Here is a 144,179-nt window from a genome sequence, read left to right as displayed (position 1 = left end):
TTATCTTTTCCTCGTCCTCCACAAAAGAGTGCAAATTGCACCCTGAGGTGGCAATTAGAGATATGAACTTGTGTGCAAAACTGAGAATTAGGACTGGAATGCAAATCTAAGTCTGTTTATTTTTTTTTCTTTATAAGGAAGTATAAGAAAGAAATTTATGAGAGAAAACTGAAAGATCAAATTATGTTGCTTGGCATTTCTCCTTTGTCTGAAGACAACACAAACCTCCAAGTTTTGTTCAGTTCTGAATCCACAGTATTAACAAAACAGGTGTTGAAGAACATTTGTAATCGGACCGATGTTCTATGTGCAGTTTCTGTAAAAGAGTGCAAAACACCTGCCTTTCCCTCATGATGTCAACAATACCCTATGGGCCGTGAGCTGAAATACATATGTCAACCTGCACCTCTGTAATTGTGACATAAGATACCCAGCCACTTGAAATATAAGAAAAATATCTGCATTTCTGAATGTAAAGGTTAAAAGGTCTGCATCTAGGAACAAAGTCCTGGGATATTTTATCTATTATGCGGAAGCATGATGGAAAATCTTAAAGTTACCACAAGAAACTCTTGTTAAAAAATTATTTTTTAGAAAAAGCTCTTACATGTTTTCTTTATTGTGCCAAGCCTAATGCTGCAATTATTGGCTTGCTCTGTTAGGGTGGAAATTCTGCTACTTTTAGCTAGTTGCATACAGTAAAGTATTCCTATATATAGCTCTTACACAATTCTACAAGTATGAGGAGAAAATAAGCTGATCCAATCTAATACAATATTGTGATGCATGTTTCTAGAAACCTGATGAAGAAACTTGGCCAAAGGACTGCATCATCATGTTAATTAATGGACATAAAAATGGGTATTTTAGTTAAATAATTACTTAGAAGGTAATTTTTCTTGAATGTTATGTCTTGGAAAAGCAAATATGCATCATAAAAAACAGATGTATGTCTCTGACAGACAACAATCAGAAGTGACTGTTGAATATTTGTCTATTGAGTTCTAAGTCTGCTTGTACTGTTTGTTATACTGAAGTATACTAACCAGGTCTACACTAGGTATTTCCACTCCTTAGTTTAAACGTTTATGAAGCATCTCTTTCTCTCCCTTTTTCTAATCTGTCTGGCTAAAATTATGTTAACCATTGAGCAAAGTGATTCCAAGGTGATTCCTGACAGGATTGATCATTTTATTTAGAGCACTCATTCTGAGATCAGGGGCAATGCGTACAACTTACTGGGGACTTCGGGAAGGCTGCAGCTGTGGGCAGCTGCAGTGTTTGTGGTCATGGAGGGAGGCACACAGGCTGTGGAAAGATTGCCAAAATGGACCTGCAGCTGGAACTGCTTCACAGATCTATGGAACTCAGGGCAGTCAGAGACCGGCACCAGCAAGACAAATGCACAGGGAGAATGCCTGGGGCTGGTCCATTTCCAGCTCACTCCTGTCTGCCCAGAAAAAAAGGCTGGGTTTGGATGAGGACAGTTCATTCATGTCAGGGTTTTGTAATGTTCTGAGTGCAAGTGATTAGTGGTGTTCTTAATTAAGACTAAAGTAAATTAAAGTAATTAAATTAAGCAGTGAAAACCATTAAATATCAGACAAGTCTTACTGATCTTGTGTTGGTGCATTAAATTGAGCAGGATGCAGACTCATTTGGGAAGAGACCTCTTCCAAGGGCAGGCAATGGCTCAACATTAATTCAATTCTGAACTGTCTAGCATTCCCAGCTCATCAAGAACCTACTCCAGCTGTTCAGGACCTCCAAGTTTAAGCCACCCAGAATGCAAACCTGTGTCTATGCAGGTAACTGGACACAAATTACATAAATAGTTAATTAGGATGTTGGAAGGAAGAAAGGCATTACTATCCCATCACAACATGGTGGAAAAAATGGCTTATGGTGGAAGAGTAAAGTATACAGCATTACCAAGAACAAGTCAACTCAGGTACAGACAATACAGTACAAAGTTTAACTCAAATTAGTAGTAAATTGCTCTGTTATTGACTAATGAAGAGACAAAGTCAGGAGTGCTCAGAACTAAAGGGAACACTGACGGACAAATTTAAAAGGTCAAAATTTATTTAAGGAGACCCATGGCATAATTAGAACTCTAAGGGATAGAAAACACAATAATGTCATTCATTCTGATCTTTCTGTTCTTCAGAGTGGGCCATTTTGAAAGCAAAATTTTCCTATAATTTTGTGGAAAAAAATCAAATGTTAGCAAATTGTGAGGGCCACCAGTCTTTGCTTGGATGTCAACGGAGTGATTTACAGTATTTTAGATAGTGCTTAAGAGTATCGGAGAGGAAAACGTATGGATGCATTTTACTTTTTCAAATAACATAATTCTTAGCTTACTTCTAATGTTTCAAAGATACTTGAACTAAAGTTCAGCATCTGCTTTGATGTATGTGGCCTCCCACACTATTTCTTTGGATGCATTGTGTTGCCCAATGTTTGCATCAATAACATCTTTCCAATTTGTCTTGGCAAACACTACCTTATTTATTACTGTTAAGAAGAGTAACTTTATTCTTTTTTAGGTCAGGTCCTCATGACTTTCTATCTTAAATACACCACCAGATTCCATCTTTATCATGTTTCTAAAGCACCTGGCATTGGATCTAGTCCAGTGCTTCACTGAAATAATATAATGGTTTCTACAGACTTCAGCAAAATATTGATTGTACCTAAAGGATGCAACAAATGATGATCTTTCTTCCACAGCATACGGAAAATTAAAGCAACATTTTTTTCAGCTGGTGTATCCATATTCTCTTAATATTCTGAGGGAAGACCAAATCTATCAGATGTAGTGTGATGCACAATTTGCAGATGATATTTAAGGATTTTCACCTTCTATAAATATAACCATAACATAGTGATTTATCTTGTCACTTCATAATTATTATTCACTTGGTTTCATGTCTCACACAAAATTCCCTTGAGGAAAACCACTTTGATGTTGTGGTTTTTTTTTTGTTTGTTTACAAGTAGTAGGAATGAAGGGACAGATTATTGGTAAAATAAAAATAACATTGCATTATTTTTGTTCAGAAAATTTCTTTTAGACAAAAGTTTTTACATCTGGATGGCAGCGTGCATTGCTCCTCTCTTGTGGGGTTGTAGCAAAAATTGAGAAGTCCCAGGAAAACTTGGTTATAAAAGGCTGTATGCATTCATGCAGGAGATTAGGATTGTCCACATCCTGCCTGAATATGGACAAAATTTGTTGTAGGGCTGTTGTCCTCCATTTGAACAGATACTCCAAAAAAGCTTGTATCTGGGCTTCTTTCTCCTAATTGCTATGGACTCAGATCTTAAATCCTTCTTTTCTTCCTTTAAAATGTAATTTGATATAGTGAAAATAACCTCAGAAGTAGTATGCAACATACATGCTGGAGAAAGGAAAGAGAGGAAAAAAGCTATTAAATGGACAACTTTGGCCAAAAAAACAGATGTGGCATCAAATAATTTTCAATAAACTACAGAAGAAAGTTAAAAAAATTTGTAATTCCTGTAATTTCTGTGTGCAAGTATAGTACTCCTCTCTAGCCTGTATTTAAAGTCTGTTCATCCTAACCTGAGATAGATTTTTTTCCTTGCCTGACCCTAGTAAAAAAGGTTATTTATGATTGAAACACAAAATAACTGTGCAGCATTTGGGATACATACTTTATAGTGGTTCTTACAGACCAAATTCAATGCTAATGAGATCAAGTGCAACTCATTTCAAACAGTTGTGTCTCCTTGGTTGCAATGAAAGCTTTTAAAAAATTACTTTCTCTTGCATAATTTTCATTCCATGTCTGAAATGAAATAGCAGAATACTTATTTTAACTCTTCTAAGGACATTAAGAGTGTATAAAGTTATATCAGAAGTTGCATGGACTTCATATAATGAATTCTGTTGCAGCTCTTGCCTTTAAATGTGAATAGGATATTATTTATTGTAGGTAGATCCAGCAGCATAATTGTATTTGTTGGGCTTGTTGTTTACTGAATAGAGCATTTCAATGTTTTTAAAGCATTTATATAGTCAATATGATTTTTCTGGTTGTCATATGTTTAAATAATTTTGTTTCCTTTATAATCACAAATACTGGAAATTGTCTTTTCCTTGGCTCAACATGCTGATAGTGCAGTAATGGATCTATTGTGAAGTTCTAACATCCCTATTTTTTTTCTAAGTTGTTTTGCCTGAAACAAACAAATTCTAAAGAAAAAACCCCATCCAAGTAAGATAACATATAACTTTATTTAAATTATTCAAAATAATTCTTTGGAAAGCTTCACCCCAGACATTCTTCATTTAAGCAGACAACTAGGAGAAAAAGGAAAAGAAAAAAAAAAAAAAAAGAGAAGGTTCTACATAAGGCTCTCCTGTTCTTAATTTTGGTTGAAACCATGCATACCCCTTTGAAGTATTGGCTGTAGTAATACACACCTTATTCCTCTCTGTGCCAGCCATATGAACCTATTTACATTGTAAGATTCAGCCAGAGGCCAGGAAAGAGATATGTACAGTAATTCCAAACACAGTCTATAAGGAAGTGCCTCAAAGATTTTCATAAAAGTCAGTGACACCTATCAAATGGCATTAAAAACATGTAAGCAGGCATGGCCATGATTACCTCAAACTGACATGATAGTACCTGTCTCAAAGAAATTGCACTTTATTGAATTGTCTTTAAACATTTATATAAAGTAACAAAGCCAGCAAAGTAGTTTAAACTTCCACCAAAACAGATGTCTAAGAGTGACTGTGCTTTGAAATATAAATGAAGTCAAGGGTCTTCTGTTGCTTTTGAGTAAGACAAGCTGACTGAAAAGCAAAACAATTTAAATGAAAAACATTGTTTTTCTGTTGTGGTAGTTTTAGCCATAACTATCTGTCTGTCTGTCTGTCTGTCTGCCTATGTAATAAAAGTAATCTGTGCTCTTAAAGGTAAAGAAACAAGATTGAAAATGCACTCCAAAGACAGCCTTTAGTAGTTTGGAATTACAGGAGTGATTATTTTCCATCTCTGGGTCCCTCTGCAGTACCAGGAACCACATACCCTTATAAGGAATTACATAAATTTCATCAAAACTCTCTGAGTACCATCAACACACATTCCAGGTATGATGCTAAATATTTTGGAGATTACTTCAGCTGCCTACCTAGGAAGAATGACAGTCTGGTGTATGTCATGAATCTAGAGTAAATCATAAATCTGACACCAATGATCATAGTAGAAGGGGAACAGAGATAAAGCCATATACTTTCAGTGGTAACAGCTTTGGATCACCACAGAACATATGTGTATGCTTGACTTTAAGTACTGAAACCATCTACATTCTACAAGGGAAATATGTGCTTGAGGGACTTTTTGCTTATATCATCAAACCTTTGGAAGATCTGTGTTTTTCAGAATTTTCCAGGACAGAATTTTCCGGGACAGAATTTTCTGAGACTGAATTTTCTGGTAGGATTTTTTTTTCACATTATACAATATTGACAGCATTTGTCACTGTCATTGTCAACAATGGATTGGGCATAGATCCCTGGATACTCACTCTGCAGCACTTTTCTATCGTGATCCCAGTCTGTGTACAAGCATGTGTTGAACACATTAAAATGAATCATCAAAAGACACCAGGTGCATGGAGTGAACAGAGACATATAAAAAAGCAAGAAAGACATAAGTAAGTGCTATCATGCCTTGTTTTCCATGAAACAAACAAGGGAATGCTGCACCATTCCATATTTATTATGGTTAAGGGTTTATTTAGCTCCCATAGTAATCCAGACCATACATAGGCCAAAGAGTTTCATGTACTTAGGTGGGGGAGATGATGGAATTGACTTCAAAAGTGCTAAATATCTGTCAAATAGTTTTGCTGTGGGCTATGTCCTCATGCACTTTGTAACACTTTTCCAAATGCCAGAATTATTTAATTGTGTTGCTGCTTTCACTATAATGCCTCAAATTGAGATGACAATTTTTGCTCTGAAGCTTGATCTCTGGTGTTTTGTGATAACTAGTTTTTCCAAGGTTGATGCCACTACACAAATTCTGGCACTCATGAACATTTATATGGAAATAAATTTGCTAGACTTCAAATTCCAACCAGGGCATAGCTTGCTTTTTCTCTGTGTACATTGCTGTATTACAGAGGGGTACACAGGGCTCTTGGGTCCTTCTCTGGGTCTCCATCCTTGTCCGTTCAGCTTCACCTTTGAACTTAATCTGGGAAGTGATTGTGGTGAGAGGATGCTTTGTGGATTCTCTACAGTCCTGGCCAAACCTCTCTCCTTTCACAGAGGGAGATGACTTCCCTCTGGTACCTCACCTTGTCTAATGCTGGTGTCCCACGTAGAAGTCAAAAAAATTTAGCAGCTATGATCATGGGAAAAAGCTGTTACACCACACTCTCTGCTAACTTTGTGCCAGGTGACTGGGACATAAATTCCACTCGTTATGCCAGAAGCTCTGGAACTGGTTTTCAAGTGGTTTCTTAATAATTTTCCTGTTTACTACTTCCAGCATTACTAAGAGGTCTCAAATGTCTAATCAAAGTAAAAATTAGAAGTGCAAGGTTAGTTGCTTTCTGAACTTGTGTGTAAACAGAAAAGCATCTGGGAGTGAACAAAATTGACCTTTCATTTGCAGTATGTTGATATGTAAATCTGTTAAAAGCAACCAAAGAAAGTGTTCTAGCATTACTGCTGGAAGATTAGGTCATATCCTATTCACTTTGTTGAAGCCGTAGTGAAATTCTCCTTATCTTCACATTGAGCAGTGGTTCTGAGAATTCTGCTGGAAGAAATACTGTTCCTTAGTATATTACCATAAATTATTCCTGTTGCCATCATTACTGTTCATGCAGGATGTTATCATTGATAGCTGAGAGCATGGGCCTACCATCCAAGCTCAGAGTATCAATTCCAGAATACAGAAGTGGCCAATACACTTCTGGAAATTCCCTCAAAGTGTCCCCTTTTCACATACACACCACAGAGGAACTGTATTGGTGGTCTCCAGCCCAAAGTGAGCTGGTTGATGTGTCACCCTTGCTGGAGAGATGGGCGGCAAATACCAGATGGAAAATTCACGTCAGCCACTTCTAGCAAGAGCTTTTCTGGAGAGTCTTGTCTACATCATTCCTTCCTTTCTTTCCAGCTTTATGCTGCCAGGTTATGCTGTTACTGAAATGTTGTCAGTGTGGTGGATTTGCTGGGGAATGCTTTAAAAAAGTTAACCAAGTCATGCTCTCATAAAGTGGTACCTGAAATCCCAGAAGTTAGAAGTCTTGCCTTTCTGCTGACAGGCAAACGAAGATCCCAGCCCTGGGGCAGGAAGGGCAGCAACCATCATCCTAGTGTTGTGGTAGCACAGCCAGCTTCTTGCCAAGCTCCTTGCCAGCCTGTCAGCTTTGTGTGCTTCATGCAATGGAGGGATTTGGCAGTCCTGTCTCATCTATTCCCTCCTCCAGTGCCACATTGAGAGGATAACAAATAGCCTTGGGAATGAGGCGCTAGCTGAAAATACAAGGTTTCAGTTTACCACTGCAAAGGGCTGACAACAATCCTGTGTGCATCACTAACCATATTTTTGACACTTCAATTTTTTATGTCCCTGCTGGCAGAAATCTATTGTTCTGACCCTTCTCCTTTGCTATGGATTGCACAAGACCATCCCACCCACTGTGGGGAGCAGGTCCCAAGTGTGACATATCTAGCCCTTGGTCCCACTGCTTCTCATAAGGAATCAGCCAAATTCAGAGCTCTGCTCACTCCATGCACATTAACAGGGTCCAAATGGAAACATCCGGATAGAGATGTGACTGTGTCACAAACAGCACTACAAACTAGCACTATATTCTGGGTCCAAGACCTGAAAGTGGGAGGATGCCAAGGGAAAAAGCCTTCTTTTGCTGTCCACTGTAGGGCTTATTGTATTCTGTGTGATGCATCTTCATATCTGGGATTTGAGGGGACAACATTTGTAATCTGATGAAAGAATAATAATAATAGACTGCAATTGTAAAGGACCACTGTTGCACAGCACTCGTTCCCTAGATCTGAAACAATTTTCTTAAAGCTTAAGCAAGTGACCAATCATAAAAATTAGCTCATTAAAAATGGCTTCAAAATCAGACAGGGAACTGCACAAATCTGTGACCACTAGACACTATCTCTGCATGATCCCATCAGTTGGCAGGCAAGGCTGAAGCAAGATTGCTACAGCCCAATATTGAACAAAAAAAGAATCAGTCTTGTTGCTCTGGGGTGCACTTTGGAAAGAGAGAATGTGAAAAAGGAGTATTATTTGACATATTTCATTTAAACAGGCTTCAGTGGAAATTTAAAGAATTCCTTGCATGTCGGTGGCAGAAATATATGAGTGGTGTATTCAGTCATATACCTCTCATTACGTTCTATTTCTATTTCTATTCCTATCACTTCATTGTTTCTCAGACAAAGCATTAGCATTTCTTTCATTTGTGTAATAGGAAAATATGATATTTATTATTAAGAGGTAGAGACTAGAGACAGAAGGTGGGGAGCTTTCATCCAGGGAGACAAGTGCTCTGTATGAGTATTACTTAATGTGGAGCCATGACTCACACACAATGTCGTTTTAACAACTTTCTGTGTTTAATTTCCTTTTCTTTAACCAGTAGCCTAACAGAACAGCATTCCAACTGTGGTCTATGGACCACCAGTGGTTTGTAGGGCTCTCCCAGGTGGTCTCAGAAGTTCAATGTTTTGGGAACTACACTACACCCAACAGATCTCAGGGAAAAGAACCAAGTGGTCCAAAAGGTGATTTCTTTCTTGCTGTGTGAATGGTCTCCAGAGGGGAAAAAAAAGCTGGATGGCCATTGGAGGAGAGACCTCTTTAATTTTTTGGGGAAAATTGCTAACAGTTGAATTTTGGACACTGTTTTACATTCTTAGTGTCTATAGCAGTCAGAAAGTTTTAGACCTCTGCAAGTGGAGAAAAAAACAGAGCTGCAGATGATGCAGAACAACATGACCAAATTGCTGCAGAGTCCTGAAAGCCAGGAAAGTTTAATGCACCTGACATTTCAGGGAGATTTTGAACACTTGAGTCTCATTATTTATGCACAATTTAACTTGGCTTGTATTTCCCAGGTCCTGCTAGGTCCCAACATCCTCTGGGGAGAACCACCCTGGGTTTCTTCTCCCCCAGTCCTTAAGAGGTTTGTTTGGCAGGTGGCAGGTAGGAGGTGATGGAGCAGATGGTATCGTCATTTCCAGGGCCATGTGGTGTGTCTCTCCCAGAGGGATTGCATGGTAGCATGTGTCAGTGAGGGACACACTGTCCTGGGGCTCAGCAGACATAAATGCTGACCCTGTGAAATGTAGGGGACACTTGGCACTCTGCTCGTGACCTTCATGGACCTGTGGGGTGACTTGAACTTGGGTTGCACTTGTGGATCCATCCAGCACATGGCAGTGTTATTTTGGGGTGAACTCCAAAGGAAAGGATGCCACCTGCTGAAATGCCACTCATGATTCCTGCACCACCCAGCCTCTGCGTGGAGACCCTCTCCAGTACTTGCTGACCTAGACTAACCCTGCCACAGCTTATGAGATCCAGTGAGCTCATTGCCTGAGCAGGGAGGCTGCAGGCCAGATGGGAGAAATGTAATACTGCAGAGTGCGTGTGCTTCAGTGCTCAAAAATGCAACAATTTCCAGAGGGTAGAGAGAATGGGGGAAAACTGAAAAGCTCTTTGCATGTCCCAAATTAGACCTTGCACTGGAAGAAAGGGACAATATAACTAGTGTACGGGGAAAGAACACTTCCAGTAAGTATCGTTTAGCCTATTTCTAGCAATGAAGTATGTCTTGGGAAATTTCCATTGCATTATAATGTGCTTAATTAGAATTTTTACAATCAAATAACTATGTTTGGCTGAGGAGTGGGAAAGGAGAATGCTACCATTGCAAGGCTAACTGTGTTGCCTGTCATTTGCTCATTTTATCAAATGGTACCTGCTCAGATGCTAGGCTTCAATTTTCCTCAGGTACAATTGCAGTGGTTTCCCAGGCTCAGAATCAATTTGGGGATGCCCAGTTCTAAGCATTAGTCCCAAATGGCCAACAAGTCCAAGTAGACCTGGGGCACACAGGTGTTACATAAACTCATTAGAAAAGAAATATTAAATACAGAAATACATTCTGGTTAAATTATTAGGTTGTGGAAGCCTGTTATGTACAGTCTAAATACTTTTGCTGTCCCTAAATGCTAGATTGACTTCCATTAGTTTGGATCTTAATGACTTCAGTGGGATTAAATTTAAACTTCATGCAGCAATTTCAAGTCTTGCAGTAGTCATGGGAGTGTCATAACTGCTCAAAATTACTAGATTAGATTCTGGTGTGATCCTGTCTGGCATCCTCACTCTTGGTTTCTCTCTTGCTTCAGAGATATTTGGGGAATGTTGGAGATCAGAGGGAAGATGTAATGGGAGCTGCAGGAGGATGCCATAAAAGGCTTCAGTCTTTTTGAGAAGAAACCTTCATACAACTATTATATAATACTATTTTGTCCTTCTATGTTATGTGAGGTTTGACAGGAGAACTAAGGCTTCTTTTGACTCTTAGTCAAGTCTTCAGTCTGAAAATTATTTTAGAGCTACAGATCCTATCTATATTACTGGCATGTCTTATCTGGAAAAATGTACTGAAATATTAACTCTGCTTGCACTAAACATTTTTTTTTTGTAACATCTAAGAACATCTAATTTTCTTCTTCAAAGTGACTAAAGAATTGCACTCTGTGGGACATGAAAAGACCCCAAGGGCAAGAACCAATGGCCAACATTAGAAAATATAAAAACAATTATATATCAAAACAATCAGCTCTAAAAAAACTCCCTAAAAATTATATTTTGATATTTCTTGTAACTTGGCACAGAAAAGTTCCAAAACTTAAAATAATTTTAGAGCAAAATTGGGCTAAAAAAAGACAGTTAGGAACACAATATACCCCAAGGACTAAGGAAGTTCCGGTTTCCTTTCTATACTATATTTACCATACTAGCACTCATACCAATGCCTTCAGAATTTCAATCATTAGCAGTAAACCATTTAAATACAGAAATTGCTTTAAAAAAGATGTAACACAACATGAAAGCAAATTCATTCTTCTCTACAGTCAGGAGATTAGAAGATAACTAGCCAAGAAAACATAGATATATATCACATTTGGCTTCTAGGCTGAGAACTAATACTTTTTTTGCCAGATTTTAAACAATTTTATTGTAGTTACTAAAACAATACACCACTAAGCCACCAAAATTATATTTTTGGAATGAAATGAACATGCAGTAGAATTTGATACTTCCAAAGTACTGTTTGTAATCACTTGAGAGAGAAAAATTTGCCTTCTTTTTTTTTTAAATCTTCCTGTGAAGTGAAAGGAATGTGCAAACGAGTATGGGCTAGTAAAGCATATGACACAAAGCTTGGCTGTACTGAAGTCATAATTGGATGAGACTGTGATCCACCCACAGAAATAATACAAATCCTTTAACAAGAGACTTAAGAACTGTTAACTAAAGCCAACATAGCAACAAGCTTCCCCTGAAAACACACCTTATCTCAGGAAGTGAAAACTATTCACTGCCTAAATTTCAATTAATTTTGTCACGCTTTTCAGAACCACAGCAGTTCAACTTGATTCACGTTATGATGACTGATAATTGCTTTTACAGGTCTGATTTGGTGGAACTGTGGAAAATGTCTGCCAAACTGTATTACATGGGTGAAAAACATTAAATAGACAGCAAACATGTCTCATATCTTCCTCTACTCTCCTCTCTTGTTCCTCCCTATATTTTGTAACCTCCCATAGAGGTTTATGTGTGTGCATCTGTGTGTCTCTTTGTGCCTGTGTCAGTAAAAGCCCAAACATTAGATCACAAGTTCTTGTTTATATAAGCTTCAATTTACCCTTCAGGCAGAAATTTAGAGATTTCCAAACACACAGATGCTTGCCACTATCCAAATTCAATTTGAAATGCTCTGCACAACATCTCCTTTAACTTAACTAACCTTGTATTGTTCAAATACTTCATAATGGGTTTTGATTGCCAAACATCATTACTAGCTTTGCCATTGTTAACAAAGTTAATTGAAACACAAATAAATAGAATTCCATAAAATGTCAAATAATCTGAAAAAGATTGTATTCATTTTATTAAACACACAAATCTGATTTTACAAATAATTTGTGTCCTAAGTTATTATGGAAAAAAACTATCAAAAAAACCTCAAAAGAAAATGTTTCTACCTAGTATGATCTCGACCCTAGAGAAGTCCCTAGAGGACTTGATAAAGCAAAACCTAAGAAAGGGAGGCTGAAACACCAGGAAACAAAACAAGGTTTTTAGAGAATATCCGAAGAATGCTCCCCTTAAGGGAAGATTTGGAAGTCTCTGGAAGACAGAGGGAGAGGGCCAAACCTAACATGCTTTGGTGAGGTTTTCAGACCACGACATACTGCAGTTTCTTTTGATGAGCACGCTGTGGAGGAAGCAGTTCTGTACTCTTGAAACTATGGAGATAGGAGAGATTCAGGACGAGAGAATCAGTGTCACTAACCTCCAAAAAAGCTCGTGCTGCAAATAACGCACAGAAGACTTCAAGTTCTCACTCTTTATGGATTAATTTCAAGAGAATACACAAAATAATACACAAAGAAAATGTAACTTAGTTACAGACATCATTAATCTCCACTCCCCCCACTCTGCTGGAAAGTAATGCTACTTTTAACTGCACAGTTTTTTCCCAGACAAAACATGAATTAGAAAGTGGATGCATATAACTCTCCTAAATATCATGAAAATCCAAGTCTGTAGCAATGTCACTGTCTGCTAGATTCATCCTGTGTTGAATCAGAAAGTGGTACCCTCTGCTTGATGGTCCTTCTTCAGGAGGTTCTCCTGCTCCTGCTTCTCCCTAGTTGTCCTGTATCTCCCAGAAAAGGAATGAGGGATCCAAGTCTGCAATTTCCATCCTATGAAACAGACATGGATGAACTCTTAATTACAATTAACTGACCCAGTTTTACTGTTTGTAATTTTTCTCTAACAAGTGGGTTACTGCAGAGTAAATCTGAGGCAGAAGTGAGAGTGGCCTGTGACTCTGCAGTGTCTCCTCCCAGAGATGATGCTGTTTACATCTCAATGAAAGGCAGACAGGATGCACTGGGTACAGGGCAAGGTACAGCAGGTAATAATGTGTGCATGGGATGATGTCTCAAACAGCTGAAATGTTTAAAGTTTACTTCTTAATTTAGCCAATAGTTACTTGCTCATCTGCCTATAAGCATTTGATGTGCGTTGAAAATATATTGCTTGTGCCCACAGGATATCCAAATACTGTCCTTTTCTGGCACAGAATAAATTTATTGCTGAAATTGTTGGATAGTTTGAAAAATGTAAGCACAGCATGTTCTCCAAGATTCATAGCAGCATATGTCTGTGTATCTTGTTCAGAGTTATGCCTGAAAAATGTTAATGTTCATGTATAAGTAACAGCACGTAAAAGGGGTTTTGTTTTAGGCATGTTTTACCCCTGGATTTATATGGGCATGAGGTAACACCTACTTTTTTTTTTCTTCAAAGAGCTAATCCACATGCATAATTGAAACAAGTCCTTATTTTGCTCACTATAAATATGTACCATATGTATCTCTTATAAATGTTATATTTTGTAGCATGGTGGGATTTGCTTGTACCTGTGAGTTATGTCAACCTTCATCCAAAGGGAAATAAAAAATTAAGAACATTGCATTGTGTGATATTATGTGTCCTAGACATAGTCACAGGCAAGTCTATAAGCACAGTAAACAGCTACATTATCACCCTATTGATTTACTTTGTGTAATATGATGGTTTGATTGCTGTAAACAGGAATCATGCCACTAAAACAACAAACAAAATTGATTGTACTGAAGTGCACACACACTGTAATTTCCACTGACTTTTAGGCTTGCTCTGGTATGCACTCACTGATCACGAGGTTATGATTAGCTGTTCTTCATAATCTAAGAAAAGAATAAAGATGTGAAAATGCTGGGAATCCACTGCATTGCACCCTTAAGAATTACCTTTATGTATTGGGCTATCCACAGTTTGAAGGCTGTGAGTTTTAAAGAACTAATCACATGACAGAGCCTTGGCTTTAGCTAAATAAACACTCTGGAACTTCCTTCAGAACCTTTCTGATACAATACAAATTAACCCTTTTAAAAACAGAGGCAAACCACAGAAGAAGGTGCTACTACTTTGGGTGCATTCTTATGTCTTTGAAAAATTGCTATTACAGGATGCCAGATATGGACCCTCTACTCACTGGGTCCAAGGGACCCAATAAAAAGCCTTTCACCCATGTTCACCAGCAGAAAACCCTGTGTGTAGCCCTAGAGATATAAAACAAACTAGAAAAAAAAATAACACAGCTTCAAAGCATTCTGAGATGTTTATCCTCCCATTTGTACATCTGCTTAAAGTCTCTGTTTTCACTTAATATATTAAAAAATACAACAAAAAAAAATAGAAATGCAGCTTGTGAACCAATTACTAACGAGTAAAAGTATAACAGATGCAAACAAAGAACGGCAGTATTTTTCACCATATGTTTCAAATCAATCTTACTCCTTCATCAGTTGAAAACAAAGCATAATGTTGTGGTTCTAACAGTAACTAACCTTGATCTATCAAAGCATAGAAAAACTAGCAGTACTTTGACAAACCACTTATTCTATTTATTGCAAATAGTTAATAGGATTAACTAAGATTCACTATTCATTTAGAATTATGTTATCTAATTATTCCCATTTCAACTCCTTTTCTAATTGCCCTCTTGTGTTCAAATTCCTTTATTGCTCATTTACTAGTTTCTGCTCTATTCAGTTGGCATTTTGTTTAACAACCTCAAGTCTGGAATTTCAGGTACAGAGGTCTGGAGGCGAAAGGGGTGGTGATGGAGAGGAGGACCTGGGGAAAGTGCTGTGCAGGACTGCAGCTGCTTCCCCCTCACACGCCACAGACGGTGCAGAGCACTGGGGAGCGCCAATGCTGTGGCTACAGTCCCTGACATCCTCCTGAGAAATCCACCCACACATAGAGGCACCTGCACAGCATGGTGTTTTTACTGTCTTTAAAACAAGCCATTCGTCTTGAGGTTAATGGCAAAAAAGCTCACACATTCCAGTTGCAGCAAGACTACCCATGCACTTCGACATGTGTTGCAAAACTAGAGGGTCTTTCCTGACTTCTCTTCTCTCCTTTTTTTCCCCCTTTTTTCATTTAAGCTTTTATTTGACTTTTGTACTATAGAGCCCAAAATGCACTCCATATCTTTGAATCTGTCAGCACGCAAGGGGCCTGAGAAGACAGTGAGGCACTGAAAAGAACCCCACAGTTACAAGCTTCAGGTGGGAGGCATGACTGAAAAATCTCTAGAGATCCCTTCCCACTGCTGTTTCTGTCATTCTCACTTGCAACTTCCCTGTAAATGCACGGAGATATGCTAGTAAGGACTGCAGATGCATTCTTGTCACCTGTCTCCAATGTCTGCTGCAGTGGCTAATATTGTGCAAAGGTGCTTTCAGCGTGGATGTCAGGTTCTCTTTTACCACCTGTAAGCAATCAGCCACAGTGCCAGGATATTACATGCTGTGCTCACAAACAACTGGCAGGCTTGTTAAGTACAGCTCCCTGTGCACACGGTGCTTTAAGCAGTGTTAGCAGGGGGATCTCCACAATGTCACAGCACTTACAGGCACAATGGCACCAGATCAGACTCTCTGCTCTCTCCCAGCCTGCTGCACTGAGCTCTAGTGAGGCTGGTGCTTGGGAGGGTAAATTTAATCTCTCTTGCTTTGAGGATGCATGAACTGTAGAATCTGAGTGCTGTAGGTCTGCCAGACTCCCAGCTCTCTGAACCACCTTTTCTTGTGTTTGCCAAACTTTCAGGATCACTGGCTTATATTCATGAACTCAGTGAACTTTGCTCCTAAAAGTAAGGTGAGAAAGCAGTGATTTTTAATGTAAATGCTGTATTCAGATCCAAACAAGGCTTTGGGCCAGGTTCAAAAGAGGACTTAAGCACTTTATTTGGGATCTAGAAGCTAGAAGTCCAAAACATTATCCTGAAAATGCCTGCCTATCCCTGAAAACACCTGGGTTTAATACGCAGTTGACCTTTTTCAGCTTAAATTTTCCTCCAGAGTTGCTTAATTTGTGTACCTAAATTTATCCACCTTGGCAGAGTCAACCAAATTTAGTTCCCTCTTGTTTATGAGATGATTCAGAGTTATATGTCCTCCCTTTGAGAGACATGTCCTGCCACCAGACTAAACCAATTTGGGTAAAGGTACAGTCGACTGACAAGGCTAAAAAGTTTATGGAGTGAAACACAGTTCAGTAGTTTAAGTGGGTAAGTAGCTTAGCTTGGTAGGAGTTCTGTTTTTTGCTCCCATGACTGTATCTGTATTTTAGGTGATATTGTTAAAATACAGGAATGACCATGGAAACTGGCTCCCAAACCATGTCTCTCAGCCCCTAAGCCTGACCACTAGACCAGGGACTCATGCTCTGCCTCCATCACTCAGTCTTTCAAATTTTGTGCATAGCAGCCCCATTTTCCCAAAGGGGTGAAAAGAGTCCTCTTCTACTTCCCAAAAAAGTCTAGGAGGAATAGGCCACCTTCTGGTGATCTCCATCTTCTGAAAAGCAGGAAAAGGGGGATTAAAATATTCTGAGATGAGGAAAGAATTGACTCTGTTTCCTCTTGAACATTCTCACTACTTTTGAAGGGGGTGGAACAGGTGCTAACAATACTTTTAAAGAAACAAATGAGCTCTGCCTGGCTCTTTAGAAACATATACCTACCAGAAAGAGTCCTGGCTGTACATATCATGGGTGTAAAAGCAATTTTCTGCAGCCTGTAGCAAAGGCTAAGATCTAAGACACATGATGTCCTTGGAGTTTATTTTTTTCTAGTTCCTGGCAGCTGTGTGCTCTCTGACATAAGGTAGCTCCTGGCTTAGCTTGCTCTTAGGCGTTAGATTGGGCATTCTAATGTACATAACCATTCATTGGCCATTTATAGGCAAGTAATTTTGGGGTCTGGTTTTCATGTGGAGGCACCAGATATCTGAATGGGTTTGAAAACTAGACTGGATATGTAAAATGAATTAAGTCTATAGGATGAGAGTAGTAAAATTTCATGTGTTTTCAGCCTTTCCTGTTCTTCCCCTGCCACGAGGCAATGAGAGAGATACATAGGCAAAGCCATGGCTCCAGAACAAGTCCCTTGGTCTCTGTCCCATTACTTTAACCTTCATTTTCAGGCTCATTTCCTCCCTTCCCCCCAGGGAGGGCAGCTGGGATCATATCATCTGAGGAAAACCCCCTTTCTCTTCTCCTCATTTACCCTTCCCACTGATTAAAATACAGTGGTGCCACAATGATGTCACCCAGACGAGGTCTGACCCAGCCTCACTGGGTGCATGAGTTGGCGAGTGCAGAGCCAGAGCCTTTGTTATATTAAAGATTCACGGACAGATGGATTTGCTGTGCCTGCCCTTGCAGACAGCAGCAGCACCCATGCCTTGATTCTTGAGGCAAGGACTCACTAGAAAAGCCCTTTGCTCCTGTTCAGCTGAGTAGTGAAGGGGCAGAGTCACAGATAAAGGGACACAATGTCCTGAACTGAAATGAAACTGGTCAATACATGCACGTGGAGAGACTGAATTACAACCTTCTTTTATATTTGATGTCAAGACAGTATTAGGTAAGCAAAGGTCCAGCAAGAGTGCCATAACTATCTAATTACTGATTATGAAATGAGGTAACAGAACATTTCTGACGCTACCTATTGGTATACTCCCTGAACTGAGGGCCAACATAATATTTTACATAAAACAAATCCAGTAGCAGTAGTGTCTATGCCTGGGTTCTTTTCTTATGAAAACATAAAGGAGAGGACATTACAATAATCCCACTGGTGACTGTAAATTACTGCTTGCTTAAGTTGAAAATGGGGCACATGTTTATAATTTTTGCTCCTGCTAAATGCATGGACATTCTCTCCAAGAAGAGAATGCTGGCGCTTAGCCCCATATGCTTACATCCATGCTGCTCTTATCCAGTAGACTTTTTACTTCAAATTCTCTTCTGATTCAGCAAGATGTAACCCGGTCTCCAATAGTTTCCTTCATGGCTTTGGTTTTCCTGAAATAAAAATCCCAAATGTAATAATATGACTGGAGTTATTGTCTTTTACACTAATTTTGACAGACAGTGTTATGGACAGCTGTCGTGGTTTAACCCCATGACAGCTAAGCCCCATGCAGCCACTCACTCACTTCCCCCATGGTGGACTAAAAGTAGGTTTTGATATAAGGAATTCATTCACTACTTCCCATGGGCAGCCAGGTGTTCAGCCACCCATAGGAAAGCAGAGCTCCATCATGTGTAACAGTGGCTTGGGAAGAAAAATGCCATTAACCACAAACATCCTCCCCATTCCTCTTTCTTCCCCCAGGTTTACATGCTGAGCTTGATGCCATGTGGGATGGAATATTGCTGTGGTCAACTGAGGCCAGCTGTCCGGGCTGTGTCCCCTCACAACACCTTGTGCCCTCACAGCTTCCTTGCTGTTGGGATTCAGTGAGGAGCACAAAAGATGCCTTGACGCTGTGTGAGTGTTGCTCAGTGATAGCTAAAACATCCCTGTGTTACCAGTATTGTTTCCAGCATAAATTCAGAACACATCTCCATATCAGTTGCTATGAAGAAAACTAACTCTACCCCAGCTAAAACCAGTGCAACAGTTCGCAGGGTAGTGTCACCACCTTCGAGTGTCTGGTTTGCCTTGATTCTCCCACTGATTATTAATTACAGGCTGTGACACTGTTTTTATGAAAGAGAGATCTCCACAGTCAAAAGAAAGACAGTGCCAGGTTGAAAAGGTTCACTTTTTTTCCCACGTGAAACAATCTTACACACATAGAAGTTGTCCATCCTCAAAGCACTTCACTTGAGTTTCTCTCTGATTTGATATTCCCATGTTTAGCAAAATTCCTGTGGTACAAAAAAGAGCATATGTACTACAGTGTATTCAGAGGAAAAGTATCCCACCCAAGTGACATGCACCCCACCTCTGAGTGGCCAAATCCTGCAGAGAACTCTGGGAGTTGACCCTGGCTAGATGCCAGACCTCCACAAAAGCATGTTTATCAGTCCTCTCCACAGCTAGACAGGGGAGAAAGAAGGATTCACGAGTTGAAATAAGGCCCAGGAGAAATCACTACCCAAGTATCAACTTAAATTAGAGATATTAATTGAATTCATTATCAACAAAATCAGAGCAGGATAATGACAAATAAAATAAAACCTTAAAAACACTTTCCTAGCTCTACCTCATCCCCCACAGCAGTGCAGGGAGACAGAGAATGCGGATTACAGTCAGTTCATGACACATTGCTCCTACCACTGCTCAGGGAGAGTAGTTGTTCTCCCTGCTCCAGCATAGGCTCTCTCACACAGGAGAAAATTCTCTATGAACTTCTCCAATGTGGGTCTATCCCATGGGCAACAGCTCTGCACAAACTGCTGCAAGGTAGGATACTTTTCCGTGGGGTGCAGTCCTCCAGGTACAGAATGCTCCAGCGTGGGTCCCTCCAGGAAACCTGCTCCAGGCATGGGCCCCTCTTTGCACAGGTCTGCAGGTCCCTGCCTGGAGCCCACTCCAGGTCAGGCCTCCCATGGGTTTACAGTCTTCTTTCAGGCATCCCCCTGCTCCAGTGTGGGCTCCTCCCTGGGCTGCAGATGGATCTCTGCATCCCTGTGGTCCTCCATGGGCTGCAGGGGCACAGCTCTCTCACCATGGACTCACCACAGGTTGTAGGAGTTATTACCTACAAACAGCATGGCTCACAATGTCTGAAATCTTGCTTGTTGAACCTCATTTACTTCTATAAAAAGGTAACCTACCCAGTTGATCAAGAGAAGCCTATTGATGTGATCTTTATGGATTTCAGTAAAGCTTCTATTGCTCTCTCTCACTGTATTCTTCTGGACAAAATCAGCTCACAGCTGGACAAACACTCCATGGGATGGGTGAGACCAGGCTCATGGGCAGGTTTCTGTGAAGGGGGTGACATCAGACTGGTGACCTGTGATGGGGGGGGTTCCACAGGGCTCCATCCTCGGTCCGGTGCCCTTCAACATCTTCATTAATCACTTCAATGCAGAACTCTAAGGAATGCTAAGTTCATTTGCCAACAACACTAAACTGGAAAGAGCTGTTGACTCCCCTGAAGACAGGAAGGCCCTGCAGAAAAACCTTAACAAATTAGAGAGCTGCAATCAACAACAGTATAAAGTTTAACACGGGACAGTGGTGGATCCTGCACCTGGGATGGGGCAGCCCTGGATGTACAGACAGACTGGGGGATGAGAGGCTGCACAGCAGTGCCATGGAAGGGGCCCTGGGGCTCTGGTCCATGGCAAGTTGAACATGAGCCAGCAGTGCCCTGGCAGCCAGGAGGGCCAAGCGTGTCCTGGGGGCATCAGGGACAGCATCACCAGCCAGGCAAGGGAGGGGATTGTCCTGCTCTGCTCTGCACTGGGGCAGCCTCACCTCCAGTGCTGGGGGCACTTTAGGAGCCCCAGTATAAAAAAGGCATTTAACTATAAGAGCCTGTCCAAAAGAAGGCCATGAGTGTGGTGAAAATTCTGAAGGAAAGGCCTTATAAAGAGTAGCTGAGGTCACTTGGTCTGTCCAGCCTGGAGGAGAGGAGCCTGAGGGGAGACCTCCCTCTGGCCTTCAACATCCTCATGAAGGGAAGACCAGCAACAGGACTCAAGGGAATGACCTAATGCTGTGTCAGGGACGGTGTATCAGAGGTTTTCACCCGGAGGTTGGTTGGGCAAAGTGGTCACAGCAGCAACCCTGACAGAGCTTGGACTGAGCTTGGACAACATTCCCAGACACATGGTGTGATTATTGGGGATGTCCTGTGCAGGGCCAGGAGTTGGACTTGATGATCCTGATTAGCTCCTCCCACTTCAGCATATTTTATAATTCTATTATAATAATCTCGGAATTACAGGGAAAAGTAAAGCACAAGCGCAAGCCCAGATTGTCCCACTGCATGTGAGAAGACATTAATTTCCTGAAAACATAAATATCTTTTACTTACTGTGTTTCCTTCTAGGTAAGGGTCTGTAGCTTTTATATCCTTTGGACAAGAATCATGTTCCTTGGAAATACTTGTGCCTCAACTCAGCAAAGAATAGATGCACACTGGAATTACTATTCTCATTAGTAAACTCATTAATTCGAAGAACTGTGGAGGTCTAGGCTTTTTAAAAAACTGTCCTAAGTTCATTTTCTCCATTTCAGCAGTATAAAAAGAACAAAAAACCTCTAGGAAAAGTCTACCACTGCAAAGGTACAGAACAGTTATATGGTGCTTCTCTATTATGAAAATTGATTTGACCTTAACTGTTAACACTACCACAATACAAAAATCTTAGTGAAGAAAAGGCAGATTATAGTTTTCACACATATTGGGAGGCCCGGCAGATAGGAGGAAAATGTGAGGCCAGAGGTAAGCCACCTCACACTAGGAACAGAAGCAAAGCTGTCTTCAGCAGGATTTTACCCCATATTTTTTCCAGTTCTTGCCACAGGAGCAAGTCACTGCAGGCATAGCATAGGCATAGGGTTGCTTGTGATAACTATCCTGGTGTCTTTTTTTCATGGAATTGACTCCTTCATGGCAGCAGGAGTAGGATAGTTTGTACTTACTACAGAATATGATATGCAAGGAACAAATACAGAGCAACCAAGTTAATGCATGGCCATGTGGTAACAAGTTAGTAAGACAAAGTTCTAGCATAGGTGAACTCAGTGAACTTGGATCCTTCCTAATGAGGACAAAATAACTGCCTAAGTGTGCAGCAGGTCTATCCATCTTCCAGGATGACTTTCCTGCCACAAATCACTCCTGTGACTGTAGGACACGCCCACTAAGAAATCAGACACCACCTTTTACAAACAGTATCTCATTATATCAATGCCTGCTATATGGCTTACCTTCCTTTTAACTGTTGAAGCTGTAAACTTAAAGAAACTTTCCTTAGCCAGTGAAGTCTTCTTATTTTAGGAGATGTAGGAGAGCTCCTTTACAGCTGCTGAGGGTGAGGAGAAGGTGGCAGCTCCACCTCTTCTACTATTGAGGTGTTCACTGAAATCTCACAAGCCTTACCTGATTTAGAGAAACTTGGATATTTCCCAGTGGCAGGAATAAGTACTTGCAGGTAACACTCAAACTCTATGACTACTGCTAATAATGTTTTTTCAAAATTTCTTCAGAAAATATCAGTCAATTTTCAAGTATACTTCCTGCTCCTTAGTTCAAATTGTGATGTTACTGGGAAAAGCTATGCTTTAAATTAATGTTTAAATTCTAAACTGAATCCAGTGGTGTTCTCAGTGTAATGTATTAAGTGGATGCCAAAACAAGAAGGATATTAATAATATGACTCAGAAACTACCAAGTTCTCTACCCCAAAGGAATGCTGCTTCTATATTTTTGACCATGGTATGACATTGCAATATTTTAAATAGTTTGGTTCTTTCGTTTCCAGAACCCAAAACTCAGGTATAGTGACTACTTGTCTCCTGCAGACAGGTGTTTTGAGGTTTTATAAATGTCCCATGCTGAAAAAATATAAAGATTATAAAATGTAGGAAGACAAACTGTCAAACAGAGGAGATCAAATCAAACTGCCTATTCTCTATTCGAGAACTGGGTATGCCGACAGCTACTGCAAACTAGAGTGCACCTGTAGCTTTTGTTGAAAATTAAGGGACTTCCAAAGTTAATTCAGATTTCAGTTTTCAAATTCATAGAGACTTGAAAATGCATTTTTAATGTAGATACACATTGTTATGCATAAATATTTAGATATAATTGTGATTCATAATTTGTGCATTTTGCACCTCCATGTCCATATTTCAGAAATTCTTTTTTCTTCAGGAATGCTTTGCAGGTGGAGGCAGCCTGCTTGAGAGCACGCAGTAACATTCATACAAGTTCACTGCATGGTGGTCAGCCTGAAGCTGGACTGCTGTCCAGCCCTGAAGCTCAGTGTCCTTCTGCCCTTCCATCCTGTCATTACTTTACAGGTCCCCTCCCTGGCCCCTTTCTAGGATCCTTTCCTGGTTTCAGCTTGTGTTAATGAGCTTTTTTATACACAAGTTTACTTTACTGCAGATGGTATTTGTCCACAGCCAGAAACACTTCCCAAGAAGTATCACAGCTCAATAAATAAGTTCAATAAACATCTTAGTGAAAATAAACAGTCCAGTGAAATGTTGCTCATATCAAAACAGAGATTAGCACGTATCAACCCCTATGAGCACCACAGATGATTCCTTTTCACGTCCCTCCTCTTAGTTTTAACAGTCTGATCTAGTACACTAGTATTGGAGATAGAAATTTATTTATATATATATATATTATGATTTAATGAGACTTGGTATTTTTATCTGCCCACACCTGCACTGCATTAAAAACAAGATATTGTGTGCTTCTCTAAACTGTACCAGATAGAACTATTCATTCAGAGTGTAGTGTACTTTGCACTGCAGGAGTGTGGTAACACATGCCTTTTACCGCAGAAAGTCCTGGACATGTTTTTTATCCTATAGCTGGAATTTATTCTTTCTGTGCAGGCCATTAATTTTGTTTATTTTGTTTTCATTTTAATTTCCATGTAAAGAAGAAAGCAATCCTGACATACTGTTGATGTTTCATTATAAGCATAATTTCTGAGTGAAATGTCACACTTAAAAGAAACAATGGTAAGAAGCAAAAGGAACAGTTTTGTCATAGGTGAAAACTTACAATGAAACGTTAATGAACACTATTTTCTTCATATCAATACCTGTTTCTCTTAGTGAGATTTTAGAACGGGCATTTACCCCTTAGCATTGCAGACTTTATATAAAGATTTGGCTCCTGCACTTGACACATTTGAGAGGAACAAATTTGAGATACAACCATAATGAATAACACATTATCATCCAAAAAGTGAGGCTAACGTGTACTGCCACCAAATGGTCAACTGAATGAAAAGCACATTTCATCTATACACCAGGCAAAATTACTTTATAAATATACTCCAGAAATTACTTATGTTGTCTATTCAAAAGCATGGTTTTATTTATAAAATAATAAAATTGATACAGTACTTAGTATTTCAAGAACAGAAAATAGAAAGATAGGTGTTTCAGATCTAAAGGGAAATTATTATTGTATCAAATAAAAATACCTAACTTTTTGAAATCCCTTTAGTCTTCTTCATTCTCTCAGTTCCAGCCTTTATTACACCATTTCCTCACTGAGATCTGACCATCACCCAACTGTACTGAGCTTTGTCCCTTCACTGCTGCACAAGGGAGGCTTTTTTCCCCGTTAGCACTTTTCTACAGCTTTTGTTCCACAAGCCTACCCAGCATTATCTTGTCAGGGATTTGCTGTCCCCTCATTGGGACAATAAAGAAAAAACCTAACCAAGGCATATGCTCCCCCATCAGACTGCATGGATTTGTCTACTAAATTCAACTTATTGGCTTCAAGTTCTGTTTCAGGACTTGCTCCTGACACCATCTGATGGCTGATGACAGACCCACAGTGGGTCAGTGACCAGTGCTGTCCAGCACCATAGAAGTCCCAGTGCATGATGTAGCACTGTTCTTTGGTGACCAGTACCAGCCTACAGCAACTAGTCACCCTGATGCTTATCTCACCTTGTTTACAATACTACATTTGTTTCCTAAATTAAATTTTATGTTTTCCAGAGAAAAGCCTGTTTCTTCCTATATGTTTCTATGGTGTTGAACACAGCAGGACCCTGACTGGGACATCTGGCTACTATTATAAAACAAAAAATGAATCATGCCAATAGTAGCTAGGATTTGAAGAAAAGGCAGCAAAACTTACGGTCAGATTTTGGTGTTTGCAGCACAGGAATGTAAAACAGGCATCTCCTTTCTCATGGTCTCAGGCACAGACTGTCCTAATATTGGTACTTGGGCTAAAATAAAAATAAAATCAACAAAAAACCAAAGACTGACATATTTGGGGTGAGGACTACTCCAGTGCAGTACTTAGTACATGGGAACTCAGGGGGGCTTTCAGACATTGTCCTGGTATGCAAGTGCTACCCCAGCTTTAACTCCACGATGAGATGGAAAGGTCAATCCTCATCCAAGACACGATTTTGCAACAGATGTCGAGGTGGGTGCTGAGCAGTGTGGAAGAGCAGCATGACCCAGCTAGTAGAACAGCTACAGCCTTTAGTCTGTGTAGTCCTTGGGGCAGCACTGTGCCTTCCATCTGCCTGAAGAGGTTTAATTTATTTACCAGCACCCACGTTTGTGCTTGAGATAGAGCTGAGGGAGAAAGCTGCCTCCGGCATGAACCTCTCCCTCTCTGAGTTTGGATGGGATGAGACAAAAAAGGGGAAGTAGAAGCAGTGAATTAATAAAATATGAAGGACAAGATAAAGTGCTGAGAGTGGTGGTAGTTAGAGAAGGCACGTGAGCAGCTTGGGATAACATATTTTTTATTTCCCAGCCCTAGTCTTTACAGACATAAAGTTGCTTCTCTAGTCCAAGTTTCTTGGAGCCTGAGGGACCCAATGGTGAGGGCAAACCAAGGCATAGGGGAGGAAAAGGTGCAGATGAGATCTGAGAAGATGTGTAAAAGTGCATTTGTGAGATGAATGGAGCATTGAAGCTGTCACTGCAAGAATGATAGAGAGAGATAGAAATGCCAAAAGAGTAAATTTAAGTGCTCAACAGATTATTAGAATGGCAAGAATAGAAGAAAGTATCTATAAATCCCATTAGTCATTATGCACAAAATAATTTGTAAATATTAAGTTAATTTTTTAATGAAAGAGGTGCTGGAATATAAGCACCTGCAGCCAGAGGACATGCTCCAGTACACCAAAACAAGCTTTTCTAGACTGCACAATCACAAAACTAGACTGGGTTGACACAATGTTAATGCTTGCATTTAGGCATCTGAGCACACCTTATATTTTGTAGACTTATAAAAGAAAGTTACTTCCATTCAATTAAAGATAGTTAGGAAAAATTATATCCTGGAAGGCAAGACATAACAAATACTGAGATCTTGTCCTATGCTTGTCTGTGGCAACAGCTTGGGCTCAAAAAAGAAATCAAGTAAAGGGGAGACATTAAAAAAACCATGGAAAAATCAGTCTCAGTTCTCATATCCTCTGGAAAATGTGTCACTGTGATGGTTCAGGATTAATTAGAGCTCTGACTCTGCTTTAAGGATAGAAAGCCAAATATCAGCCACAATAAAACAATACGCATTGTATATAATGTGATTACCTCAAATACTCACAACTACTGTAATGTTCTGAGAGGACTCTTCCAGACTTTTGGTAACTATCCTACTACACATATAACCCTTCTGCAACTGTAGCTAGAAACAGAGGCTTGAGCACCAGGACCTCCTCCATATTGATTTATGGGACAAAGAAATGTTGCCTAAAAAGCTCAGGAAATAAAGCCTCCCAGAGAGGACAATAGGTTTTCTTTACAAAACATATGTGCTGAATTTACATGTTTTTACTCTTTTCTGTGGGTCTACTCAAGTTGTATTGAAAGTTAATCACTTTATCATTTTTCACGTATGAATATCAACTATCCTGGAAAATAATAATTTCTAGATTTCTTGGAATAACAATGTGCTTTTGCCCTAATTGAAAGGGAGGAGATGGGGTGGGGAAGAGGAGAATAAAAAAAGAAGCCTGAAAATGAAAGACTTGTGCCAGACATGCTGGATCTGTATTTGCAATACCCTTGCTTCAGGGTATTTGGATGTATCCTGAATTTTGATTCAGACCATTAGAGAGACAGAATCCAACTGTAAAAGTCTGAGATCTGAGCATAGCGTGTATTTGGATGTAGAGTTTTGGCTGACCTATTTAAAGGATGATGTTGTGCAACATACAGATTACTCCATAATCTAGGCAAGTGCCAAGACGTATTTAATAGTAAAAAAGTAGCCAAGATCTAAAAGTTTATTCATTTTATATTTTTTAAAATAAAAACTGAAAAAAGGAACTATATATCATATTGTAGAGTTTCACAGATATTTTCCTGTAGAAGAAGTTAACATTTCTCCTAGAAGAAAACAGCATTCAAATTAAAAAGGGCCAATTTAGCCTTACTTCTGTAAAATAAGACAGATTTGCTGGGATTATGAAACAACTGTGAAACTTCTTTTCCTGTAACCGGGAGAGGTTAGTTAGCCACCACCTAGTACCATCTGTTTGGGCAGCCTCACCTAACAAAAGTTCAAAACCAAGCCCCATTCCCAGAGCTGTACTTTATCTCTATTTCACTTCTCTTGGACTCTGCACAAAACCCAAGAGGGTTTAGCCACTATTACTGTCATTTCTATGTTCTTCTAAAGCACTGGATCAAAATGTGAGTGTTCTAAGAAGGACTGTGTTGAGTTAGTGTGCTGAACAGCAGGGGAATTTAGCAAGGAAAAGGCATCATCTAAATAATGGACAAGGAATCAGGATTTTATTCTGTTTTCTGCTAATGATTTCTTTGTGGCCTGGAGGAATATTGTGTATTCCATCTGCCTTTGCTTCCACATGTGAGTGGCCGAGTAAAGGGATAACGATCTAAAAGCTTGCTTTAAGAATTAGTTAATAAGGGTGTTGACAATGTCAACTACCAGTTTTGTGTAACAAGAACGTGATCTTGGCCCTGAATGAGTCTTTTCCTGATGAAAAGTTGGTGTACAAATACCAGATTTAATCAAGAAAAAAAATGTCATTTCGTTAAACCTGGGTGTTGAAAACATAGAAAGTCTACTACTGAAAAAACTATCTTCAGGTTAGAAATGCAGACAGAGTATTCAGTGCTAAAAAGCAAGGTCCTGTGTGTAAATATCTGTAAATATTTACACCATACCCCAAATTTACTCAAAATAGAGATGCTGTATAGTCACAGAAAATAGATCAAGTTTATAGATGTAGAAGATAACATACAGATAAGCACCTCCACACACAGAGTATTACTGATAAAATACATTAAGTGGGCTGGCTGATGCTGAGATTCTTCTTGTTGGGTGATAACATATTCACTAAATTCCATCCATACTTCCAACAGCTTGGTGGTAATAGGCTCACTTTGCTTTCTCTTCTGAGAAAAGCATCCCATCATTTCTGTTGGGGTATTCAGCTCTCTGGTGAGCCTCAGACAATACCTCAAAACATCAAAAAATTAAAAAAAAAAAGAAGTGGGGCTAAAACAATCAACTGAACAACATCTATCAAAATCCACTAACTGTGGAAGTCAGAGCTGCACAGATGGTAGAGACTTGGGAGGCCGTGTGCTACTCGCCCTGCTGCAGTGCCACAATGCCCGCCTTCTATTAAACTCTCCTCCTGATGGGGTGGGAATGCTTATGTTCCTAAACCACTTATGGACAATTCATAGGAATAATGGAAATTTAATTAATGGAATAAAATATGTGCTGTAAATTAGGCAATTGTGTCTAGGATGTTCTCTGAACCTTTTTGCACTCAATTTCAAATTACTCCAAAGTCAGATACAAGGATATAATTTTTGATTTCCTCTGGCTCTAAGGATTTTAATGTCTAAGTACTTTACCATCTGTGACATATTTACTCTCACAAGACTCCTATGATATATAGAGAGACTATTAAATTCATTTTAAGAATGAGAAATGAGAGCCAGAACAACTCTGGGATCAAATTGGTGACTCAGGCCTCAGTTGGGTATGAACTGAAGCCTTCCTTATCATCGACTAAAGCCTTAATTACTGCATACTTCACCCTCCTAGTATTATCTTTGCTGTGAGGTTTTTCAAGCTGGGGAATTCTGCAGAGTTGGCAAATATTGGATGAAAATTATTTATTTCCATTTTTTTAAAATCTGGACTGATTTTCCTAGAATGGAGGATATTGGCATGAGAGTGAAATCTGAGATAAGGGATATAGATTTACAATCATAACTTGAAGGTAAGTTTTGTGATATCAGTGAGATAGATATTCAAGCGAGGCCTGGAGGAGGGAGGGAATGGAAGAATTTCCTTGTAGAAGTGAAGAAAAAAAAACCATTAAAGCAATGCCTTACAATTTCTAGAAGGGTACAAAACTTAAGAGCCCTACTTGGATCTTACCTAGCAGTGTTGGTTCACTTGTCAGAGCTGCAGATAGGTTTAGTTTTCCGAGCTGACTTGTAACTCCACCCCTGCTGCCCCTTACTGCCTTCTCCTCTGTGTGTCGAGCCCTGAAACATACTTTTTAGGCACTAGATGATATTACAGATATCTAAACCACTGTCCATCATTATTAACTTTCATTTTTGCTGATATCCATAAATTCTAGATTCTTTAGTTACGTTGGGTTGCTTTTTTTCATACTGAATCACAGTATAATACTTCCAATTCATATTCCTTACCTTTAAGTGTGGACTTTTTTATTACTGCTGGCCTTCTTCATGTTTATTTCAGTTTCCAAACCTCATTACTGTTGTTTTGATATCCTTTTCCATTGAATCAATAATTACATGCAAGGAGACTAATCCTTATGATACTGTATGGATAATTCATCACCAGCTTAAACTACTGTCATGAACTGCTATTTTCATTTTAACCCTTCAGCTCATTCTGTTCCAGTGAATTTACAATAATTTTTTAATCTTTTGAGAAGCATCAAACAAATTCCTCTCTCATATTTGGCTAGATTTCCTATATATACAATGTGATAAATGTCACTGATGCTGATTTACAGTCTGCAATGAGTATCAAGAAAAAGAGGATGCTATGATCCTTCTAGCTCTCCCTATCTTGATATGATCATTTCCATTTTTCAGTATCTGTTTGCTGCAAAAACAGTGATCAAGCTGCAAAATGCACATGCAGCACATTAATGGAGCCCATTGATGGGGAGTGCTGTTAGCCTACAGCAAATAGACTTAATCTTCAAAGGAAAATGTTTATTCTTTTCCATGACTTTTAAATAGTTAAGGCTAAAAACCCCACACAACTGCCACACATTGAATAACTTATGACAATTTTATTGCATTTTTAAATCAAGAGTCATAGATCTGCATTGTAAATGCTTATGGCTTACAGTTACATTTCCTCTGATATTCCCAGTGTCAATATATTCATGTTATATCATGAACCATTGAGAGCAAACACAGCACCAGTATTGCCACTGCCGGTATTACATTGCACTGAATGGCACTGGAACTCAGATTCACACCCTCTGGTGTGACAGGATTCTAGCTGGACATACCTGTGAGAGACTGAATGGTTAAACAGTAATAACTCAAAACATTTCCCCGATTTGTGGAGATGCCAGGGTGCTTTGCTGAGGTGGAGGAGGTGAGCTTTTGGGCGGGCAGTGGCTAAACCTCTGATCTGAAAAGACAGAGGGTGAAGGATGGGCCGTGAGTGATACTGGAGTCAGGCAGGTGCCTGTTGCCAAGCTCAATTGTCCTGCCTTGCACAAAACACTGCGATGGGGCTCCCTCCCCACCCCAGGGAAGTACTGGGACATTGGCTGTGGCCTGAGAGCGTTCATCTCTGTTAGCAGCCCTAATGGGCCATAACTGACTCAACTGTGCTGGTATGATGGGCAGCTCTGCTGTCTTAGAAGGTGTCAGGGACTCCCAAAGTGTCCCCACTGCAGGGGAGCTACCTGGGCATTCCCACCTGAACCAGAGTGGATTATACACCCAGTGGATTTGTGTTTCATGGATTTTCCTATGGTTTTCTGCCCACCTCTTCTTCAGGACTTCACCCATGATCAGATTCAGTTTGTGACCACATTTTGACCAAGACTGTGAAGCACCCAAGTCTCATTGTGGAGCCTACAAGTTGTGAGATCTTCATTCCCTTGTCCTTTCTCCCTCTCTTTCTTTTGCCTTGTGCATGTTCTTGGGAGATGTTGCACTTTCATATTGCAATGCTTTCAGATTGTTGTACTACTGATAGGAAAGATGGATCTCTAATGTCTTTACAAACAACTCAGCGGGTGAGGGTCTTTAGAAGAAATGGGTATTAATGTCTTTGAAATGGGTCTTAATGTCTCTATCAACCTCAAGCCACACGAAGTTTTATAGAAACCAGGCAGTTTGACTACAGTTTGAACCACTGAATTTTAGGGCAATTGACAACCTGGTGTGCACTAAGTCTATTGCAGGACCCAGATAGCCTGGATTTCTGAACTTTGGAGGAAAATTATGTGTTCAAGGGGGAAATATGTGGTAGGTGGTTTGGGAAGGTTGTACCTTCCTAGTACCTCAGCCAATGGGGAAAGGAAGAGGGCAACAGGTGGCCAGGAGTTTAGGATTAAAGGAGGCTGCGTCCTCCAAAACCTTGAGAAACTGCATGAGTGTATGCCCCAGTGGATGCTCCTTTTATTCAAATAAAGTTGTAATACTCCTCTGTCTCCTTCATGGACACTGGCTTTGCATAGCATGATTTTGTGCACATAACTATATGAAATAATAAACAAAATGCCTACATACCTGCTTTTCTTTGCAACCAAATTTTTCCATAATAAACCCTACATGTGTATATTTACAAACACACAGATTAGTTGTGTGTTTGTAAATATACAAATATACAAACACACAACATAGTTGCTCACTCTAATCTGCCCCAAGAGATCTATTAAAAAACCTGGGTTACCCTTATGTTCTGCAGTAGCTCACAAAAATATCCATAATGGGTCTCTGTTGAATTACATCTCATGTAAGAGTTAGAACTGTCCAGTATTTGATCCAAAAATGTGAACATTTTAGAGCCAATGTTTCATGACTAACTGCCATTTCCTTCTTGAGTAAATTTTGAAACAATTCTTAAATATATGTGGTTCTTTCCTCTTTTTTTGCTGCTTAAGGTGCTGTTTCTGAGAAAAGGCAAAATAAAGTCACAAGAACTTGTGGCAAATTAAATATTTATGGATACCCCTATTCCTATTAATGATTCATGTATTTACAAGAAGTCCTTTAAACACGTTGACCAAATGCAAATGCTAGTAATTAGATCCAGTGTCCTTAAGCATTCTCATTATTGTTTCATATGAAGACATTTTTCTTAATTTCCCTTACTCAAAAAAGCTGTTATTCCTGGCATGGTATGGTTACCCTATTCTTCTGTAACAGTAACTGCATTTCAGTGGTGGGTGAAGAATGATTTTTATATGTACAATCTAAGTAAAACTCTTTGTGATCTGTCATGATGAAAGGTGCTCTGTGTACAGCACTATTATTAACTTGTTGTATTTCATCAGGTTATTTTATTTCACATCATGCCACTCCACTGAAAAAGCCTTGGCAAAAATAAATGCTGTGCAATGTCATCAATTGAGAAAACAGACTCCTTCAAGAGGCAATGTAGCATGGAGATAGCAGGCATCCCCACCAGCTGAGACTGCCATTGCTGGAACATGCAGGGATGCCTGTGGTTTCAGTGTGTTTTAGATATAAGACATGGTGTTCTTAACGTGAAATGAGATGTAAAATAGGACCAGAATTAGATTTTGAAGAATGATTAGTACATCAGCTTTTGAAGTAATACCTTTTCAGAACTACTGAATACAAATATTTTATTAGTTAATGCAGTTGGATGTAATTTGACAAATTATGCAATGGTTTTTTAAGCATTTTAGCAGTCCTAATAAAAAACATCTGCATTCTAAAATAGAAGACTTCCATTAAATTATTAATCACTTCAAGAGTAAAGTAAAACTTTCAATACTTCCATTTATTTTACTGGAAAGTCAGTGCCTATTTCCTTTAATAATTCTCCTTTTTTTTTCCTAGGTAGCTCTTTGTAATAACACAAATTTTATCATGGAGTTTTTATAAAATTTATAGATTACTATTGTAGCTAAAGAAGAAATATAACGAAGATTAAACTCGGGATCTGATGATTTTCAACTTGTGACCGTAACTCCTGAAATCCTAATCATATTCAACCAGCTCATGACTCCTAGATGTATTTTAGAACAGCTCATTTTAATGAAAACTAGACTCAGAACAATATCTAATGGATTTTGAAGTAAAAAAAAATCACATAAACACTTTATTACTTGTTTTGCAAAACTTTATAAAAACAAACAAGTACTACTGTGATTAATTCACTGTATTCCCAAGGCCTCATAAATCTACAGGCATTCTGTGACAATAAAATAACAAGTTTTGTTTTGAAGGTTGTAGCTAATACTCTAGTTAACAAATTTGCCTTTCCTTAAGGCTGAATAGCAGATTTGTTCCAAGCCTGGAGCAAGAGGTAGAGCATTGTGCTCTGCCACCAGCAAAGACCAGGGCTGTGCTCCAGTTTTGGGAGCCACTGTCTGCTTTGGCCACCTCAGTGAGGTGAGGAGGCAGTGATTACACCAGGTTTCTGCCCTTTAAAGGGTGTGTTTCAAGGGAGACCAGCCAGCACAGCATGGTTTGCACTTCCACACTTCCAAGCTATCAGATAACCCTATATTATTTTTTCTTATTCTATTGAAAAGAAAAGAAAACCTGTCAAAAATGGATCAGGTTCTCTGGTAAACAACACTGTTCTTAAAACTGGAGAGTTTAAAATGAACAAAGATGATTTTTCTCTTCACCTTTCTAATTCTGCCCTATGCCTGAAAGTCTTTCCTTAGCACAACTTGAAACAGCTTGAACATTGCTCAGAATTAGACTAGACTGAAATAGATCTTCATAGGCTGCATTCTGGTAAAAGAACTAACTGGTAAATGCACCATAGCCATGACTTCTGCAGCCATGGACTTCATGGCCCCTCATCACCTGCACTGGAATAAGTGGTATCCAGGTTACAACTAACTTTGAGTATGCTAAGAAATAGTCTGCACTACATTTACAGCACTTCTTTGGATGCACAATGATGCAGTGTCAACACAGAAATAAAAACCTATGTCCAAGTAGGTAGTATAAGTTAAAGTAAAAACTAAGGTTTCCCATTTCAGAAAGACAGGCAGCTATACCAGAATATTTTTACCATACTTCTGGTAAAATCTCATAGGGTACTATTCTCAGCCCCCTGTGGCTGTAAGCACAATGGGTGGACTAAGCATTCGCCCTGCATATGCTGCTTGGCATTAAGTCAGACTTCTTAACAGTATCTCAGTGGCATTTTCCCCAGGCCAATTTCCTTTGTTGGGGTTTCTTTTCTTTTTTTTTTTCCTTTTTAATATGAAAAAATACATGTCACTGAAGAACCACATGAGAAACAGTCTTGAAATTCTGACATATCCTTCATCTCAATGGAACTGACCTCAATGTTTCATCTTAATGAAATTATTGCAGGGTTGCATAAAAATGTAACTTCTTAATAGCAAATGCAAGCAAAACAAGAAAAAATATACTTGCTACCAGAGTGAAGTCTATTAAACTCCATTGTATCACTTCGTTAGAAATGACTGATGAAAGAGAAGACTATCAGCCATGTAAAACATCAAGGATGAGGATGAGGAGGTTTCAGCAGTAGGGAGAAGGAAGTGCTGGCAGAGGTTGCTGAACAGCTGCCTGCCCAAAGGCCTTGGAATTAAAGGCTTTGGAATTAAATAAAGGTGGATTTAAGGTGTCTGTCCATTCAAGTCCAGTGAAAGAAAAATCATGTATGGTACGATTCAGCAGCCTTATCTCTAACCCAAAAACTTGCATTTAGCTAACACACCAGAAGCTTTTGCAAATTGCCCCGACTGGGATTGTTTTGGCAAAAATTTGGGTTCTACAACATTGCAGAACTGCTATAAAAGTTAAAAAAAATTATCTTCAAATCAAATGAATCTGCAAGTAACTGTTACTTAGTAAATATAACTGGTTGGCAAAGAGAATGTGTAATTTCAATAAATACCAAATAAATTCCATACATTTCATGTATATCCCATATAAAGAGCCTCTCTCAGGCCTTGAATATACTCTTGGCTTTAGGCTTTCATACTCCACCTACTTCCTACAACACTCTAATCTTCCATTAATTGTCAAAAGTTTATTTTTTATTTATTACAATTATATGGTTTTTATGGGTCAAGCATGAGGCCTTAGGAAAAATGCTGGGATAGAAAGGAGGGGGAAGCAGTTTGAATGCTGATGAAGAATTAATTTAGTTCTTCCAGGCTTTTAAGGATGTTTTCTTTCTGGAAAGACATTAGAGGTATTTAATTCATGTGACCTCTATGTCATTTAGGACAATGCTTTGATTATTTTTTACTATGCTTTCTGTTTTATCTTTTTTATTTGTTTAATTTAGAGGTCTTTGTTACTTATCAGATGTGATGTTTAAACTCTGCTGTAATTACTGGCTTTTCTTCTTTCTCACATTTAGTTTATTAATGTTGTTACTTAGAGCAGATTGTTTAAATATTTTGAGAATCCTTCAGGGATTGATAAAGGGCAATTAATATCAACTGTTGATATTGTCTTTTCTTTTTCCCGTGCTCCCTAGATCTTATCTTCAATTTAGATTAAAGGGATGAGAGAAGGAAAGGAATTCTAGTCATTTGGACTAGGATTTAGAATGTAAATGTCTTCAAAGTTGTGCTCAGCTGTTTTGGCTTAGCCTTCTGCAATGACAGGGACCATCTGAGGACTTTGGACTTGAATCCAGGTTTGGACTCCTTGGAAATGAACCTCATACACGGAGGCAAAGATAAACACACAAACATACACACAAATGTTCAGGCTGAACTGGGCCCACCTCTAATTGCATATTTATAAAATTATTCTGGTATCATAACAAGGTTTGTAGTAGAATAATCATACATAAAGACAGATGGTCAGAGAAAAATTGGGAAACCCCTAAGACAAAATCTGAAACACTATTTGCTAGACACCCTTCCCTCTTCTGTTTGCCAGTCTGGCATATAAATCAGGATATTAATTCCTTGCATATTATGAATGAAGTAAAATATTTTTTAGAAAACACTGAAATTTTAAATGCTAAAATACTCTATGTGTCTAATGAGATACAAAATAGCTCCAAATGTTGGCTCAGCAGTGAAAAGGAGTGCACCAGATCCACTGCTCTTATTCATGCATACAAGCTTCAGTGAGATAGAAGGAGTCCCAAACCACTGCAGGACATGCTTTGCAGCAGATAGAAGTCTTTTCCCAGAAAAAAATGTGGGTAACGACTGAGAAAACTGAGAGGAGGTAGAGAAAACTCTCAGATGCCAGAAGTGTGGGAGGCTAGCAAGATGCACCTAGTATTGACTAGTGGACAATTATTGGATATTTACAAAATGACAGCTAGATATACAAACTGGAAATACTTAACCAATAGAGGAAAAAAATTCCTACAGAATCTAAGTTTATCAGCCATAATTCACCTTTCTGATTTTAGCCAGCTTTGCATTTCTGCCTTCTTTTAAGTTCTCATATTTTACTTTTTCTGTACTTCCAAACTACTTTGTCACTTCATATTTACAGGGCAGAATAAAATCCAAATCAGACTCCGAATCTCCTGGATGATTTTTGAACTACAGCTGGATTCCATTCTGTAACAGGGTGGAAGGGCTGGAGTACAGGGTGATATGGAGATCACTTACTTGCAGCAAGGCAGACTTCACACAGCTCTGGACTTTGCCTGGAATTAGGGGTTCTACATTTCTCACAAAAACCCAGATGTGTATTCTCGTAACTGAAGACTTTCTATCAGCCCTCATCTTCCTCCTTCCTCTCTTCTTCCTATCTTTCACCTCCTTAGTTCAGCATCTCTTTTTTTCTCTTCTCTGTCTGTCTGTTGTTCTGCCTCCAAAAACTGTTCCATGCATGTGCTCATCTGTGGTCTGTGGTTCCTGCCTGTGGGCAGGTTTGGACCTTGAGACATGCTAGGTAGCTTGCTATTGGTAACTTCTCCACAAAAGAAAAATCAATTAGGGTGGAGTAGGAACCCACACATTGCTAGTAAGGACAATGTCATTGACATATGAAAACTGAAGGACAGAAGCACAGAAAAAAGGTTAAATAGGCTGGGTCTGTGTGACTCCTAGGAAAATTAAATTGTGGATTCAGACTGTTTGGATTAGGGCTGGCCTTGTTAGCATTTGTGCTCTGTCTGGTTTCATCTCGCCTAACTCTGGGTAGATAGCCAGGTACCTTAATCAGGAATGTGTTCATTGTTAGCTCCCTCTTGAAAGAGAAGGGGATCCCTCTTATTCAGCTCAACCCTAACACTTCCTAAAAAATCCTGTTTCCTAACAGACTACTAAGAGAGCCTCATGCAAATATGATCTTAATTTCAGTCCCTCAAAATGAGAGAATTAGATCTTTGCATTCAGTTGTGCCCCACAAACTTTAACTCTGAACGCATCAAATTGAGGAAGAATGAAAATGTAGACCTGCAGGCAAGAAAGTGGTGCAGCTGAATCCTGTGTGACACTTCTATTCAGCCAGTAGCATGGCGCATGTCATTCATCATCTGGCACCCCACATTTGCTTTTTGGGACATACGGTAACCAGAGAAGCCACAGTGCTGTTCAGTGCTAAAGGCATAAAAACGTGCCGGTCTTTGTTTCTTACATCCCCAGAGACTCAGCCAGCAAGAAACACATGTTGAGAGGTCTGAAAGAAACCCACAAAAATTAGTCAAATAATGGAACCAGGTCTTCTACTCTCCAAGGAATACACACAATGACATTTTCTGCAATTTAGCAGTTTACAACCTAATGGGTTGAGAAAAAAATCTGAATGGGAAGAGTCCCACAGGTTGGGCTAGTTCTATCTGTGGATCAGCATTTTGTGGTCCAAACCCACTACCTGGACAAAAAGAAAAATCCAGACCATGCTTCAACTAAAGAAAAAACATAAACTTGTTTGGGCAACTAAAGAAAAAACATGAACTTGTTTGGGTGTTTTTCTGTATCAGGGCTGATTTCAAATTTCTGATACCTCTGACCATGTGAAATCGTATTCAGAACAGTGAGTACACAAAAGTATTTTGGCATCCAAGCTATCAAGAGACAATGGCCAGCCTTTGTTCTCAAGAATAAGATCAGAGCTAATCCCTTTCAAGAAACTTGTGCTAGGCTGCCATAAAAGTAGTTTTTGTAAAAAGAAACTAATTTTTATTATTCATAACTAAGAATATTCAGTACTTACCTAAGGTCAAAAGAAAATTGCCACACTTTTAAAATCACACTTATTTCATAAAAATCCTCATTTTCTCCTTCTCAGTCAGTTATTTTATTTTACTAATTAATAAAGGCCCAAGTCTGAGTAGACAATAAACATCCCCGAGCACAGGTATCTGCTGTCAATTGAAGTGCAAGAGTTGAAGAAGTCAGCATTTTCTGTGTAACTCCTCGAAATAATAGCCTAAGAGAAGAAGTAATTTTAGAATGGAGCATGGGATATCACCCAATCCAAGAACCTGCTCAGAGCAGGACTACCTGCAACATCAGCTCAGGCTACTTAATGCCTTGCTCAGATGAGCTGAATGGAGGCTGCACATCCCTTTTGGCAACCTGTTCTAGTGCCTGCCTGATCCCACTTGGAAAATATTTTCCTTAGCATCTTGAAGGTGTAATTCCCAGAGTAACAGCAGGTATCCAATTATCTTGAACTGATTAAAAGGTAGAATGTTTGCATTACAAAAAACATTTCCTGGAAGGGATAAAAAAAGTATTTTCTCTCTGGAAACTTTAAAAATTCATGTTACAGATATATTGTTCTTCCATTTATCCCCTAAGAAAATTGTTCTTGGAAGAACAGCCCCTGCAGAAATTGTTATATCTGGAAACCCTGGAGATGCCTTAGAAAAATGAAAATAAATGGTGCAGATAATGGAGTTACTAAGATTTTTGTTTTCATAAATCTCTCACAGAGGAACCTATACTTTTCTGTCTTATATGCAGCGGAATTAGAAAAACATTGAAAGAGATGCCATTGACATCTACAAATACACTCCTGGCAGTTCATTCTATTTCAATGCTGACAAAATTTCAGTGTCTCAAAAGCATCCAGGAAAACACCCGATTACTTTAATGGGCCCTGGCTGCAGAGCACTGTAATGAGACCACTTCATTGTCAGGGTCAGTTTAAATCAATTATGCCCTTGATCCCTGTTTTGAGAGACTGTTTACCACAATTTCTCTCTCCATGACTAAATATAACACTGATGTAATGGCCATACTGTTGATAAATGCCAAGAGCTAAAGGCCAGTCATATGAGAATTACCTAGTTATGAATTTTCTTTCAGGAAAGGTACTGAACATAGAATAGTTGCAAAGTTTATAATATGTATCACTGCATACAATCAATATCTAACAGTTTCCTGTCACATATCTATAAATTTGTCTGTCCCACCAGAAGTATTCTAGCTGCCTGGGATTGCATGTGAAATAAAACTGAGGAGCTATATAGTCATTCCCCAGTCTGGCAATGTGTACTGAATTCCCAGCACACCATTGACCCATCCTTCCTTACACAAACTGCCTCAGCTGTAAAACCTCCCACCTCAGGAAGGTCACATCCATGGGACATGCACATGAAGGGCCCTGAGGAGGTGTCATAATCCATCAAAGACCCACAAAGCTCTCCCCAGCCTCATTGCTGAGGCCTTGCAGCAGAGCATTGCATGTGATACAAAGTGATCCGACAGATTCAGAGAGATCTGCAAGAGACTGTGTCAAACTTGTCCCCCTCCCGTGGGGAGGTACCTCGGCATTCCCACCCAGCCCAAGTGTATATCAATCCACTGAACTCAATGTTTCCTTTCACCATCAAGAAGCCCTCATGGAGACCACCAACAGGACACCATTGGGATCAACAGAGTGGTGATATTTTCTAGTTAATCTGTTTCTATCACTCTCTTTCTTGCCCCCACCTCTATTCTATTCACTTTGGCATATGGTGTCATTTGCACCTTAATTCAGGCAGAGGCATTTCTGAAAATTTTAATAGCTGGAATTTTAATAGTTATGATGGGGCTAGAAACCCACAATTCCAGCAAGTTTGGCTGTTGAAGAGGTGCCGGGTGTGGCCCTTTGTGACACAGGACACAGGTGCGTTGTGTCAGGACCCTCAGTGACACGGGACTTTGGGGTGCCCAGAGGCTCTTGTGACGTGGCAGAGCCCTGCCCTGCCAGGGGGGTACTTAAGGGGTGCAGAGCCAATCCCATGCTGACCAATCACATGAGAACCTCCATCTCAGGAGAAAGCAGCTCCCAGGATCCCCCTGCATCAAAGGACATCTGAAATGGAAGAGGCCAAGGTAAACCCCAGCTCCCAGCCCCCTAGTCCCTTGACCAGGCTGGGAGCAAAGGGCAGCTCAGGCCTGCCCCTGTCAGAGACTGAGAAGGAGGGGGCCTTTGTCAACATGGATGAAGAGTGGAAAGATGATGCAGGTCAAGAATGTTCCCCAAGGGGAAGTATTTGTGGCCGAGAGCTTTGCCTGTGGCAAGAAATGAGACTCCAAGACTTTTACCAACTGCAAGAAGAAATGACATTGCCATGTGAGGTAGGTGTGAGAGTCCAGTGGGGAGGTGGAACACAGCAAGAGCTGTGCCACTGTGAAGAAAACATGACAGTGCAGTACCCATGGCATGAAGATGATGACAGATGCCAAAAGTGCTCCCAGTGGGAACATCCAATATACCAAGAGCTGTCCCAGTGGGAAGGGGAGGGATACCAGGATCTATCTCTTTTGCAAGATGTGCAAGGCTATCCACACATGCACCAGTTGGAAGTGGACAAGAGAGAGTCAGAGTTATCCCAAGTAGGAGACAACAGTGACAAGGACTTATCCCAAGGAAAAGGCTACAATGTTGAAGAGCTGCCCCGATGGGAAAAAAACAAGAGTGACCAAAGGCAGTCCCAACAGGAAGAAGGTGTGAGCAGCCAGAGGCTGTCCCAATGGGGAGAAGGAGTCAGATACAAGACCTGGGACAAACCCTTGCACACAGAGAATGATGAGGATGCCCAAACTTCTGCCCAGCAGAGGCCAAGCTCTTCTGGCAGCATAGGCACTAAGGTATCAGGAGAGGCAGCCCATGAGCTGTCCAGCACCTCTCCTGCCCTGGGAAGTCCCATAGAGGCTGAGCCAGCAGCTGTTGCTGCTGCGGCTGGAGCTGCTGAGGAGAAGTCCCCTGAGCCTCTGGCTCCCAAGGAGGAAAAAGCACCAGATTCTCCTGTACCCAGTGATGAGATGCCATTGTCAGGGATAGAGAGACCAGAGACAGAGATAGACAGCCCAGAGAGCCCAGGGACAGAGAGCCCTGCCTCACACAGCACCTCAGGCTGCAGCCAGGCTCTGCTGGACTTAGCAGGGCACATCAGCTCTGAGGTGGTGTGCAAGGCTGAGCTTGAGGTCCAGGCATCTGGCCAGCAGCCAGAGGAACAGAGGGACGTGGACCAAAGCATGGCTGCAGAACTGGAAGCAGCAGCTCCAGCAGAAAGGAAAGAGAGACCAATCTCTGCCCCACTCAGCCCCTCACCCAGCCCCTCACCCAGATTGCTGGGAGCCCAGGCACTCAGTAAGCAGGAAGAGGATACAGACAGGGAGTCATCCCTGTCAGGACAGGGATTGCACGGTGGAGAGGAGAGAGAGAAGGGCACCTTGGCTGGGGAGCTTGAGCCTTTCCAGTATGATGATGAAGAAGACCCAGAGCTCTCCCATCAAGAAATGAACAAATACCAAGAAGTGTCCCAAGGGGAAGCCTGCATGGAGCAAGAGCTGTCGCCAGGAGAAGCTGTTAGCTACCAGGAATTGTCCCCAGGGGAAGCCTGCACAGACCAAGAGCTGTCCCCAGGAGAAGCTGGTAGCTACCAGGAATTGTGCTCAGGTGAAGCTTGCACGGAACAAGAGCTGTCCCCAGGAGAAATTGGTAGCTACCAGGAATTGTCCCAAGGGGAAGACTTCATGGAACAAGAGTTGTACCCGAAAGAATCCAGGAGCTACCTAGAATTTTCTGACTGGGAAGAACGTATGGAGAAAAGGCTTTCCCAAGAAGTCGGTAGCTCCCAAAACTGGGAAGAATACAGAGAGCAAGAGCTGTCCCCCCAAGTCAGTAGCTACCAAGAACTCTCTGATAGGGAAGAGTCCATTGGCCAAGAACTTTCTGAAGAGGAAGATTCCATTGGCCAGAAGGTATCCAAAGGGAATATTAACAGACCTTCCATGCAGTCCAGCTGGGAAAATGACAGTGATAAAGAGCTCATGCAGGACAGATGGGAACACATGGGTGTTCACCACACTGAGGTCAAGCCCTTACTGCAGAACAAGGGTGAGTGGGACAATCTGAGCGTCCTTGAGCTGTCTGAAGAAGAAGACAGAGACAAAAGACTGGCACACTTTCCAGAGGATGAGCTTCCAGCTCCTGTCCCTCAGGAGGCTTCGGTTGAGCCTCTCCATGTGAAAGCCCAAGCACCCAGAGGACCTGCAGTTTCTCCTGCCTTCAAGAAGCAGGTGCCAGAGGCAGGCCCTGCCCCGTGCAGCATCCCCAGCTGCTTAGGTCCCCAGCTGGGAGCCCAAGCCTTCAGGTGGCAGCCAGCTCCCCACAAGAAACCTCCCTCCTCTGTCAGACCGGTGCTGCGGGCACTGTGCAGACAGTTGTGCTGCCCCTGCCTGGGGCCGCAGCCTGAGGATTAGGGCCTGCTGCTGATGCCAGCCTGGGCCCCGCAGGTGGTGGCTGGCATGCAACCTGCCCCACATCCTGAGGGAGCCACACAGGCTGCTGCTGCATCCCAAGATATAGAAGGGAGGCAGGGATGCCCTGGGAAGAGATATCCCTTTAAGTTGGGCGACACAAAGAAATGTTCTCCCACAGTTCCTTGTGCCTTTATGTTAATAAGCCAAGTTACATCATCTCGTTTCCCCTCCTCATTTCTAGAATGTTCCTCACTTCTGCTTTCCCTATTGGTCCTCATTCTTTACAGCTCCTTCCCAGAATCCCAGTTGGCTGTTACCCTCTAACCCTGCCTCTGCACCGTCCCTATTCCCTCAACCCATTGGCCCTCAGACCTGATGCTCCACCTCCCTTATCCCGTATATGACCCTGGACCCTCCTTTGTTCTTGGTTCTTTGTCCCTGGTTCCCTTTAGTGTGCTGCTAATAAAGGCCCTTGGAATACCATACAAAAAGCCCCTCCCATGTGCTTTTCTCTCTGTTGACCTTCTAGTAACAATGATTAACGTGTGGTGCAAGCACCTGGTGCACAGAGATATCCCTTTTTGAAGAGGACACTCTCAGGAAGGTGGTAGTTTTGGCAGATCCTGCCGCGCCGCCACAGGCGGCAGCCAGCTCCCCACGAGAAGCATCCCTCCTATCTCAGACTGGCATTGTGGGCGCTGTGCAGACAGTTCTGCTGCCCCTGCCTGGCACCGCAGCCCGAGGATTAGGGCCTGCTGCTGGCCCCAGCCCGGGCCGCGCAGGTGGTGGCTGGCGCGCAGCCTGCCCCATGTCCTGAGGGAGCCACACGGGCTGCCTTTGCCTAGACGTGGCCCTGCAGCCTCAGCACTGCCCGGCTGCTTTGGAGCATCCCAAGTGGGTGTTTTCAAGACCAAATATTACTCATGTGGCCAGCCCAAACCAGCACTCCTGAGGGACATTTAGTGGCAGGTGGCTCAGCGGTGAATCACAGAGAATCATCAAGACGGGAAGAGATCTTGAAAGTCACTCAATCCCACCATCACCCTGGCACCACCATCATCACCCTGAAACCATGTCCCCAAGTGTCACATCTGGACAGCCCTTGAACACTTCCAGAGATAGTGACTCTATCATCTCCCTGAGCAACTTCTTCCAATGCCTGACAACTCTGTCAGGGAAAAATTGTTTCTGATATTTAATCTGAACCTTCCCTGGTGGAAAGGCCATTTCCTCTCACCTTGAAAAGGTTACCAGCTGATCCTTTGGGATTTTATCCATGAAGAATGGGCACAGACAGGAGGTATTGCTCCCAGGGTCTCACTGCACACTGCAGGATTGCAACACGCACAGTTCCAATAAAAGGTGGGTTTAAGAAATCATTGTAGTAAGAAAAGGAAAACCCCCACAAAAAAAAACCCACACGAAAAAAACACAGAGAAAGAATAGTAATAAGAATAATTATAAAATAAGATGAAGAAGACGAAGAATTACTTCTAATAAATAATAATAATAATAAGAAGAAGAACAAGAAGAAGAATAGGAATAAGAAGGATGATAGAAAAGAAGAAATAGTAATAGTAATAAATAATAATAAGCAAAAGAAAAAAAATAATAAGATGAAGAAATAGTAGAAGTAAATAATAACAATAATCATTATCATTGATGATAATGTTATATTTATGATAACAATTATATTGATGATAATAATAATATTAAGTTAAAGTACAAATACACACATATTCTAGAATTACAGAATGCTTTGTATTGGGAAGGGCCTTAAAGATCCTCGAGTTCCATTCTTTCTCTTTCTGAGATCTCTTTCCTATTTCTTTCTATCTCTCTACTTCGCATTTCTTGTTAAATAAAATCCATGCTAAATAAAATCTGCATGTTGTTGTCATCATATGGTCTCATTTGTGTGCCTTGGTTTGGGCAGAGGCATCTCTCCCTAATTGGATTGGAACATATTCTCTGCTCTGCCTGTCATTATAGCAGCGGTGCTCCAGCTCTCTGATGACCTCCATCACTCTCCTCTGAACTTTATTCTATTCTATTCTATTCTATTCTATTCTATTCTATTCTATTCTATTCTATTCTATTCTATTCTAATTTTACATCCTTCTTATGCTTGGGAACCCAGACACAGATGTCGTGTTCTGGGAAGGGTCTCACAAAAATGGACTAGAGAACCACAATCACCTCCCTGGACCTGGTGCTCTTCGCTCCTTTCCATGCAGCCCAGCATATGGCTGGCTTTCTGAGCTGTGAGCACAGACTGCTGAGCTTCTCCTCCATCTGCAAGCCTAAGTCCTCCTCCTCAGCCTCTGCCCTGCTCAGCTGCCTGTCCCCTGCAAACCCTGTGCTAAGGGTAAGATCCATACAATCTCTGTGCCATTGGCAAAACCATTAAGGAACTCTTGTGCCAAGGCAGAGCCCTGAGGAACACCTCTCCTTCCGGGTCTCCACCTGAACATGGAGCCACTGACCAAAATTCCCTGGCTGCATCCATCTGCCCAACTTTTCATGCCCTGTATAGTCCACCCTCCAAAGCCAGGCCTCTGCACTGTGGGGTTTGGGGTCTCATGTGGCACTGGGTCCAAAGCCTCACAGGGGCTCTGGGCATACCAGCGATGTCAGAGACTGAAACGTTATGGGTAATGGCTTAAGCATTGCTATGAAGCAAGCCTTTTCACATTATGGCGAAATTGTATAAAGAAGCTGTGATTAGCGAGGGCCACCCATCCTTCATGTTTGGACTGAAGCTTTGGACTGTGATTTAAGCTGCCCAACAGAGCTTGAGATACAATAGTGACACTACTGTTTAATTACCTCAGGTTGAGGGAGATAAACAAGACTAAGGGAGAAGAATGTATCCACAAGAAAGCCAAATCCTGCAGCTGTCCTGAAAATTAGCTCTGGCTGGGTTTGGCCAGGAGGAGGCCAAAGCCCACAGACTCATCTGCTGAGGCCAGGTTTGCACACACTCCCTATCTGTCAGGACCCAGGACATCCCTCTGGCTGTTCTGAGCAGCCAAGACCCTGCCAGGGGGCTCAGGGACCCTGGCACAGAGCCCAAGATGCCGGTGGGTTTGATTATGACCCATGGAGCAAGTTACCAACCTTAGATGAAGATCTGCAGGCCACGACAGTTAAGTAGAATAATAGTGAATTTATCATTGAGCGAAAAAGTAGATTTTGGGGTTTCTAGAATGGAGGTTCAGGGGGCAAGATGGAGGGATCTGGGTGCATCCAGCCTTTCTTCTTCCTTCTTCTTGGCCTCCATCTTCTGCTGTGATGTTGGCACTTTTAGATTGGTTTAGAGTAGAAGCTCACTGTCTAATATAGGTGATAGGTATTGGAAACATTGTATACATAATTTTTAGTATAAAGACTTAACACTGCCCTGGGAGCAGGCAGAATGCCTCGGACTGTCTTGCTGAGCCAACCTCCGCAGGACAGGAGAAAGAATTTCATAGGTAAGATACAATTAACAATCTTGAGACCAAGAAATGAAGAGCTTTGACTCCTTCTTTAAGTGCCGAGCTGGGAAAAGAAACTTTCTAACATTTCTCGGGGTCACAGTGACCAGCAAGAGACTCCCACACCTACCAACTAAAAAGGAAGGAGAAAAGCTTTGGGGGTGAGGCATAACCTCGGGTCTGAGGCAGTAACCAACATGCACCAGTTCTTGGAAACATACACGACAAGCATACATCAGTGAATATCCATCCATATTTCTTATCTAGAGGAAGAGTGGTGTTATGTTTCTCCTGTAAATATAATATGTATGTATATATATGTGTGTGTATATATTTATATATGTAGTGTCCCTTAGTATTACACCTGCCATGAATGTTAACAGGTTCTGTTAGGATCTTTGTGCTGTTGTCCTCTCTTTCCATCTTGACATGTGTTTAAGATTATGGTGATCTAGGCTGCTTTAATCCGCATGACAGTGAAATTAAATAAACTGGTCTTAAAAAGGATACTGAGTTGCATCATTTTACTGGATGATATTTAAATTTTCCTCTTGGGGTAGCACCACTGTGAGAACCCTTATAGCCTGAGAAATATCATAGTTTTAAAGGTTGTTACTGTACTTTAGTTCCTAAAGAATGATATACAATGTGTACTTCATAATTTACAATATTTTATCCCTATATATGCTTATAACTAAAGCAGTGACATTTCCCTTTGCATTTACTAAACTTTAGCAAAATCTCTGAAGCACCAGTAGTCTGATTTTAACAATAGCATGTCTTAGACAGCGGTCAAGCTAGAACTGAAGAAGCTCCGAGATCAAAATGTAAAAACAGTGGTAATGTAAAGTAATGTAAAGTCTTTGAAGGAAAGATATTTTACTTTTCCTTTCCAGCACTTCTTGACAGTGTTGCTCTGTCTCATTCATGTGATGGAAATATATGGCTCATCTATATACAGTCCTTTCAAATATTGGCCTTTGAATGTGGGGACATTAATTTTCCTTCATAGCTGCCAAAACCAATGTGCTATAATTTGCCCTATCCACATGAAAGAGCGGACAAAAAAAGGAAAAAAAGAAAGAAAATAAAAAGAAGGGGGGAAAAAGTTAAAAAGAAAAAAAATGAAAAGAAAGAAAATAAAAAGAAGGGAAAAAAAGTTAAAAGAAAAAAAAAGAAAAGAAAAAGAAGGAAAAAAGTTAAAAAGAAAAATAAAGAAAATACATCCTTTGTTGGAAGAGACAGAAGACAAATCTCAATCTGAAACATACAAATACAATACCAAGGTGAAAATTTTTCACAGTTTTCATGTGTATCTGAAGTGGTGCTGTGCTCTGCATAAAGTATTACATTTTCTTTATCTGTGCTGTTATTTCTTTTAAAGGGAATTGTGACAGGCTGAAACAGGTACAGAAGGTAGAAATAATATTGAGACTGATAAGAAATAACTTGAATTTAATTAATGCCTGTTACTTTCGGTTTCTCAGTCTCTGACATGGCAAGAGAGTTTACAAGCCAGGATTATCACATACCGAGTGAAAAGTAGACAACACAGTAGAAGTGATTCATAAACCACTGCTGCTCATGTACACTATATGACTTGTCACATGTATGCCGGATTATAAACTCAAGTCTTTTAACTAACAACTCCTGCTCATCTTGCTGCAAAGAAAAAGCATTGCTAAACTGTGTAACAACTTTTTGAGAAAGGAAAACCAAACATCTCCATTCTTTATGTATTTGAATGCAAAAGAAAGATCTACAGTAAAAAACATAGGCTTGTAAGATACAGGTTTCCACTAACCATTTTCATTTATGTGTGCATAACTGTGTGCATTATTCAGTGTTAGTAATAAAGAAGCTACAATTGCTCATCACCAGTTTTAAAATGGTCTAATGCCAGTGCTGTGTGCAAATAAGATGGGAGCTTAGAAGCTGCTGTCTAAAAAGAGACATTTTACCCTCAGTCCTGAGAAGCATTCTCAAGATGTAGCAACAGAAGCACTGAGGAAAAGAATAATTACTTTGGGGTTGCTGGAGGAGGTTGTGTAGTATTTGAGCTCCTATTAGGTTTGTTACAGATCACATTTATTTCCCAGGTCTGAGATCTGAGTACTTAGCCCAAAGGAAATTCCATATCATTTTCTACTTTGGAGAGTTTAATTTTACAGAGAAAGCTTTATTCCAGATTAGTTGAGTAATCCATAGGCCCTGGTGTAATGCTAGGAGCTTACTTAATACTCTAGCGATTTCTCATTGTAACTTCAAATATAATTTTTTTTAGTTTAGCTAACCGCTTGTGAGTCTTTAATTTGACAAACTAATCACAGAGTCTAGATTTATTCTCAAAATATAGGGGCATTTTACTTTTCAGGAACCACTCCTAGGTCTGCACAAAACCATGGCCTGTGTCTTGGAGCTATCAGCACCCTGATTCCAGCTCATAGGGCAGCTGATGATGTGCATGGACAGCAAAATGAAAGGCACTCGACTTCATTAATTTAAACCTTCATTTCTTTGACAACAGCATGCCCATCTTCATGCACAAGTTTCTGACCGGTTTCTTCTTTGAATTTAATTTTGAGAGAGTGATTACATTCTGGTATCAGACATCTGGAGTTCTTTTTAAATTTGGGTTCAGTTTTCTAGTCTTAAATTTATGGATGACTAATGTAAGACTTTATCAGTAGTGAGTTTCTACTTACATATCATTGTTATTTGGCAACCCTTAGTTAGCAGACCCATCAGCAGTTTATTTTGGCATATGCTGATGAAATAAATTATTCCACTTTCCAACTGCTAGTTCCTACCCATACCTTCTCGCTGGAGCTGGCATCAATATTCATGCAGCTGCATGGTGAACTGATACACTTTCTCTGCAAAGTTTCTTTTGGCTAAACCTAGACATCTTTCAGCAGTTACCACATTTGATCATGACGCTGGCCGCTAACCAGAAGTACTCCCAAAATTAAAAATGTTACATGTGTATCTACTCTGTGTTAGAGAGTATCTACTCAGGCAACAAATGCATTTGTTAGTCTTTTAATACAAGGCCAGCAATAATTAGCATCAGGTTGAATGAAGTGTATCAGTGCATTATCAAAAAAAAAGGGGTAATTACTAGCAGGTTATCTACAATACTTTCAGGGTATTATGAATTTTGAAAAGACTTGTAAGTGAAAATTCTTCAAAAGAGGCATTAAATGTCCTCATTGCAGAAAGCATACAAAGGTGTGTGAAACTCAAGCCCACAGATACCATTCTGCATACAACAAGCTGTATGTATGTTCTTGCTGTTTAGATGTGTAGGCTTAAGAGGAAGTGACAAAATTATTCTTAAGATTAGCTGTAAATTGTGGCCAGCCAGGAAAAAAAAATAAATTCAGTAGTAGTTTTAACCTTGGAAAGGCAGAGAGACATTCTTTTAATTTAATCAATATTTACTTGCCATTGCTGCTAGTCCTGCAGAATTTGACTGAGGGTCACCAGGTCTCTATAAAAGAGCAGGTTTTGCAGTTCCCAGAGCCCTGTAAAGCTGCTGTACATGAGTACAGAGTAAGCTTCTCTCAAGCTGCTACAGGTACCATTTTTGGCACACCCTGGAAGCATTCTGTAGCAGATCTACACTCACTGCAAAGGTGGGGAAAAAAGGGCTACTGCCATCTGTCCTTCAATGCAAACACCAGCCAAAGAAAGTATGTTCAAGTCCCGCTGCTGCCTGGAAAAAGAGGTTGCAGGTCCCTGTCAGTGTATAGGTAAAAAATTTGAGGTGTCCAGAAGTCTAGACTAAGGAAGTGGAGGCCAAAAGTCTGCCTTGAGGCTGTGCTGGGGAAAAAATGTGGGACATTCCCCTAACTGGGGAAAAAAAAAAAAAAAAAAAAAAAAAGAAGTTCACTGCAGTAGCTTTACCAATCATACCAGTACCTGATTTCCAGGGTAGAGATATCTGGAAAATCAGTCAGAGTTAACCTATGGAAAACATGTTAGTGCTTTTGTTCATGGAAAGATTACTCTTTTAATAAACATATTGTTGAGTTTTGGGGTTTTCCTATTAATTTTAATATTAATAATTATTTCAAACATGTCACTTGAAAATCAGGAGCCTTTTAGGAAACTTTAGATCCTGTATCACAGAATCTTCATGTTGTTAGCACAGCTGGATTTGGGAAATGATCCATTAGAACCCATTTACTGTTATTTGGGTATCGATGTGGCAAGGAAGAGGAGCTCTTAAGTATACAGAAAGGTCCATGCTCTCATTGAATACATATTAGCAAAATAGAAGAGTTGAGGAAAACACCACACATGATTCCTGTCATTATTTCTAAATTTTTTCCAGAGTTGCCTCTTCCCAGTACAAGGATGCCTGTATCTTCAAAGCCTGCATGCATCTGAACTCCTCTCTTCATCACTGCTTTCTCCTGTGCCACACTGGTGTCATTATTTGTGTGTTACTTTTAGCACCTGGGTCTTCACATACCAAATATGAGACAGGTCAACTATTGTAAGTTTCTTATATAGAATTACAAGCCATATAGCAGGTGGGTCCTGCTTGATTGACCTCTACAGCCTTTCCCCTCATCCACAAGTGGGTCACCTTGTTAGAGAAGGAGATCAGGTTAACCATCCAATGTCTAAATATGGCACCTGGGGACGTGGTTCAGTGGTGAAAATGTCACTGTTAGGTTAACAGTTGGACTCAATGGTTTGAGAGGTATCTTCCAATCCTAACGATTCTATGGTTCTGTGCAGAAGACACCATTACTCAGACCCTAGTTATAAATGCACACCACCACTTAGAAATCAATGGGACTATTTCACTTTGGCTGTCTAAAAGTTTTGTGTCTAATCTTGTCTCAGATGATCCTTCTACAGTCAATGAAACTATACAGTTGCCTCTAGACAGCAAATATCTTACTCAGGATAAGTAAGTATTAGATTGGTACAAAAAACCTGAACCACTATCTGAAGATGTCTCTATCTCTTCAACAACTATAAGAAAAACCTAGGCAACAAATTAAGGTTCATTACACTGGACAGCTAAAAGTATATCACACTACTTCTATCCTTTCTGACAGATCCCTGCTCAGAAGCTTTCTACAGAAATCTCCGCTACGCTAGCCAGAGTTGCTACAGCTTCAGTTTACAGTCTTTTGTTTTTAATCTTTTTCTTAGTTCTTGTTCCTGCAATGACTTTGAAAGTTTCTCTAAGTTATTTCTACTACTTAAATGCAAAAGGCTGTGACTCACATGTGCCAAAAATCCTGGCACACAGAGTGTTATCAGCTTTACAATTCCCCTCAGGTATGAGCACTCCCGTAGTGCTACTGACCCTCTCAGTCTTTTACTCAGCAACAAAGCTACATTTTCTGCCTTATTCCTGTTGGCTCAGTGTGCATGTTGAAATCTCAGGTCCTCTCTTTTGCATCATTAGCTTTGTCTTCTTCTCTAGGGACATAGAATTTTTCTCCTGTATTATCAGCTACATTGAAATAAACTGAGGTCAGACTTCTGCTAAAAGTGGTCTAGAATCTTAGAAATCCTCTGGTGTTTCCAAGGCATCAGGCTTTTCAGATAGTGAATATATATTCAGCTAATCCAGACTTCTAGTTAGCGGATCAAATATTTTATGGATCAAGCAGAACCTCTTCTATCGTAACCTTTTGAAACTCTTACTGGTTATTTTTTCCTTTTTGTTTTTTTAGAAAAAAATGGACTACTAAGTCAACATTTTGCATCAGGATTTTCAGTAGGTTCAGATTTTCTCAATTTTTTAGTACCTGTTCCCATGCTCAGGTTACTTCTCATGCTACAAAACATGCTTGTGTCTGTATCTATGCTTCAATAAAGACTGAGAGTAATTTAACACCTTTTCTGATTTTTCCAGCTCTATGGGCTTTCTACTGAGAAGAAATTTTCCTAGGCTTTTTCCACTCCACTCAGAGAGCTCTGTTCTACCATGATAACTTTAATATAGAAAAAATGGCATTTTGTTTCTCTAGGGAGTATATGTATCAGGGGAGTATATTCCCCAAGACCAAGATCAGCCCCAGAATCCCAATTTCTCCAGTTCACACGAACAGTCAAAGGAGAAACAGGCTTGGGCAGGGGAAACCAAGAGAAATCAAAATCATTCTTTGGAAAAACGTGTAGGTTTCCACTTCTTAGAGTCTAGAAAGATTAGCTTCACTGAGCTAAAACATTTTGTGAATGTACTCTGAAACATTTTTGAAATCCCTGACTTCAAAAGAAAAAGGAAATTTTTCTTCAAAAAGCTATCAAATTGTTTTCAAAGAAACATAACCTTTACATCTCTTCATGTTGTGTGCACTTGTCTCTGTCAAATAACTGTGCGGTCTGCTTGGGTAGCCTTCCCTAAGTGGGTAACAGACTGATACCTCCTCCTTACAGCATGCAATCTGCTGGTCCCTGAGGAAAGCCTCAGGCATTTGCGGTTTTGATTGCCTGAAACTTTAGGAGATAGAAGAGGAAATGAGATTGTTCCTGTAGTGTACATTAGTCGATATTCTTAGTATTCAGCAAGGAAAGGAAATGGACAAGCTTGGTCTTGGATCCTCAGCCTAACCCAGAGTACAGTCATTAGTACTCTGTACATGTACAGAGTACATCAATTACCCTTTGCATTTTTTTAAGATTGTATAACTTTTATTATATATAAAAATAAAATAGTAAAAATAATCTGATTGTATGCTTGTCTACAAATGGAATGGGTGTTGACTGCATATTATTGTGGGTTTAATAAGAACGAAGCTAAAACCTCAGGATATTGGTTCTGTTTCCAAAGCTAAGAAATACTAAAATTTGCCAATTTAAATGAATGTTCCTTCAGATTCTAATATATAGCCAAATTAAAAAATAATTTTGATTTTATTTATTTTAAAAACTTAACATCCCCACATCTCTACGTGACTGAAGTATTTTTCAAGATTTCTGTTGCATGTAGAATTTAGGGAAAGTGAAAATATTGCTGCCCTAAGAATTGAAAAAAATACCCCAAAATTGGAGAACTGTAACATTTAACAGCTTAATCTTTACTCCAGCTCTGTAAAGATGGAGCAGCCATTGATAAACACAATCATTTCAGAAACAGGTTTCACACCGGTCTGAGAATAAGATGTCAGCTGGTGCCCTCATGTGGATAAGTGTGCCACTATATATAATAGAAAATGAAACTTTTGGTCAAAACAAAGCCATAGAAACTTTAACATCTCAGATTTGCACACAGAATTTGTACAGATGGTTTAAGGGTCTTTCATTATCCACTTGCAGTACAGGCAATGCCATTTACTTAGTTGTAAGCAGAATTTGCTACCTGGATGCCATTATATAGCATAGCTCTTAGTGTAAATTTTAAGTATGAAAATGAGCTCATTATCTGCAGAACCACAATCTCTCTCCCTCAAAAAAACCCCTATGGATTCATACTTAAATGTAAAAGTATCAAGTGACTGGCTTTCAGAACTAATCACACAATGTTTTTCCAGGGTTTGGAAAAATTTCAACAGAATATAACCTTTTTAAAGAAACACCTTTCCTATTTACAAAGGAAGCATTCCAGTTGTCAGCCATCACAGAGAGGAGCTGAATATGACCAGGGCATATGGGCTGGTGGAAATAATGCCTTTCTGATCAGCCTCATTGGAAGACACCATCAGTCAAGATCTAGGCATGATTTTCTGGAAGTGTGCAAAACAGATGAGTGAAAAGCATAGATCCCTTTCAATAAGAGTATTCCTTTTTAATACTAATTCAGTTTCATACATGCACCATGTGGTGATGAACATCTGCAGGGATCAGCAGGGATCCTGTGGATGGCAAGTAGGTAGGTATGAGGTAGGCTGGATGAGTAGGCAGGATGCAAGCTGCAGCCCACCCCCTGCTAGAGCCAGAGCAGGTACACTTCTACTGTACAACTCTTCCTTTGGAGCGCTTATTAAAGTGTATGTATTTTTAACTCTATTACTTGAAAATATTAAACTCTAAGTGTAGAATTAATCAAGTTGTGCAACATTTTACAGAACCAGCTATATAATATTTACATCTTAAATGTAAGGAAAAGATTGAAGGCAAACCTTCTACAATACGTTAACAGATTTCAAAAGGATCACCATGTCATATAGCCAGAATCTAAACCTAAGATAGACTGCCATTTGCAGAATATTCTATTAAAATTGTGATGTGTGTGCCCCCAGTGGCAGCTATTATGAAGATACTAAACTGAAATACTAATCTCAAATAATAGTAATTTAAAATTTCAGCAAAACTTCCCCATTCAAGCCAAGTAAAGCAGCTATAATGATTAGAAATAATGGAAAGACAAGGTAACTTCAATCTGTAATTTGACATTACAAATTATGAACTAGTAGAGGTTTTCTTCATTTTCATCTGTCACCTACAGATCTGAGTAGTTCCTGGGGATTTCCACTGGCTTCAGAAAAACTGATATTCTGAAATGCTTCTTACTTTGTACAGTATTTTAAACTCTTACACATTATGATAATTAGAGTGCCAAAAGTGTAATCTGGGAATGCAAACCAACAACTATCATTTATCTGCCAGCCTTTCATGTCTCCCTGTTCTAGGTGCTTTACAAAAGGACAGAAGGGCATACAAACCTACTGAAATACAAGACCAATTTTATCTTTCTAAACATTATTTCAGATATCTCATTTGATAGTATTCCAAATTCCTTGCCCTATAACAACTTTTTTACAGAAATTCGGGACCTTTGCAGGAAGCAGTGCATTTTTGACAACACTTTTTTTTTTCCAAGACAAATGACACATTTAATCTTTTAAATATTTAGACAATCCAGATCAAATATTAGCCAGGCAGTTCAGTGCAAGGCAGTTTCAAATATGACGTTCTATGGGTTAAAACCTGCACTTTCCTTTGGCATTGAAGTTTGCAGAAATAGTTTTTTATGCTAGCATCAATCCTGAATGCCCTAATACCCTTTCCCATCATTCTTTGGAGCATGTGTTGTATGACTTAATAATCATCAAAAACTCCAAAACTGGCTTTACTCGAATGATGATGGTGTGCATTCTAGTTTAATACCTTGAGCTACCTTTTTGGGCAAAGGACAGTATAAAAAGGAAAGAAGTAATCTCTCTAAGAATACTGCAGTTGCCAACAGAAAAGAAAAATACTTTATACAAACCCTGAAAATTTGTGGATTTTTAAAATCTCATTGAAGAAGTTACACATTTCACTTACTGCTGTTGCTCAATAAAAATAAATTCTTGTAGAAAAGACTTGCCCATAAATGAGACAGTTGAACAGAAAGACTTGTGTGTCTATGAATTATAGTTCCGGACTGCTTATGCTCTGCCTTAAAGCTGTGTATTCTTTCTCTGTACTTGTGCAATGCAATTATATTAGAAGGCCCTCTTAAAACTGGGTGATCTATTGGTTTAGGGACCTAAAGATTGATTCCAGATGTAGTCCTGCTCTTCTAGCCCTTCAAAAAGTAACTACTGCACCATCTGTTTTGTAATAGACAATTTCAAAGAGTGCCAAGGGAAATGTTAAATACATTGGTCAAACGGCCACATATACCTCACACACAGGAATCCTAGAGGTCACAGTGTCTCAGACAGATTCATATTTTCAAGTTTTTCCCTCAAATGTTCCACTATGGAAACTCAAGAAACAGCTCTCCTTCCTTCCAAAATAGGAAGATGTTTTCCAGATTATTATCAGTGTTGACACGTATGATGCCAAATTCAGACCTGAATTCAGTGGAATTACTGGAATTCACAGTGACATCTCTCCTGTACCTGCCTGACTTCTGGATCCTTGTAGATTATTCCAAATTACTTTTGGGGTTGTTTGGGTTTGGGGTTTTTTTGGAGGGGTTGGGGTGTTTCTTTTTCCCTTCTTTTCCTTTGTTTTTTTTTTTTTTTTTTTTTTTTTTTTTTTTTTTGTTTTGTTTTGTTTTGTTCTGGGTCTTTTTTTTGTTTTGTTGTGTTTTTTTTTTTTTTTTTAATGAACTCAGTAGCAAAAATGTAATACTAAAATGACTTCAGATTTGGCTGGTTGCCCAAGGAATATGAAGGGTGTGTGAGGTAATGAAGGGTTATTCCATGACATGAGTGATAATTTTTCTTTTCCCTAGTTATTTCAGGAAGCTTGAAGTAAAGGAATTTTCTTTGTTCTTCTAAATAACGTCTTATGCATCAACATCTCAAAAAAAAAAAAGAGCACTCAAGTCTGACATCAACATGGCCTAAATTCTTCGCAACAACAAAACTGGAGTAAAAAACATTCTCTGAAGATTTCCCAAGTATAAATCTGAACTTCAGAGCAGCAACTCATGATTTATACCAAACAGTCCTGAGAAAATGTTTAAAATGAAAACAAAAGGAAACAGAAAATCTGCTAGAAATTAGACAATCACAGTCTTGTGCAGTCCTAGAGAGACTTTTTTTTTCTGCAGCAACATTAGGTAAATCATTGGTAAAAAGAATTAAAGATTAACAACATGTCTCCAGTTCAATCCTCTTTGGTTTTCCCAGTGCATCCAGTCATATTTTATACCAATTCTTGTCTAAGTTGTTACAAAATTAACTTAGGACTAGCAGACAGAGTAGTGTACCTATTTAAGTATTGCTGACTTTGCTGTGGCTCTCTCCATTCAACATCACACGCAGAATTAGTGCTTTAGACTGTAAGCAGAATGTCTGGGCATACTCCAGTTACATCTAAAAGTTCTAAGTTTCCTGATGGTAAGTAAGAAAGAAATTAGTAGGTAAAACATCCCTATCTAGAATATTCCTTAGAACTGAGCTTCTTTAAGCTGCTATTTGGGAAGTGTAAGGATATCCCACATATACAGGAAAATTTGAATTTTCAGTATTAAACATTATTAAAAAAAAGAAAGGTTATGAAGTGGAACAAGAAACACCTGTTTTGGAGGACTTCATAACATAACTTTTTTGAAATTGAAGACATCTGAAAGAAATAAATTCTGAAAATGTACATGATGTACATTCTAGCTAATGTACATGTTGGCATGGGAGAATACATACACACCTTTCTGCTACAGCAAAGGCCCCTTTACTTAGGACAAGATATAATTGAAAATAATAGACTCAAGAAGTAACAGAACAAGATATTATAAATTGCAGCTACCATTATTCCAACCCAAAAGGTCCAAGAAGAAAATAGTGCCTGAAAGAATGATACAAAACAGGAAATATTTTAAGAGAATATCATAGAGACCTAGTCTATATAATAATGGATAGTTTTGAATCCTGGTCTCTACAGAGCTAGCATATCTCCTCCAGAGCTATAAAATTATCTCTTATTTAATTTTAGGTAGGTGCCTATACTCTCCCTCCAAAAACACCAAACAAGCCAAAGAACCAAACAATCAAACAAAATCAATCTGGATAAAACTCATTCTTGCAAACCAAGAAGTGTAGTTGTCCCACCTCTTGCTGAGACTGATGTTCCTGGAAGATAAGACTTCCAGAATAAAGAGGTATTTAGGGAGAATTTTGTTTTAGCCACTAATACTACACCTCATCTTAATTCCTGGTTTTGATTAAGAACTTTTAACTGCTTCTTAGCTGTTCAAGAACATAGATAATGGATCACAAGAATCACAAATCATACTCTATTCCTCTGCTTCCTAGGCACATAATCTGCCTTTAACTAAATCATGTAATGCAGAGCTGAAGACTGATCCATCCTTTGAAAAATACTCAAGAATTGGTTTAGGTGAGTTATTTCTTCGAGATCAAAGAAAGAAAATCCAGAAATTCACTGTAATTCACTGTCAGTAACCCATCTCTCCTTATTCCATAGTTGTCTTAACCCTAAATGTACAGATAAATCCTTCAAAGCTCACTGTTTTCTGGGCTGAGATCCTCTGGGCTGAGAGGCTAATTTTCTCCAGCTGAGGCCAGTACTCCTCCACTTCACTCTGAGAACACCTATTATGGTATACCTTTTGCATGGGAAAAATGTGCCAGCCACTTGCTAGCTACTGGCTGGGTCACACACACCATGTCAAAGTGATCTATTCCATCTAAGATGTATAGATCCAAAATTACTCAGCCCAGAGAAAAAAAGAAAGCAATTATTTTGTTCACTTGACACATGCTGTGTTTAGGAGAGTTCAATTTGTAACACCAGTTAATCATTCACAAAAGAACACAATTTTAAAAAGTAACTTATTTGTTCCTCGCAGCAGAGGATTAAGACACAATGTACTGAATAACTGGTGCAATACAATTGCTCTCCAGAAATGATTGTATTTCTATCACACACTTTTTGAAAAACGTAATCACTTTAACTTTCATTGTTTTTGTAAATCAGAGAATTATTACGCAGAAAAGTCTGCTTCCTTTCTCAGTTTTGTTGATGGTGGTTTTTGGTTTTTTTTTTTTTGTTGTTTGTTTGTTTTGTTTGTTTGGTTGGTTGGTTGGTTGGGTTTTCTAAATTTTTTTTTGCTTTTTTTCACTGACAGTGTTGCATCCAGGAAGGACTGATGTTCTTGTTGAGAGAAGGGCAATGGAGCTGTGGCAGGGTCTGGAGCACAAGTGCTGTGAGGAGCAGCTGAGGGAGCTGGGGGTGTTTATCCTGGAGAAAAGGAGGCTCAGGGGTGACCTTATCACTCTCTACAGCTGCCTGAAAGGAGGCTGTGGCTAGCTGGGGGTCAGTCTCTTCTCCCAAGGAACAAGCAGCAGAACAAGAGCACATGGCCTCAAGTTGCACCAGGGGAGATTTAGTTTGTATATGAAGAACAATTCACTAAAAGGGTGATCAGGCATTGGAACAGGCTGCTTAGGAAAGTGGTAGAATCACTGGCCCCAGAAGGGTTAAAAAAACCTGTGGATATGGCACCCAGGGATATGGACTAGTGGTGAACACAGTGGTACTGGGGTAATGATCTCAACTGGACTCAATGATCTTAGAGGTCTTTTCCAACCTTAACAATTTAATGACCACCAGCCCAAATCACAATTACTGCCCATAAACTCTATGGCACTGATGGTAGGAGAAATGGGTGTGCATGCCTTTACAAACAACTAGATAACCTGAAAGAACCAAACAAGTTCTGGAAGAATGGGTGTGGGGATACATGCTGGAGGGGAGATACGTAGTATGCGGATCTCTGAAAAGTTGTATCTTCCTAGTACCTCACCCTAGGGGAAAAGCAGGACGGTGCTTAGAATAAATGGAGGCTGTGTCTGCTAAAAACTGGAGAGATCCTAGATGGTTATGCCCCAGTGGGATCTCCCTAGTTTTCAGTAGAGTTTGTTTTTGCAGGACTCCTCTGTCTCATTGTGGACCCTGGGAGTTGGCAGAATGATTTTCTGCACACTGCTAATGGCTGTGGACTTACCCCTGGTTTGTCTGCCTGGAGGAGCTCCTCCATTACTGCTGTGAGGTTACAAGTGTCACCAGACAAACACTACAGAAATAACCCTGGCCACCCACAAGGAGTAGTTTTGGGACACAGTTATGCCGTGTGGAACAACTGCTCTGGGTCTCTCGGCAGCACTTACTACACATCCCGTGTCACTCTCCCCTCCCCGGTGAGAGCCAGCCAGCTTCCACCTTGCTCACTTACTGCAGGCAGAGGTGAAACAGGCCCTAACCCTGAAATCCTGTGTCAGCACTGAAACGGATCCGTGGCTTTTACACGCCAATTCTACCTGTCCTGTGCATTTAGTACATGTTTAAGACGTCAGGCTGTGGACGCGTAATGTTTGCGAACATCTGCAATCCCGGTGAGCGCGGGGCTGCGAGTCCTCCTGAAAATCCGGCTTGTAAAGTGCCGTCCCTAACACTGTACCCTGAGTTTTGGGGCAAAGCCCCGGCATCTCCCGCCTTCGCCACCACCCGAGAAGGGAAAGAACCGGCGGTGCGCGGCCCGACAGAGGGAGCGGGCCCGCGGCGCTCCCGGCCAGGCCGCAGGGGGCGGTCCGGGCCCGGCGCCTCTCGCCCCGGCGCAGGCGCTGCCGGGGGCCCGCGGCGGAGGGCAGCTCGCCCCGGGACGGCGGCTCCATGCGCTGCCAGGTAGGTGCCACCAGCCGGCGACCCCGAGGCCGGTCCGGCCGGAGGCTCGGCCGGTGCCGGGCAGGGCGGCAGGGCTCCCGCTGCCCCTGGCTCCGATGGGCAGCGGGAGCGGCCTGGGCGGCGGGCGCGGATCCGCGGTCACTCACCGGCCCCCGCCCTCTCCTCCTTTCCCCCGCTGTCCTGACAGCCGGGGCAGGAGGGACTCTGCTGAGCCGATCGGCATCGAGATCTTGGTGCTCTGGTTCCGGTCGTGTGCTGGTATTTCGGGAGCGGTGTTCTGGGCAGGCCCCGCGGCCCTGAGCGCTGTCTGTTCCCCGGGCAGGTCTCGGTGCTGTATTTCGCTAGGAGCGCGGAGCTGGCGGGGCTGCGCTGCGAGACCCTCTCGGTGCCGCGGGAGATCACCTCTCTGCAGCTCTGGGAGGAGATCGTCAAGGTCCACCCCAGGTATGCAGCAAGTTACCCTTGAGGTGCACAAAGAAACGTGGATTTTTATTTTTTTTTTTTTTGTAATGCAAATTCGGTACTTAGCGTTGGGCTGGAACACATAGTAGTACTTCAACAAAACCAATGGTGTTACCTTCTTTTGGTAACCCTAAACACTAAATGTTTTGTGTTTTGCACAGCTGGAAGTGTTGTAGCTTTTTGTATACACAAGGAGGGCCCAGGTGCGGGACATGTACCCAAAACTGGGCCTGAGAGTACACATGGTCCATTGTCCAGGAAAGCTGTGGTGTGGTAACTGAGAACTACCATGTTATTAGTCTGTGGAGAAGGTGAGATGTTGCAAGGAGGTATCAAGCACAGCCAGGACAATAAATAAGAAATAAATGATAATATGTGGGTGTTTCCAATTGCTTAGGTTAGACATTAGGAAGAAATTCTTCATTGAAAGGATGCAAAGACATTGGAATGAACTGCCCAGGGACGTGGTGGAGTCACTCTCCTTGAAGGTTTTTAAGGGAAGATTGGACTTTGTGCCATGGTCACAGAGTGCTTTTCAAACTTAACTGTGATTAACTGTACTGTGAGCCATTGGTCTGAGCCTATGGCACACTCTGCGAGGCAGGTTAGGAAGGAAACTGAAGCCCCCAGAGGCTTCCAGCCACTCAGCCCTAACACAACAAATATGGTCAGCCACTTCAATACTCTGAAACGCTGCTGTTTGTATTTCATAAGGAGTCTGGTCCTGAGAAAGTACTGTGTATGCTGTAAGGGTCTCAGCAGCATTGGTGCTCTTGGGGGTGTTAATAGAAATGTCCCCTCTGTTTAAAGCTGAGGGAAGGTACTCAGTCCTGTCAAGAATAAGTCTGATGGACAAAGGTGCAACACCATTTTGGAGAGATAGAAGGGGGTAAAAAAAGGAGTAAATTATAAAAGAGGTTGTGGTCCTCAGGATTTAGTGCTCACTACTCTGGGCTTACCAAAACTTTGGACTTAGATGTCCAAGTCTTTCTTTAGTAAAATGCTCTTAAACACTGTGAAAAAAAATGAACTATTTAACATTGGTATCTGTTTCCAAGTGAGAAACTCTTCACAAAACACTCGACCCGGGACCTTTTCCTCACAGAGAATTGAAATAAAGTGTATTTGGGTGCTAGAGGCAGTAGGGAATGCATATATTTTACTTTGCAGCCTTTTTGTCTATGTCAGAAGCAGCAGCAGCACCATTGGTCATTTTGCTGTAATTTGTCAACTTTATCCTTTTATGAATGATGACTTGGGGCGGTAGAATTTTCTGGAAAAACTCAATATAATTGTAGGGCATTGACCACAGACTTCTATTCACATTGCTAATGGATATTCAAATTGCAGTTTGAGCGTACTTGACAGTGCTTTTCTGTTCGACACATTTTCCCCAACTAATTAGATTGCAAGGGACTTTAATTAGAGCCCGTCCTTCTAATGGGCACTTCAGTTTCATGGTAGTGCACAGTTCTTTAGTGGCTTGCTTTGCTTTCATACAATCCCTCCCTTCAGTCTGTTCTCTGAATCAGTGCTACTGTGTTCTGCTCAGCCTGTGCCTTGACTACTTTTTGTCTATCTAGCTGGTAGGAAACAAGATGATTTTTACTTGTACTCTTTTGGTCTGCTTACTTGTTTCTAGGCAATACAGCTGAGCTGGTTATGCCAGATTTTGTAGTCTCAAAGAAGAACTGTTATCATGCCTGTGTCATCTGAAGTAAAATGCAATCCTTTTTTCTCCTGTCTTACTGCTATGGTCCTCATGCTTGCTATGTAATTGTACTTAGTCATAGAAATGATTCCCTGCCTCATGATATCCAGAGCTATGGACTCTCACAGCAATATCTCACGGAAAAAATATGTAGAAGATCTGCCAGAAGACACATCACATTTGCTCTCTTAGTTCTGTGGCCACTCCTTATCAATAGCAGGTTTCAGACCTGTAAGTACAAAAGATCCAAAGCCTCACAAAGTCTGAGCATGCACAACAAGAGCAGCTCTCTGATTACTGAATCTTCATGAGATCTCATGAACAGCATACCACAATGCTTCTTGATGTATAAGAAAATTGCTCCAGTCCTGCCAAACTGCATCAAGACAGTATTTCCTTCTAATCCCAGATTGGATAGTTGCTGCCTCTTGAGTTACCAACTTTTTTATTGTAAGCTTCTGAAGTAGGTCTGGTATGGATTGGTTTGTTCTAACATAGGCCTATGACAAATCCAATTCCTGATTTCTGAAAATTATACTGATCTAATTTGTTTTTAGCCATTACAAGAAAATCCAAGATTAGGAGGTGTGTGTTTGTTGTATTTTTGACAGTGTCTTGGAAGTGAAGTTATGCAAGTCTCAGTGGTTTTAACCTCAGCTGCCCTATACTGAGCACCACTTTGCTGTTTAATGAAATCTCATGGTTAGATGCAGACATTGTCTGGAAACCTATTTGTGCTCTTTCCAATCCCCCTCAGGCTTGCTGTCATCCGGGATCAAGTGGTGTTTGCTGTTCGGCAGGAGTACGTGCTTCTTGGAGATCAGCTCCTGGTCCTGCAGCCTGGAGACGAGGTTGCCATCATCCCACCAATTAGTGGAGGCTGAACCTGCCTAGGTTCTGTTAGGTAGGTATCACTTACTGCCTAGTTTCCTGTGGAGTGTAATCCTGTGCTAAAATACCTCATGAATTCTGTGTGATGTTACAAGAACCTTTTCTTGTTTAGGTCTGAAGATGTGATTGCAATTCTCTCCCTCCACCCCAGTACTCTTTTGAGAAAACCCAACTTGTGTTTCCGTCTGGTGAGTGCAGTTGTGCTGAGCAGAAGCTATAAGCCAGTGTACCAGTAAATGATTAACACGTATGCAGTAAATGGAAGACAATTGCCAGAGAGGTCAGGCATTGCTTTGAATCTGGGTTTTAGGTCTTGTTACTCTTTCCTGGTTGTTTCTTCCTACCAGTGGAAACTTAGCTTGCTTAAACAAGATAATAATGAAAAATTTCCTGCCACTTTTAAACAGAAAAGATAATAAAGTAAAAATAATTGACTGCTGCTTAGAAATTTTGTTAGTTTGTGGCTGTTAAAAAGGTGTCCTTAGAATAACTTCATTTCTTTGACTGCTTTCAAGTGCCAGTTCATCTACTCGCTGCAGCTTGTTCCATTGCTGCTGATCAAATTACTTCTCATTCCTAGGTGATCTGATGACTGGCTTCTACTCAGATAAGTTAGAAGTGTCTTCTGTGTGTCTGTGACAGACTCATAGTATGAGGTCCTGAATGTCCTGGAGAGCATACTCAACTTTAGGATTAGAACTCTAATCCATGTTTATCAGAAATCTCTGTTTTAAACTGTTTGATTTGATGAGATAAGTAGGAGGGACTGACAATATCACCACAGATTTACCAGCACTACACAGTGGTCTGTGCTGGTTGAATGTACTGTTGAACCAGGACCTTGGACTAATTATAGTTTTATCCCACTGTACTAGACTTTCCTATCAGAAAGAAATATGTATGCAATAAAACCAAGTCATTGCTTGTTATTTGCAGGTAATATTCTCTCAGTGAGGCTGCTGAGAAGTGAATTTCACATGTAGACTAGTCTCTTGGGTAAACAGATAGTGCCTTGTGTTGTGCATAAATTGGGGCATGAGCACTGGATAAAAAGCAGTTGGCTGATGCTAGTATCTTCAGGAACAACAACAGAGTCTGTTTGGTTTCAGTTTTTCTATTGTGATATGGAAGAAAACGAAGATGTGCCAAAAGATTTTATCAAGCTCAAGTCTGAAAAGCTCTCTGTAGATGAAGTGTCAGAGCTGGTTGTTTCACCATACTGTGGGGCAGTGTCTCTGTTCATTGGTGAGTTTAATATCTGTGGCTAGGTCACTAGACATGTTACTAGTCTAATAAATGTAACTTAGGTTGTCCACATCCCAGACTTGTAGTTCTCAAATGAATCAGTTCCGGGTCTGAGTGCATTATGTTTAGAAAACAGATTCTGAATTATTAGAGCAAGACCATGGCAGCTCTTAAATAGCTGCCGTGGGCTAAAGTGGTGTGGAGCTTTCTGGCTGATATGGCTATCATAGGACTAAACAGAACAGTAGCTCTGGAGTAGAGAACTGCTTGGGAGTTGTTACCCTGTCCCCTGGGATACAAGTTGTTCAGGGTGGGAAATTGAATATTGTGGCTATGACAACCACATGTCCACACCTGTATGCGAGGTTCTGTAACTCAGGTCTTAGTTGAAAGTGGAGTACTATTCTACCAGTGGGCTGGTGAAGGTCAGGCTGATAGCTCTGTATAGTGCTTAATGTATGTGGCACACATATGAAACTGCTTTGTGCTTAAATCTTAGTGCTACTAGGCTCCTAAATACTGGGAATTTAAAAATTATATGGGCAAATGCCATTATAACCTTATATAACCTTACCAGTTACCACAGAAGATGTCCCAGCCTTGGGTATTGTGGGCTGCAGATCTGTGTAATGTGTAAACTAAATTCTCCCTTTTATAGTAAAGATTTATCTTGTTCAAATAATCTCATTATGCAGCCATGATTAGGGAAGTTGTTTGTATTTGCACAGTGCTGACCTTGACCATAGCAAGAGATCCTGGGTTTTTACTCTGTATTAATTTAGTATATAATGTGTATTATAAAGATACAATATGTATTCATTTACCCACTGCTTTTAGCTGATAAATCATTTTTGTTTAGGTACTACAAGAAATAATTTTGAAGGAAAAAAAGTGATTCACTTAGAATATGAAGCATATACTTCAATGGCAGAGACTGAAATAAAGAAAATCTGCAGAGATGTTAGACAGAAATGGCCTTCAGTCAAACATATTGCAGTGCACCATAGACTTGGGTATGTATGTCCAGACCTCGTTCTTCTGCAACTGGAATATCAGTTCTTGTTTGCTGCATGGCTGTGCTTACATAGTTGCAGAACCCACGAGAGTGTTTAGAAACCATAGTGCAGCAAAGCTGGCTGCAGGATCAAGCTCTTGCTCTGGAGCTAAGTTCAAAAATTTTGTTTTCAAAAATGTGTTTATTGGTAGGGTTTACTGGAGTCCACACTTAGCCTGGAAGGATCTTTGATGCTGATGTGATATTTTGAAAGTGGGGAGATATTTCACTCCAGGGAAGGGGAGGCTGTTAGTTTATTTTGTTCTTTATTTTTTAAAGGTATGAAGTTGGCAGCACTTTATTTTTTTCTTCTCTCTCCTGTGGAGGGGCTGCAGAATGTTCTTTTTGTCAGATTTTAGTCTATTTATGCTACATAAAGTCTGGAAGCTTAGGCTGTGGGGCATGGTAATTGCCAGCCATGCTTGTGAGAAACCTCCTGTTGTTCCTTGAGTCTTGGATAAGCATTTTCCTTTTGATTCAAAACTGCAATGCTGTCGGAATACTAGTGTCTGACATACTCTTAGGCCTTCCCACTTCAGAGAAGATTTCTTGCTAAAACTAGCAGGAATTGCAGAAATCCTGAAGGAATTTGGGATGTGATTGTAAAGGGTAACTAAGATAAAAGGCCTGAGGGGTGGTTTCCCTAGATTTCCTCTATAGTCAGCAGAGAGGGTGGCTGTCATGAGGGCAGGTCAAAGCATTTAGGCTGAGATTTCTTCCTATAGACTGGGCCGAAGGAGTCTTACTATAGAGGGAGGATTGGGAGGGAGATTTTGGGAATGCTACAACTGCAAGGAGAAACACAGAACCTTGTGCTTCTCTTAAGTTTAACACAGCACACTAAGTAGGAAACAAGAATCTAAAATCAGAATTCATCAAAAATTTGGTTTCATTACGAAATCTGCATAGTGTGAGGCAATTAATTTATTCTTTCACAAATTCTTATGCAAACTGAGATGATTTCTTAGGTTTTTAGGTAAGAACTGGCTGTTCTTACTTGTTATTGTTCATTATTAAGCCAGCTTCCAGTGAGTTTCCTATGCATTGTTACATTTTAACAATTTCCCCCTCTTAATTCCATAAGCTTAATTTTAAAAAAAGAAAGAATGGAAGAAAAAAGCCTCTGTCTGGTGGGTTTATTTATTCTAGAGTGTGGAATTCTAACATCTGGTACTGATTTTTGTTATGGTTTTCTTTCTTTTAAAAAGTGTATAATCTTTTGGATGTGGTTTGACACTTGCTCAGTATGAATGAGTCAGGAGAGCATGTGAACAGAATACTGACGTGACATGGCTACAACTTTTGGGTGCTCTTGATGTTAAGTTTTAGCTAAAACTGCTGTTGTTCCTCTTCTCTCCCTAGTGTGGTTCCAATAACTGAAGCAAGTGTAATTATTGCAGTCTCCTCTCCGCACAGAGCAGAATCCCTTGAAGCTGTAATGTACTGCATCAATACCTTAAAAGCATCTGTCCCTATATGGAAAAAGGTAAGTTCGGGGACAAAATCAAATTTAGACCTGTGCTAGTCTTAGACATCTGGGCTGCCTTAGCAGCATTCCAGGCAGTAGCAGCTGCTCCTGATGGGTTGTCAGTGTCTAGCACCAGTGAGTTCCCTCTATTGCAGCCAGGCCAATTTGTGACAGGTAGAGCATCTGGAAGGTTCTCCTGGACCTGTACCATCTAGCTCCTCTCTATTTTGAGGCCATCCTAGGGTGAAAGCGAAGGAGGCCTGAGCTGTCCTCTTTTGAGTAGCAAAGCTCAGTTCTGCACAGGCTTGTGGAAGAATTTGAGTCAGCTTTGCTTTGGACAGCATTGCAGCTTGGAAGTAACAGGAGCATTTCTTGTCTGTTTGCCCCTCATTGCTGTGGCCATGAGAAAGCACAAAGCACTAAGCAACAGCACACAATGAGCAGAAGTCCCAAAGCTAGTATAGGCGCACAAAAGTGTGTGGAGAAGCCAGCCCAAGTCTAGAAAGGGCTTCATTGTATAACTTCAGTGTTGCATGCAAGTAATGAGCATTATCTCTGCCTCCTCTCCCTGGCAGAACTTGGCATGTGGTTAACAGTGATATTCCACACATTACTTCACTTTTCTGATACCTCCTGAGGAGATGGAAGTTCTCTCAGAATAAATAATCAGGGACTCAGAATTTGCTGCTTAGGACTGGACTGCTGCTGGGTAATCCAGTCTGTCCTTAAGATCTATTAGTAGTGTATTTAGTGTATTAATGTAATTTTTATTTTAGTATTGACATTTTGTTACATCTAAATTTTTGTCTTAAAACGATGGTACAGTAGGTTAATGTAGCAGCATGAATGCTGTGTACTCTACAGCTATTACATAATTTCTTCTAGATCTCTTTGTTGAATTGACTTCAGCTTAGGTAGGCCCTTTTAAATTCAGTGGGGATCAGCTTGGGGTTCAGCCAAGTTTATATGTTCTAAGGGTGCTGCCCTCTCTTCTGCTTGCCAGCCAAATGCTGTGCAGTCCTGATGTGATCAGTAAATGATAGCGGGGTGGCTATTGAGTTGTTTGGCGTGGTTTGTAGCCGTATGTAGCAGACTCACAACATTTCCCATTCTTTGTTTATATTACAGGAGATTTATGAGGATGAATGTTCTTGGAAAGAAAACAAGGAATGCTTTTGGGCAAATTCAGAAAAATAATTGTATTCCTTTGAAAATAAAGTGTTACTCTTCCTAATGAGCATATTTACCTTTGAGCTTTTACAGAGATTCTCTGTTTCTAAATGGTTCTAACAGATGTTTCAATTTCAATAATTTAGTTTGGATTGAGTGAAATGACTGAGGATTAATTAGGGGTTTTAGGTGTCTTGACTCTCCTTTGGAATTGCCTTTCTGTGCATTTTTAACATGGAGTCAGTTTTTAAAAGAATCTTCCCTAAAATTCTTTGTGGCAAGGTTTAGACTATTCTGTGATAAATACTGTTCTACTTCTTTTACCTTGGTATTCTGTGTTCTCTGTCTGCATGGCAGATCACCACAGGACAATGGCATTTTTTTCAATCTTAAAGTTCAGAGAGGTTTAATTTTATATGACTGCAGACACAGTTTGCAAACTTTATGCTATTTTGACATTCTTCTAACATAAAAGCTACTTGAAGTAGATGAACTATTTTAGTGCAGACAGAGGAGAAAATACAAACTATACTCCAGAGTTATTAAATTTTTAGTAGTGCTTATGTTCCAGTAGCTCTGTCTCACAGATTTTTACTGTGCAGCTGATACTACGATTCCTTTAAATTAAACAATATTGATAGGGATTGATACAAAGTTAAAGCTAGTACTCTACCAGCAAAAAGAATTGCCTTAGCAATAACATGCCAATCTGTAACTACTTAATGATGTCTAGACAAAATTTTGAAGTGACTTTTTGGTTGTGTAGTTGTGTGGTGCTGAAGGAAGAAAAACCCAAACCAACTATTACTACAAATACACAACTATAATTATGTTCAGTAATTTGACTTAATGTGTGGGGATTAAAAGTCATCAAATGAAATAGTTTTTCAAAGAAAAGATAGTTTTTTGAACTTACTGCAATTCATGTATGTATTTATATTCACATTTCAGATTTAATCTTATTACAGTTTTTCTCTTGTTACTGTTTTGAAAACTAGTTAAATGAACTGACATAATATGCCTGGATTTCACTGGAAATACTGGGGAAATATGTGTCTGAGCAAGGTAATTTTATTTGTTATTCTACTGTGCCGTGATAGTATTTAGATGCTAAGAGTTCAAATCCCATTGTGTATGGCATTTCTGCTAATGCTGGCAGGCAGTGTTATCTAGTTATCATTATCAGTGCAGACAAGGTAGATACAAGTGAAGGAAAATAAGGTAATGCAAAATTATTTGCTCAGTTCCTCATATATATGTTCCTACATCATATATAGTTATTTATAATCCAGGTGCAAGGTCATACTCCTGAGTCAGGGCAATCCCAGTCACAAGTACAAGCTGGAGGGAGAATGGATCAAGACTAGCATTGGGGAGAAACACCTGAGGGTATTTGTGAACAGAAAGCTCAGTATGAGCTGGCAATGTGCACTTGCAGCCCAGAAATCTGGCTCTGTCCTGGGCTGCACCGAAAGCAGCAGGGCCAGCAGGTCAAAGGGTGTGATTGTGCTCCTCTGCTGTGCCCTCAAGGGACCCCACTGGAACACTGCATCTGGTTCTGGAGCCCCCAGTGCAAGAAGTTTTGTTGGAAGGAGTCCAGAGGAGGACCACTAAGTTTATCAGACTAGAACACCACTGCTATGAAGACAGGCTGAGAGCTGGGGTTTTTCAGCTTGTAGAAGGCTCCAGAGAAACCTTACATCACCTTTTAGTACCTAAACAGGGCTTACAGTAAGTTTGGAGGGGGAATTTTCCCAAGGACAAGGGGGAATGGCTTTAAGCTGAACTGAGGGTAGGCTTAGATCAGATAATAGGAAGAAATTCTTTACTCTGAGGGTGGTGAGGCACTGGCACAGGTTGCCCAGATAAGCTGTGGATGCCCCATCCTTGGGAAAGTTCAAGGTCAGGCTGGATGGGGTTCTGAGTAACCTGGTCTAGTGGAAGGTGTCCCAGCCTATATCAGGATGGTTGCAACTTGGTGATCTGTAAGGTCCCTTCCAATACAAACCAGTCTTTGATTCTGTAATCATTACATCACACACTAGTGAAGCCTCAGCTGTATAGTGTATTTTATTGTGTCTGCAAAAATCTACTAACAACTTCTAGCTGCACAAAGTAAAATGGGCAAAGTAGGTGATGATTGGTTTTTTTTTTCCCCAGGGATTTTAATCACTTTTAATACTTAGTTACTGTATCTGAATTAAGTAAATTGTAGGGAAACATACAGCTTCAGGCAGAAACATCGTTAAACTGTGCTTGTTAAATTATTGATGTACTTTCCTCAGTGGAAGTCAGGCCTTCATCTGCAGGACAGCAGCTGCTCTTTGCATGTTTACAGATACACACTCTACAAACCATGTGAGCCTGTGAGCCCTATTATCTAGGCAGAGGTGGTCAAGTACAAGACTGAGTTTTTGGTTTTTTTGGAGGTTGGAGAGAAGCCCTCTGCTGTTTGAATGTAATTTTTCCTGGGAATTGTACAGAATACTGAGCACAATCACTTGCTTTGTGAAAGAATTCTTTTTCTCTTTAGAAGAGAAAGAAATACATGAACTTTTCATACTTGGTGTTCATTTTTCCATGTTTATGTTTGTTGTTACTATGCAACTAATTAGTGTATTAATTTCACAAAAATAAATGTTAGCTTGTTTTTCAGTGGATATTTTATGAATTAAGTAAAACTTATGCAGTGGTTCCATACTAGTGTTGTGCTGATACAGAAAATCAATAGTATATCTTAGTTACCATTGTTAAATTCTATTTGGGACCCCATGATAAGGGGCAATTCCTGAGTTGCAGTAGTGTCTCTTTAGTGCCTTTCTAGCACTGCAGTCTCCTGGAAGATTTTTCCAGGGTGACCTTAAGTGCACCTTCTCCATCAGCAATGCAGCTGAGGGTGCAGAAAAGAAGAGAGAATAATTGTGTATTTCCCCACAGTGACCAGGAACAATGAATGGAAGAGATGTTGTACTGAGTCACAGCTGAGTGTTACAATGTGTGTATGCTGCCATGGTAAAGACAATGAAATGTCATTTTTTGTCCCTAGCTGTGCATGAGGCAAGTACTGCTTTGTTCTGGAACAATGATATATCAGTCTTGTGTAACTTTGGGTTCTTCAGCTGGCATGTAAAAGCAAAATGGAAATGTTTCTGGGAGGGATGGTGTGCTAATTAGAGGTAAAATGTATCTCACTGAAATTTAAGTTCATGCTCTGAACTCAGTGTTCTGCCTCCCTCTGTAGGGCTACCCTCTCTGCTAGGGCAGTATTATCATAAGAGGGCAGATTACTGTGTTCTAAGATAAATGCTTAAGCTGTGTCTGAAGTGTCCCAGAAGCATTTCCAAATTGCCAGGCCAGGGGATGAATCCCAGCAGTGTCTCAGTGTGTGTTAGGAAAAGATATGGTTGCAATTCTTGCTGTCCACACATGCAGAACTACAGTGCTGGATGAGGGCTACTCTGTGTTATGGTGAGGTCCATTGAGTGGGATGATAGACAGCTGCAGATCTGTCTGTCTACAAGGAAGACCCAGCTTTCTGGGATGAGTCCAGCTGTTTCTCTGCCTTGTCCAGAGTGAAGACTAATCCCACCTCTTCATGAGACCAGCTGTGTTGAGTTGGTGGCTCTGGTACATAGAGCAATGTTCCCAGACTCAAATGCTACAGACCCAGAGGGTCAGCAAGTGATTCCTGTAGAGATTTGCCAGATCAGGGTTGTCTGTGGAAGTGCATGTCTTCAGAGTGATAATTTGTCCTTCTGAAAAGATGCTTTAGTCTTGGCTGGCAAAATTTGAATACACTGATCCACCCCTTTGTCTGGCTGAACATCCATATACCAGCACTGATTGATTTTAAGAGTTTCCTTTCCTGATTTTGAGCACTGTGCTCTGTTCTCAAGAGAAGCTCAGCCTGATGCATATGATGAAAACAGCAGCTGATGGATTGTCGTGGAATAGTGGGGCGGGGGAGGAAGGGGTTGTTTTACAAGGGGCCTTCCCAGGAGATGGCAGCTGAGAGATGGCTGAGCAGGAGCAGCTCCTGGCCCTGCTCAGGTGCTGCCCATGCTGGCAAATACAGGCCCTCACTTGGGCTGTTGCTCGTGAAAGTGGCACTGCTGCACTCAGGAATGAAGCCTTTAGATGCTCAACTTTGAACTAGATTTTTGGTCTTTCTCTCTGCTCACTTTATGCACAGCTGTTCCAACTAAGTTGTAGTTTTATAGAGTAGCATATTCATTTTTTGCTTCAGAAGCATTAAAAAGAAAGAACTGCTAAATCTAATTACTAACAAATTATATGTTAAAGCAGACAGTGCTGCCCTTTCCCTTTTAAAATGCTGTGAAAAATAGTCTTGAGCATTAAATGCCACTAAATACAATTAACTGTCCTGTGGAGGTGATTGAAAAGAGTTCAGAATAGATTGATGACTATAAATTACCAGTTTCTTTGAGTACCTTAGGCCAGTTTTTTGAAAAACAAACACACCATAAAGTTTGATTGTATCAACTTAAGAAAAATTAGCACCCTGATCTATCTTTATAGCAGTTCATACTATAAAAGTTCTATTTTGACTATTTTAAGAGGCAAGTACATTTTAAAAACTGCTAGCATACTAAAACTTGTGATTGCAGACAAATAATTGACTGATTAACTGAGAACAAAAAGATTAACTAAAAATGTAGGACTCAACTTTTCTAAAGCTATGAAAATGTACACTTCATTTACTTTCACAGGCTATAAAAAATTAAGGTACTTAGCTATAGATTTTGAGATGCATTTTCATACCTTAATTCTTTTAGTCTTTAATTTGCAATCTTTTGTTGTAGTTCAGTTTTGGATGGGCTTTAACCCCAGTCAGCAACTCAGCCCCACCCAGTCATTAACTCACACTGCCACTAGTGGAATGGGGGAGAGAATAGGAAGAGTAAGAGTGTGAAGTCTCATGGGTTGATGGAAGTTTAATAGGGAAAGTAAAAACTGCTCATGCAAGCAAAGCAAAGCAAAGAATGCATTCACCACTTCCCATTGGCAGGCAGGTTGAGTGAAACTCAGGAAAGCAGACCTCCATTGCATGTGACAGTGGCTTGGGAAGACAAACACCAAATACTCCGAATGCCTGTGGTCAGCTGTGGGCAGTTGTCACATCTCTGTCCTTTTCCCACTTTCCTATGCACCCCCAGCCTCCTTGCTGGTGAGGTGGGATGAAGAATAGCAACGCCTTGAACCTGTGAGCACTGCTTACTGACAGATAAAACATCCCTGAGTTATCAACAGTTTCCAGCAGAAATCCAAAACACAGCCCCATACTAGCTACTGTCAAGAAATGTACCTCTGCCCCAATCAAAACCAGCACATACATAAGTCAGTATATAAGGAATCTAGCTTGTAATTCTGCAAAACAATTAAGACTTGCTGAAAAAGATAGAACTTTGTGCCTTAAGATTAGGTTCATCTGATATTCTATGATGGAAGTGTTAAAATTGGTAGCCTGAAACCTGAATGTTTATGTACCACTGTTAAAAGTATGGAGAAATTGAAAGTGGAAATTAAAAGCTATGTGAAAGTGTGTATTTTTCAGGTGGTACTTTCTGACAATATTGTCTTCCTGTCATCTTTCTATTCATAGCCAAATTCCTCCCTCTCTTCTTTTGCCACATTGTTCCTGCTGAAAAGTTGACTTCAGCTTTTTCAACATATGATGGGGTGTAGCCAGAGCCAGAGTCATGAAAAGCTACTGCTGATCAATTCCGTAAATAGATAAAGTGCAGAGACTGGCAGAATGGGATGTAATTTTAGGTAGCAGTGATAATAAGCCCATGTTTATAGGAAGGCCTGGCCATGGTAATGTTTTAACACCATCTACTCAGCTAGAGCTTTACAAATATTTTGTGCTTATGTGAGCTGGGTTACAGTACATTACAGCTTACTGGTTATGTTTCACTCTGGACTGTGATCTGCAAGACTTCAGGTGCAGTTTCTTTGTCTACCTAGCAGAGTCATCCCCCTCGGTTCTCACTGTGTGCTACGGGGACAAAGCCATATTTGGCCCCATTTTATGCAGTGCTTTTTCAGTAGCATTGGTTCTCTTTAGGGTGCTGTCTAAAAATAAATGAGTCTGTGTTCAGCAGTAGTCTTGGGTTTTATTGCAGTAATGCTGGTAGGCCCTCAGATAGGCCACCACAGTGATACAGTCCCTGCTCCCACAGAGCTTACATGCTAGCTTTTAGAAGTCAACTTTATTATAAACTCTCTCGTATATTCCAATTTTATACATAGGCTCACATGAAACCTACTTAGATTTTGGACTTGATTCTAGTACTTCAGGAAATCAGCAGCTAGATTTCAAGACCAGAATCAGATATAACTTGAGTTTGCTGAAAGTATTGCTGACTTTTCTTGCTGCAAGCACAAACAGAAGTACATGCTGAAGCTGAAAATTTCATGGTATTTAAAACATGCTGCTTTAAAAAAGTCAACTTAAAAGGAAAAAACAAACCAAACCCTTGCACACAATACAAAATATACATAATATTTCCAGTATTATTTGCGGTTGTGCCAACTTAAAAGTGCAATAGACTTACCCATTACAAAAATTGAATATCCATTTAAGTATTAATTGTAAAAGAAAAATAAACTAGTAACTTGGAGTGGTTAGGTTAGAATACAAAAACCTTACCCATTGCTATGTCTCCCCTTTATTTTGGAAAAGCAGTATTGTGTCCAGGCTGGGAAGGAGAATTATATTGTCCATGTCAAAATATAACCCAATGAAGGCTAATGAATTGACTCATTGCTACCTGATTGATAAACTGTTAAATCCCCAAAGAAGTTGCATATTGGATATTGACCTGTACCTCCCACTGAATGCAAAAGAAGGAAATCTGGGTCAAGGCCTGAACTGCCTGGTAGGCAGCACCAGAAATCTGGTGTATTGTGAAATTCCCCCTCTGCTCTGGAGTGCATGACCCTGATTATGTAGGAGCTTCCCACATACATGGCTGTAGGGGTTATTTTTTTCTGCACAAGTTTATATAAGAATTGAGGCAGACAAATTTTTTCTTTCTACTCTCAGAGCATTTGCCCTCAAAGTTTATAATTACAAGTCAGGAGCTTATTCTTTAGATTTATGCAATTGATATTTTTTTTTCCCACTTTTTAAATATTTGTTTTGGTCACAGACTCAGCTGATGGCAAGAATCTTGTTTGATAATTGATATAAGAATCTGAACTGTTTTTCAGAATGTTAGAAAAACCGCAACAAAATGTCCCAAAACATAACATTTCATAGATACAAAATAAATTCAAAACACATATAAAACTACACTGAGAGTAATCCAGCTGTTGCTGCAAATGAAGCTGTTATTTGCCAAAGAGATGGTTGGCTTTTGACTGATTAGCTATTAAAAAAGACTGAGTAAAACTTTCAAACGTGCTTAAGCCTAGTCCCTCAAAAAATAATGGCAAAGTGCCTAAGCATAATTACAAGCCAGCTTTGGGGGGAAGAAACTATAACTTCGTGTTCTCAATCAGGCACATTTGCATGTTTTACTCTTCAAGTAAATCACCTCAAGTTGGAAACAATCTCACTTGCATGGCAGCATGCATATGAAAATTACACACATCTTCTCTCACGATCAATTTTAAGTGTAACTGACAGGCATGAGAGAGAAAGGCAGCCAAAAGGCCAATTTCCCTGACTGTTACCAGTCTTACAGCATGGGCCTTTATAAGACTGAGCTTTCATTATAACCAGGCAGCATAACAGCATGTGATAAACTTGAGGTGTGTAACCAACAAAGTCACTCAAGTGTTGTGCTTAGAGCTCATTCCAGAGCACTACAGTACTTCACTGTATAAAACATAAGTTAACTTCATCAAGACATGAACAGGTAGGACCAAAAAAAATGTGATAGGTAAGGAGGTTGTACTGAACTTTGGTCTCCTGGAGGGCACTGAGATGCTAAAGAAGTAAGTGCAGTAAACATTTTACAGAGCTTAGATCTCCACTATCCCCTTTTGTAATGTGCATAAGTCCTCAGTCAGCTATCCCCTTTAGTTCACTCTATGCTCTTAGTCTTGCAAAATCTTTCAATACAGAATTAAAGTCAAGATCTTGACTGTCTTTTCTATTTATGTCAAAAGCCAAACTAAAATCAGAGGGACTGAGAGTATAAAGGCCAGCATAACAGTAGTAGTGCTTCTCAAGATGAAAATGAGTAATAACATTGCAGAGAACATGCTGTAAGTGATTATGAAATTCATATTTTCTTCTCAGGAAGAAAGTATGCAGAAGACAGTTATACATACCATTTGACAATACTTCCCCAAAACAATATCCTTCAGTAATTTAGTTGTGACCTTAGAGCAAGAAATATGGTGAACTTTTGGAAGACTTTGCCCAACCAGTTGCCCTATAACATCCAAACAGACATCTTCATACACAGTTCCCAGTTTATAGATTAGTTAAAGCAAAGGTTTGCTGGTGGAAATTATTTTTCTAAAACAATAAGGATGGAGCTAGTCAATGAAAAAATGACTTTTCTTCTCCCAGTCTGGAAGCAGTATTCACCACACATTCATCATCAGCTTAATAGCAAATGTCCTTTAACACGTGGTACTTGTCAACTGAATTACCAAGTGATGCTGTTCCACGATAATCTGAAATAAATTCTTCTGTTTCACTCTGCAGTGGATCAAGAGAAGGGCTGCTGGAACAGTATGTTACTGTATACTCCGGACCTGCCAGTTCTAAGGGTTAAGTTTGTTTGAAAGGCAAAAATTTACAAGAAAAGGCATTATAAATCATTTTTGAAAAAACCAAACTGTCCTGCAGTTACTCATACAATAGAGTAGAATCTGTAAAATACTTCATCTATAAAGACACTTTCATTAAAAATGTTTAAATGTTACTAAGCTTTAAGGCACTCCAGCTGAAGAACTGACTGATCACAACTACTATTGGTGGCTCAGATCTCTTTATCCATATAACTCATCTTCAGTCTTTGTCCTTTGTGAGTTCTGCAATTTCATCAACATCTTCTATATCGTGTGTCATTTTCTCGTACTGTCTCTTGAAGAAGCCAAGCTGTGAGAAGCATTAAAATAACACCACATTGCAGTCAGTCATTGATAATTCATTGCTCAGCAAAACTAAATACTGTGATGGTAAAAATGCACCTGTGTGCGTGCATACACTATAGAGTTTGATTTGTAGAAAATTCCTCCCTCTAAAATGAAAGGAGGTGGGCCCTAAACTCCTACCTGGTGCAACTGAATGCTAGAGCAGCAGTACTGATTAGCCAGTTTTCTCCCTGCTGAGATATGGACATTTCCATGATGCCTTGGTGTGCCAAGGAGCACTTCAAACACGAATGCCCTGGCACACATAAAAAATCTCCCCTTTTTCTATGTAACCTTTGTAATTTACTTTTTGCCCCTGCCCTTTCTTTTGTCTGTTCTTTTGTCCAAAATATATCCTCTCTCACCTTGTTTTTAATCCCCACCCTTGTCCACTGGGAATATCATGGGTGTTCAGAGCCCATATAGAATATTATGGAAGGAGGCAGACAGTGTTGAAAGGAAAAAAAGTAAATGTCACAGCCCCTGTTTTGAATGATTGGCAGATCATTTAACATCTTCATCTTGCCGGTTTCTATAAGGACTCATTTCATAAACCCTTCTAAAATATGTCAAGGGTGTAATGTCAATGCAGTATTATTCATACACCAAATTGCAGATGTGGTTTTGTTTCACACTAGAGAAGAGAGATTCCAAAGAAAATAGCCCAAATATATTTATCCCTTTCCGGTTTTAAGATATAAGTACTAACTTACTTTCCACAAAACAGCAACCAGCACCAACAGCAAGAGGAGTCCAGCCAATATGCTGCCAATCACAACACCTACTGGTACCTCAGCTTTCTCATCCGGCTTCATTATTGTAACTGGGATCTGAAAGCAGAGAGATTATGTCTTAGGGGCTCATGTGAACTGCAAATAAGGTAGGATTTGTAAACCAAAGATCAAGAATGCCTGGACTGCACATATTCCAGGATCAGTGACCGGAATGCACCAAGCAATTACGGCCCTTTCACTGGTGTCCATGTGTGCCTGGTTGCACTGTGGCACATGGCAATGCCAGCTAGGGACTAGAGGCCCTCATCACTCTTGGCCATGCATAACAGGCAGAGGACAAATCTCTCCTGCCAGCTGCCTCTCCATTAACAGCAGGCCTTTCAAAGGCTCCACACACCATCACTGTGTAAACCAGCCATGTTTACATGAAGGTGGGGAATAGCCTGGTGTACAGCCCAAAAATCAGACTGCTGGAGGAGCACTCCATTTCACCAAGTGTTGTCAGAGCCCGTTATCTGTGCTTGGCAGCTGTAGGAGGCAGAATTAATCACTGAGGCCAGACACCATCACATCTGCTGAAATTCCAATCCTCCTGCTGGGCAGGTGCCTCAGTCTCCTTTGCCTGCTGTTCCTACCTTCTATGAAACCACTAATGACTTGACAGATCTCATGATGATCTGTGTTCTCCTGGATCAACTGCATGGATTTGCTGCAAGATGTATAAGTCAAACAGGAGCACCTCTAGCACACCTACATGTCCTGAACCATAAGCAATACCAGAGAGCTCCCAGAGGAGTATAGAGTGTCTGGAAGTTAGTTTTCAGGTGATACCCTATCTAGCTGGATTAGGTATAACCAAATATATAATTACATATAACAGAGTTTCTTGGAGAGACATTGCTGTAATATTTATGAACTGTCAAATTTTTGGATTTAATCTTGGAACAACATGCAGTTAGCTGAAAGTTTTTTTTCCTTCCTGAAACATGATAAAACAAGTCACACTGGTTTATTTTCTCAGAGTGGTTGTTCAGTACATTTGTCTGGAGTAATTCAATCTTAAGCTTTCTGGGAAACTTGCTCTGGACTGACATTTCAGTGATTTAAGTCATTTCTGTTGGAAGGCTCTAGTGTTGTGCTAGGTGTGGTTATGTGTATTCATTTCACCAAGGCAGGATGGCTTTGTGTATTTTCTAACTGAATGGCCATAGTGATGATTCTAGCAGGTTAACATTCTGGCCTCCAGCTGGCAGTCCTTTCCAAAATGGAAAAAATGTGAAAGCTTTTACGTAAAAATACCTAAGCAGCTTCCCCATGTAGCATCAAAAGGCAATATTCATTTATTTGGCTAAACAACAACCCAGTTCATCCAATGTAAGAAGCCAATTTCATATATGCAGTTTGCCTAGTAATGCTTTCTGCATTAGATTAACAGTGAAGTGGCACTATTGGAAAGGAAAATTGATGCCTAAGAACAAATTATCTTTCCTGAAGTTAAACTGTGGTCAGTAAGACACCGTGAGACTGGGATTCAACTCATCTGGTGTTTATCTACAGCATGGTTCCTGGACTCCCAAAGGAGGATAGGCTTTTTTAAGAGCCTAATTCACCCTAGTTATCTTCAGGATCAAATTTAGGATGAGATGAACTTCATTTCAGAAATACCTGTTCTTTCCAGGGACTAGGTATATAGAATATGGATGAGTAATGCAGATATTAAATTGGATGAATCCTACCACATCCATTTAAATTAACAGGGGAAGTAGGGAAATAAGCTCTGTTTGCTTCTGTACTGTCCTGTACCCAAGGAAGTGTGAAGGGCAGACTGGGTATCCCTGTTGGCCTGACAAGAAGTACCGTGCTGGGTACTGACTCCAAGTGTCAGACTCTCTGCTCTAGGGAGAATGTACTTTCACAACCTGGCACATTTACCAAGACTTCTCACAGGGCACTAATTGTTGAGTAAAGGTCAGGCTGGAGGTCCCCAAAAGACACTTTGTTTCCAAGGAACCCTGTGGATAACTTTCAGGGTCTGCTCAGCTATTGCCTCAAAGGTGTAGAAGTCCCAGGTGCACATGTTTCAATGACTGGGGGAGGAATTGACTTTCATTTTTCAACTGTCATTTGAATAATTAAATTCTAGTTCTCCTGAAACTGCCAACAGGACTTCTGGTAATGTAGATTTGGCAGTACCATGCTTCAAATATGGAAAAATACTTATTAATGAGTTACCTAAAAAACCTGTGCAATTACCTGGAATATTTGCATTGTATAGTAATGAGCTTCATCTCATAATAGAAATAATACCACACCAAACTGAAACACTCAGAACACTTCAAATACTGGCATGAAATTTTTCTGTGAAAACATACTTCCTTTGTTCTTCAGGCACTGGAGGTTTTACTGATTACAAAATGGCTTATTTAGAGGTTCTTCACAAAAAATAGAGTGATCCATGAGAAACCAGTGATTAAAAATGGTATTGGATGATGATCATACCACACAGTGAGAGAGACCAATCTGTAACTGCTTTGTACACATTTAGTTGAATTCTCTATTGCCTGTGAATGGGCTATGCTGCACATTCTTACATATATTTGACTCATTTACTAATTTGCATTTTGCTTTTTAATAGCCTTGGTTATTTTATGGGCAAAACAGGCTAGTAAGTCCTGTAAAAATAAATCTGAAATTAGTACTGCAAATGGAAGAGTGTTCCTCTCAAGACAGACTAAGAGAATAAGGTGTCCTCTTTTATTACAACAGTAATTACCAGAGTACTACTATACTCTTCCAGAGTTTTTTATGTTTGTGTATAGCAAATAGAAAGCTTGGAAGAAGAATTCAGTACTAATAAAGCAGTGGTATGGAGACTTCTCTTGAGATTAACTGTGTCCACATTGTCCATATGAAGCTATTCCAAATGCTAAAAATATTCCACATTCCTTTACAAATGAGATTATTTTCTAGAGAACTTTGCCAAACATTTGTGTAGAAACCTCAAACCATATTCTTATAGAAGTAAGTAAGACTATAACTCAGATTTGTGAGCATGTTTCCCAGAGCTCATTTATCTATAAAAATTAATTCCATTGCAGCAAGAAAGCCAAATCTTGATCTTTTCATGAACAGAAAGCTATCTGAATTTCAGAAGTTTCTAGCTGAGTTCTTCTCAGAGTTCTACAATTTAAGACCTACAGGTTTTAACCATGTCTGGTTTTTATAGCAGTGGGCTGAAATGAAAACATTTTAATAGCTTAAGGGACTTGTATATAGTCAAATGATACATTATTTCAACATAATCAAGTTGCTATGTACTCCTAATGGACACTGAAAATGAAATACTATCACTTTAATACAGTCAAAGGTAGAGAAGTTGAAAAAATATACTTAACTATCACTTACAGTTAGGGTATTCTCTCCAATGATAAATAACTCAGGGTTATTTGTATCAACTTTTGCTTCTGCAGAGAGTTGTAATGTCTGGAAAATTAACTGAAAGAGAAGATTAAAACAGCTGTAAAGCTCTGTAAAAGGGCAACTCAATTAAAATGTAGACATTCTAAAAGTCCTTGAAGTCTGAAGTCCTTGAAATGAGGACTTCACAGCTAGAAAAGAAAATCATAGTATTAAGAAAATTATTTTAATATTTTTCCCCAGCCAACATGTCAATCAAAGTAATAATATATCAGTAATCCACTTAGCAATGACATTGAGGAACTGTTTTTCCTTTAATGTACAGTTCAAGCAAAACAGAAGGAAATATTTACATAATCCTTTTTATAGTTCTTTCAAAGCTGTCACTGCTGCTAGCAGGGAAGAGATGGGGGGAAACAGCAGTGAGAAAAGGAGACACAGCAACAAAAGACAGATGAGAATATATCTCTGGCCTTTGAAAGAAATGGAAACTGGATGTTCTTTTACTTCCCTCCGCCCTCACTTCTATCCAGTGCTTCTGTTTATCCCCATTTATTTTTTCCTTTCACTGTGTGCTCCTCTCCACGTCTCAAATTCTGACATAGCTCTCTCAGCTTAAACAGAGATGATGACAAAAATCTTAAGCCAATTCCTATTTGAAAAGGCACCTTGTGCCAGATCCCACTTCCCTCTGTGGATGTACTGGGAAGAGATGTGCGTGGCTGTGCAGACGCTGTCAGTTCACTGCTGCTCTTCCACAGCACCTCAGGAATGGCTCCTCCATGGGAGCACAGGACCACTCTCTCCAGCTGACCCAAAAGCAATGCCTGCTCTGCCATTTTGCCTCCTCAGCCATTCCTGTGTGGCAGGGCCAGGTACTGTGGGCAGCTGTGGGTCTGCAGTGGCCAACACACCAAAATGACTGGCTCTGCAGTGAGTTATTGCATCCCTGCACTGTGGCCATATGCCCAAGTGGTGTGTCCTGCACACCTAAAAGTTTAGAAAAACACCTGAGCACTTTCCAAAGCACCTCAATTCCTAAACACATCTTTTCTTTGCTTAGCAGGTACTGGCAAGCCTGCCATGCCCTTCTTGGACAATGGCTGATTGCCACTAAATAAAAAGGTTGATAATGTGCATGATTGAGCAAGTGCTTGCAAGATTATTTGTGCTGAATTTTTTACAACCAAACAGAAAATTACAAAATGGGAGATGTGAGGAGAACTGTTACATATGAACTTTCCTTCCCATCAGCCAGTGATGGTAAACAAACAATTCCCACTCACTTTTTAGTGAGGGTAGTAACCTTTTGTTCAGGTCTCCACCTTCTTCGTACCTAACAGCACTAACAAATGGTCTTGACCCAGCTGATTAGAAAAATACAAACACTAAAGACAGACAGATGCTTTTTGTCGCACACTGCCATAACACATTTAACAATATCAACCTGACCTTTTCCTTTTAAGAGTTGAATGCTGGAGCTGACAACAGCCCTGCTGTTAAATGTCAATACCTGCCACAAGAATCACCAGACACACTAAGGAGACTGCGTCACGTTCCTGACGCATTAGGCAAACCCAGGACTCCAAGATCGTTTGGTTGGTTGCCTAGCTAAGAAGCAAACATGGTCTCACTTCAAAAGTCCGGTAACTCATGATGAGTTATATCCTGGAGGACACATGGTGATTGAGAATAGGCTGAGATATTGATGGTTTTTTGAAGCATCCTGTAGGTCTCTAAGCAAGGACTGTTTCTTTGACACTTACTCTAATAAACACAAAAAATCAATTAAAGATGGTTTCCACACTTTCTTTATCAAATAGAGCAAAGAGAACTGGCAGCACCAACAGGGCTTTGGTATTTTGATGTGATCTGAAATGACCACAATGTAGGCTGTGATGTTCAAAAGTTAAAAAGCATGATTATTTTACAGGCTGTGATGATACTGTGCTCTGCTGTCCTATGATGAGTTTTGTGAAAACTGTAGTTCCCCAAGAATGAATCTAACAGATGTAGGAAACTTTTTTCAGCTGTGAAGGTTGCATTATCATAGCATTTTCTTAGATTCTGTGCTGGACTGAAGTTTTATCACCTCCGTTATGCAGCCTCACTACTTTCAGGTTCAAGTTTTCAATCGGGAAAAATAACACCAGTATAAAAGAAAGGAAGGTCTTTCTAGACTGAGGTCTCTGTACTCAGTAAGTACTCTGAGAGTACTCTGTACTCTCTTAGTAAGGTCTCTGTACTGGACTTTGAAAAATATCAGGAGTTTGAAAATACTTGAATATTGTATGCTCTATAAAGATGCAGCTGATACTCACGGCAGCAAAGGTTCCATTCCAGATTTGGGTGGACACGTTCACAAAGTACTCTCCCTTCAGTGCAATGTGTTCCAGTTTGCATGTGATGGTACTGCACTTCATGTTCTTACAGTTCTTCCAGGGGAAACAGCAAGAAGAGGCAAGAGCATGCATTAAAAATACACTTTAAAAAATATTCTTGCAACATCCAGAATTTTTGCCCTTGCCTTTGCTGTTCTGTGCATACAAATTAAGTGCTTACAGGCTGTGCTAAAGCAGATGCAGTATCTGTGAAAATATCCAGGCTGAGCTCCGGCTCTGTAAATAAGGAATGCCACCTCATCACAACTTTCCTCACAAGTACAGCAGTGGGCTCAGAAGGTCAGCTCTGCTTCCCTCAGCTCAGAAGGTCGTGCTTACTGCAGCCCTGGGATTTACTCACCAGTTCTTTGGAAGCTCTGAAGTTCTCTTTCATGAAAGATGGAGAATAAGGTCTTTTCCCTATTTGCAGTGGATTTATCTGAGCATCACAAGTAACACCTCTGACCTAGGAAAGATGGCAGGAATGAGACTGGATGACATGCTACTTGGGAGTTTATACTCATTGTAGTAATATATATTTCTGGGCTTAGATGGTGGCTGTTAAAGGCTGAAGTGTGAACACTGAATTCTTTAGGAAACAAAAAATATGTGGTTTTGGTTAGAAGTAAATAATTCTTATGACAGTTTTTTTTTTTTTTGTCCCTAGATTGACCTGAAGGGCTTTTCCTCATCTAATAATTTCATTTTTACAATAATTTTCTCAGGAACTTGGAGAAGGACCTAATTGAAGAGATCCAGATACTCCACATCTGCCAAGTAATAGCCTAGTGTACTGCTGGAATTGTGGTTCCCTCTTTATGAGGAAGGGACAAAGAAGGAAGAAAGGAAGAAGGAAGGAGAAAGAGCATGGATTCTCTTAAACTAAGCCATAATATTGGGGAGATAATTAATGTTTATAGTACTGATAAACCCCCAAAACACAATTCAGTTCTATACCTCATCTGTGGTGACTGCAGTTAGGTACATCAGTGGGTTGCCTTTGCTGGTCATTTCGGGAAGATTGATTGTTACAGAAGCCATCTTTACTGGAATACTTCCTGTTGTTACCTGCAAAGCAAAAAACACAAAAGTTAATTCAGGTAGCTATGCATAAATTATTTGATACAGCAAGAAAATTAGAAATAATGGATGAGTATGGAAGAACTGGACTCCTTTTACATCAATGTTTTTTTACTAAGACACCGGGGTAGTAATTTTGTGAATAGTAAAGCAGAAAGTATATTGTATAGCTCCAGATTCCTGTCTGGTTTTTTAGCAGAGTTCATATTAACTGCATGAAATATGTTTTGAAAAGCAAATGTTCTGCCACAGCCAATAGGCCTGTTTAGTCCTTTGGAGTAGCAGTTACAGGAATGGAAATGGAACATAATTTAACTTTCTTCCACGTTGCATATTTGGATCTAAGGGTTTTTTTCTGTGTTATGTAATAAGCACTGTGATTTGGCTAGTTCTTGCATCAGGTTTGAGCCCTTAACCCTTGCCAAACTTCAAGTTTCAAAGTCCAAGCCTGCAAAGACTTATTTTTCTTTATCAAGTTGTCAGGACACTCTGTGAAAAAACAGTCTAAGCTGGCCTAAAGTTAAGCATTAACCATCTTCTAAATATGTACACAGTGCAGGACCAATCCCTCCCCTATTCTACCGGTGCAAATGTCATCCTTAACCTTATAAGGACTCCAAGAACTTATGCTATTTGCAATTTTTTTTTTCTCTTATTTGACCTATTCAAAAGCTTCAAAATCCGACAATGAAAGCAGGAGTGTTTTTTTAAACAAGGTTTTGGGAGCAGGCTACAGAGGGAGCTAAGGAAACTTCTTGAACCAGAACAAAACAGATTTACTAACCTTAACTGAGAAGTTGAACGTGGGGCCAATATCTTCAAAATTATTCACAGTGGAAGGAATGTTATGACCAGAGTATACTTCATAAAAGTTGATATTGGCAAGCCTGGTTAACAACCATAAAACAATACATTTCAATTTGGCAGCTGCTTTGAAAACATATGTTACTGGATATGCCTTTGTGAAACAGGTCAGAAGTACAGAGAGAGAAGTCAGTCACTTAGATTGTTGTTTGAATTTTACAAAGTTGGTTAAGAAAATGGTGTGCTGAAGCCCAGAGCTGGAATAAACACGTGAAATTAAGACAAGAGAATTGTACAGGATACAGGCTCTCTCAGGCTTCTAGACCCTGCATTGTTTCAGGGCCCTACTGCAAACTTCTTCTCTGCACACAAATGGCAACATTCACCCTTGCAGTCACCTTTTTACTCAGGAAGGGCCTTCCTGGCTGTCTCCCTTGGTACATCTGTAACTGGCGGGGGGTGGAAACACAGGCATCACCCTCCTTATGTAGATGGCACATATCACATAGCCCTCATAGTCCTCTTTGGGTCACATTGTTCAGTAATTATGAGGTTTAAAATCCAGAATTTCTGAAGTAACACAAAGGTGCTTTCAGCTCACTGCAGCATGGAATGGCAGGTGTGCGATGGAAGGGAATGGTGCAAAGAACTGTGGGCGCTTGAGGAGCTCAGTTAGCTGGAACCACACTCAAAGGCAAGGAAAACATCCCTGTGCAGTGCATCACACCCACTGCTTGCTACCTGTGAGCAGCTCCTCTGCTAAATCATGCCAGAACTGTATCTGCTCTTCATCATTACCTTTCATTAGAAGGCTAATTTGAGCAGTCAAAAAGCAAGCTGGTGAGTTAACAATAAATAGAGGCTATTACAACTCCTACATCAGCTTTTCCTGTTCCACAAGGAATCTATCATCTTTACTGTTCTCCCTGTTTAATCTGGGTAACATCCATGAATACCATCCCAATTTAATGTGTGTGCAGTCTCACAGATGTGCTTCCTGATCAGTGGTGGTCCTCCATACTGCACTGTGGATCCTTTCTGAAACTCCTCTTTCTCCCATGGGCCCTTTACTTGAAGGACTTGCTTACAAGGACTACAATGAAAACACACATGACATATTTTCTGCTTTCTCACTGCTGAAGACTCCAGTCCTTCCAAGATGCAGAGTATCAGCTTCCTAGTCCTTTCAGAAGTCTCTGGAAACACATATTGCTACATCTGCTCCTAGAAACTCAAGAAATTATCCCTAGAAAGATTTAACTTCAGCAAAACAATACTTTTTTCTCAGATCTTGTATTTTAAGGGATTACTTCTTGGCTGCATTACCTGCCTCAGAATCAACTAATTCCAGGTAAATACTTCCTATGCCAAGTTATGCCATGGCTTAATATGCATTTTATTTAATTCTTTAAAATTTATTATCTCCAAGAATAACTAACCATTTTCTGGCAGTAGATATTCCTTCATTCCTTGATGTGCATATGAAATTGAATTTTTTCATATTCAGGAGATGTAGCTGAAAACCCTTGTTTTCCCTTGAATAACTTTTATAGACTCCATTCCTCGCTTCTTCTGAAGCATTTAATTTCAATCTATATTTCTCAGCTAATTAAACCCACTGATTCAAGTTTGCACCATCTGAATTTCCTAAGAAGCTAGCCCTCTGCACAGATGCTCCTGCAGTCTCTGTTGCTGCTGGTGAGGTCTCGTGCAACTTTCTCAAGAAGCTGAAAGAACTTGAACCACTGACTTAAATGCTTTTCTGCATTTAAAATAATCTCAAAAATTCTGCATGATTCCAGGACTGGTGCACCTATTCATGATGTGCATCTCAAATATTTTGAAACTGTTTCTGCAAAGAAGGTTAAAACACTAATCTTCTTTACTGTGGTCCCTATTCCAGCTCATCCTACACAGCAGCCAACAGTTCTTGTAGCTATGGTAATCTCTGAATATTAATTTCCTGGATCCATAGTTGCTGTGCATTTTGAAGCAGCTCCCTCTTTTTAAAATTTCTGTTATTCTCTGAATAACAGGGAATATTTACTGGGATTTTTATATCTATTTATATTTACTAATTTTTGAACACTTTGGGATGCAAAAGCATTTTTTCATCAAGGATTGGTGACCAAGTGCATTAAGTGTAATTACATGTTGATCCTAGAAATTCAGTATTTGGGAGAGATAAATAAATCTATTCTTTGATGAAAATTCAAACATCCTACCTTGATCCAAGAGTGACACCCATGTATTTTTGTTTCAGTTGCAATCTATGTTAAACTGTAACTGAAATAATTCTTGTTTGGAACAGCAACAGACTAATTACTGTTTGAGTGCATCCCAAATCACCAAGTGTTTCCAGGGCTCAAGATAAGGACTTTCAAGAGCACTATATGAAGATAAAAGGTCTTAAAAGGCTTTTTGTTGGTCTCTCTCCCCCTGTCTGCTCAGCTGCCTCTCCTTACCTTCCCAGGGAAAAGGATCTCTCTTGCAACAGCCCTGACTTGCCTTCTACATGGAGAAGAAAGGGCTGGCACCAGGCAGGGGGGTAGATTTGAGCCAGAATCTGGATGGGTGCATGGGAAAACAGGGTGTCTGCTTCCAGTGCCAGTGCAGCTGCAGCAAGGGAGAATCTGCCAGGTGTACCTCAGGTTTTAGTTCAAACCATTATCTCAAACTGCTAAAAAATTTCTATTCTTGCTCTAGGTTCAGCAGATACGTCCATAATTTTTTTTTCTTTTTTTTCTTTCCCTTCTTTGCTGAGAGGAGCATATTTTTCCTTTTGATATTCCTTTGTTTAGTTTTGATCACTGCAACTCCAGATTTGATCCCATGTCATTACATTTGAGCCAAGAAGCCCAGTGTTATTATATAGTATATACTATTTATGTTATCAAAACCACATGCACTGTTTGACCTTTATATCAATTCTGTTCATAGGAGCATCTGTAACAAGTGTTTGGAGGTAAACACGGGTCCACAACTTTCCTAATTTTTCACATATAAGTTTGGTTGGAAGGATGGACAAACCTGCAACTACTGGTGAAGAGGAATTTCTTATGACTTCCAAAACAAAAGCAAAGCTTCCCTATATTTTAGTGGCCTTTCAAGACTGTTACTTCAAGTAGCTTGGCAAAATGCCCTTGTCTGTTTACATAAATCAGCATACCTTGTGAAGTGAATTTCTGCATCATATCGCAAAGGAATTGATAAGGTGACCTGGTTGTCCGAGTCTTGCTGTTCCTTACTTTCACTGTTCATCAAAACACATTTGAGTCAGGTGTAATAATATTGTTTTATACAAATAAGCTTTTAATACCTAACTTGCTTTTATATCATTATGTACTTTACCTCCATGCACGAAAACTTAGAACTGCCACATTCTGAAGATTTTTAAGGTTGAAATCAAAGCTAATATCAAAGGACACCTACAGAAGAGACAAGTGACACATAGTAAACAAGTTGGTATAACATCCCAGAAGACATTATTCATGTGTGTAACAATCTAGAACTGCCCTCTATATGTGAATTCTCTAGTTTCCTGTGTAATATTTCAGTAATGTCTTAATAGTCAGAATTAATTTGTTCTTACATTCCCCTACAAGTTGGCATTCTTACATAAACATGAGTTATTTGCATTTTAAAATTGTGTACAACTAGCTGTAAGCTGCAACAAAAGGTGTTCACAATTCCTTCATTTTAAACTCTAGCATTGACACAAGCTTTGTATTCAGTCTTTTCTTCCATTTGTTCCAGCAGGTCCACTTTGAGCAATTCCATTAACATTCAGAACAAGCTCAACTTTCTATATATGATTTTTTTTTTTATTATTATTCTACATGTCCCACCACAGGACACCATGTTTCTGTTCTTTCAAGCAAGTTTCTTATTGCTATAGCTGATTATCTTAGAGGCTAGAACCTAGTTTCTCCTCTGCCCTTGAGGAATAAGAGATTTCATGAAACTGTGGATATCCTGAGGTTTATGGTATATATGAAAAAAAAGATATATAATTCATCTTAGGACTGTGTGGGCCTCCCATCTCCTCCCAAAACAATACTGCTTTCTTGAAGAGATGAGTTTCACTGAGCAGGTGAGGGAGTTACTCCAGGTTCACACTGCAGGAGGGAATTGATGGGAATTGTGCTCAGTTCTCAGGAGCCTGCACATGATGCTCTATGCTTCTCTGTCCCCAGCCTTCACTCTCCAAAAGTTACATAACTGCAGCAGCATTTGGAAGCTGTGGGTTTTGACCACTGAGCTTTGAGAGCCCTTTGTCCTTTAATCTGACAGGGAGTCACATATTTTAAGCCCTAGTTTGCTTATTATAATGCCTCTGTTGTAAAATCTAAGAAACCTTTATCAGCAATAAATGCAGACTTAGGAAAAAACAACAGCCGAAAAGGTTTTGGGTATCATTCAAGCTTATTTCAACATGCTAGCTGTACCTGTTGTCCTGTTCTGAAAACAGGATAGCTTATTTGGCAAATGACTGTACTTTGTGCTGTTCCTGTTTGACACGAGACTTCAGTCCCATCACTCTGCAGAGAAAACAGACAGAAACACCATCTTATGTCAGGTTTTGATAAGGCAGAGAGGTGTGTACCTTCAACAGCATATGTATTATGATAAGGAGGAGTGAAAATAGGTGTTATGGCAGTAAATCCTAGAGATGCAGCAGATAGGTGGGGCATAGGCAGGGCCATGAGGAAGTCACAAGGAAGGTGGGACAAGGACCATTCCCACTCGATTTCTTGTGGGTTGCAATCATCTTACTAGAACTTTGTGCTGAGCTTGGAAGGAGGAATACAGGCCAGAGAGTACAGGTCACCTCTACCACTAACTTCTGTAAGTCCTTTTTTAGCAGAATTTTTACAGAACTTTTGCAGACATATTAACACAGTCTTAGAGCTGGAAGAAATGAAACTTTCTGTAAGAAAATCTGCCATACATTATAGTTTGTTTACTACTTTCCAGAATATTGGCTTGTCATCATCCTTGATTCAAAGACAAATTCACAGACCAGAGCCAATTATCAACCCTTAGAGAAGAATTTATTAAAAAGTATTGTCTTTTGTAAAAAAACATTCCTACTAGACATTTACCATTCATGAATTATGCTACAAAAAAAAACAAACCAAGAAATCCTCAAACCCTCAAAACAAGACCTCCAAAAAGACCCATATATACTCAGTTTGTTTTTCTTCCTGCCTTGAAGCAGGCACATTTTTGGTCCAAACTTCACTTGCAGGCTGAAGTGCTTCTAAGCGAAAGAGCTTTTAAAGCAAAAGAAAATTCTAGCTCCAGTGTGGTCTTTTGGCAGGACTGAAATGAACAATCTTGCTGCACAACAGGATGGGGAGGTAGAGGGGCACCCCCAGCGCTGTATGCAGTACTTTTGCCAATTCATTGTTCAGAATAATGCTGTTCTTGGGCAGGAATGAATGCTATCCCTCCTCTCCCTTCAGTACAGGGATTGCTCTGGATTTCACCCCCAGGATTATCACGCACCTCTCCAGTAGGAGCCTGACCATATAAGCCAAGCACTGAAATCTGCATTTCATCCTTTGTGAATTGGGAGCAACAATCTGAATTATAGGTACACTGCATTCCCCAAAATAGTATGCATATTTCCTCTCTTTTGCTTTCTCTAAGATAAAATTTGTTGGAAGAAGAGCTTTTGGTATAGCCATATGTCAATCTGATTAACTGTCTAGCTGGAACACATGGCCTTGGCAGTAACACTATTTCTAGATCCAAAGTCTGTGCTTTAAGGATTCATCATCAATACTGCACATCTGATTTATCAAATACAAATTCCCTGTAGCACAGCAAGTGCTTCAGGCATGCTGCTGGGAGTTAAGAAGATGTGGGTGCCAAGGCCTAAAGTGAGGAAAAAATGTCTGAGGTGAGGTCAAACTCGAAAAGTTGCCAGCTTTTATGCTGAGTTGGAAATATCTCTCCTTGACCTAAATAAACTGATCTGCTGGGGGAATAATTCTGGTATCCAAGAAAACAAATTGTGAGAGAGTTTTGTATACACATTCTTTTCTGGAATAGGCACTGCTAGAAAGGAAAAAAGAAAATTCCTCTGAGAACTTCAAAAATCAGGGGCAATTACAGAAACAGTGAAGTTGGGTATCACGCACCGGTAAAGAAGATGAAGCAAAAAACAAGTTGTCTGAAAATGTGGCCTGGATTCTGGTGTTATATGCATTTTCCTTTTTATTTCTCAATTTCACATTGAATGTTAGTCTTCTGTTTTTGCTGCTGACAATAAACTGTTGTTTGCTGTTGGAAAATAAAGTCCATTGTTGTAAATAGAGGTACTAGAACAGCTGTGGATCAGGAAAATGTGTTGCCTGAAGCCAACAACAAATAACAAGCACAGCAAGACATTTCCTACATTGTACACACTTAAACACTCTGCTTTCTAAACCCTTTGGCATAAGAAATTCTGTGATGGTGTTTCCTAAAACCAGATAGAATTACTGTATTCCAAAAGTGCTGGACTTTGATTATGTGTTGTCAAAGTGACTGCTGAATTTTCAAGGAGTCTTCCCTGGTGGGAAGGTGGACAGAGTGGGCAGCCCACATAGGCAGCCTTATCTCTGATGCATATATATGCATATACATCTGACATGGACTTAGAATATGTGCTGCCCAGATAGCTGACCACAACTCCCCACTGGCACAGCTACTGCAGGATCCTCGCTGCTCCCTGTAGGAGGGATGAAAACAGCTGCTGCAGCTGTTGCTGCTCTCCCATTGTGCTCCCTTTCCCAACAGCAGCCAGTCACATACAATTTGTCCAAATACTCACTATGTGCTCATCTCTAAGGTACCAAAACTTGGGTTGGTCTAAGCTGACAAGAGTCCTGGAGTCCTACTTCTGTGTTTGTGTCCCTATCCTACCTCTTTTTCCTTGATTAAATTTAGATTAAAATGCCATTGCTTTTTTTATCTGTGCTGTTTCTAACTAGATGTTGAACTGGAAAGGCATTCTCCTCTAGAAATTAATCCAAAGCCTACAGACAAACCAACTGTTGAAAACACTGGACACTGGACCTTAAGGGTTCCACTGATTCAGCTCTTACCCATCATCTGCCTTCTGCTGAACATTGAGAACAAGATCACAGACACAAAGTTCATCTTCACCACAGTCTTTAATAAAAGGAATCTAGGAAAAACAAAAACATTTCCTGAATGACAGGGCTCAACTTTTAACATGATCTGAAGACACTAGAGTGCAAACACCTTCAAGCTGAAGCACATTCTTGGTTTGCAGATAAGAAAATCCCTCTGAAGGACATTAAAAATCTTGACTAGTGAAGGAGTGAACTGAATAATGTCTTGCTACATGTCAACTGATCCAAGAATGGTACAGACAGGTTACTCTTCAATGACAACAAAGGGGATGTAGTCAAGTTAGTTCCATCTCTCTTCTCTCTACCCCTTTACTGTAGAATAAACTGAAAGAATTCATCTTTGCCATCAACAAGAAGTTCACATCAGTGGTGACATGGCTGAACTGACATGCTTGTTATGTGCTATGGTGGCTGACTCTGTGTGTGTGTGTGTGTGTGTGTGTGTGTGTGTGTGTGTGTGAGCAAGCTCACGTAATACAGGCAAAGGTATGAAAGGAACCAGGGGACACCCCTCTATGTGACTTACACAGAGCACCAATTTTCACTTGCATGTGTTTCACTTTGGTGTTTGCAGGGCACATGTTATGGATGTGTATGGCCATGCATTTCTGAATAGTAAATCTGCATACTTACACTATAGGCCACAGATGCTGGAGAAGATATGTCCAGGACAGGGCTGGAGCCAGGATTTGCAAGGCCAATGTCAATGCGCAAACTAAGTGAATTCACGGCATCTGAAGGCTCCTGCAAAACACACAAGGTTCAGATGATGGTTGTCAGCACAGAAAACAGGGTAAAATTGGTAATTTCTATTGTGAATTGAGAGTGCACAGTAAAATAATACTTGCTCTAAACAAGGACAAGCAACAGTTCAAAGCTTCATTTCTTAAAGAAAATAATTTTGTGAGATTGACCAGTGTGGGCTCCTCTACATTAACAGTTTTCAGTGCAATTTCCACGATAAAACTGATTTTTCTAGGATTGCCAGAGACTGTGCACATCACAGTAACTACTAGGGCTAAGGCACATGCAGATTGTCTGCAGCTGTGGGAGCTGGTCCTCAAAGCCATCACCAGGTAGCTTTCATTCTCATCTAGCTGCAGAAGTCAAATTCCTATTCCACTCTGCCTTACCATCACAAAGAGCATCTGGGCCTGAGTGACACTAAAACACAGTAAATGCCATGTTTCCTCTTTTTTTCAGTCCTGGATGAGTCATCATCTAGCCCTGTGGTTCACTGCTCCACATGGCACTAAATGTGATCAATAGGTCACTGCAAACCAGAGCAGGGACAGAAGTCCTCTACCTGACCTAGCATCATGCAACAGAGCGTAAGGCAAGTCTCAGGGCTCTGTTCAGTCTTTGGTTCTGGAGAAAAATGGAGACCTGCTTATTTCTATTTAATTCCTTGTTGTGTACCAGGGGTTAGGATGCATGCAAGTTCTGCCTAAATGTTAGTTTGAAGAAAACATTTGCATGTATGTTTTAGTTCTTACAAAACAGTCTACTCAGAGGGAAATTAAAATCTATTGGAACTATAGACCATGGGCTCCGTATTACACCAAAGCTGAATAACACAATTAAGAACCCTCTTTCCTATCCTAAAAATGTGTACTGAATGTGACAGTTATTAGTTGCTATGAAATCATAATCTTATTAAGTATTTTCAGCTTGGGGGATTTGGGAAACATAAATAATTCAGTACATCATGCATGAAATTCACATTACAGACAAAAAATTCATCCACGCCTTCCTCTGATCTTTTGTCATGCAAGAGTACTTGCAATTGCACTTACTTGTACACTGAAGACATCATGAACACAATTCTCTTCATTATGCACCACAAGATCCCTCTGCATGTACCTTTCATTATTTTCTTTGAAAAATCCTCTAGAAGTCACTCTGGAGGACTGGAGATCTGCATCCAATGTTGCATTGTACTTTATAGCTACAAGAAGAATAACAGTACATTTTTGACTGAGCATGGTTGCCTGTGATCTCATTACTATGCTCAGTATTATAGAGACCAGGCTTTCCTGACCACACTAAGTATTTCATGTTTTTCATAGCTAAACACAGAGCAATTTCAAAACAAAAATACTTTCTCTGGTGTTTTCCAAGGCAGTCAAACAGGTTTAGGTCCTGATTTGCAAGGGGCACATCAAATGGCAATCAATCCAGCCTCCACTGCAGATGTCTGAGCCTGCAGCTCAGGCAAGAAGCCAGTCAGCAGGGCCAGGGTTACCCTAGGTAAAGGGGCCTTGCAATAATGTCACTGAACTCAGAGGTGACTTTAAACAATCTGCATCTTCTCTTCAATCACATAATAATTTCTGCCACCTCCTCTTTGTTTTATGACTATTCTATTGTGAAAGTTCATTGTTATTTTATAGCTTAAAATCATGAGCTCCTAAAGGCACTTTATGTAGCACTGAAGCAGTCCAACTGGTGTTGTCTGTGAGACTGAACTTAAAAACTTCATGGGAGCCCACTGCTGGTCACAGAAATATTCACTGTGCTCTGAAAAGAAGAGCTTCATCCCACTGAAAACTGCTCTGACCCTCTGAAAAATATTTCATTTTCTTTTTATGAAGAGGAAAAGTATGCAGTCTGCTGTTGAAAACAGAAGGTTGGATGAACCTAACTCCTCATTAATTACATTTTTGGGGATTATTGAACAACAAGGATACAGCTGTCCTCTATACTGTTAATTCCCCACTTTTCAAAGAGTATGGAGCCAGTGATGAATTAGGTCTTAAAAACACTTTTTTAAGCACTTAAGTTTTACATTGATTTTGTGATTCTTGACATTCAATCTAATACATATTTAGATTTTCCATTACTCATTTAAATAATGGACTTTTGCCGAAATTCATATAAGACAAATCATTGAAATACTCTTACCCACTTGATTATTTTTCTTAGCAGGTCTAAATGAAGCCTGAAAGCATATTTTGACAGTTATATCTGTATTCTTGTTCAGCAGACTGATTCTTTCAGGTTTAAATGAAGCAGTTATGGACACATTTGCAATGCCTCTTGACCTGAAAAATATATTTCAAAAGTTACACGGTGTTTTGAAGAACACTAGGTAACACAGAAGCTGTTATCCAATACTATCTGTAAATGTTAGTATTGATTTTTTTAGGTTCCCAATGTAAACTTCTTTTAATGGCACTAGTAAAATTATTTTTCCTTAGGTATACATGAATTTGTTGATATCATTGCTCACAGCAACAACAATACATATTTTCATGTCAAATTAATGGCTGCTTGATGGCTTGGGCCTGTGCCCTAATCAATCCCTCAAGGTATCAGGGAATAAAGCTCCTGGCCTATTTTCCAAGTAAGTAACCTTCTGCTCCTTTAGAGCTCTTCTGGGAAGGTGAGAATGGGTAATTCTTCATTTTATTTAATTATCTAATTTTTCTGAAAAACAACTTTAATGTAATTGAACAAGATTTTGAAGAAGAGTTTCAAAGGAACCCTGCATGTAAAAACAAACACTTTAATCAAAATGAAATGCATTAATCAGCCCAAATGTCAGAGTGAAAGAAGAACAAGCATCTTCATTAATCAAATCTAAATAAATGCTGGTACTTCAAGGAGCATAATTTTCTTTAATGAAATTCCCAGTAGCAGCAGCAGTCAAAGGTCCAAACTGAACCATTCATTTTTAATTATCTAGTCTCATTATGAAAGAAGTAGCAATTCACTGATATTTTTCTTACAATGGGGAGCCTCAGGCATGAAGACAGGCAAAGGAAAGGAAACAGCATTTGAATTTAGCTCCTCAAGCAAGGAGCAGAAATCACAGCCTACTTAGGCAGGCAGATGATTTGGGTTCTGTGAAACCTTTTTATATATTGTGAAAGTACTCTGACTTCTGTGGCAAAGGCAATGTGCCATTACAAATGTGTTTCTTGCCAGAACTAGTTGTCAGCTCTCTGTTACTGCTCTCTGTCCTTACCCTGCTGGACAAGGCTGCCCCCATACCAGCCTATCAGCCAGTAAAGGTCACACAGGTTGTGTGAGATGTGGTTTCATCTGTCTCAGGCTCAGCTATCAAACTTATACTGTGGCTACTGAGGTACACAGCCTGCTGTTACAAACACCCTCCATCAAGCCCCATTCCCTGCTGCTGTCCCTTCCCTCTGGACCATGTGTCTGCACAGCAGGAGCAGGAAGATGTCTCCTGGCCCTCTTGTTCCTGGTCAGGTCCCGCCCAGCAGGGTCTGCTACCTGGCTTCCTCCCACATGCCCTGGCTCTGCCCTGTGTACTGCCTTGGCTTTCAGTGGTTAAATGATAAATGCCTAAAAGAGATTCAGTCTAATGCTCTTTTTTTAGCTAGTTTTGATAGCAGTGATGAGGCAGTAAGTATGCTAGCACTGAACACATGGAACAAAAGAGCTTTTTAATTTGCTTATTTTTCCTGCTTAATTAACTTCATGTTCAACTGCTGCATCTGAAGCACTAACTGCTTCCTTTCTAAGAAAGAGTATACTAACCATAGCACAACCACATTTCCATCAGCACCAACTGATACGTCAGTAATGCCATCGTCATCTAAGTCTCTATGGCCATCTACTGATCTTCCAAAGAATTGGAGCTTTTGTCCAAAAGCAGGATCCGATCCTAAGATTTTCTGGGAAAGAGAGTTTGGTTACTGAGTTTGCCAAAGCATGCTTAATTCTGTAGATAGTAGCCTGGTTAATAGATTTTCACTGATACTCCCTGTATATGCAATGTATTGTTTAAACAAAATGCATTTGTGGGTGTTTTCTCAGATGGTTTTGTAGCACTTCTTTCTCCTCTATTGGAGCAGACAAAGGACTAGATTTTTCTGTCTTGGGAGCAGATCAACTAACTGACTGCTGTATGCCAGATACAGCTGGAAACTTTTTCCATCTCACATTGAGCAACCCAAAGAATACGAAGCTTAATAGGAGTTCTAACAAATACTTGCTGCAACCAGAAAATCTGCATAGAAAATGACAATAAGATTACCACTATGGTTTATATGAAGACCAGAGAAAGACCTTTAATATTATGTATTTTTAAATTGCAGAGCTGGGATTTATCTAATCTTCATTGCTGTACATGAACACTAAAAACCTGAAAATAATGGGTGTCAGTTTTAGGATAGTAGTTGACTTCACACTTAGGCATCAAAAATGGCTCAGAATGTGCATCTTGCACATGCTTTTCCTCTATATGGTTCATTTATAAACACCACAACATCAGTCTGGATATACTGACAGCTGAAAGGAGGCACAAAATGTGAAATAAACCATGAGAATAACAGCATTCCTTTAAGAGGTTGAGAGAGTAGCCAATTAAAGCACAGAAAACCTTCTGTTTTCTTCTAGCAGATTTAAAGGCACCGAGTACAGCATTACACAACACAGTTATTTACCTGAGAATATTTGGTACGAATAGTCTTTTGAAATCCATTATAAATGTAAATTGCTCCTGAGTTTTGGTTTTCCAGTGGTGCACCTATTACAACATCATTAGAACCATCCAAATCAATGTCTGCAAGTGCTGCAATTGCTGATCCAAAGCGTGCATTTTCTGACCCCTGTGGACCTTCCAAGAGTTCTTGTTGATCCAAGATTCTCTTTAAAAAATGACAAATAAGAAAAAGCAGAAACTCAGCTATCGTTGCACCAGATTAGACCTAGGAGCAGTATCTATGTGCATTGTTTTTTGTTTCTGTTTTCCAGTACATTCCCCTCAGATAGCTCAACATTGAATTCCTTCCCCATTGTATTGCCCATTCAGTTTGCATTATGTCTCAAAGTCTTGGCAAGAATTACACAGCAAAATCAAAGCATGCTATGCAAAGTACTAACAGCAAATATAACCATATGTATGAAGCTTAAATGCCCTCTCTGTCCTCATCTGACTGTTCTGAAGTTTCACAATACATTGAAAAATACAGTTTCCAGTTTTGGATTACTGGTTTTTATGCAGAGGGAATGGAAATTATGTAACTGGACATAATTCTTTGAAACAGAAATGGAATTTCCTTACTACTAATGCAAAAAACATGCGACCAAATGGTAAACTCCTGACCTCTCCAATGCCAATGAAGAAAGAAAGATTGGAGATCTTCATAGTTAAATAATCCCGTTTACACTAGATTAAATGCAGCTCTGGCAAATAGCTTTCTCACCTTTAACTTCAGTTAGCATACTGTGCTCAAAATTTTAGAAATAACAGCCAAGTTATTTATTAAAAATGACTAGAAAAGTATTACTTGCACAACGGGGACAACTTGCACAAATCCAGATTATTTTTAAAAAACACTAGAAGTACCTTTCCTTATTCTTTCTTATTTAAAATTTAAACCCAACATTTTCCAACAACTAAAAATTGTAAGATAGTCTTCCAATTTATTTGGTTTTCAAAAGCAAAGAAAAAAAATCCTTTCATTTTTTTTCTTTCATATCTTATGTCTCATACCACAGGCAAAAGATCAATGTCATCTGCCAACTTTCAGCTCCTCCATCTACACTGAAATTGTTTTAGTTGGTTTCCTGTTGCATCAGGATACTCTGACTGAGGTCCTGCTGAAGAGGACCTCTCTGTTTATTTGATTGCAATTTACCTAGTAAAGAGACCATTTTCTGTTTTCTCTGATGGATGTCAGAAATTAATTTGCTTTGCAGACATCCAGTGAATGAAAGGCTGTTCAAAAATGCCAGAGGGCTCAGTATGGTTAATGCATACATTCTGAAAACAACTACTATGGGTCTGAATAAAAAGCACTGTTAGTGAAGCATCAGACAAATGATAGTAAGCTTTACTGAACAGAGGGGACAACAAGAGTTATGGTAACAATCCATTGTTAGAGTCTATGAAACAATGCAAAAAGCTGGTAGAAGAGCATTTCTTAGAACTGCTTTGGGAATACTGTCAGGCATTGAATACATTCACCAAAAACAAATGGCAAATTACTTAGCAAAAGCCTTGAGCTAGGTTTTTCAGAGATACAGCCAACCCATGCTATATTAGCATGAAGCACATTGCCTGACACCAGGACTAGGGCGACACAGAAAGCACCAAGCCCCTGACCACTAACAGTGCTTAGCTACTGCCTTGCTCATTGGCTCCATTTTGGTCTGTTCCAGCTGCCTAATTCCCAGATTACATGCACAAGCAGTTCTGGGGCAAGTTTGCAGCTGCTACTGAAAAGCAGAACATGTAAGACAGCATTGGAAAGGCCTCCACACATCCCTCTAACCAGGAAGGCTTGGCACCATTCATTCCTGCCCTTGTGCCACATCCCAGGATAAGCACATGCTCTGATTCTTGTTAAAAAGTCACGTTAAATATTACTAACACTTTGAAAAGATTCACTAAATAGTGACTTTGAGAATCTGGAGAAGTCAAAGGTCTTTTAGCATGCATGTGGCCAATCTGATTTGTAAGAAATTAGCCCTAAGCAGCGCTGGCTTGAGCCATTTTTACCTTTGTGATGGAAAACATGTACACTCTCCCTTCTTCCTTCTTCAGGTCATTCATAAACATTGGTGCACCCACAAGCAGCACATCTGTCACAGAATCCCTGTCAACATCCACTGAACACACCACACCGCCAAAGTAGGAGCCAATCTGAAATCATAAGCAAATGGGTTGTTGCTGTATGTGGCTTTTGTAAATCATGTTTTAGCACCTGATTCAGAAAACTTATATCCACTAATACTTTAATGCTACTGAATGTTGATGAATTATGTAGCATGCTCCATTGTTGGAAGAATCATATCCTTACACGTATTTCACTATTTCTGTCCCGTAGTCGCTGCTATGGCTTTACCACTCAGCAATAAAAATGCCAACAGAAAATAAGATATGGGAAGTATGTATTTTTTATAATTGCACAGGAAACTACCCAGCCTCTGATCTACTCTCAGATTTGTCTTACAGATGATACCAAAACCAGCTAAAACCATTCCTCTTTTCCAAACAGAGAAAAAGAGATTGAGCTTCAATATCTGTCTTCTGGTGTCATCTACTTCATAACTTGTCAGGCAGAGCAGAATTTACTGAGTGTCTCCTGATTTGAATTGTTGACAGAAGGATACATTAGTTAGATTTGTATATTATCTTTTGCCACTAATTGGATGACTTCCTAAAATACTGTTTAAGAGTAGCAGCTAACCTCATTGAAATAGTCTAGCAGCAGAGAAAAGTTCAAGTGGATTCTAAATGCTTTGAGACAAAGAGGAATTTTCAAAACAAATTGCAATTTACTGCTGGGTCAATAAAAAAAGATCCCTGGAAGCTTGTATTCATGACAAAAATATACTTGCCTGCTCGCCTCTCTGTGACTGCACAATTGCAACATTACCATCACTGTCAACATTATAAACCACCACTCTGCCAGTGTAGTTGGATCTTGGTGCGCCAGCAACAAAATAGACAGAGCTCACAGTTGAGAGAACAGCAACAGAGTAACCTGGGTATAGAAGTTAACATTTAACATATGTGAGAGATCTTTACAACTTATCAGTTGGTCATCCATAAAAGCACAGAGGATGAGTCAATCCGGTATGTTGATTGAACAGAGTGACGATTCCAGATGGGAAGTTATGCTGTCACATATGCATAGAATTTGCAATATTCTCCTGGAGAGAACAATGACACACAGATCAAGTTGAAGCAGGTTTACAGAAAAACACAATAGCTTCGTCTATTCAGTAAAATGTAGACCACAAAAATGTGATGCTTGTGAAGGGGAACACTTGTGAAGGGAAAAAAACATGCAAAGAGTATCCTTTGAAAGAAAAATAAAGAGAAATATGAGATGAGTGTTTGAACAAATCTTCAAACTAGGGAGGAACACCTAGCTTCTGCAAAGTTTGCAGTGCATTTTCCCACAGCTCACTAAACCACAGACCACTGTTTTGAATAGAAGAGGCTACATGAACAGCTTGTCAGCTGGAGGGTTGATTGAACTTCTCTGGACATTTTAATCCTCATTACCATTATTCTAGCATTTATTTGCTTTCAGGAAATGTCATTTAATACCTGTAAAAATGTAAACATGTATTAGCAGTATAAATCTAGCATTAGTACATTAGAATTCTGTGGTTTAGTTCCATCAAATTTATTTTAAGCAAAGAAAACAAAGTATTCCTTTATAAAGTCTACAGTTAAACTCAATAACAAAATGCCAGTGATGGGACAGAATATGCAGACCTTTAGCAAGCTGCAGAACAATATGAGGAGCACAGTCTAAAAGGATTATGCCTTGATCTTTGCATCACACCAGTCTAATTCAGATTTTTTGTTCAGACACAGGGTGAGAACAACTTTTTTGACTGCAAGTTCAATGAGCAACAAAACGAGATTTTATTCTGCAAGTTAAGTACACACCTTCCTAATCAATACAGAATACAATCATTTGAAGTGAGTGGGTGCCATGCAGAGCAGGGTTGCAGAACAATTGAGCAGGCTGTGATGTTCTAGCAGCTCTTTAACTTATACTCTCCCAAACTGGTGAGAGAGAGCTGGTATGGAGAGCTCCTACTGGAGGACAGAAAGTGGAAGGGAAATAAAGGGACAGAAAAGGCAACAACATTGTTCGCTCCAGAAAGATAAAAGTAAATACACTGAAACTGACTTGTAGAGAAAGGAAATTATCTGAGCTTTTGAAAATTATTAAGAAAATTAAGTAAGAGAAAGTCTGAAGAGATCATACACACAAAGGAGCTACTGCTCATTTGCTTGGGTTTAGATTTATTAATTTTGTTGGATGCAAGTACTGCTGAGCCATAGGGGGAAAAAAGAGTATGTTAGTTGCAAAGAGAGCATATTGTTAAATACCTTTAAGAATGAGAAAGTCATAGATGCTTAATGGTAGTAGTAGTAGTAGCATTTTTCAAGGATGAAACAGCAGAGCAGGCATGTTGAAGGTTTACAGAAAGCAGTTCAATGAACTGAGAATACAGACTGGCTTTATTGGGTCACAAAAGCATGTCAAAAATACATATGGAGATTATAAGTAGCATCTCTATTAAGTGGTAGTAATATTCAAAATCTATAAACTGAACTGGAAAAGGCTAAGAAAACAGCAAGCACATATGAAACAACAGAAAGGCAATCAGCTTCTCATCCACATCGACATGAGGAAGGACACTCAAATGATGTAGCAGAAGCAACTCATAATGATCAGTATGATTCACTAAGCAGCCTTTTCAAATCCCATGATTTATTATGTCTCTGTGACTGTGCTGGTTTTGGCTGGAATACAGTTAATTTTCTTCACAGCAGCTGGTGTGGAGCTGTGATTTGGATTTATGCTGGAAACAGTGTTGATAACACAGGGATGTTTTAGTTACTACTGAGCAGTGCTCACCCAGGGTCAAGGCCTTTTCTGCTCCTCACTATGTTCCACCAGCGAGGAGCCTGGGAGGGGTCACAGGGAGTCGGGAGGGGACACAGCCAGGGCAGCTGCCCACCAGTGACACAAATGACTATCCCATTCCATATGGTGGCATGCTCAGTGTATAAAGGTGCAGGAGAAAGGAGGAAGGAGAAAGTAGGGGATGTTCAGAATGATGGCATTTGTTTTCCCAAGTCACAGTCGTGTGTGGAGCCCTGCTGTCCTGGGGATGCTTGAAAACACCTGTCTGTGCATGGAAAGGGATGAATAAATCCCTTGATTTGCTTTGCTTGCATGCTTGACTTTTACTTTGTCTATATCTCAGCCCAGGAGTTCACTCACTTGAACTCTCCTGTATTCTCACTCCCTTTCAGGGACTGACTGAGGGGCTGCTTAGCTGCCAGCTGGGGTCAAACCACAGCAGTGACAAAGACTGATTTTTTTTTTTTCAGCTTACCACTTTGATACTAGCAGGATTTAAAAAAAAATTCAAGTTTTTATTCAATGAACTATTGACTAGTAAAAAATAATCTTTTTGACCAAAAATTCTTTTCACATTCTCAAATAATTTAACACCAATCCAGCTAGGAGAGAACTTTCCAACTTCTTTAATATCTCAATCAAGGTTTCATACATTTCCAGATTTGCATTTCAGCCTCTTACCTAGATATGAGCTATGATTTCTGTCCTGTAGAATCTTCTCAAACACATGGCTTGGAAAGGTGGTGGCTCTGTCTGAAGACTCCTGAACTACTGTTCCACTCCAGTCATAGGCCCCAACTGCACCCAGCAGCAGAACATCCTTTAAAAAATAAAACTCTACATTTTAGAACTACCTGATTTAGGAGAAGTGTGAGCAAAGCTGAAGGTCGCACGCACAATTTCACATCACTGGGTTTAAGGCAGTGATGCAGACTAAAGCCTGCAGGCAGCTGACTGGAGCTGCTCATCGTTGCTCCTTAGGTGCAGGACTTTACTGCCCCATTGAAAGGGATTATCACCCTTCGACTGCAAGAGGATAAGTGACTGCTTTAGCTCCTGTGGCACTGCAACTCATGATAAAATGGGTTTATTTAAACACTGTGGTAATTTCCTATGTCTGTCCACGCTGGGGTTGGGCTTGCTAAGTCCATGTTTTTATACACCCATGATCCACAGAAGGCTGAAGATCACACAAATGCAGCTGTACAAAAAAGCTAAAGCCTCTTTTCTCAAAACAAAAGTGCCAATGAGAGCACAAAAAAGCTGATGCGAATAAATAGTTTAATTCTTTACAAAAGGAGATGTTCTTGAGAAAAGAGTTAAAACTAAAATCCAAATTAGCATGGCTCATTATACAGAATACTTCATACAGAAACACTGAATCTTATACTTGTAAAGAAAAAACAAATATAGTTTAGTTTATTCAAGTTATTAAAATTCTTCACTAAACTGACATACTGTTACAGAAAACTGCAATAAAATTGAATGTGTAATTTTCCTCAAAAAATGCCCATATGTTTCTCATTATTTTTCCATTTCTTAGCATCAACTGCTTCATAATTTAAAACTTCAATTTGAAAATAAAAGGGACTTATAAAATATTATTTCATTCATCTTTAAGAGTTATGAGAAAGAAACAACCTTCTTGTACTTTCAGTTGAAAGCTGATTGAACCACATTTGGATTTTGCAAGGAGAACTTACTTGTTAATCTTAAAGTTGATTAGCACTAAAATATATCTGATTTTTGGTTCTAATTTTTAAGTGAAATATGCCTTAAACAAATATAATTAATTTTATAATTTATAGAGAAATTCTTTCCAGATTTGATTTATTTATATTTTGGTAGCTGTCTACCAGCTTTACAGTATAGCTAGTTACAAACAAGGAGGAATTAAATTTTTCCAGCTACACGAACTCAGAAATCACTGAAAGCATTGTATTAACACATCTCAAAATTAGTACATGAAAAAAACTATAATACAATTATACTTATTAATATAATGTGTAAAAAAATTAAAAGGATAATTTGATATTCTGCTTGTAAAAAGTTCTTAAAATTGGACATTGTGTTTTTATTTCTCTTTTCTTACACTCATGTGTACATATGTTTATCTATTAGTATCACTAAATAATTAAACTCACATACCTTTTTTTGTGAGTAATATGCACTGAAGCCCACCTGTGACATTTCCATTTGAAAGGTATCACCTTGATCAGTACCTGGTAAAACAGATATGCATATATGGTTATCTCTATGTAACCATACAAAATCCAGTCTTGTTGCCTCTGAGTTAGCTATAGAGGGACTGTGTATATCCACAAATTTGGCCAAAGCATTTACAAGCAATGGAAATCAGAGCTGGTAAAATGTAGAAAATTTGGAGGATTCAATTGAGGCAAATTATAAGATGGAGCCAAGAGCCACGCTATAAGTCTCTTCCAAAAAAAGAGCAGAAGAGGATGGTCAAGATGGCTTGAATCAGTTTGCACAGTCTTGCTATTGTGGCTGGTCTCTTTTTGTGTTTCCTAGGAAGTATTACTACCCTGAAATTAACAACTTTAATGACTGTATATTCATAACTTCCAAACAGAAATTTTTATTTTCATATAGAACTCCTAAAAACTGTTGTAATTGTCTTGAAAAATACTGTGAGATCCATTTCCTAAGCTAGATGGATAGGAATTCAGTGGGAGTACTCAGTAAAAAGACCTATTCCCCTGCTTTGAGTAGCTGTATGGGCCTAGCAAAGATTAAATGAAGGAGAAAGAGAAGGGAATATTTCTTCCTGAGCACAGGAAAGTGGCAGACATAAGCTTCTGAGGGAGCTGTGAGCAGGCTACACATCCCCAAGGCAAGGTCCCAATTTAATTTAAATTTAAAAGCTGGCTTTCGGGACAAAGCCAAAGTATCTCTGTGCCACCTCTGCAACACCTTCCTCTGAGCAATACACAGGAGTGTGGGTGGTGTTAGGGAGGGCAACACACAAATTGCATTTTCAGTTCTGTAATCAGTAACCCAGTCTTCTGGTTTGTTTTGTTTGGCTTGTGGGTCTGGTTTTTTTTTTTGTTGGGTTTTTTGTTTGGTTTTGGGGGTTTTTTGGTGGTGTTTTTTGTTTTAGTTTGTTTTTGGTTTTGTTTTAATTTAAAAATAGCTTAGGTTTCACACAGGTGAAGCTCACAAGCATAAAGATACCTTTATTCTTCTGGTTGTAACAAATACATTTGGTTGCAAATGGAAAAACCCCCATACCTGAAGCCCGTGACATTTAGACATTTTCTTTAGCTGGGGAATGCTTTCCCCAAACTGCAGAAATTAACTTAAACCTCAGGCTAATTAGGGGTGGAGTAGCTGGGGGAACACCTGTGAAAACCAGAGCCTACCTGAGCAGAGCGGAGCAGGGAGAAGCCTGCAGCTCCTGCTACCCCTTATTTTCACAAAACTGCACCAAACTGAAGCGAAACAAAATCCTAAGCTCCTCAGCTGGGAGAATCTGATCTAATTTTTTCAAACGCATTGAGTATTTTACCTTCTATACTAAAAATGCGTTCTCCAAGTGTTCCTGCTTCTTCCAGTAGAGCAGCCTCAGATGACACATTGAAGAAATACTTCTCTGTTGGGTGACTTGCAATTCCCTTGATTTCTTTAATTAAGTTTTTAGTATCCAGTTCATGCCTTATTAAGTATCCCAAAACCTTGTGTAAAGAAACAAACAAACAAACAGCAAAATAAGAAGAGAGAGAGAGAGATCATGGTGCTACTCCATTGCTTCCTGTATTATTTTAGCAAATATTCTACATAGTTTAATAAAAGTTACCTTTGTTCATATTACTGAATTGCTTATTAGAGTTCATTCCTATGCAAGGGACCATTCATACAGGAAAGGAACATAAGGCCTGGCAAGGGAGAAAACCACTGAAGTTGCTCAGGCAATTCTAGTCCTGGTTTTTCAGCCAGTGAAAAGACCAGTATTTCCCTCAGCTCAGAGGATTAATTTGGCTTTGCTCCAGTCTCACCAGTGTAACGATGTGTGCATTACATACCACTTTTGTATAGAACATGTACTTTGATACATACATAACAAAACAATCTTTCAAACATGCAGTAATGTATAATTGCAGTATTACTTACAGCAATGCCAAATCTGGTTATATTGTCTTCATTGCATTTACCTATCACTGTTTTCAGGTTGGAGCCATCATGTGATTCGCCGTCTGTCACAACAACCATGACTTTTGTGGCTGTTGGGCGTCCTCCCGACTCAGCTGAGAAGGCATACTGTCTGTTATAAAACATTGGGTTTATCACACATCAATCCATCATGGATGGAACCCAGCACACACACTGTGATGGATATGCCCATCACTGAATTAGAGCAAGTTGCTTCTGTAGTGCATAAGAAATATAACTAAAGAAGGAGGAAAAAAAATATGTAGGGCTGGAAGGACTGGATGGTGTTTCTAATAAAAATGTAAATTCCAGGAAAAACATTTTTTTTTTGTACAAATATTTCTAAATGAAAAGGGGGTTGTATCAGAACTATTAAAGTTTTATGACACTAGGATTTGGCATCATCAAGCTCATACAAAAATGGAACAGAATTAATAATAGGCTTCTCAATACTACTGCAAATATTGATTCCATTGATAGCTGAGCCTGTTCCTAAACCAAATTCTCAAGTTCATTTGATTCAGCATGTATTTTGGCCTAGAGTTCTGTACTTGATAAAACTTCAAAACAGCATCTTCTTGTTGAGATGGACCTGGTTTATATATGTGTTAAGAGTCATAAAACATTGGTTTAAATTTTCCCTATTTTTTCACACTCATGCTGCTGCAGTGATAAACTGACAACAGACAAGAGGTTTTTATTTTCTCTGCAACCAACCAAAGCCTGATCTGCAAACATAAATGTTACTGGGCCCACTGAATCCCTGGATAAACTTTGCTTCTTTCAGTGGTTTTGCATCTTTCCTAAAACCTTGTCCTCTCTGTTTGACGCACTGTCGTGTTTAGAGATCTGTGACATAAAAAGCAACTCTGTTGGGTGCCAGAATTCCTTTAGAGTAGACTTCAACCCAATGGTTAACAATATGCTTTTCAGCAATTCTAGTTTACATATTCCTGTGCCAGTCTGCATGGGACAATGTAAATGTACCTGATGGATTCTGCCTAGTGCCGGGAACCTACTCCAGAGGCCCTGGGCACATGGACTTCCAGCGGGAATGAAGCTCAAGATGTTCTCACTGCCATGTAAGGTAAGTTACAACAGTTGCACAGTAGATCATCAACGCATCTCACCTTGCATTGTCAATGGCTTTGAAAGTATTAGTGAGATCTCCTCCCTTCTGAGATGTTTTCTCCATTGCTTTAACAACCTCATCCTTGGTTTGATATGTATTCAAGTTGAAGACTACTCGGGGATCATTAGCGTACTGAATTAAACCCACCTATGCAATAAAGACAAATGGTGTTAGATTATGATGCTTTTCAATTAGTTACATAGAGTCATGATGCTTACTTATGTGTCAGGTTGGTGTAAAAGGTCTGCAAATGCACAGTTCTCTTTCAACACATATAAAACCAATTAATATTAACATGTTTGAAAAGCAAAGAAAGCTAAAATGCTCTTGCACTTTGTATCATTTGTTATGGACTACAGTATGTTATTGCAAGTGATCTGAAATAATAGACATTAAATGTTTGCTTGGTTACTTCTGGAAGGGCTGATGGATAGCAATAATACTAGGAGCTCTGGGAAAAAAGAGAAGATAGCAATAGTTCTACAAGCTGACAGCACCTCAGTCTGATCTCTTCTAAGGAAGTCCTAAAGGTTAGTTCCTTCACAGCACTGCAAACCCTACTTGTTTTTAATATAGGTGAAGCTAAAAATGTAAGATAAGATGTGCATTTAAAACAAAGGCAAAAAAGAGAAGATGCTAAAGGTGAGGTTCAGATAGAACTGAGCAGGAAGCCTAGCTTTTAAGCACCTCACTTCCAAAGTAGCCCAAGGAAGAAGGCAGCCTTTGGGAGAGAGATTTCCAGTGCCCCAGTCTCTTTGTTCTCAGAACTGTTTAGGGAAAATGGACAACTGTAAAGACAGAAGATGTTTAAAACAAAAAAAAAAAAAGGCAATAAAATTTTCCTTACCATCATCAAATCAAAAGGAAAAAAACCCCTCAAAGATCAGTGAGTAAAGAAGGAGGAAAAGTTCCTGTTTTAAAGATGCAGCAGTTGGAAAGTAAGGGTTGTATGAAAAGTCCATTAAAATCTGTTCTACTTTTATCACATCCCCAAAGGCTATTTTCAACTACTTTTATGTCTAATGTGTGAAAGAGATCTGACTCCCCTAGATAGACTTCTATTACATAGACTTCTATTTCAGTTAATTTATATTTTGGATCAAATTACTAATCCCTTTTGAAATATGATAACCACGAGATAAAATTCCCAACACTGAGTAGGATAACTGTGTAATATGTGGCTTTGAGGTACTGTAGTTACACAAAATCATGCTTGGTTTCCTTTAAAATTGGTTGGTTTAGATTTTGTTTGGGTTTCTTTGGTCTTTCTCAAATATGTCTTTGACTTACCTGGGTCTTGTTAAGGCCTATGTCTAAGCCTTGTACAAATTTTTTCAAAAATGCCCGCACTGCATCCCAGGGATAAATGCTGTTTGACTCATCACAAACCACCACAACATCTATAACAGAGGAACACTCTAAAACAAAAATAAGAAGTGGACATTAAATGCATTTGCAGTCTCAATATACACCTCAGCTAAATACAGAGGTGCATATTTAGGTCTCACACAGGCAACACTTCAGCTCAGGAGGCTTTGCCAGAATGAGAACTCAGTAAGAGCATATGCAGGTTTTAAGCCTGCGCTGGTGCCATGCCTCTGAATACAGAGAATTAAGACCATATTTACATCAGCATCGGATCACAATTTGTCAGGCTTTACATATAAATCTCAAGACTTTGGTTTTGGGACATACTATTTTATTTTTTTTTAAGAAATCAAAATTAACAGTCCCCCACATAGTATCTCTTGATTTTCTTTGATATGTTTTGTTGTTTTGTTTTTTTTTTAATTGAATGTGTTTTGTACACATTGCCTTACTTTGGACAGCTGGAGAAAAGCTTCTTAAGATCTCAAAACTTGGACTGATTTCAGAACAAACTCCTGTTGCATAGTATTGTCTTCCACACTGCTGCGCCCACAAGGGACCACAAGTCTTTAAAAAATAACAACAAAAAGAAACGATAAAAATAACAAATACTTGTCTCACCACATCTACACACAGAACCACCCCAAGCAGGATGACAGCGAAGCTCTCTGGGGTCATGAGGCCGGCCAGCACCGCCCCTCCCGCGGAGTTCCTCAGGGAGTGGAAGGAATTCCCGCCGCCGCGGCCCTCGCCCATCCCGCGCACCCTGCGCTGCAGCGCCAGCGCCGGCCGCCAGGTGGCGGCAGCGCCCCGCGCAGGCGGGCCCGGGGGACGCGCGGCAGCGCCGTGAGGGGCCGGCGGGGAACCGGGACCCAAGCCGGGAACCGGGACCCGAGCCGGGAACCGGGATCTGAGAGGGGCGGGCGGGGACCCGAGCCGGGAGCCGGGAGCCGAGCGGGGGACCGACAGCTGGGAGCCCTCCGAAAGGCTCGTCCCAACGGGAATTCCCCTGGCATCTACAGCGGGGTGAGCGCTGTCTCACTGGGCTGCACCAGCCCCTGGCCGCGCATCCCCCCCGGGGTTTCGTTGGCTTTGGGGGAAAATGGCCCTGCTTCGCTGCTGGAAACAACCTCTGTAAACAGCAGTATTTTCATCATCCTGCTGTCATTTACATCTTCCAACAACTTTATATGTACTGATATCAACCATATATTAAGGCAGTATCTTGCCGTGAGAATACAGGGGGAGTTGTGTGTGTGTGTGCGTTGAGGTGGCAAGTCGGTGGGTGTATTTCCTTCTTAAAAGAAAACATTATAAACTCGAGGAAATAAATATAACCTCTACATAACCTCTCTCCAACTGTACTGTGAGAAATTGTAGTTTCCTTATATATACACTCTGGCTGCACCCACCTTTATTTAGGAAAAGAGGGACTTTTCTCAAGAATAGTAGAGGGTAGAAAAAAGTAATTAAGTTCAAAAGTCGAAAATGAGCTAAATCACCCACTTGGTTTCCCAGTGAGAGACAACATCAAACTATCCTAAGATATTTGACCAGATGGTGGATTTTGCGGAGGAGAAAGGAAGTATATCCACATTATCTGATCTTGAGATAAGTACTTTTTTTAGCTGCTACACGAAGCATGGTTAGTTCTTACTGAAAAGACGGATTTTTAGCAAGGTGAAAGGTACAAAATAAATCATCTATATGGAGCTGGAGGAGGGTTACTGGCCTTTAAAATTAATTTAAAGTTCTTTTTAGATCGGTCTTATTCTAACTTTTTTTTCTGTATTGGTGGTAGTTGAAAACTGTGATGTTAACCTTGGAGGAAAAAGCAAAAATGTTCTAATAATCTTTGTTGATCTTCAGAGGAACAAAGATGGGGGAAATTAATGTTCTAGCACTGCTTAAGTCAGAAATTTAAGATGCATCATTACTGAACCGGAGATCACATATCAAGAACAGATGAACTTGAAAGGCAGAAAGTTATAAAGGGGTGGGGAGTTTTCCTTCAGGACTAACATTAAGAGATGAGGGCATAAACTGGAAGGGGGAGATGGATGACTGCAGGGTGTCTGCAAGCATGCAGCCAGCATACAAAGCAAATATGGTTTAGAGATGTGTGATGAGAACCTGTTGAGTTGCGGAAATACCAAATACACTGTAGAGTGCCTGGGAAAGACTCACATGGAATACAGCAGAGACCAGGTCGTTGATGTTTGAGAGAGACGTATTTTAGAAAGAACATTTCAGCCAAAAAACTCTGTATTTGTTTAGCAAGGCAAAGGAGAAGGGTGGTTTGGGCTGTAAAATAGAGAAGGGAGATTTTACCTGCAGGGAGATGAGAGCTGCTTCTTTCAACTAAAGGCACAGCACTGCCCAGTAAACAAACTGATAAAAATTTAGATGGGAAATCCAGAAAAACCTTGTTAACCATCAGTGAAATTCTTCAGCACCTCTCCAACAGGACTAAGCATGCCTCAGAAAAATGTAATGAGCGTGTGGGAAATTACTGCCCTGCACTTGGAATACCTGTGGGAAGCAATCCCCTGGCATCAAACAGCATCCCGGCAGGACTGGGAGCTGCAGCACAGACATGCCAGCCTGGGTAACACTCCCAAGCCAAAGAGCACAGGGACTGAGCACGCAGCACAGACTGGGACAGGCAGAGGGAAGCTGGGAGAGGCCTCAGGAGGAACAGGAACAGTGAGCTGGGAGGAGGAAAGCCTGAAATAACCTGCAGAGCCCATCACAGAGGCCAGCTGCCACAGACAGAGTCTTGGAGCAAAGTCCTGTCTGGAAGCAGCTTGCAAATAGGAGCAGGCTGTCCACGCATAGGGTTCAATACCTGCCACAACTAAACCATGGGGCTTTTGGTATTTGTTGAGGCTGAGTCACAGATAAGCACCTGTCTCCAGAACCTCACTCTCCTTATGTCAAAAAAGAACTCCTGTTGATGAAAACCTGACTGTTTATGTCTTAGAATTCAACCTGGCTTTTTGTGGTTTTTTTTTTTCTTTTTTAAATTTAAGGAGAATCAATCAATAACATGTGGATCAGGAAATACTTTTTAACAGAGAAGTTCAAATATTATTAGAAAATTCAAATTTCCCTGCATGAGATATTTTAAAACATTCTAGTTATTCATACTGACTAAAAGTGGGTATTCAATTAAAAGTAATTGAAAGTGTTATTCAAGAGAGAGAATAAAATCTTTTAATCAAAGCCTTCTCAAGCCACAAGTCAAGAAAATTACTGTTACTATATTTTGAAGTTATGAATAACTTTACTAATTCCATGAGGACTGCTGGAAAGGTTGGAATTAGACATACTTCTAAGTACTTCATGTAACTACATGTTAATGAATATAATAAATACTTGAATACTTTTGTGATTACTAGGAAGATGCAACAAAAAAATACAAAGCTTAAGGACAGCCTAGAGCTCTTCTCTCTGTATTTTATTGTTTTACTTACGTACTGCACATGGCTACATCAAACTGAAATACACCTACACACCAAGAGTTTTCATGATTATGATTAGGATCATAAAAAACCATATTAAACAGGTATGCACTTCCTTTCAGGTAAGAATTTTGCAGGCTCCAAGGACAGTGGTTTGTGAAATATACCCAGAGAAAATGCATCCTCTTCCAAGCTCACTAACCAAATAAAAGGGACTAGAAATACTGATATCTCAGGAGAACAGTGCCTGTGCAAGTGTGAATGATAGAGGAGAGATTATATAAAGCCCATTGAAAGCACAATCAGAACTATGCAAGACTACCTTAAATAATTTAATGGTGGAAATATTCTTGCCTATATTGTCTGACTTGAATCACTGAGACATTAATTAGGATGTTTAGATAAACAACAAAGGAGAGACTTCACAATTTTTCCTGCATTAATGATACATTCTACAATTGATTTTGGACCCTAGGTAAGTGCAGTGGGATGTACTAATCCATGCTGCATAATAAAATACATTTAGCCTGCACTTATGAAAATATGTGGATAATTCTGGTTTCTTGATTCTCTTTAGAAGTTTCTGTGTGTACTCCATATGATCTTGATACATACCAGAAATCCTCCATTTTTTGAGTTCTGTATCAGAGTCAAGCCAAGGTTCATGTCCTTTTTAATTTCAGTCACATTTGGAATATTTATTAAAGCTGAAATAAAATTAAATTAAGTAATGACAGAATAATAGATAAGGTGTAGAATCAATTTACTAAGTTAGAATTAATTTCAAAAACTTGATTTTTCATAATCTAAGGTGCCTTTTCCAAATGTCTGCATGCAATTCTGAGATAAAAGAAACAAAAGCCAATCTTTGGGGAAAAAAAAATTTGCTAACTATCAAATATAGACATCAATTAAGTATGGCCATTTAGAGTATCTGCCCTCAAGAGAGCTGAAGGCAAAAGAGAGGAAGAAAAAAATCTACCTATTGCATGGTTTTGGCTGGCTGAATAGCTGCAGCTGAGTAGCTACTGTTACATTCCTCAGGACACCAGACTCCTCTGATCCAGTATCAGGCTTTAGACAAAAAACTGGAAGGGCCAGCGGAGGGCAGAAATTATCTGCACCACAAATAAACACAAAGGAGGCATCTCAGCACACCCTGCTGCCTCATATTTTCACTGTATCCCAACCTGAACTCCATTTTATAGCTACTTTACAAGCACAGACACACACCCCTACCTGGTTTAGGGAGGACAGGGACAGGCACTTACCAGCATGGAGCCCTGTGCCCACCAGCCACTGGCTCTGGGACCCACAGTGCTCCTGCCCCTTGGTAAGGACTCCAGGTGCCCCAGGGGGTGACACTGAGACCCCAGTGCCTCCAGCAGCTGGCACTACCTGGCCTGGGTCCAGTGGCAGGCACCAATTTTTGCTGAGACAGACACATGTCTCATCAGCACTGAGGCCTTGCAGCACACACACGCCTTCACAGAATCTGAGATTATGCAGACTGCTAGTTAAGAAAAGTTTTAATAAGGTAGACTGGCCTCATACAAACACAGGGAAAAACTTAACAAGTGTAGCAAGACACTGTTAGTAAGAACATACCTTGTAAATTCAATTTTTTGCATGTGGTTTTGGAGACACCAACAGGACATGCATATATATCTCCAGTTCTGTTTGCAGGATAGCCACTCCAGGGTGAACCAACCAACAACCTAAAGGAAAAGGAACTTGATTATGTCCATAATGATACTGAAAAAGTTTAGCAGCAGCATTGCATGGCACACTATAGGTAACAGGTAGAGAAGCTCTCATGAGCGCCCAAGGCATTCAGGTGTAGGAGACTTCTCCAGAACTGTTCAGAAGCTTTACTTGCATGTCAATACACTGCACTGGATTCACCAAGGACAGCTTTGGTGGAGAAGAAGAATGGGAGAGCCTTTGGGGCTTCATCTGCCTCCAACACATGTAGCATTTTTAATGTGACATTATGTCCTAGCTCAGAAGAAATACAGTGAAGGTTCTAATATATATAGACACATAAAAATGTACAAATATATATGTTGGGGATCAAGATGCATATTACTTATTGTTCTATGAGTTAATGGTTAACTGATTCCTTTTGGGTTATTCTTTTAACTGATAAAAAGCATTTTCTACAGGATCTACTCGGCAACAATAAAACACTTATGTCTGAGCTTGAGCACTACCACACCTTGATAACACTGAGTCAGAAAGAAAATACTGCAGGTGGTAACAATCTGCTGCATAAAGTCTGTAATCCTGAACAAGAAAATTAATACTTATGATAATTTTGCCTGCAACACAAAGTGATTTATGTTCTCTGACTCATTTGTTCATCTGCCATAAGATTTCCCCCCAACATCTGCCCCTCAAGACTCTTAATTTTTATCTGAAAGCCTTCACAAAACTATTTAGTTCACCTTCTTGGAATACTGCTTAAGAACACCTCTCTTTTATCAAAAGTCTCTAAATGATGATCTCAAGGGTTATTAAAAATAAAGCAGATTATTGAAAAGCAGGGATTATGGGTATTTGCTCCAGCAGCAACATGACTTTATTTTCAAACAGAACAATCCATGGTAGTAAGTAATGCATTTTGGAGATTGTAGGAAGACAAGCAATGGAGCCCCAATACAGAATATTGAATTCAACTAGAAATCATCTTTTTTTAGTCCATCAGTAGGTTGTTTAGAGCAAAATTGCTATTCTCTAAAATTTTATAGGTATCTAACCTATACCTTTATACCTTGTGCTATAAAAAAATTGTGAAATTTTTGTTTTCTAAAGCAATTTCTATATATATCATTAACTTCCTAGGGATCATCTGATTTTACTGCTGTGATGTTAGTTTTAATAAAATGGATATGACAAAAAGGAGTTTTAGATGCACATGAAAGAGTTTTTCTCTAGTTTGCTCAGAGAAAATACTGCTAAACTGCAGTTTCTTTTTAAGTTTATTTCACATTCATCAAACACAAAAAAAAATTATTTTATTAGTTCAGCTGGGGTTTGGTTTCAGATTCTCTTTCTTGTGTGTCTGGATATTTTAAGAATGCCTAACTCTTTCTCAATTACCTTGTTGGAAAAGGGTGATCATGCAGGCAGCAGGAACAGGACTTAGTGTACTTCTAGCATCTCTAAATACGCAACTTAGCTTCATACAAACACCTCTCTCAAACAAAAAAATTGCAGTAGCTGTGAGGAGGCCTCTGATTTTCTTGTTTGTTTAATGAGTGTTTCTGGGCCTTTTCAGCACAGTGGAAACCAGAACTGCCATAGCTCAGGACCAAACAAATAGAGCTCATAAGCAGCTACTGCACTGGTCATGTGCCAACAGATAACATAATCTGCAAATACTTGCAGTGACACAGAGGGCTGGAGCTGGTCAATAGTGGGAGGAAGAAGGAGGAGGAAGACATGGTGTTACCTTGCTAGGTACTACTGAGTTGGGTACAGGAATATAAAATGCTAACTGGGCTGATGGGAGAGAAGGGTTAGGACTTTTTGTGGAAAGAGGAAACAGCTTTAAAATGGATGGCAACACTGTGTGTGCAATATCTGAAACTGGAACAGCTTTCCAGCATTAACTGTCAAGCTGAACATTGCACTGTGTACATTTATAAATACTTGTATTTTTTTTTCTAAGTTTCCCAGAAGACAAACATATTTCAGAGTCCTTGCAGGATGACAGCTACTGTTCAGAGAATGGCCTTGTATCTTGGAAATACCCACTGCAACTACTCCCATCTAGTCATGAAACTCACTGTGAATCTCTGTGTTGTGCTGGCACAGCTCTGCAGCCACAGGTTTTCCTGAGAGCCCAGAGCACACAGTTTCACTCACAAGAAGAGTGAGTGAGAAGGAGAACAGAGGCATGCTTGAGCACTAGCTGACCCCAAATCCAAGCCTGAATCCAAGCTCACTCCAAGTTCCACCCCTGCTACTGGCATAGAGACAAACATCATCCCTGCTCTAGTGTTTACTAAAAGCTGTTCTCTGCTTTTCAGCATGCATACTTTTGCTCATTCCATGGGCATTATTTGCCTCCCATTTTCTCTGCCCTCAACATTAACTGCAATCCAGACATGCACTTATACCAAGGAACTATCACTTCTAAAACTTGATATTCACAAGATAATTTTGCTATTGCTACCCCTGAAACTAACCTTGGGATTGCTGCATGGTACAAACAGGAAAATGTGAGACAAAACAAGATGAACTTTTCTCATTTTAAATCCAGATTTAAATCTATGCCAAATAAAGAAATTTAATTTTGTCTTTCATTTGCCTTGCACTCCTCACAGTTTACTGGAACTTATTTTATTAATTTATTTTTCTGTATTCCTTGTAGATTTGCAGAGTCTGTGATTCTCAATGTCATACCTATATTGCAGGCCAAAAAATGCCACTCCATACACAGAATTCACACTTAGAACTGACTGTTACTGATGGTGATTTTCAGACGTGAACAGAGCTATTAAACCCATTGCATTATTTGACTTAACTAGTCTAACCTGTCATCAATACATGCCTGAGAAAAAATTATTAACTGACTTATGCCAAGCTTAGCCCCCTACTTTTGCCAGCCCCAAAGGCTCTAGGAAATAACATAATTTCTATTTCTTTTGTATTCTCTGCCTTACTTAATAATTAACACCAACCTTAATCTACGTAAGAAATCAGAAGTCCTACTTGCCTTTCAAAATTAACATAAACCATTACAGTAGGGAGTTACACAACACTGCTCTGGGAAAATGCATGTGTATCTTTCTGAAACATCAGAAGTGAAGACAGCAAGGGAGTATCTGGCTAGCATCCTGCTAACTACAATTTTTTTTTTACTGTAATTAGACAGGATACATGAGACAAAGTGAAACAGAATATATCAAGAAAGAATGCAAGAAAGCAGTACTAAAATACTTGAAAATGCTTGTTTCCAAATAAACTGTATAATGTATAATGTAGTAATTAAGGCTCTTTTTCAGCCATGAGTCAAATATTTATTTTTACAAAACCTCTTTATATGTCCTTGCAGATCATCTTTACAAATGAGTATAATGTAATATTGCTACTGATGTTATTATTCATCTCCCTAATCATTGTCCAACACTGTATACAAAGCAATGGCACTAGGAAGTCATATGAAGTTCAGCAGCAAGGCCTTACCACACAAGCTGCAGGAGTGGCAGATCAAAGTGCAACAGGAATTATTTCTGGGAAATTACACCATGACTAGGTTAGTAATCAGCAAAGTGTGATGTAGCAGAAAGGAAAATCAGAATTCATAGTGAAGGGCTGAATTCCCAGCTGTTGTCAGAGCATGTTTTGTATTTTCTGGTTTATTTTTTTTTCTCTCTTCTCATATATTTGCTTTTTATTGTGTTGCATTGTGTTTTGTTTTCTAAACATGAAGATGGTTAATAGGAAAATAAGAGTAGAAAGAACCTCTTAGATCATGTGGCCTTTTTCCTACAATTAGAGGAAATGGTGAGTAGATATGAAGACCAAAAAACTCTTCATGCTCATAGATGCTTCTCTGCACACACTAAAGCACTTTCACCATCTAAAACTTTTTATCCTTTCAACAAGAATCAGAAGTTCAAAAACTACAGTGAGCTATGGCAAGAGAATTTGAGTGACAAACTCAGAAGTCCTAGAAAAAAGCAGCCAGAGCTTCTCCAAGCAGGAAAAGGGCAAACTGTGGTGCATGCAGTCAGGGAAAACAAAACTGGGTAAAGAACTCAGCATTAGCAGTGGTTCTGGCACTGAAAAGACAGAGCTGCAACAATGGCCGCTTCTGTTAGGAGAAAAAAAAAATCAAAAAATTACCCTCCTCAAAAGAAATGGCCTTCCTCATTAAAATCAGAAAGCTTTGAAAATGTACTGATTTCAATAGAAGTTCATACAGAAATGTGTCTTTCTCGCAAAATATCTTATTGGTCTGAAGAGGCTGCACAGATCATCAGGAAAAAGGCCACTATATTTGGTGACCAGTGAGAATTAGGCAATGATTTATAAAACTACATTTGGTAGTGCAATAGTTATGAGATACATCAGTAAGTGCATTGTATATTGTGTCATTACTGACATGTGAGATGAAACAAAATATTTTAATACAAAAATACCACAATATAAATTCAAAACCAAAATAATTTTTAAAATTGCAAATTCTAAGCACACAGACACAGCTGAGCATGTGTCTGAAGACACGTGTGTAAGAAAAAGCATTTCACAGCTACCTACAACTGTTTCAATCTTCCTCACCTGAGACAGCTATAAAACCAACTCTCAGCATGGAGTAAATATGGTTATCTCTGAAGACTGTACTGTCAGCTGCTGTTAAGGGAATGCACCTTCAAGATGAACTTGATAGGGTACAATCTGACTTTCTGAAAGATTATAAAATAACAGACATTTTAGTTTAAGTTTAAGATTCACATGCAGATGACCTCTTGACAGGGAGAACCACAGTATAAACTGAATTATGTTTCTGTGGTGGCTAATTACTTGTGTGGCCAACTTCTTTTCTAATTGATGAATTTCATTGGTATTCACAATTTTCCTCAAGTTCATTAAAGAGCTCCTATTTTAAAATTCCCACCAGAAACTGTGAAAAGCTTGAGCTGGGCTTGACTTGCAAGTTTGTCCTTATTTATGAGCATCACACACCATCAAGGCTCATCAATGCACAGCGGATTAATGCCCAATTATCCCGGATCATCTGCTCTAACACAAACAGTCTTCCTTGGTGGTTTGTGCCACAGTGTCCCAACATGTACCAGACTCCAATACTCCTGCATTTCCCTTTTGGACTGTCTTCCCTCTTCTCTCTGAACTCATCTCCAAGAAAAAGTGAAAGCCAGTAACAATTCTGCAAAAATTCTCTCTTTATCATTTCTTTAGTTCTTACTGCCTCAGGAGATGCACCTCCCAGAAATATTGCTGAGTAACATTACCGGCATCTGCTATATTTCTGTAGCTCTTCTTTCTACTCTTTGAATACAGGAGGTTTTTTAAAGCTGCATTTTATATAGCAGCCTGTGAGCTTATTAATCAAAATCTAAGGAAGTGATAGAATTTCTGGTGGAGCTCAGATTCCGGATAATCTCTTCTGGGGAGAGATGGCACCCCAGTAAGCACATGGTGTGGTGAGCAGCCCCATTCTCTGTGCCTGGACAGAGTTTTCTGATACATCACATTCTTGCTGCACAGTGACGATCTCTCCACAAAAGCATATGATGATAAATGCTCCCCTCAGACAGAAAAATCACCCTGATCTTATCTCAGACTGTTTATCTTGTTCCCAGTTCAGCCATGTCAACAAGAGCTCTGTGCATGGATCACAGCCTCCGCATGGCTCATAGGAGAAAACAACTCTACTGAACAACTTGAAAGAGATTGAATGTTCTGTTTGGGTTGGAGTTTATTTTTTGTCTGCTTGGTTGGGTTTTTTGTTTTGGGTTTTAATTTTGTTTATTTGTTTGTTTTTAATAACGCATACAAGATAAAGCTCTGTTGTCCCAAGAAAAATAAAATAGCCTAGAAATTAAGAGAACAAGACAGTAGAACATGATTCACTTTTTTTTTAAGCTTGCCTAATGATTTTTTGAGTGGAAGACTGAAAAGGGCTCTTCTTCACTGAAGAGTGTCTAACAAGTCCTCGTTACTTGAACACAAACTGATAAAATTTCCCTGATTTTTGGAGATACATCGGACACCATGGCGGGAAAGAACTAATGGTGAAGTGCCTACATACAGAAAAGTTTACCAGATTCAAAATATTCATATACTTAGGAGAAGATTTGTTGAACTCCATGGTCAAAGGGTCTTTTCCAACCTAACTGATTTCATGATTCTGTAAGGTAGGAAAAGTGAAACCAAAGTTACTTTTTTTTTCTTTCCATCCAGCACACATTATCCAAGAAAGTGGTAGTGGAGGAGTTCTTATATTAGAAGCAAAACTAAAACAGGGAAATATAAAACATAAATAGCTTGAATGGATCAGGCAGCTATTGCTTCTTCTGCAAGCTTTCAGAAAAACTTGCTAGAAGTATAAAACACAACAATTTCTCAATGTATGAAGCAAAAATGTTCCATTCAGTACAGGCACACATTCTTGTTCTCCTTCAATGGCTTTATACAGAAGTTGGGGAGTTGGGGGGGGAGTTTGGTTGCTTTTTTTTTTTTTTAAAGAGGTCTCTGATCTATGGGTGACTAAACACATAATTAAAGCAGGCAGAAATGCAGTGAGAAGCCACCACAGCATCAGATGAAGAGTGGGGGTAGGTTGGAAGCCTACTCAGCTGAGGGAGAGAAAATGCCAAGGTTTTAATTCAGAGGCTACAGCTCTGCTCTGCTCTGGCTGTGTCTCCTGGTCCCTGGAAGCCAACACCTCTGGGAAGTCGGGGTTGTACATTAGTGCGTGCAGCCGATGGCAGCGGCGCGGTCACAAACCTCTCAGCTGCCTCGGTCACTGTGCCACTTTTCCAAATTTTAACTGCAAAATACACTTTCTCGTGTGACATCTTTCTTTCTCTTTACTGAAAAAAAGTGCAGTTCCTGAGGGTGTTGTCACAAAAGCAGAACTGTCTGTTTGTGGCTATTTGGGTTCTGACACAACTCCTGTCCATGGAGGATGACTGGTCTGAAGTGTCTCAGCATACCATAATATGTACAATCTGGTGTGGCTTTCTGCTCTAGACTTAAACCCATGTATACACAAACAGCCACTGAAGAGTTCAGTAGTTCTCAACAGCTTTCTAAGACCCTTACACATAAAGACACCTTAAGATTTGCGCCTGCTGAGGCTGCAGAAGAGGAAACAATGTGTTTTCCGCTAAATGCGCTTACTCCCAATAATATGTTAAAGTTCTTCTTGAAACCAACATTACTAGAAAAATTATTTTACTAATTGCTCATCAAGCCCAATGTTGTGGCAACAGAGGCTTTCAGGTCAAATTTTGCAGCTGAAGAGATGTTGCAAACACAATACTTTGCTATAATTGTGTTATCATAAAAATCCAAATACACCATCCCTTGTGAAGCAAACAGTTAATACTGTACCAGACACAAAATTATGTCAATTTAGTTTAATTTTAATATTAATAATTAGAACTCACTAGGCCTAATAATTTGTTTTGACCTTAAAAATGTTAAAATGGGAAAATACCCACATATTAAAATAAAGAGTATAAAAGATCATAAAGAGCAACAAAGATGCTCTGGGTACACGAAGAAATTAAATGCAAGTTAAAATTCTAAAGAAACTGTAAGCCTAAGGAAATTAGAGTATTGGAGATGAAGTAAAAGATTACCATAAGAAAGACCTCAGGTTAAGGAAAGACATGGTGTTGAGTAAAAAAGCATGAACCATCACATGCACATACTTTTAGAATATCTCAACTTTTGGTTTAGTAACATTAAGTATTTCTTTGTAAAAAGATAGCTGTAATATAAAGACAAATTAGCCAGAATCCCTTCAAATGAGATGTGGAATTATAAAAGAAATATTAAGAGTTGCAACATTTTTTTACTTAACCTTTTAGTTGGACGTAAACCAACCCATTAAAACTGCTTACCATTTGCCTTGTTCATTTATAAACTGTTGAACTGCATATCCAAACTGCTCTCTTGGTGGACCAGAAAATATTTTTGCTTCCAGGAGCCCAACATTGTAGGCTTCACAGCAGTTATAAAGAATGCCTGTTAACAGAAAGATTATAACAGAAGCAATTAAAGAAGAATTTTCATCCCGGTGAAAAAGGCTCTTCATCTGCGACAGCTCCCCCAACAGAAGAAAATAAACACAGCCTTTGACACACGCTTGAAAAAACAGTGATTTTGCCACAGTACCCTGGCCATGCCAAATGCCTCTCTAGCACTCTTTAGGTGTGTTGTATTACTGTGGGCAGAGATCAGTGACTCATTCACTGTTTGTCTTAACAAAAGTTGCAGCATTACTAATGGGAATGTTTTAGCTGAATAGAGGCAAAATGTGTGATTCACAGGTCTGTTATCCTCCTTTACCTTCAGGCATAAGTTAAGCTTATGGCACAGCAAACACATCAACAGCCTGCTGAGGTACACTAGAATCACAGAATCTTTTAGGTTGAAAGAACCTTACTCAACCACCAAATAAACCATGTCCCGAAGCCAAATCCACCAATAAACCATGTCCCCAAGTGCTACAACTACACACCTTTTGGAAACTTCCAGGATGGTGATTCCACCACTTTCCTGGGAAGAGTGCTTCAATACTTGACAGCTTTTTCCAGGAAGAAATTTTTCCTAATGTTCAGTTTAAACCTTCCTAGTGCAACTTGAGCTCATCTCTGCTCGTGCTATTGGTTGTTACCTGGGAAAAGACGCTGACCCCCATCTGGCCACAGCCTCCTTTCAGGCAGCTGTAGGGAGTGATAAGGTCACCCCTGAGCCTCCTTTTCTCCAGGATAAACACCCCCAGCTCCCTCAGCTGCTCCTCACAGCACTTGTGCCCCAGCCCCTGCCCCAGCTCCATTGCCCTTCTCTGCACTCTCTCCAGCCCCTCAGTGCCTTTCCTGCAGTGAGGGCCCAGAGCTGGACCCAGCACTGGAGGTGTGGCCTCAGCAGGGCCCAGCACAGGGGGACAATCCCTGCCCTGGCCCTGCTGGCCACAGCATTGCTGATCCAGGCCAGGATGCCATTGGCCTTCTTGGCCACCTGGGCACAGCCTGGCTCATGTTCAGCTGCTGTCACCAGCACCCCCAGGGCCTTTCCAGCCACTCTGACCCAGCCTGTGGCACTGCCTGGGGCTGTTGTGACCCAAGGGCAGGACCTGGCACTTGGCCTTGTTGAACCTCACACCATTGGCCTCAGCCCATGATCCAGCCTGTCCAGATCCCTCTGCAGAGCCTTTCCTGCCCTGCAGCAGATCAGCACTCTCACCATCCAACTTGATGTCACCCAAAATCTGACTGCGTGTGCACTTGATCCCCTCATCCAGGCAATGGAGATATCAAAGCAAAACTGAGCCTTGGAACACCACTTGTGACCAACTACCAGCTGGGTGCAACTCCATTCACCTCAATTTTTGTGCTCAAACAAAATGGCCTGACTTTACCTGCTAGCACTGTTTATAATTGAGTTTGTGGCACTGGAATAAAAATGAGATTATCTGCTGCATCAGAAAACCTAAATTTTTGAGTCATTTCATTATCATGCCAGAAGCCTTTGTTTTCAGTCCAAACAGTCTGAACAGTTGTCCAAACAGGAAAACTTAGAACTACAAACATGCAAGGTAGAACAGCATTAATAAATCGTGACATTTAACATTGCAATTCTACTTAGCTGTGGTTTTGTTCTTAATTGCTTTTCCTTGGGCACTTACGTGCCTGGGAATAATGGCATGCCATTCCATGCCATTTTGGAAGGAACCAGCTATGTGGACTGGGGACAAAGTCAATTTTGTAGGACATGGGGGCCCACTCTTCATCCATAAAGGGCCTGATTGTTTTTCTGATCAAGAGCTGTAGGAGGATACCTAGGAGAATATGCACTGGGAGGGCTGCAGGAAAAAGACCAGACTCCCCTGAGGGATTCTGCTGTGAGTAGGCAACTGCTTCCCCAGAGTGGAGGTGGAAGGACTGAGACAACAGTGGGATTCCAGGAACAAGCTACAGCCCAGCTGAGAAATACCTTAGAGCTCCTGAAAAGCCTCCAAAAATGGCAATGATGGAAGAAATCATGACCTCAGCTACTCCCTGAGGTTTCCAGATGAGGCAGGTTCACAGAGCTGCTCTTGGGTTAAACAATGTCCAATGTCCCTCATGTTTCCCCTCCCTTCCTGTGTGCCCAGACAGAATGAGTTTTATCTGCTTTACACACAAATATGCCTCACCACAATCATTTAGTATGAGTCATTGTGTAGTAAAGAAGCAGCTTTTTCAATAATCCCTTACAACAAAGATACTTTATGGAGAGATGGCATCTTAAAAATATAATCTCAAATTCTAACCATTTCTCTAGTTTTGATGGGCAGAGAGCTTACTGTTGGTATCACTTTCTCCCAGGTCCCAGGAGCAGCTTTGGAAGAGAGGTTAACAGGGTTTATATCAGCATGAAACAGCCCATCACTGAATGGGCTAAATTGTAATAGTAATAATGATAATAAAATCATAGTGAAAATATTAAAATCACACAGGTTTGCAGGCAAAGTTCACGACCTATAGAAAGTCTCAATGTATTTTGTACCCTTGCCCACAGAATTCAAAACAGGAATATCACTAGCAGAAGACTAAATACAACACTAAAAGAGTTACTACTTTTTTACCACAAATTCAAACAGGAAGTCATACATTAGTTATCTCAAACAACCAGTCAGCCTCTGGAAAGCAAAAAGTCACCCACTGCTAGAAGGATAGTTTCTTGAGAAACATCCTTAGAGATAAATATATTTCTTTAGTCAAGCTATTTAAGACTGGAGAAGAGAATGTGTACAGACTCATTGCCCTGTATTTTGCAAGCCTTTTGACACTAAACACAACCTCATATAATCACAGTTTATGTCTGGGTTTTGAGGACAAGGAACGGTGTATTGAGATAGTAATCGACAATTGCCAGTATTTCCTTTGTGATCTAATATACTTGTATTTTATAAAAATATTTTCTTCATGTCGTATCCTGAGGGGTTTTTTTGTGTCTGTTGCTAAATTGTATTATCCTCAGCCAGAAATCAAGCATGATTTAGCAGTTTCCCTTTCTCAAGAGGCCAAAGGAGACTATAACACAGCACCATCCTGCATGAAAATACTGAAGAAGAACTCTCCACATTATATGTTGCACATGAAAATAAACGCTGGCTTTCAAACCTAAGAGATGAAAGTAATATAGAATAATAAACAGTTCCAGTCTGACCCAAAATCCAGTGACAGTTAGAGAAAAACTCTTGACTCTCTGGACTGTTACACACTTATTAGCAAATCACACTGCAAGCCAAATGGTAACATTGCTGAGTGCATTGAACAGCTTTGATGCAAATACATGGAAGATGTTTCTAATTTATGTCCAAGGTGAGAGTTTTGTTAAACGCTACAGGCAGGACAAAAATTTCCTCCAGAACTGGGTGAAAGTACAGGAAGCTGGTATGACAGCCAACAGCCTGAAGGAAAGTCCCCATGGTTCAAATTCCCCTGGGGTGCTGTGACAAGACAGGTGGGGTCAGCATAATGTGTGGTAGGTAATGTGTTGCCAGCTCATGTCCTCCCTTGACCTCCCACCAGTGTGTAACATCCATCCCTGAACCTCCCAGGGCCACTCTCTGTGGTCCTATTTTCTCCAAGATGGGGGCTTACTCCAAGGAGCAAGGAATAATCCACCTGTCCCTGCATAGGGAAGCTTCAACTCCCTTGTAGCTTCCCTGGGCTTCACCACAGTTGCAGAGGCAATGTCCTTTTTCTCTTCCCATGGCCTTCTTCTCACTGAACCATTTCACCCATCCTTCCCATTTACCGCTGGGGCTTGGTTTTATTCTTTTTAATCATTTGCACAAGTGCAGCATCAGAGCACTGCTCTTTGAGAGCAAAAATGCACAGCTGGAACAATGGAGAAGTGTCTGCCAGATCACAGCTCTCTTCAAATCTGACTCTATCATGTTCCCTTTCTGGACAGGCAGACAGTCAAGGACAGTGAAAAGAGAACAAAAAACAGCAATCATAAAACCCAGCCTCTGAAGATACACTGTTGTCTGCAGTGTTCTTACAGATCAGCCTAGTTTCAGCATATTTCAGTCACATTTTAAATTCCACATTTTTATAATTGTCAGCAGATTTTTTTAGATCTACTCCACACAAATCTTACTTGGCTGGGTCTAGCAAGTATATACTGGCAATAATATAGAAGGCATTATTCCTGCCATTTTCCTCCATCTTATATAGTGCGTACGCTATAAGGACATCTTTTATACACTTTGTACATCTATCTTTATATAGTATCCATAAAAAGAAACTCAAGCATTTGCAGCCAAAAAAAGAGAAAATTCTAAGTTTCCTTTAGACCTATTTTAAGCCTGTGCAAAATAAGAGGGTCTCTTATGCATTAAAAGGGTGCCAATCATTGAAGCATCTAGGTTCAAAGTACTGTATATTCCAGGCTGGAACGATTCTGTATCTGTTGCTGCCTTCAGGCAATGAACTTTGATAATTTAAGAATCTTGAAATAAAGAAAACTAATTCACTATCTGGATTTTAATAGCTTTTGGTGACAGACTTCTACTTTGTGACCTAATGATCATGATGAGAGATTGGTCGGGCAAGTAAAAATCCACTTCCTAACTTCTGTCTGTAAATGGCACTTTATTTACAGTCAAGTAAACAGACTCTGCGGAACAAAGGAAGCTAGATATGAGCCTAAAGCTTCTGAAAGCCCCTCTGCAGACTTCAAAAGCAGCAATTCCTCTCCACTGGGAAAGTTGCTTGGGCAGTTCAGTTTAAAGGGACCACCTTCACTAAGTAGCATAGTCCCAACATCTAGCTTCAGAAAGTAAGTGCAAGAAAGGAAATCCTAAAGGGATAAAAGAAACTCCTAAGCTTTCTAATAAGTTCGAGTATCTCTCTGCATGGGATTTTTTTCCCCTGGGAATTCCCATATTTAAGCAACTGCATTATTGCAGTATGAGCCATGGGAGCTGCAGTGTAGTTATTTAGCTGGTTTTATAATTTAACACCAGGATTTATTTTTTTCTCCTAGCAGGATGAAAAATAATGCATGTTATGACTGGTACCTTTAAGCCTCAACGTGTGGAAATTCCTTTGTAACTATAAATGACATATCTAATGATAGCTCTAATGCCTTGTTTGCTTCATTCTGTTTGCACTACAAGCTGAAGCAAGTTTTAATGAAGTAAAAGCTCATATTAGGTACACCCAGTTCATAATTGTTTTGATTTTGTGAGCAAAGTTCACAGCTTAAAGTGATCAAGTAAAAAATGTCTGTTTGATAATCAATTGTTTGATGCTAAGATTATAATAGCTGTTTTATTGAAGCCCCTTATTCAGATTAACATCAAGCATAAAAAAATCAACAGGATAAAAAAATGAAATCTGATTTTTATGTATTTGATTATTTCATTTGGTGGAACAACTTTGTAAAGCTCTAATAGAATGTATCATAGGTATCATAATAAATGTGTCATTTTGTTTTCACTCTAAATAGTAAAGATTGACTTTCCAATCACATTTTACTACATTGCAAAGGTAATGTGCCAAATTTAGATGGCAATAAATTACAAAATACCATAAGTAGAGTCTGTTATGCCAAGTCTCACCTCTTATTAAAATATCCAGTCAGAGGCATTCTCTGCTGTTGTTATTTATCTCTCTCCATCAAACAGGTCTAGCAAAGACAGTATCAAGAAGAAAAAAGAGACAATGGACTTTGACCACTGAGTCTGTAAGGATCCACCACACACTAAGTTTTAAATTTATCTAATACTAACCTTGCCAGTAGGAAAGTTTGCTTTTTTACCTTAATGTCATGGTGTTCCGTTCTTTAAACAACTACTAGCTATAAACCAGAAAAAGTTTGTTATATAACCCAGCTAAGTGACCCTTTGTCTTTGTGAGTGAGCATTTGTGTCAGTCACAATGCCAGGAGAGCATCCTTGGCAGCTCCCCTCTGCTAGGGAGCCCAGCCACAGCTATAACCACTGCCCGCTCTGCCAGCTCTAGCAGGGCAGCTGACCCCAAGAAACCCAAACTCAAGGTCAGCAGCATGCTGAGGGATTTGGGGGTGGAATGGGTAAGCATGTAGTCACCAAGGAAAAGCAAGGCCATGGCCTGGCATTATGCTAAAACCATGCACTACGGTTTTTCATCTATAAGTTATTTTGGGTGGAAAAATGAATCAAGAATACCCCACTGGATTATTGGTTGCTTCCTGAATTAGTTTCTTAGATTGGCAGCCACTAAGATGTGTGCTGCTGACATTGCCTTAATTGCTCAGTCTGGCCTTTTAAAAAATATCTATTCATTACAGAAGAGGGCTTTGCTTTGCCCTTTTATGTTATACTGCTCGAAGAGAGCCGCTACAAATTCCACAAAGAAAATTTTTCTGTTGGTCTCAAAGATTTCTACCTCCAAAGAACACACATCAGCAGGGCCCTGAAGCCTGTCAGACCCTGCTGAGGACAGAGAAAAGAAAGGGGTGGGAGGGATGAGAGAACTTGTAGCTGTTGTTTTCCACTGACTTCATCTCACAGTGGATGCACACTCTGGTTCAAGCTTTCTCCATGACTGAAATATTTCTAAGGGCTCTCTTTGGGGTAGATTTTCAGCTATTTTCTATTGTGCAAAGTCACACTGGATCTCCTTAGTTGTCAGGGAACTTGAAAAAGCACTTTTGTGTCTGCCTGATACCCAGCTGGTTAGTTTTTTCATCCCTCTGCAAAAGTTTGCTGAAGTTGGCTCACAGATTCCAGAGTTAGAGAGGGAGTACAGGCACCTACAGACCCCCTTCACATTATAATCACCTACTGTCCTTGCAATGTTAGCCAGAAGGTGGAATGAAGGCAGGAAGGGGAAGCAATAAAGTTATGAAAGAGGGTAGTCAAGTAGTATTTGCTTTATATTCAATATATTTAGTCTTACTTTACTGTTTGAACAGCATTTTGGTTTAAGAGTAATGTTACTCCCTTATTATTCAGAACATATATTATCAGAGCAATAGTCCAACTGGAATTAGTCAAGTATTCTTACAGAAAGAACTACTCAGCTTTCATAATAGGTTGTGCTTTGAATGCGTTATTGACAAGACTGTGGAAACATTAAGGAAACAACAACCAGCATGCAGACTTCAGTCTTTTGAATTGCAATATGGATGTTCTTCATTGTGGCTTTCAGAAGCCGCTGATCAATTCTCATGGCAATGAGCAAAATCCTCACAAAAAAAGAAAGTCTTTTTTCCTCTTGTAATGTACTTCTCCAACTATATTGGTTTCACCATTTGGGACTTTCCTATAAATGAACATAAATATTAAATAACTTTTTTATCTGTCTTTAGAATACTCACAAATGGCTACACAGAATCCACTCCAACATGCAAGAAAAATAAAGGACTACTTATAATTCAGTCTGAAAAGATGTATTAGCCTTTACCCAGTATGGTCAATATTACTGAAAAAAAATTCTCATTAGTTTTCTCTTTTATATTTACTTTTCTACTTTCTGTAATAATTTTTTCTTCAATATGCACACCCACAGCAGTAGATATAATGGCATGTAGATACTTTCAGCTCATATACGAAGTAGTTTTATAATCACATTTAATCTGGTTTTATTTAAACCTGAACACACTTCTTACTCCTAAATACAGTCAATATAAACTTCTACATGAATAAAAAAAATAAAGAAAGTGATTGGCAAGACACTGTTTATACTGGCAGTTGAAACATTGTATAATCCTCACTTCAGTTTTTTTGCCACTATTTCATATGTTTACAGAACCTTGAAAAAGGAAAGTCTTCATTTTATTACTTCATCTAACTGTTTTACTTTCTGTTGTCTTGAGACCAACTTTTTCCTCACAACAGCCACAATATCTCAGACTTCTTAATAATTAACAGAAATCAAAACATTTAGAGTAGAAATAAATTCTAGGCAAAAAGACACCCCCAAATCCACCACTCGGAACAAAAGAGAAACAATGCCTCATTTAGTAACAATCCTCCCACCCTTCTTCCTCCCCTTCTTTTCAGCAAGTTTTCTTGGCTTAGTTGGCTGACTGCTTCTTCCTGGAAATAGGTCAGCTTCCAGCCTGAGAGCCTCTGTGTGTGTGAAAGCCTGAGATACTGCCTTTCCCTTGCAATGGTTCACAATGCAAAAGCTGCACTGAGGAGTTATCAATAACCTCCTATAAAAGCAGCCCAAACCTGGTAGGACACAAATTGTGACTGAAAAGTTGCAGAGACTGTAATAACACAACTAGGAGCTGTCTATTTTGCTGTTCTGACACTGCTGCAGAATAAGAGATCTAATTAAATTTATCCACAACTTCATTAGCTGGTCTACAAGACTTGTCTTTCTCCTGGTAACTCCCTACTTGTGGCTCAGATATTGCCCTCCTTGGCTTCCAGAGCAGACAAATCAACCACTCTTCATCTGTAGTTAAGAAACCCAGACAACCTACTATACACCAAGGACTGGCTCCAAATAAGTGCTTAGGAGCAGCTCCTGCAGGACTGACGGCTTCCTATGAGTTTTTAATAAAGACAGCAAGTATTCAAGCCTACTCAAATTTATTATCTTGGCATGTTTCCATCCATGTTTTCAGTGGGGAAAAGCTTTATTTTGCAGAAAATTCACTTAAATGCTATCATTTTGTTATGACATGCTGTTTTTCTTTTATCTTGGTACTAACAGATTTTTCAACTTTGTTCTTAGAATACCAAATTTTTTTTCAACACCACAATGAGATTAAAAGTATGTGAGGGTAACAAGCTGTACACATACATATGTTATTTATGCAGCTGTCACTGGCCTTCACAAGTAATGATGATAAACACAAAAAGCCTTGCATGCTTCCCTATGATAAAAACTGACTTTCCAAGTGGCATTTCTCCACTCCAGCAGTTTCTCTTCCCTTGTGTCCACATTAGCAGTGGTCATGTTTTCTCTTTTTTAAACCAGGAATATTTCCAAATATAGTCAGAGAACCATGAGCCACACTACAACTGTAAGAGAGGAAATGCATGTCACCACACTGAAAGCAATGTGACTGCTATCTATACACCCTATATGCCACATTTGCTCATCTCAGCTGCTATGAAAACATGATTGTACAAAGCAAAAATGCTGGTTTTCACACAAGTATCAAGAAGGGAAAGCAAGCACAGGTATCTGTACTTCCCTACCCATATCACACTCTAGTCTATATGAAAATTACCGTGTATTATAACATATTATGCTGTGTGTTATATCATATTATATCACTGTTAAATGTGACCTGAAAGGCTAGACCAGAAAAAAGCTTAGGGACTTGCCATCACCATCCATCCCTCTGCCACTCCAGTGTCACATCCTAAAGCATGAGGACTGCAGTGGGTCCAGTGACCATTCCATCATACCATTTTTAGGGCAGCATGTTTAAGACCCTGTTCCTCCCTCACAGCTTCTGAAGCTAACTGGAAGCTTAGCTCTGTACACTGTACACAGACAGCCACAGAAATAAGAGCAGCTTCAGCTGTAAAATGTTTGCTACATCAGCTTCCTGCAAGAAGAAAAACTCAAAGCACCACAGGATATATAACACAATACTTGGAAGAGCTATAATTATCAGAACATTTGTTCTCCTATGCCAGGAGTAATGACTACTTCTCTCCTTTGATTTTAATGGGAGCTCATGGCTGGGCATCCTGAATGGTAGGCAGGTGGTCCCAATCACTCACCTGAAATTGCGCCTTAATGCACCTTGAAATGATCAATTCTGGCACCAGATAGTGTCTAGGCAGAATTTAGGCACATTAAAATGAGGAAAACAATCCAGGAAGCCCAGACTTCAGCAGCTGGCTAGCCCACAGTGAACCTAAAATTACCTGTCACTTAGGTGTCATTACACAAAGTTGCACAAAAGTTTAGAATATGAATCAGGTGTAGAAGCAGCCCTGTCTAAGAGCAAAGTATTCTACCCTACTGTTAACCCACTCTGATACAACAGTAAAAGGCAATGAAGGATTTTCAACTTAATTATTTTGACTTGTAATATTAAATTATTTAACTGAATAGCTATGTAACTTTCTATGCACAACTAAATTACCAGTTGTGAGTTATATGGGTAGCTGGTCCCAAAAAGTCTACTCAGAACTCCTTCCAGCTAAGTGCCCAGACATTAGGCCACAGGCAAGATGTATCTTTGCCTGTCTGGAAACATGAATATACATCCTGAAACGAGGAGCCCTCGTTTTAACATATGGGGTAGAGACTGCTTGTCTAACTGCTTTGTTGCCAGGTAGCAAGGATGCTTCTGGAAAACACTGAGGGGTGAAACTACACCATGAGGCTCAAGGGGGAACTAGGTAACTAATTCCCATATTTCCTGGATGACTATTACCATTACTTCTGAAGCAGCTACCTCTCGAAAGAAAGCTGAATTGGACACTTGTCTCCCAGAATTCTTCCCCATCCTTGACCTCAGTAGCAGGAAGCGTCTATGATGGTGACAGAAGGATGGAGTTCAAACACTCTTGATCCATCTCTTAGCTGCAGGAGTCTTCCTGCGTTGCAAGAAGCCGGCTTTTTGTGCATTTTAAAGTGCTGAGTCCAAGGCACCCAACCCTGCACTCTGGGGCAAGGGCACCAAGTTTTAGGTGAAGTGGGGCTGCAACAGGCACTCCTCCAGCCCTCAGCCCACACACCACACAGGGTCTACCCAGATGCCAGGGCTCAGGTTGGTGACAGAACACTGTAGTTAGAATTCAGAAGGAAGTTATCTTTTTTTTTTTTTTTTCAAAATGAAGCCATTGTACATTTTGGGGTCAGAGAGAAGGGCCCATGTACATTTAAGAAGAGTTTTCTGGAGATAATACTTGCTTCCACAAAAGCAGAACAGTTGCTTTTTTGTCTTCACAGAACCAAAGTCTATTGTGGCTCTCAGCTTCTCAGAAGGACAACTCCAGAGACTCAAGTACTTTTTTAGTGTTCAATATAATCAACTGGCTTTTGGCAGCTTGGAAGTGAAAACAAAAACAAAAAAACCAACAACAAAAAAAACCCAAAAAACCAAACAAAACCAACCCCCCCCCCAAAAAAACCCAAACAAAACAAAAGCAAAAAACAAACAAAAAACCAAACAAAAAACAAACAAACAAACAACAAAAAAGTGTACCAACCCCTACTCCCACCACCCAAAACAAAAAGGGGGAAAAAATAAAGAATGAGAGTTCTACTCTCATTCTTTATTTTTATTTACTTTGCTTTACTATTTACTATTATTTACTTTTATTTACTATTCTTTTTATTTACTTTAAACAGTGAAACAAAAGATATTTGGCTAGAGTTAAATGGATAACCATTATTAGCAGAAGGACTATGTGACTAGCACTGCTGGATTTTTTCTCAGTTTACATTTGCCCATCTTACTAAGAGTTCCTCCTTCATAATTTCTGCTATTTTATATTTGACCTAAATATATGTTTAAATGGGAACTTTATTTGGTGAGCACAATTAAAGAAAGTGTTATGGCACCTAAATTTTTTCTATGCACAAAAGGTTAGCTAAATTATCATTTGAGGAATTTCAGCTAAATCTGAGTTTAATATTTTAAATTCAATCTGTTCTATGTGCATCTAAAATACTGCATATAAAGACAACTGAATTTTATACTACACAGTAGGAATACTGGATAAAATAGTTTTAAAATTCATTATTATAGACTTCTGTCATTGTCTTATTAGAATTTACTGGTAAGGAAGTTGAATCACTGAAAAATTATTTCATAAAATGTTTTGCTATTGTTTAGGTAGCAATTAATATTCTCTTCAAACAGAAAATTCAAATAAGAATACAGGCACAGAGACATTTGAGTGACACACCCTCCTCTTCAGTGATATTTGGTAACTATCTAGGATATAATAGTTGCCTCAGGATGTAATACTTCACTGGCTGTTGCTTTGAACAGGTGCCTCAAGGAGATTCTTTTGTGTTTTACTCTCCTTATTTACCATGTTGCTATAAAGAAACCAGGACACAAATTCTTGACTTGAGTTGCCTACGCAGACATCTACTCAGCTAAGAGAATGGGACCAGCCAAGAATAAATTTAGACCTGAATTGCAGTAATTTACTGTTTTGTTCTTTAAGCTGAATATATAATGAAGTAGAATTTCTCAGCCAGTGTGCTCTCATAGCTGAAGGGAAACTTGAACACAACAGTCACAGAAACTGAGAAATCATGAGAAGTGACTGCTGTTCATGTGGAAATTTAGACACACTGATAGCTAATTCGATTGGTTTACCTCACTGCAGGCAGCACAGAGCATGGCACAGGCACATCCCCCAGAAAGTGCTGGGTTGACAACTTCTAGTAACAGCATCCTTAGCTGCACTAGCATGCAGACCTAGCACAAGGCAGCTACTCCTCAGTCAGGTAAGAACACCAATCTTGCAGCTGGCTGAGGTAGTTGTTCACCAGGAAATCCAGTGGGTGAAGCAGCCTGGTCATCTGCAGTCTTATCAACACACAGAGCTTTGTATTGCAGTCCTAACAGAGCATCAACCACTGCCAGCTTTTCTTGCTTAAGGTCCCCTATGTTTGAGACAGATAGCTAGACAGGCAGATAGATTAGCTGTCATATAGATAAAAGGTAAAAATTTAGTTCAATCCTTCACACCCCTCCACTCACCTCTCCATCCTCAAATTCCACTATTTCCTTAGGTATTTATACTGTGCACTAAACTTCCTCCCTGAAGCCTGCTGTTGACAGTAATTTCCCCCAAGATTTCTTTATTGCCTGTCCTTTAGAAATAACCAACCTGTTATGCAAGAAGATTTGTGCGATTAAGAAAAAAATAAAAGGCATGCAAGTGTATGATATAAGGGAAGAATGATAAACTTGGAAGAAGGTTGCAAAGGGCAAAATAAATCAGGAATTGGGCAAGAGTTCCATCAGGGCTGTGCATAACTTCCAAGCCCTTCACCCTGTCTAACAGCAATTTGAAAGGGACAAAAGAATCCGTGACATTCATCATGTGTGACATTCAACCATGCACATGCCATTCAGTTGCACACAAAATTCTTTGCTCATCCTCCATTCAAAGAGTCTGTGTTGATCCTTCTTCTTTGCCTGCTCTTTTAAGTCCTGAATAATATGCAAGTCTTACTATATTTTTTATAGCATGTGCATCCCCAGGAGAAAATAAAATTTTCTCCCCTGAGGATCCAGAAATGCTACTCAGGGAATAATTCAAAATAATGATTACCAACACTCAGAATATTGAATTTATTTGGCAATTCAGAAATCACAGCCTTATTTGGCAGTGATGGAAATGCTTATGTTGACACCACTAAATGCCTTTAGTATTCACCACCTCCAGAAAACGATTGCAGTATGAGCAGGAAGAAGACTGTTGCATATTGCTTCACAAAGACACATACTCACACTCGACCAATACAGAGAGAAGACATCATTTATCCTGTGTAATTCACACTCACTTACTTTTATTATCCTTTTATCAGTGCCTTAAGAAGGGGTATGTTCCCATAACTATTTAGCACAGATATATGTCAGTCTTCCACCTAATGGTTTATAAATAAACATCCTTCTGTGTTATCACTTTTAAGAGAAAACTAAGGCTCAGACAGTTCTCTGATGTCCTTGAGTAATTTAAATTGGAACAGTAGAGCCAAATTATTTACACAAAAAATAAGCTTGTCAACTTGTTCTGTCTCGCTGCACAGGGTCTGAAATCCCAACACTGTGTAGTATCCAGACCACTATGTGGTCTAAAAGCTCCAGAGAAAAGAAGCTCTAAACATTAAAACTGCTAATGGAAATGTCCTAAGCCAAGCAGATAACATGTGTTGGTATGCAAGTGCATGGCTATGCCGATGAGAAACCAGTCTGTGTCCTGTCTGCATTTCAGCACGGTCACCATGGAAATGGGAACCAGCCTGCACAGAGCCTAACAAAGGAAACCTTTAAATGAAAATAACAACACTGGATAGAGGCTGCACAAGATTTCTGCTGGGGAAAATGACTTGCTTTACTCATCTGGAGATGCAGAAACTCCCTTTTACCTGCATTAATCTTAAAGGAAAGTACTTTATTCACACACAGCTGTTTTGACATTAAGACATTACTCTGGTAGTTCCAGTTATTAGTCCTCATGAAAGTACATCACATGGAGTACATACAAACTCCACTTTCATTCATTCAAAATTACAATAGTGAAGAAAGACCACAATGGATAATATTTATATAGTGGCTAGGAAGCACAATGAAAAAAAGGAGTAGCTGTACTTTTACTAGTTTAACTTCTTAAATTAAAGTGCTGTGATACTGAATCAAAAAAGCAAAGAACAATTCACATGTTGTTTCAGAGAGAGGCAGCACACAGTTAAAACTTGTTGGTAGGATCTCATGTTGACTTTGACCAAATTATGCACAAATAAATATTAACTGTTAATGTGTTTAGGTGTCTGATGGTAATAGCCTGTATGCTTTCTAAAATAAACATAATACAAAATACAAGTCCTGTAATGCAGTATGAATGAAGCCTTACTTCAATCTGCAGTGCTGTGAGAGGCAAAACTCCAAAAATAATACATAGTAGTGCTGCTACTTCTTGCTACCTCAGAAAAAAGGAAAAACTAGAAACAGGTTTACTTTAAGAAGAGTTCATGTTTAGGTCCTTCTTTCAAGCCATCTTCAGATTACAGAATAATTTTAAACATTAACATTACTCACTAATATGATAATAAAACATCAAGGTATCAACAGATGATCACAAAGAGGGAGAAAGGCAGAAATCAAAATAGGCTGTACAGATTTAACATGGTGTGCATGATTGCATGTTGAAAGCATTTTCACCCCAACTTTTAGCTTTATTTATTGCATCAAATGTTCTGTTTCCATTTGTTATTCAGTTATCAGTTTAGCCCATTCTGCTTTGTAAATTGCCATGTCCTTTAATGTATATTATTTTAATCTTAGCAGCTTCCTTGTTGATTATTGCCTACATATATTGAAAATAAACATTTAAGTATTTGCATGTGACAGAGGATTTATTTTTCAACACTCAAGTGAAATGAGAGAGCATCCTTATTTCCATAAAAAAAACATTACTTACCACTTTTGGATATCTAGTGATACAGCTAAACCCTTCAATTTTTTCATTTAAAATACAATTTCCATTTACTTCAGTCACAGCAGTGAATACAGAGCAGTTTTGCACATCAAGATGCACTTGCACAACCAGCTCAAGCCAGTGGAAGTGACAGCTACAAGTGAAAGAGACTTTTCCAGCTTTCCTCCCTTCTCTGGCCATGAGTTCTGACTGTACCCTATGCCAGCACTAACAAATAAATTGCTCAAGTGAGCAGGATCAGTTTAGCTCATCTCCAAAACTAACCTGGCTCAAAAGGGGGAAAAATTATTTAAGCAAATGGGTCCCTGACCTGTTCCCGAGACTAAGACATAGTGATAGCACAGAGAATCTGGTGGAAACATGCAAACAAGAGTGGATGAAATGTCCTTGCAGTGTCAGCTCCACATTCAGGTCAGCTTAACCAGATCGTGAAAACGCAGCTTCAGTTTTGAGAACCCCTGGCTGAGCAAAGAGAAAGAGAAGAACACAAAAGCTCCAACCACATGTCAAAGATTTGATTCAAATGACTCGTCTGAAATTGTACCCAGCTTTTGCGGGAAAAAAAAAAGAGAGACAGAGAGTGAGAAAGAATCTACTTTTGTAAGGAAAAAAGAGAAATTTATTTCTCTTAATCCTACATGTAATTCTCATTCATTAGACCACTTTCTAATTTCAAAACTAAGCAAGGCAGGCGCTCCAGCTCATTATCTGATCACACCATCTTTCTCTGTTCATAGGCAGTGACAGCATGGTGTACTGATGTGCAAAAGAGACAAATCCAGGTGGCCAACTTACTCTGGGAACTTTCCAACTTGCATGTTAAATGCCATTATCACAGCTTCCATCCCCAATTAAACAAAAGCATACTGAAGAAAAAGAGTCTGTAATGTAGGGTGTCCTATTCCTCTATAGGGCCTTACAGCCTATTACAAGAATTTCCATCATTGGAAACTCTCTATTCTACACAGAGAGCCCAATTTCAGGTAGACCTGTTACCTCCTTCGGTCTGCCCGGGTCCCACAGAGAGACTTGAGAATCCATGGCACTCATGTGGTAGACCCATAGCCCAAAAGACATAACCCTTGTGTCGCTGCAAGTGTTCATTTCAGAATTAAAGAGTTCAAGGGATGTGTACTTCACAGACTGGAGATTTTATGAATGTGCTAAGAGTTGTATCATTCACATCCTGGGTTGCTGGAGGAAGGTGCATGTTAGGCTTCAATATGAAGGCTTGCTGAGATAGTATAGGCAAGGTCACCCCAAATTTTACTTCCTCCCCTCTGTATGGTACTCCAACACTATCACATGATAACTCACTCTGAAGTTAATTATTCTTATAAAAAGAAAAACAAGCTGGTTCATCTGAAGCCCAGGAAATAGTTAAGAGCACGCAGTACAGACAGTCAGGAGATCACCATCCAAAAGCAAACTGGAAAGAAGAGTGACTTAAACAACAATGGATATTGCTTTAAATATAACAAATAACATGAGATATCAAGAGAGAAAGTTTTTGCATTTGCAGATGTAGATCTAAGACCTGACACAGAAACATCTGACTAAGGTGCACAACAAAGTGGACATAAATTAACTTTGAATCTAGCTGATAAAAATGCATTTCTTTCCAGAGGAATACAGTTTTGCATGGACTTGTTACCTGGCCAAATTTAGGTAGACAATGCAAATAGTGCCTTCCTGCCAAATTTCAAATATCTCCTCTGAAGCATGAGGACACTAGAGCTTTCCAAAGAAAATGTTACCAGAATTGAGCCCAGGAAAGCTACTGTATTTTCCACTGGCTTCACTCTCAGAGAGAGCTGGGCTGTTTTGGCTCTGACTTTTAAGAACTGGATAAGGAAAAAAAATGCATTCTTAAAATGTAAATTTAAAGAACTGGATGTGGCAAATCTATCCGCAGCAGGTAGCAACAGAAAAGCTTCCAGCTTTGTTGCATAGGTTGCCCTGTTAATGCATCATTTATTCCTCTTGACATAATCTACTTCTCTATGCTATACACTTTTTGGTCAACAATTAACAAGGTTAGTAGCAAAGTCATGCTATCAAAATGATAGTTCTGTTTCAGATCTCTTCTTCTTGTAGCATCTACAAAGTCTTAATTATTTCCAGACACGAAAGTACACATCAGCAAAGAGTAACCCACTACTTCACTGTTGCACTATTTTTAGTTGAATTTAGAGACACAGCAAAGCGCCTCATGTGACCCATTTAATACAGCTGATAATTCAGAAGTTAATATACTGACATAAAATCAAGTCTGGAATAATTTGGAATATTTTCCAGAAGTAAAGACTAATTCAGTCAAGCTATCCCAATTAAATTTAAGAATATCACCTTAGAAAGTAAACCAGTTCACTAGAATACAAACAACTTGAAAATTATTGTGGGAGAGCTACAAGAGTACCACCATAGCAGAACTCTAAAAACACTTGATGAAAGCTCTCCTGTCCTGAAACTTTTATTGCTACTCCAACAAGATCAAAAAGGCCTTAGCAAGTATTAACCCAGTAATTGTATCCACTAACATCAAATGTCATGACACATCAAAATTATGACAGCTTTCAGATGTATAAATTGAGATAAATCATGGGTAGTGCCTGAACGAAGTAGACCTATCCCACTTCTGTCATTCAAAATGCCAGGGGAATTCTCCTCTCACAATCAGCCTTATCTTCTGCTTTCAGCACTGCTCTACAACTTTTGCAAATCTTAAGAGCTCGTGAATTACAGTGAGTGCTAATGGTCCTGGTTTTCAGTAGCTGTACCAGGAGAAAAAAGGATAGATTAGGCATAAGTACACGGTGGAATGTTTTGCCTACTAGTACTTTTCAGAATTTTTTCTTTAAAAAAATTGTCAGGTTGTTTTTGTTCTATATATCACATCACAGGTTAATATTTTTGTATTTTATTTCATACCCTGCAGCCACACATTCCACTGCAGTGTTCGCTATAGTTACTGAGAGAACAAGTTAGAACAGCTCATCAGTGAAAACTCATTTTCATGCTGCCTCTTCGGTGACTTGCTAATTAAGGGGTTTTGAGAGTATACAGTAATATTAAAACTCTGAAACTGCCTGGGAATTTGCTCATGGCAAGTGAATATGATTGCTTATAGTTCCCAGGAAAATAGATGTAATGGTAATTAAGTTAGCCAAGAGAAGGAGGAGATGGTTCAAGTTTCCCTATCCTTGTCCAAGGAGCGACATCTGCCCAACAGTGTAGTAACAGACCTAGAGAACTCCTGCAAATAGGAGCAGCATTCACAAAGGGAACATCATCTTCGCGCCTAAAAAGGTATAATCATCATAGAATCCTAAATTCACACATCCCCCGTTCCCTCCGCTCCAGCGCACACACACAGAGTCCATTTTACGGCAAAGTGAAATCCACGCCACTCCAGGAGTTTAACCTGCTTTAAGATCGCCGCCGACGCACCGCGCCCGCCCGCGCCCGCAGCCGCGCACCCTCCGCGCGTCTGCGCCCGGCCCGGCGGCGCGGGAGGGGCCGCCCCCGCTCCGCACCTCGCGCCCGCCGCTGGATCTTTCCTCCCTCTTTCCCTCCTTCCTCTCTTGCTTCCCGGAGCGGCGGGACGGACAGACAGACGTACCCAGCGCCAGGAGCAGGGGCGGCAACGCCGCGCCCGCGGAGCCCATGGCCGGCGCGCTGCGGGGTCAGGCCGGGGCCGCTCCGAGCTGGCCGCTTCCCTGGGCGACACTGAGCGCCACCTGCTCCGAGCCGCCCCCAAATACTCTTCCTCCTCCTCCTTCTTTTCCTCCTCCTCCTCCTCCTCCACGCCCCCTGCGGTTCCACGGCCGCGGAGGGGCCGGAGGCCGCTCCTCCCGTCCCCCGCCCCTCGCTCCGGGGGCGCAGCCGGCGGTGCCGTCCCCTGCAGGCTCTGCCGCCGGATTGCCCCACTCTGCTCCCTCCTGGTTTTACTGCCTGGAGGAGAGCCCCCCGCGCTCGGCCCAAGGCAGCCCTGGCGCTGCCCAAGGCTGCGTGCCCAAGGGGGGCTCCGGGATCGGGACACCCACCACCCCCGCCCTGGGTACCCCGGGCAACAGCGGTTTGGAGGGCTGGGGATGCCTCTTTTTCCTATTAAATTGCACATTCGATGACACTGAGTCTATATCTTCTTCTTTAAATGAAATTTTTGCAGAATATGCTCCCAGATATGCGGGAGTGAAACAGGATCCAGAAGCCTTGCCACACAACTGTCTCGAACTTGGCACTGATGGTGAGGATGTATTGTCTAGGCAAAATAACTGCCTGTGTTTCCTTAAATGCCAGGTCAATATCCAGGTAGACAAAGAGAATCAAAGCCAGCAAAAATCGGGAGATAAGGACTTTGACTTCCTAAGCAATCAGAAAGGGTTCTTATGCAAGGTGCTGTGAAGCTTTCAGTCTACCTAGTCTTGTCAGTACTGTTTGAATACTGTATGTGCAGAGTATTTGAGAAACATGCATTTTCTCCATCCCACAGTTCCAGTAAATATCGAAATTTATGGCACTACCTTTTCATACGGAATGTATTTTATTTTGTACAATGAATTCTGCTGAATAATTTGAACTTCTTGGCATTAACATTGTGTAATGAAAAAGACAGTTGGCCTGGAAAATTGAAATAAAAAAGCTTCCTTCCTTCACCCTCCTTGCCATCTAGGTCATGGCCATTTAGGTGTGAAAAACTGTAGCTATTATTTAAGGAGCAAATGTATTCTCTCAGCTTCTTATTTGTTTTTAACCTTTGGAAACGGAGCTGTAAATTAAAACAAAGAAATTTCTCAGCATTTGTCAGCAGGTGGTTTTCAACAGGATTTTTTGGACATGGGTTTTATGTGGACATCATGCTGTTAAAGAAATCTCCACCAGGATGATAAAATCCACTTGATGGAAGTGCAGCAGGGACCTGTCTTTGTATAATTTACATTGGATTCTTTAATGTAATAACTTTATGGGACTCCCAGGAGTGTTACCCAGGCTAATGCAAGAACTTGTACAAGTGCTCACTTCCCAAAACACTGTCACTGCCGAACTCCAAAGCCCTTTCCAAAGTCCTTGGTCAGTCATCACCAGGGACAACTCACGAGCACTCTGTTTCCCTTGCACGGCATCACAGGAGACCTGCAGACACTCCAGCAGCAAAAGTACAGATATTGAAGCAGTAACACCAGCTTCAGTACCCAGACTGGTCCAGGGACCAGTGGAAAAATTGTGACGGGAAGAGCAGCCATGGGAGCTTTTCTTTCCATCTGTACTGTGTATACATGTATGTGCCACTCCAGGACAAGGGAAAGGAAAATCTATACTTCCACAAGGAATAAGAAGAGCATAATTAATAAATACTGATGAAAGGACAATAAAAACAATAAAAAAATCCACATCATAGAGAAAAATGGTTTCTTAATAATGGAATAAACCTAGACTTGCCCTCTGCCCCACCCTAAAATAACCTCCGCAGACTAATGTCTCAGTTTCCTAAGAAACAATGTCTTTGATTCAGTTACATCATTCTAATTATAAATATATCCTTAGGATATGAAACTTTCTTTCTCATTCAGATACAATGTTGAAGAATAATTTCTCACACTCAAAGGCTGTCTCCCAGGGTGCTGCTTCTAAGACCAACATTCTTCAGTGTTTACAAAGAATAGACTGTAGGCAAATAAATACTGTGGCAATTACTGTATTCTTCAACAATACTCCCTTAATTAATGCTTTTGTTTTAAATTATTATAAACCATTTGATAACGACCTTCTCATATAATCCTGAACGGTACTTTGCATATTATAGGAAACAAGAGTTTTTCTATTGTGT

The 144,179-nt window shown here is 39.9% G+C and overlaps 2 protein-coding genes across 5 annotated transcripts; one reads left to right on the top strand and one right to left on the bottom strand.

The window, feature by feature from the left end:
- The first annotated feature begins 60,154 nt into the window (after nucleotides 1-60,154).
- Nucleotides 60,155-73,883, top strand: MOCS2 (molybdenum cofactor synthesis 2). 4 transcript variants are annotated; one of them, XM_036404019.2, is made up of 6 exons: nucleotides 63,361-63,378; nucleotides 63,478-63,553; nucleotides 64,475-64,610; nucleotides 65,470-65,623; nucleotides 67,027-67,150; nucleotides 68,261-73,883. In XM_036404019.2, the coding sequence occupies exons 3-6, from the start codon at nucleotides 64,490-64,492 to the stop codon at nucleotides 68,327-68,329; spliced, it is 468 nt and encodes a 155-aa protein (XP_036259912.1). In that variant the 5' UTR covers nucleotides 63,361-63,378; nucleotides 63,478-63,553; nucleotides 64,475-64,489; the 3' UTR covers nucleotides 68,330-73,883. The 4 variants fall into 4 exon arrangements, 3 of the variants coding, with proteins under 3 accessions (XP_054373768.1, XP_036259913.1, XP_036259912.1); XR_008508934.1 differs by lacking the exons at nucleotides 65,470-65,623; nucleotides 67,027-67,150; nucleotides 68,261-73,883 and adding exons at nucleotides 60,181-60,301; nucleotides 60,624-60,745 and having other exon boundaries at nucleotides 63,232-63,378; nucleotides 64,475-64,500; XM_036404020.2 differs by lacking the exon at nucleotides 63,478-63,553 and having other exon boundaries at nucleotides 63,314-63,378.
- Nucleotides 73,884-74,419: 536 nt separating this feature from the next.
- Nucleotides 74,420-142,017, bottom strand: ITGA2 (integrin subunit alpha 2). Its single transcript, XM_036403732.1, has 30 exons — nucleotides 141,972-142,017; nucleotides 123,099-123,222; nucleotides 115,102-115,211; nucleotides 114,109-114,200; nucleotides 110,482-110,596; nucleotides 109,952-110,079; nucleotides 108,660-108,808; nucleotides 107,491-107,641; nucleotides 106,889-107,054; nucleotides 105,508-105,581; nucleotides 104,041-104,179; nucleotides 101,303-101,448; nucleotides 100,461-100,604; nucleotides 98,401-98,604; nucleotides 97,493-97,629; nucleotides 95,888-96,027; nucleotides 94,780-94,931; nucleotides 93,617-93,727; nucleotides 92,933-93,015; nucleotides 91,985-92,126; nucleotides 90,284-90,376; nucleotides 89,187-89,263; nucleotides 89,005-89,088; nucleotides 85,816-85,918; nucleotides 84,909-85,019; nucleotides 84,313-84,417; nucleotides 83,892-84,005; nucleotides 81,559-81,648; nucleotides 78,133-78,249; nucleotides 74,420-77,384 (listed from the first exon to the last, which is right to left on the bottom strand). Exons 1-30 carry the CDS (start codon nucleotides 142,015-142,017, stop codon nucleotides 77,295-77,297), a joined length of 3,537 nt encoding a protein of 1,178 aa, XP_036259625.1. The 3' UTR covers nucleotides 74,420-77,294.
- Between the last annotated feature and the right edge of the window lie 2,162 nt (nucleotides 142,018-144,179).

The sequence above is a fragment of the Molothrus ater genome, chromosome Z (genome assembly GCF_012460135.2).
Source record: "Molothrus ater isolate BHLD 08-10-18 breed brown headed cowbird chromosome Z, BPBGC_Mater_1.1, whole genome shotgun sequence".
NCBI classification, from domain to species: domain Eukaryota; kingdom Metazoa; phylum Chordata; class Aves; order Passeriformes; family Icteridae; genus Molothrus; species Molothrus ater.
This window is presented reverse-complemented; position numbering and strand designations above follow the sequence as displayed.

What these genes read in the sequence shown, in the direction of transcription:
- MOCS2 (XM_036404020.2), top strand. Translation starts at nt 64,490, where the DNA reads ATGGAAGAAAACGAAGATGTGCCAAAAGATTTTATCAAGCTCAAGTCT. An exon ending in GCAGTGCACCATAGACTTGG is followed by an intron (nt 65,624 to 67,026) that starts GTATGTATGTCC and finishes TTCTCTCCCTAG; the next exon opens with TGTGGTTCCAATAACTGAAG. An exon ending in CTGTCCCTATATGGAAAAAG is followed by an intron (nt 67,151 to 68,260) that starts GTAAGTTCGGGG and finishes TTTATATTACAG; the next exon opens with GAGATTTATGAGGATGAATG.
- ITGA2 (XM_036403732.1), bottom strand. Translation starts at nt 142,017, where the DNA reads ATGGGCTCCGCGGGCGCGGCGTTGCCGCCCCTGCTCCTGGCGCTGG. An exon ending in TAGGCCTTAACAAGACCCAG is followed by an intron (nt 108,809 to 109,951) that starts GTAAGTCAAAGA and finishes TTTATTGCATAG; the next exon opens with GTGGGTTTAATTCAGTACGC. An exon ending in TAACCAGATTTGGCATTGCT is followed by an intron (nt 107,055 to 107,490) that starts GTAAGTAATACT and finishes TCTTTACACAAG; the next exon opens with GTTTTGGGATACTTAATAAG.